At 38.9% G+C, this 144,179-nt stretch overlaps 1 pseudogene; it reads left to right on the top strand.

Annotated features, from left to right (window-relative positions):
• The first annotated feature begins 51,108 nt into the window (after positions 1-51,108).
• LOC131420945 (methylmalonic aciduria and homocystinuria type D homolog, mitochondrial-like) lies at positions 51,109-115,656 on the top strand (annotated as a pseudogene).
• The last annotated feature ends 28,523 nt before the right edge of the window (positions 115,657-144,179 follow it).

The following is a 144,179-nucleotide window of genomic DNA, read 5'->3' as shown; positions in this document are numbered from 1 at the left end:
TGTATGCACATGTGTGTGCACCATGTTGTATGCGATAGTAGTGGTATGGTTGGATTGTTGCTTCTTCACTGGCCTTCACTGCTAATATAATGGGTCTAGTCCTCAAGCACATTCCACATCCATGTGGATACCTGTTAATTGTCCAGTTGCCTTGTGCTGGATGCTGGTGGTCAATTTTGACTCCATTGACATGGCTCCAGTCTCACCAGATTGCCAGTCACCAGGACCATGCAAGTTGCTTCTCTCAGCAGTCAGGCATAGTCCACTCAGCTGGGCCTCCCTCAGTCCTTCCATGGCCGTCTATTTGGTATAGGAAATGGTCAATGGTTCTCCTGTGCCTTTGTGAGGCAGGAGGGATGTGGAGCTGGCCTCAGACACTCGCGAGGTCCCTAATACTTCTCAGTCTCTTTTCCAGGCTTCTAGTGACCTGCATTTCCAACAAGCAGGGGTATAACTTCACTCTATTCTTGGATTCCCAAATTTAAAGAAAGATTTCCGCTGGACATAGGCCACAGGACAGAATGAGTAGAGGTTAGAGAAAACTTCTACCCACCTATCACATAGACCACTGTGTCTATTTCATTTCATCTTTCCAAAAAATTTTCTCTCTCCTACTAGAGCACTTTGTCTGCTCTAGAATGTGGGGATGTGGCAGTGTGATGGGGGTAACTGAAGTCAGAAACCATGAGTGTGTTAGCATCTTTGACTTCACTGTGGACCATCATATAGCACTGAGAACCCATTCCATGCAGCAAGAGAAGAGGGTCAGCAGGCAAATGTCATGCACATTTTTACAAGTTTTTCAAGACTGTCCCACAGTTCTTAATCCAAGCTTAGGGAAGTCACTGGGTTTTCTTAGGTGTATCCTCCAGTTACTCCTTAGGTGGCTTTGGCTTTGCTTGCTGGGAAATGAGAATTTTGTTGCTCTTCTTGTAATCTATTCTCACAGACTCTTGAAGTTTTGGGCGTATGGTTGTACATTTTCCTTGTTTCTAGCACTGATATATTTCTGTTATTTTTTTTTAACTATTTATTCTATTTTTATATCTTTTTGACCATTTCAGTTAGAATTTATAAGAGAAGCATTTAAATATCTACTCTTTAATCACCATCTTATCTTTAGGCTTTGTTTTAAAATATTTACCTACTTAATACATCTGGAATCCAATCTGGTCTTTTGTATGAGGCAGTCATCAAATTTTGATCCCCCCCCCAATAGTTAACCAACGGTCCAATTAATATTTACTGGGTAAAATGTCATCTTTGAAAGTCTTCTTTTATGTAAAAAGTATTTTTTCTGGAATTTAAATTACTTTCCTTTGATATGCTTATTTCCACTTTAATGCCACAGCTTTAATTATTGTCTCTTTGTGTGTATATTCATATTTGATTGAGAAGTTCCTTTTTAATACTTCTTTATTCAAAATATTCTTGGCAAGTGTCATACCTATATTTTTCAAAATGAATCTTTATCAATTTGCCAGATTAAAAAAAAGCAAACGCTTTGAGATTTTTTTATGAACATTGTATTAATTTTTAAATTTACTTGGTGAGAATTTATTTTCATTCCAGAATATTATGCATATCAGCTTATTTTATTTCTCTTATAAAATTCTTTTGCACATTTTTTTTTGTTGAGCATGTTCCTAGGTATTAAAAACTTTGTTTTCTATTGTGAGAGTGATCATTTTTTCACTATAGCTATTGATTTTTACATATTTACTTTGTCTCTGGGCATTTATTAGTTGTATAAGATTTTCCAGCTGATTCTCTTCATTTTTCTAGTTAAATGATAGCAACTATAAATAATAATTATATCTCCTCCTTTGCAATTGTTAAACATCTTTCATTTTTTGTTTTATGCTATTGACTGAATCTTTCAAAACAAGGTTTAAGAAAAAGTAGTGGCAATAGTTCAAATCTTTGTCACTTTCTTTATTTTAATGAGACTGTTTCTGGTATTTTATTCTTATATGCTAAGCTAGCCTGAGATTTTTTTACCACGTTCTATTTCTAGTTCAAGATTGTGTGTGTAATGTACTGATATTCACTGAATGACTTTTTAACTTATTACATGGTTTTTCATTTGATGTGACAAGTTATATTTTTTTTTTTACTAAGAAATCATAATGCAAGATAAGACTTTTAGACTATGTCCTACTTGCTCTCGATGTATCACTTTTTAGTAAACTACTGAATTCAACCAACTACTATTTAAGAGCTTAGAATTTATATTGATAAGTGAGATTTATATTTTATTTATATTTAAAATATGTTTATATTTTATTGAAGTATAGCATTTATACAGAAAAGTTCACATAACATAAATGTATTGCGAAACAATCACATGAAATTTGTTTTATTTGGTATTTTGCTTCATTTTCCTTAATACTTTGAAATAACTAATCTATAAAACTATATCTGAGTCTGGATCTTTTTTATGAACCTTATTCTTTGGGAACATTTTCCATTTCTCTTATATATAGCTATTTGATATTTTATCTGTGTACAATTTTGTACTATTTTGTGTAAGAATTGTTAATATATATTATTTTATTATACTTCAAAAGCAATATCCATTTCTCTGGTTATATCATATTTTTAAACTTAATTTTGTGAATTTATGTTCTCCAATTTCTTTTTGAGATTACATTTGCCAGAAAAATTCACTGTTTTCCTCAAGAACTTGTTCTTTGATTTATATAGTCTATTTATTTTAATTATTTATTTTCTGCTTTTAACTTTATTAATTTCCTCCACTTCATTAGGTTTGTTTTATTGTTCTTCATATAACTTCTTGAATTGAATTCTTTATTCATTTATGTTATTTTTCTTGTTTAATAATGAAAGCATTTATAACAATGAAATAACTCTAAGAACATGCCACACTTTCATATGAGTTTTCTAATTTTTTATCTTTCTAAAAATCCTGCAATTGCTCTTGATATTCTCTCTGCATCAAGAGTTCAGAAAGCCTTTAAGCATCAAAGTTGGGTTTTAGTTGTCTTAAACTTAAAAAAGAAAAAAAAAGTAGATGCTTATTTCCATTCTGCATAATGAGAGTTCTAGAATGGTCCATAGCCAGTAAGGTGGTTCCTCACATGGTTGTCCAAGGTCCCAGGATTCTTCTAAGGTTTTATACCAGCATCCCTTGGACATGACCTTTGTCCACATAAGTACTATGTAAGTGTTGCTGTGTCTTTTTCAGGGCTTCAAACCTGGAGGCACATGATGTCCATCTGACATTAATTGTGATCACCTGGTCAAGGTATTGTCCAATTTCCCCAGTGTATATTTAGGATTCTTTTTCCTCTTACAAAACTAAGTCATGTATGGGAAGACACTTTAAGACCATGCAAATATCTTACTCTCCATCAGAAATTTCCCTCTAGATTTAGCATCCATTGACAATTCTTGACTGAGAACCAGTCTTTACTATAATTGTTGCAGATTGACTGATTTTTTTTTTTTTTTGGTGAGGAAGATTCAGCCTGAGCTAACATCCACTTCCATTGGTAGTCTTCCTCTTTTTTTGCTTTAGGAAGATGATCCCTGAGCTAACATCTGTGCCAATCTTCCTCTATATCGTACGTGGGATGCCTCCACAGCATGGCTGATGAGTAGAGTAGGTCTGCGCCCAGGATCCAAACCCGTGAACCCGGGCCACTGAAGCAGAGTGTGCAGGACTTTAACCACTCAGCCAGGGGGCCAGTCCCCCAGATGGACTGATTTTTAACCTGTGCATTAAAGAGAGCATGTGGGCCAGTTGTCTAAGCCTCACTGTTTCTCTCCCTCTGCTTCCAAAAGAATCTTGTAACCTGACCCTTTCCATCCCTTTGCCCCAACCCAACCTAACACAAATTCTTCTTTCTTTGTACTCTTTCCTTTTATTCATTAATTTAAAATTTTAATAGGATTGTATTTCAAACAGTCTCAAAATTAGAGAGGATAGTACAATCAACTCTCATTTACCTGTCACCTCGCTTCAAAAGTTACAGAGATTTTGTCACATTTACCTCATTTATCCTTCTTTCTTCTTTCTTTATTTATTTTACATGGCTGAAATATTTTAATGCAAATTCTAGACCTCTTGTTACTTCCCTCTACACACTTTAATATATATTATTTAAAAATATGGACATTTTCTTAAATGAGAAAAATAAAAAGTTACCCTGACGGAAAGAACCAGCAAAGGCCCTTGGTTTCCTGATGAAAATTTGCCTTCAGTCTTTTACAGAGTTCCTTTGCCAGACTCATCAAACCAAGTCTGGATGATGATACTCATTGCACCATCCTTAAGGAAGAAAATAGCAATTCCCCTCACCTTGTCTTTGGCTCAGTTTCTTTTGATAGAGAAAAGACCAGCTGTATTTTAAATATAAGTTCTGCTTAGCAGAGAGATAGAGATAGAGAAACACTTTTAGAAATATGGCCCTAAAGTTCATCTAAATTGCTATTATTGTTTATAATAAAACAGTTGCCCCAGTGAATTTGTTTTAATTCATTCTTGTGCACTCATGTGCAAATACCTATCAACAGATAATTCTAGAAATACATGAATTGTCATTAAAACATGAATTCTTAAAAATCTATCAGAAGAGTCCAATACCAAACAATTTAGCTACTTAAAAAATTCATACATTTCAGGTACAAACCAGAGGCTTCAGTGCTGAGCCATATGACATCTAAAGCCTGCCAAAAACCTTGCAAGGAGACAAGAGCTCTTCACGAGAGATCCCTGAAGTGGTGTTTCCCTAATGTCAGTCCTCAGAATAGAGTGGGACAAGTATGGACTTTTTCCCAGCCTGGGGATGTCAACCTGGGGGAAAATAAGCATCATATTGATCAGTTCTTATAAACTAATAAATAGTCATTTGGAAGGGGGATTCAAATGTCCTTCCTTTTTAAAATAGTGGCACTAATAAGTGGTATTTTTTGTAGGTTGGCTTTTCGTAAAGTCTTCACTTAGTAAAATTAAAAAGTTGCAATCTTATGCCATATCACCCATTTTTTGATTGTTAATTTTACCTCTCTTAAATTCCTAAAGTCTAGTAGCCTTAGTGTAAGGGATGTGATAGTTTTCAATGCCTAGATTCTGTCGGCTCTAGCTCTGTGTCATCAATCTGCAAATGTCTGTAGCATGTCACTCTATTAATTTTTTCCCTCTGAGGACATCTCTTCAAAGAAATAACTGGCTCCTAGCTTCATCAAGGGTCACAGGCAAATGGAAGCACAGGTTCCTCCCTCCACCCCAGAGCTCGTTCTGGACTGGAGAGGCATGAGTCATGATACTGCTCCCCTTTTGTGCGCAGGGACTAGTCCCTGAAAAATTGACATTGGACCAAGAGTTGCATTCATGACAAGAGGAAAGAAAGGAGGAAAGACATTTAGGATACAAATAGGTGAAAATATAAGACATTTAAAACATTACACAAAAAATCTGAGAAAATCTTTTTCCCTGGATGTTAAAGTATATGTTTCTTCATTAGAAAATAAAATTACTCTAACTCTGTCCTATTTTATTAAAGCTGCAACATTTTGGGCTTGTATGCAGTGATCACAGTTAGCATAGGTTTTCTGCTCTTCATGTCATAGTACCCATGATATTATCCTTATCCTAAGGTTTTATTTGATTTCTAACCTTTACAATAATAAGCCATATCAGTGCTTTTAAATTAATGGGTTTTAAAATATTTTATAACCAAGTTCTGGTTTCTGGACAGTATTGAATAGGAATTTTTTACTCTTGTTTTTCTTTTCCTTTTTAAATCTCTTTGTATTTACTTTCTTCCTAAAGGGAAGAAAACATTTTATACTGTAAGGAGCAAATTCAGTTGTATTTTACACTATAAAATACATGATACTAAAATATATGAAATAAAATATAAAATATGTGGTACTATAAATATAGTATAAATATAATATAGACTAAATATAATATAACCCTATAGAATATATGATACTATAATTGTGGGTTATCACACTTATCAATCTCAAAGTATTTCAAGTGGTAGAATGATGAGTATCAAACTGGCACCTTAGGGTATATGTATGTGTGAGAGAGAGAGAGAGAATTTAGAAAGATAATTTTTTAGTCTTTTTCTGGGTTTTTTTTGGTCCAAAAAAACAAACTAAATGATTATGTCCCTACTTTGGTTTATATGTGTGCATATACGCACAAAGTGCTTTGTATGTATGTGAGGCTTGTTTCATGCAGGAGAGCACTGACAGGTGATCTTTGTAGACAAGGTGGGCTTTGTGATATGGAGGGGAAGTAGGGTGGAGGGGGGGACAGTCACAGGAAAGGAAGTAGATGCACCTGCTCTCACCATCCCCAGTGGTACAGACAGCATCAGCACTGTGGGCAGGGAGTGTACGTGCCTATAAAGGGAATTCCTGTGTAAATATCCTGAGGTCCTATGAAAGGCAGGGTGGTAAAGTCTGTTTAGAGTAAATGACTGCTCTTGCTTCCTGTGGTCTAGAAGTGGAAGAAAATAATCTATTACAGGAGACTTTATCCCTTCTGGGAAACAATGTTTCTGGTCTGACCAAGAGATGAACAGATTTGAAGACAGAAGCCTGGAGAAGATGGGTGGATCCATTCTACTGATGGAATTTCTGGCGGAGACTGCTAATTACCGCCCAAAGCCATTCTTCTCTTTGTGGCAGATCGTATCATTGCTCTAAATATTTTCTGTCCTTCTGTCTCGGTTTGGATTCCCAGAAAGAGACCCTGAAGCAAGAATTCAAGTGCAAGTAGTTTATTTGAGAAGTGATCACAGGAAATACTAATATGGGAATGAAAAGCAAGACAGAAACAGGACAGAAGCCAACAAAGGTCATGTTATAAAGCAGGTTACTATGAGGGGCACCTGGAGCTTAATCCTACTCCAGTGTAGACCAGGAACTTCAGTCACCCCATCTGAAGGATGAGGGCGCTGGTGTCTGTCGGTTGAGGACTGCCCATGGGAGCAGTGGCAGGAGGCATTAATTCCTTGGCATTATGGGTCTGTCATAAGCACGGACAGGGAAGGCTCCATGCTGGCAGCTGGATGTGAGGCTGATGTGTACTGAAAAGCAAACGCCAAGGGGATATTTATAGTGGGCTCACTGCATCTGCTTTACCCCCACGTTAAAGGATTATACATCCTCCCCACGGACTTTGTGCTTGGATATGTAACTCGTCATTGTCTTCCCTATGGGAGGATTATGTTTCTCTACTCCATTGACATGAGGATTTGGCCAATGAAATATAAGCAGAAATGGTGTGTTCAACTTTCTAGCAGAAGCTTTGAGAGCCATCACATTTTCTTTTTTCTTCTACCTTGCACCCGACAACATCCTGGACAGGAACTGCTCATTTAGTCAGGGTCCTGAGATGAAGAAAATATGTAGCTGAGCCTCAGCACGGTTGGACCGAGAAAGAAATAAAATCTGTGATTGTAAGCCTCAGAATCTTTGGGGTTGTTTATTGCAGCAGCATAGCTAGCCCATCCGGACAAATACTTGTACCTAAAAGTAAGTTGCTGTGGGAAACAAACAAATAATATATGTGGTATTGACTCTGTGTCTGGGCAGAGAATGGCAAGAAAACTGTTATTGAGGCTAGAAAGATAGCATCCAATTTATGCAGTATATGCTAAAGCTGTCAGCAATAACCTGGAAGGCAGATAATAAGCTAAAGGAGCTTGTGGCCTTAGGTGAAGAAGTTGGCAAACAGAATATTAGTAGGCTGACATGGTGCTATTGGCTGAATTTCATGATAAAAAGCTGAGTTCAGAAAAATAGTTGGCTAGTTTGTAAGGAGGAATGGAAGAGAGAAGAGAAAGTCCAGAAATTTCAGGACTTGCGGTGCTGAAAAACCATGTTTATAATGACAGAAAGATGGAAGGACCTGGTCCTCTAATAATTCTCTGAAGCTACCACAGCTGCCCTATCTAATTCAGTTATTTTACATGAAAAAGAAAAGCAAACTTTTATATTTTTAAAGCCATTGGAATTTCTGGTCTCTATTACTAATATCTGAATGCAAATTTGAACTGATATAATACAGTCAGAAGACTCAGAGGAGTGTTTGCTCCAGGAAACTCTAACTGACGGCTCTGGTGAGAATGGTCTAGGTTTGATCAATGTGCATTCACCTGGGGGGGCCCGGATTTAGGGCTCGGCCCTGGGTTGAGAGGAAAAGCATGCGTCTCCATGCCAGTGGATGCTACACAATGGTTTGTGGATGGGCTGGTGGGAGGAGCGGGAACAATAAGCTGCCAGCTTAGCTGCTGACGGCCTGAAACTTCTGCCATTAGTTGTCTTTAGGCTTACCTAAGAATGTCACATAGTAGGGCTATTTGCCAAACCAGCAGAGGAAGTTTGTATTGTCTACCAATCAGTATAGGAGATCCTTCAGGACTAACGGGTCATTTTTCTCATTATTTGCATGGTAATCCTCCCCCTAATTATTTGTGGCAAAGTGTGAGATAAGAGCTGTTGAGCTCACTTTCGTCATTTCTCGCCCCTCCCTCCTGGTCTTCCCCCATATGGATGGAGTCTACTTGAGTGCATTCTACAGAATCCTGATGAAAAGCATGGAACTCCATGACATGGAGAACTTGGTGACCGTTAGCTTCAAGTTCTTAACAAACAAAGGCTACAGATGGGGCTGATTGAGGGCAGGTATGGACCCTGTTATCGATGTTGAAGTTCACCTTTCCCTTCGTGAACACATCCTGCAGCTGCTGGGCTGACAGGGCTATAAAAGCATTCACACGATTGTCCAAACACAAAATAAACCTTCCTTCCCAGGGTCCATTAATCATTTGCAAAGAATGGCCATGTTTGGTTAGTAAAGAAAATCTCAATAAATTCCAAAAAGCGGAAATGATGTAATCAATCTTTTCTGACTATTCAGCAGTCAGACTTCAAAATCTTGTAATTCACTTTTCACAACAAGTAAAGGTCATGGGAAAAAAAATTAGGGAGCTGCTTCTCTAGATTAAAAAGACTTAAGTGACTTAATAACCAAATATAAAGTATTGATCTTGTTTGAATTCTGATTCAAACACATCAATTGTAAAAATATATTTTTGAGACAGGTGGGCCAAATTAATTATGGACTGAGAATTAGATGACACCAAGGAATTACCATAGATTTTGTTAGGGTGATAATGGCACTGATTCTTCCTTCCGTAACTTAAACGTTTCTGATAAAAGAAAGCTTGTTGAGTGAGAGGCAGAGGATTCGGCTGCTGTTGACAACCCATCACAGCCTGGCCCTGCCATGCCTCCAGCACTATCTGTAACCATCATAACAGTATATGTTCCAGCCAGGCTGCTGTCCTTGAAATTCCTCAAACACACTTTCCCCTCTCAGAATTCAGTGCCTTTGCAAAAGCTGTTTCTAGGAATTTGCCTGCAACCCTCCAACACTTCACCAGGCAAAACTATCCTGTAAGACTCAGCTCAAGAAGGGCCTTCCTGTATTCTTTCCTCAGCAAATGCGGCACATAAGTCCTTGTGTTATCACATTTTTATAACACTTATCCATTAGACTGCATTTATTTCTTCGAACATCTGTCTTTTCCCACTATGCTCTGTATATCCCTCCAGCTGTCACCTCAGTCTGTCCTTTTGCTTCAAAGGAGAGTATCTCCATTTACTGTCTCCATTTTTTCACCTTCCTTTTCTCCATAATCTATTTTTAATATTGCTTCTCCACCCACCTCTCCAGTGAACTGAATAACAGTTGTTTCCAAATCTCCTAATCTTGCTTGACCTCTGTGTAGTATTTGAAGGTGGTGTTCACCAACATTTTCTTGATTATTTATGGGTTCATTTTTTATTGATTGTCTCAGTTTGACATGTTTTAACACAGCCTCCTCCTAAAAGCAGATGATGAAACAATGGCTTGTGTGCCGGGAATTCATTTTAGGAAGTGATTCCAAAGAACCTTGAGTGGGGGAGTTGGAAGAATGAAACAGAGAAGGAGAAAAAGCTTGTCCTAGGGTGCAACCTTGACCAAGGAAATCACACTGTGGGCCATGTGACTCCATCTTGCTAAGAACTGCCTAAGGAGCTAAGAAAGTGCACTTGAGAATGTTCCTCCTGTGGTTCAGGGGAAGGGAGTATTTATCCACCATTTCCCATCCCCCACTGGTCAAGCTTGCTCCATGGGCTGTAAACAACCAAGCACTTCCACATTTGCACCAGTGGGAGAATAGCCAAGTGGATTCCTACAGGTGCCCTTCTTGCTGATGGCAGCAAATCCCCATGGCAAAAATCCCCAGAGTTACTTGGTACAGCTGAGACAAGATACTTACAGATTACATTTATGCTTAGCTGGTTGCTCCAAAAATGACAAGATTAAGAAAGTGGGCCAATTGGATATGAAGTAGAACACACGAGATGTTCAATACTCCATTTCTTTTGTGGATCCTTTTCTTCTGCCAATCACTTAAACCTTGGTGTTCCCCAAGGCTAGTCCTTAGCCAAATTCTACACATTCATTCATTCATCTAGGAAATATTTATTGAGAACCTATTATTTCCCAGGTACTTGAGATTCATCAATAAACAACAAATAAAGATCTCTGTCCTCATGGGCTCAATATTATAGTGTTACATAATAAATAAGTTAACTAGTATCTTAGAAATGTTATAGAAAAAAATTAAAAGAAGATCAGAGAAATCAAAAGTTCTGGGAACCAGGGATGGGTTTGCCAAGGTAGACTACGTTAAGGAGGTGATATTTGAGCAAAGTCTTAAAGGAGATTAGTGCATCAGCAAAACAGAAAGCTGGATGAAGAACTTTTCTTATGGAGGAAGGAGCTGGTTCAAAGGGCCTGAGGCAGCAGCATGACTAGCATGTTTGAAGAAGAGTCAGGAGGAAGTGTGGGGGGGAGCAGGTTGAGCAATGGAGAGAGTGGTAGGAGACAAGATCAGAGATGTAACAGCAGCTGGATTATGTAGAAGATGGAAAGCCATTGTAAGGACTTTGGCTTTTACTTAGAATGAAATGGGAGCCATTGTAGGGTTTTTAGGAAAGGAGTGACATGATCTGACTTACGAAGAATCACTCTGGCTGTGGTGTTGAAAATAGACTGCCAGGGACCAAATGCGGCAGCAGGTTAACCAGAGAGGAGGCTGTGGTAGGCAGACTTCTAAGAAAGCCCCCAATAATTTCCACTTCTTAGAATTCACACTTTTTGTGGAATCCCCTCCTCTTGAATGTGGGCTGGACCTAATGAATAGACTATGGCAAAATAATGGATGTCATTCCCCAGATTATGTTATAAAAGATGATGACTTCTGCTTTGCTCACACGTTCTCTTTGGTTTTTCTCACTTGCTCTGATGAAGCAAGCTGGCGTATTGTGAGCTGCACTATAGAGAGGTTCATGTGAAAAGGAACTGAGGGTGACTTCTGCTCAATAGCCAGTGAGGAGCTGAGAGGCCCTCAGTCACATAACCCACAGAAACCGAATCCCACTGGCAACCTCATGAATGAGCCTGGAAGTGGACTCTTCTACAGTTGTGCCACAATATGCAGCCCCACTTGACACCTTGAAACCTGTGAGACTCAAAAGTAGAGAGGCCACTTAGGCCATACGTGGATTTCTGAATTACAGAAACTGTGAGATAATAATATTGCTGTTTCAAGCCACTAAGGTTTGGGAGGGATTTTTTATATAGCAATAGATAACTAATATAGACATTATTGCTATAATCCAAGTAAGAACCGATCATGGCTTGGACTAGGGTGGTAACAGTGGAGGCGATGAAAAGTGGTCAGCTATGGTTTTGAAAGAAGGGTCAGGAGAACATGAGCTATGAGGAAAAGAAAGGGTCAAGGGTGATGTGCAAAGGGCTCAAGAGGCATCAGTGACAGAAGGCCGTTAGGTGTACAGGTTCCCTACTCCTAGGTTGTCTGTGAAGGGATATGCTTGGGCCAGGAAGCAGCCGGATTAGCTCTAAGAAGAGGACCCTACTCTCCTCTTGCCCTCCCTTTTACAGGGCAGGAGTGAGAACAATCTCGTCACTGAGGATAAACAGATCCCTTAGGCAACAGGTAGTCTGAGCCTAGGTCATAGATGTTTACAAAGCCTTGCTAGGAAGACCAACTGCTAACTCCTGACAACATTAAGGGAAATCGAGTTTGGGTGCAATCCCTCTTACTCTAAGAAAGTGGATCAAAAGAAGTTATTTTTAAGATGGAAGAAATAACAACAGGTTTTTAGGTCAATGGCAATGATCCAGTAGGGGAGATGGGAAATCTGATAAGAAAAGAGAGAATTGCTTGGAGCAAAGTCCATGAAGAGGGAATGGGGAGAGAATCTGGTGCATGAGTTTGTTTTAGATAGATACACGCAATGTCTCATCATTCCCAGTCTACAGGTTCTTTCCCAGGAAGGCAGGAGCAATAAAATCAAACTAAATGCCTCCATTAGACTGTGGCCTGCAGGAGAGCACCCACCTTTTCCCAAAGAGTTACTTTTTAGACAGCCCAAGCTCTAGCCAATTGTTGACCTCTCAGGAATGTGGATCCAGCATTGCCAGGTCTTCTAATTTTCAAAAGAAGCCTGCAACCCTGATTATAAGTGAGAGTTTCCAATTTTTAAATGTTTACAACTAATTCAAAATTAAATAAAAAAAGCATTCTGCAGGCCAGAGCACATTAGTGGGTTGAATCAAATTATGGTCTTTGCTCTAGGTAATCACATCCAAGTTCACTATTTTAATTAACATCTCATTCTCCACACAGTAGCTGGAGTGAGTTTTTAAAATACCAATCCGATTGTATCACTACCCTGCTAAAAATCCTTAAGTGGCTTTCTCTTGCACACTCGAGAAAGTTTAAACTCTATGAAATAGGTTTTCTGTGTTCATGGCTGAGCTGACTTTCCCAGCCTCAGCTCTTACCATTCTCCTCTTAGACTTGACACTCTAGTCCACGGAACTTCTCACAATTTCTTGCGAGTGCTACGTTCACTCTTGCTTCCTGGTCGTTGTGCGTGAAGCTTCTTCTGCTTGGGAAAGTTTTCTCTTCATTTTTTCTACTAACTCTTCAATTTCTACTAACTCTTCAGGTATCATCTTCATTTCCTTTTTTTTCTAGGCTGCCTGGCCCTCCTCCCCTCCCCCATGCCACCTCGAGACCAAGTCTTTGTTATGAACACTTTTTATGCTCTTATCACACCTTGCATTTCCTCTAAGGGCACTAAGTATCCCCCACCGTAGTTGCCTTCTTTGAAAATCCCCTAGACTCTAACGCCTTTGGGGCTAAGGGCGTTTTCATCTTGTCCACTGAGTCTAGCTTGGTGACTATTATTTGGTAGGCATCAAGTTGAAATAAGTGATAAAATTTGGTGTTATCCATATCTTGACACCAGTTGTCTCTCTTAAGCTTTTTACAGCTACTCTCCCAATTATCTCTGGATACCTCAATGTCTACTCACCCCTCAAATTCAACATTCCCCCCTTATTATTTTCCTTCTCAATTGATGACACCAAAATCCACTCAGTTACGTGGGCCAGAGAATTGAAGTCACTCTCACCCCATACATCAGACATCATCAGATTCTATTGTTTCTTGACCTCTTCTTAAGTTAAGCTGTTGTTTTCTTTCCCACTACTACTGTCTTAGATAAGAGCCTCTTTATTTTTCATCTGTACTATTTCTATATGCTCTAAAACATCTCCCTGTATCCATCATTCACTCATCTCTGCCTTCTAATCTACATTCAACCCTGCTGGAAAACCCGGTCATGTTTTCCTCTGTTTCAAATGCTTCGCTGACTCCTCATGGGCATTAAGTTCTCATTCAAACGCAGTAAGAGATTCCTATCATTCAATTCCTACCCATTCATGATCTACCCTAGCCTACATTTTTTTTTTTTTGTGAGGAAGATCGGCCCCGAGCTAACATCTACCAATCCTCCTCTTTTTGCTGAGGAAGACTGGCCCTGAGCTAACATCCATGCCCATCTTCCTCTACTTTATATGGGTTGCCGCCACAGCATGGCCTGCCAAGCGGTGCGTCGGTGTGCGCCCGGGATCCGAACCCGCGAATCCTGGGCCACGACAGTGGTGTGCGCACACTTAACCGCTGGCACCGCCAGCCGGCCCCTAGCTTACATTTCTTATGGCCTGCCACCACACTGCCTCATCTTATACATTATGCTCTAAAAACTTCAAGCCTCTTATAGTATCCTAAACGTAGTTTGGATACCATGTTTTAAATGTATTCCTATAAATGTTATTTCTGCCAGAATTCTGTTTCATCTCTCCAGAGGGACTGTTACTCATCTTCTGAATTCAGCTCAAATATCCCCTTATCTAGAAATTGCTTCTTTAATATTTCCCTCTAAGAATTACTCATTTCCTATCAGCTACTTTTGATTCTTATTTATATTTCTATTGTACTTACTTATCCATCTGTTTTTTCCTCTAGACTCTGAGGTCTTTAAGAACAGAGACTGGGCTTTACCCATCTTTCATCATCTGTCCCCCTGGGGAGCACAGCATCTGAGGCCCAGCAGTGGTTTATAGACACGTTTGAATGAATGAATACAGGCCATTCTTTATCACATGCAGCTCAAATATAGCATTGATTCTGAGAGCACTAAATACTCCCATTTGTATTTAAAGCATTTACCAAAGCATTTAGTTTTTAACTTACAAGGACATAATTAAACAGAAAGGATCCTGTTGTCCTGATTTTGAAATCAATAAGCATTTATCTGCTCCTGTCTGCTGCAGAGTAGCCAGGAAAGTCTAAGTAAAATTGTGAGGACATTGAAGTTGCCTTTGGTGTCTTCCTAGCTTCCCTTTCCAAGGTCATTTCTTCTCTTCTGAAATGTTTTGCCTCCTAGCCTTCTCCCTTTCCCCCCAACAGGCTTACTCTGTTTCCTATTCCCAACGCATTTCATTTTATGGTCTCTAACAGAATCATAGAAACTTTGAACAACAATAATCCTTAAAGTAAATTGAGATTTTTTTTGAACTCTTAGTCTAAAAGGAATGAATATACTGTTTGAATGAATAGAATGTTTAAAATTGACTCTATTCCAGAAAACATATCATATATGTTCCATGTAACCAGAGATGACTTTGCTTCACACTTCTTTTATGAATAAGAAAGGCAAAAGCCTCAGACACTGCCCAAGGCTCCACTGCTAAGAAGTTCCAGAGCAAACTTCCATGTGACCATTCACAAATTCCCATAAGGTGTTAGGCAGGTAAGAGCAAATAGTTTTTCCACCACATTTCCAGAGGGAACCCTTGACACTGGAATACCATAAAAGACTTAGAAGAATAAATCTCTAATGGAAAAATTCGGAACACAAGGTTAGGGAAAATTACATGATACTTAATTACAGGCACGTTATTGAATCATGAATACCCTACGGAACGCAGAAAAAAACAAAGGCTGACTTCCCATAATTTTTCTGCTCTGAATCTCAGAAGGACTAAAAGAGTGAGCACACAAAACCAGTTCTTGTTTTCATGTGGCTTGATTTGTGATGGCACATTATAGGAAATACCTCTTGTCAACTAGGATAGATCTGAGAAGTTTCCTTCTTTCCTTTAGATGAACAATGAACATTGTGAGTACCCTCTGGAGGAGATAGCAATGGCATGGTCTTACACAGCTGATGTCTGTGATACTGCAAAGGAGGATAAAAAGGGCTGACAAGAATTTGGAGTCGTGACTCATCAACAGGCCTGGCCTTGCTAATTGTAGTGAGCATCAACCTGCAAATTTTGCTGATTGCAGTCCCTGCCTGGGAACTGCACACCCAGTCTCATAATTAGCAGTAACAACATTAATAATCTTCTGACAAACACCTTCCCCAGCCACCTGTTTTCCTTTTAATTTCTATGGCTATTTTTCCCATGTTTTCTCTCTGGAATTAGAGTTAGGAAATAAATGATAAACATTGAATACTAATCAGATTCTGGCCGTTGTGAAACACATTATTTCATTTCACTATTAAACAAGTTACCATAAAGCCCACACTCCCATCTACGGATATGGAGACTAAGGCAAAGAGAGTTTCAATAATTTGCCAGAATTCATAACAAGTAGTAAGCATGTTCCAATGAATCACACTGCCATATCTTTGACAAGCATTTTTTTTTTTTTATTTGGAGCTATAGATGTGTAGTGGGTAGAAACTTTATTTCACACACTCAGGTGTGCAAGAAGCATAACTTCAGTTTTCCATACAGAACACAATTTCCACTATAAACCCTCCATCTGGCCAGTTGGTGAAAACTTGAACTCAATCGATTCTGGGTGTCTCCCCCTCACCTTTTTCTTGGAGTGGTAGAAATTAATTTTGGTCAAGTCCTTCTCCCTTGCCCATTTCTTGGAGTGATGTTTAAGTTATGATGGGCTTCTAAAATCATTTCAAGGCCCCAAGGGAAGCATGCAGCCTGGGCCATCAGCTATGCATGCTGGCACCCACTGAGATGTCCTTATTCCTGCCTGTCTTTAGGTGCTGATCCAAGCAAGTCCTTCGGGAGTTGGTCCCAATAACCAGGTTCCAATCCAACAGCCGGGTTCCTTTGGGTCCACCTCTCTCTCACTTAACTCTCAGGCCCCTCTGGGGGCCTCCAAATCTGGGCCACACTGTGATTAGGAACCTGGTTTGACCGCCTATGGCCCTCCCTTTATCCTTTCCATGCTATGCTTCTACTGCTCCTGTGTCACACTGGGGCACTGGACAACTGCAAGTCTGTCTAAATGGCATGTACCCAGACACAACCCACAATCATTTCTGTTTGGACATCTTGCCATTTTCCTGGGGTCTACCTGTGAAAGGGAACGTATGTTTCCCCTGCACTGGAATCTCCAAAATTATCTGAAGTTCATATTATCTCTCTGTACTCCAAACTGATGCCAGGGAGGAGAAGGTTCCAGCCCAATCCATATCAGGGTAGTCTACACTGTCTCTCCTCCCCTTGATAACTCTTTTAATCCTCTCTTCCACCTTATCTAGGTGGGTTTAGTTTGGGAAAGTAGCATATCCTGAGTCTTATTCTCATAAAATCCATCTTTTCTCCTAATTCTACTGTATATTTTACGCCTGTAATACACTCCTTTATTTTATCTCTTTAAGCATTTCCATCCCTTCCTTGAGGCAATGACCACAGAGCTCTCTAAACATCTGCCTGAAGAGGAGAAGGGTCATGAAGTAACAGGAAATGCATGAGATGGAAAGCACATTTTTGGTTAATTTTTCAAAAATATTATTCCACCACATTCCCACATAAAGGAATTAGCCATAGGGAGCTAAGATTGGACTGTGGTGGGAATAGAAGGGAGCAACAGGCGTCATAACACAAATGAAATGAGAGTCAATTCTAGAGAATGATCAGTAGCACAACATAAACCTAGAGAAGTGGTGGTGGTGTTGGGGGACATGGTCCAAAATGACAATCAAGCCCAGTGGGTGTCCCACTGCTATCACTTAAGCACCACTTTGGGTCAGGCTCAGTGCTATGTACCTTTAAAAAATTACCTTTTGAGCCAGCCCGAATGGCCTAGTGGTTAAATTGTGGTGCTCTCACTGCTTCAGTGGCCCAAGTTCATTTCCCGGTTATGGAACCACACCACCTGGCAGTTGCCATGCTGTGGCAGTGGCTCACATAGAAGAACTAGAAGGACTTACAACTAGGATATACAGACTCCCACTGGGGCTTTGAGGAGGAAAAAGATAAAAAAAAAACAAAACAGAGGAAGATTGACAACCGACGTTAGCTCAGGGCGAATCTTTCCCTTCCAAAAAAAATGAATAAATAAAGCTTAAAAAAAATTACCTTTTATTCTCTTCAGAAATCTACTGGACAGGTTTTATTATCTCCGTTTTGAAGATTAAAAAAAAATGAAATCTAAAGAGATAAAATGACTTATTCAAACTCACCCTGCATAATATATTCCAGAGCTAGAAAGGTTTAGAAGAGCAGATACCTGTCATATACAAATTCTTCCAAAGATAAGAATAAAAGAGAAATTATCCCTTTTCTTTTAAGAAACTAAAATTCCAGAACTGGATGCAGACTGTAAAAGAAGGAAAATTACCAGCTCACTTCACTTATGATAATAGATGCAAACATTTTCAATAAAATACTAACTTACTGAATGAAACAGAGTATTAAAAATACATCATGGGGGCTGGCCCTGTGGCCTAGTTTTTAAGTTCAGCGCATTCCACTTTGGCAGCCCAGGTTTGGTTCCCTGGTGCGGACCTACACCACTCGTTGGCGGCTATGCTGTGGCGGTGACCCACATACAAAATAGAGGAAGAATGGCACAGATGTTAGCTCAGGGTGAATCTTCCTCAGCAACAACAACAACAACAAAAGCATCATGATCAATTTGGGCTTATTCAACGAATAGAAAGACAGCTTAACATTAGATGATCTACGTATGTTAATCACCCCCAGGGTTGGGACTAGGGTGAGGAGAGCGAGGCATCTAGGGTGTAATAGTTGAGGAGGGCTGAGTGCCTCCTTACATTTTGTGCCCTGAGCATCTCACCTGCCTTGCCTTAGTCCTAGCTCTGATGACCACATTAGGAATTGAAGAAAAAATGCACATGAATATCTCATCTGCTATATAAACAGCATTAAACTTCACCACCTATTTATATGAGAGACTCTCAGAAAATGAGGATCAAAGGGAAGTACCTTTCGTTCATAGAAGCTTTACAAAAGCTCCAAAACTTAGACAAACATCAAACATAATAGAGAAACTTTGATGTATTTTCCTTTAGAATCCAGAAAAAGACAAAGAACTCTTTTATCATCACTACTGTTCAACATGGTTTTGGAGACTCTGTCCAATTAAAGTACTAAGTGTTACAAGCAAAGGAAAAAGAAAGACAAAAATATTATTCTTTGCAGATGACTTAATCATCTATATAGAACCCTCCAAATTCAAGGAATTATTAGAATTAATTTAAAAGAGTTAGCAAGGTTGCGGAAGATAAGATAAACAGCCACTAAAAGTATTCCCTTCACAGTCATAATCAACAAGGAATTATAAATGAAAATAAGATACCATTCTCAATACTAGTAAAAGCTCTACAATATTTAGGAATAACTTAAAGACAATAAAAGAACCACAGGAAGGAAATTTGTAAGCTCTATTGTGTTGGGAATTTGAATAAATGGGGAGCTATACATTGTTTATATTTGCAATGACCTAACACTATAAAGATGTCAATTCTCCCAAAATTGGTCTACAAATTCAAAAGCATTCCGGCAAGATTTTTTGAACACAATGACAGGCTTATTTAAAATTCATATGGAAGAATTGTGGCTTAGCCAATTTGAAAAATAAAAACAAAGAATAGGGGCTCGTCTGACCAAGGTCTTTGTGACAGTGTGGTGGGAAAGGATGTTATAAATAAGCACTGCTCCCACTATTACAAATCATAGGAGAAAAATTAATGAACTTGACTACATCAAAAGTGAAAATTTATATTCAATGAGGGACATGAAAGAAAGTTGACAGACAGACAGATGACTTACAGGGGGATGATATTTGCAAAAAATGACAGTTAGTAGCCAGAATATAACAAGAATATTGCTAATCAGCAGGAAGAAGAAGCTCTAGTAGAGACGTGAGCAAAGGATTAGAATCAGCAATTACCCAAAGGGTCAATAAGGATACAGTATTGGAAGAGAGCATTGCATTTGGAGCAAGAGCCAAGGATAGTAGAATCTGGAGGCATAAATGTAATTTGTCCCGAAACTCTGGCATGTAGTTGGCGTGTAGATGTTTTAACGATTAATGTTTGCAGCTGTTTCGCCGTGGCGTGTGCTACTGAGACAGGATTTGAAAGCCACCTCGACCACAAGAAGAGGGTCTAATCTGGAATGCGTAGATTGGGCAGGGCAGCACTCAGCGCGCCCTCCCACCACAAGGGATCCACTTATATTTTACTTACATCTGTGCTTCCCATTTGGATGAGGGGTTTCATTAAGGGTGGAAACTTCCATTTACCACTATAATTCTCCTAAGAACCTAGCATAGCATTTGACACCTTGTGTTTGTGTGTGTAAATAGCCATTTGAAAAACAACAAAACTCAGTATTGGCTAAAAATGAAGAAAGGAACCTTTAGAATGGCCTTTGATTCTGTAATTATTATACATCACTTACTTACAAAAGAACTTTCTTTGCAATTTGCCTGTAAGTAGGAACATTCCCTATCCAACTACTTTTTTGAATTGACATATACCAGGTTAAAAGCTACATGAAAAAGGCATGTAACACATTCTTTGAAATAGTCTAACAATACCATCTGCCTTATATTTATTTAGTTTCCAAAGCTGTGTAAAAGTGTGTTTATATTATCGTGGACTATTTTAAATAAAAATCTAAGCAAGATATATACGCATTTAAAATAGTTTTATACTCTTTTTTTACTTCATCAAATTTATTTATAGATTGTAAACCACCTGAAAATAGAGAGACTATCACATAAATATGAATACGTACATATATTTAAACATATTATATATAATATATTATTAAATCATAGTAATTATGTTATATAAATAATATATGTTACTAAATATTAAAATATATATATATATTTTTTCTTTTTTCCTTCAGCTCCCAAAATAATAATGAACTTGGAAGGAGAATATATTGACTGATTTCACCTGGGGGAAACACTAAGCAAACAGCAGATCCTTTTAGGGTCTAAGTCTTCTATTTTTATTTTTTAAGATTAAGTGCTCAGTATTCTCTGCTCATGAAACTATAGAACATCTAGAGTAAAAGGTAAAGCCAAGCTCACAATAAATACTTTTATGTTTAAGTCTAAGCCAATTCAGGTAGTAAACAACGTGAGGGGAACATAATTGACATTCTTGGTCTAGTGTCAAGGCCTGAGTCACGGTCCTGGGAAGGAAGATGGTGTATGTGGCAAGATCTTTATGAAAGTACTTATGAAAAGTGGAAAAGACTAAGAATTAAAACCAAAAGAAGAGATAAAGCAGTATTTCAGTGGTTCGCAGGGTTTGAAATGAATTTGCATTCAGCACAGTCCACATGGCTTGCTGAATACCGAACAAATGGAGAAGGATATTGATATAGATCCCACTTTCCCGTACATATTAACCAAATAGCCTAACCAATGCAAAGTTATAACTGAAATAGCTAAAGCCATAGCAACGTGTGAAGTAAACAAGCGTCCCATTTTAAAAGAACCTTGTGATTTTGAGAGGTGATCAAGGCCTAGCCGTAGCCCTGCAATCTGAAAGGGCTGGGATCCCCCAGGTGTGGCTTACTCCCTCCCATATTAAAGAAAACAAAAACTTAAGAAACAATTTTAAATAAATAGACCATCTTTTCTCCTCACAAGTAATTTCTCGACCACATTTCATTATATTTACGAATGGTTTTACTTTTCTTAAAGACAAGATGTATTTAATGTCAGTTTGGGGCATTAAGAACAAAGCAAGAAGCATTTCCTAGCAATTTTATATTTTTTGTTCTCCAAATAAATTTTTTCATACTTCTTCCTTTGTCAAAGAGAGAGTGTTTTCAGAGAAAATGGGTGTAAACCCAGATGAGCTGATTGAAATCGTTTTAAGACATCTGTCTGGAAAACAACACTGAGGATAAGCATGTGGAAAGCTTGCTGCAATCCAAACCAAGACAGCGGGGTCCTGACTCCACAAATCCAGTCCCCAGATGACATCTGTCACTTGCTATCCAGATATCTTTTTAAACCATGTCCCTTTGTGGTCATTGAATCATCTAAGATAAGGCGATTGGCTTATTTGCTGTCTTTTGTTTTTTGTGGGGAAGATCAGCTCTGAGCTAACATCCATGCCATTCCTCCTCTTTTTGCTAAGGAAGACTGGCCCTGGGCTTACATCTGTGCCCATCTTCCTCTACTTTTTATGGGACGTTGCCACAGCATGGCCTGACAAGCGGTGCATCAGTGCGTGCCCGGGATCCGAACCTGGGCCGCCAGCAGCGGAGCACACACACTTAACCACTACACCACGGGCCGGCCCCTGCTGTGTCTTTATAATGAATATTTTTGCCAGAATAATCATGAGAAATCCAATACCAGGTAATGTTTTTCTATTTGTAGTACAGAATTTCAAACCAATTTCCAAAAAATAAATTCCTCAGCAAATAATACAAATAGCTCTTCTACCTTTTCACTTATTGTACTTGTAAGTAAAAAAGCAATTTGATTGGTAGCACAAATATCCATGCTATGAAATGAGGCTTTCCTCATTAGAGAAAAGAATAGCAATTTGGATAATTAGACTTGAATTTTACCCTGGCTTGGCCCCCTATTAGCTACATGAACTTGACCAACACAGATCACCTCTATGAGCCTCAGTTTCCTTCTCTGTACAATGCCCACCTCATAAGGCATTTGTGAGGAGTGAATAAAATCATATTTGTGAAAGGCTCAGACTAGCAATGTGTGAGCTAGATCCTGCCCATGGATATGGTTTGCTTGGCTTATACAAAGTTTCAAATTTTTAAAGTTCATTGACAACATTTAACATTTAGACAATTCAGATTTCTGAAAAAAACAAAAAGGTTTTTATTTTTATTTATTTATTTTTTAATTTTTTGTTTATTGCAGTAACATTGGTTTATAACATTGTAAAAATTTCAGGTGTACATCATTGTACTTCTATTTCTGCATAGATTACATCATGTTCACCACCAAAATACTAATTACAAGCCATCACCACACACACGTACCGAATTATCTCTTTCACCCTCCTCCCTCCCCCCTTCCCCTCTGCTAACCACCAATCCAATCTCTGTCCTTATGTGTTTGTTTATTGTTGTTATTATCTACTACTTAATGAAGGAAATCATACGGTATTTGACCTTCTCCCTCTGACTTATTTCACTTTGCATTATACCCTCAATGTCCATCCATGTTGTCACAAATGGCTGGATTTCATCGTTTCTTATGGCTGAGTAGTATTCCATTGTGTATATATACCACAGCTTCTTTATCCATTCGTCCCTTGATGGGCACTTAGGTTGCTTCCAAGTCTTGGCTATTGTGAATAACGCTGCAATGAACACAGGGGTGCATGTACCTTTGCAAATTGGTGTTTTCAAGTTCTTTGGATAAATACCCAACAGTGGAATAGCTGGATCATATGGTAGTTCTATCGTTGATTTTTTGAGGAATCTCCATACTGTTTTCCATAGTGGCTGCACCAGTTTGCACTCCCACCAGCAGTGTATGAGAGTTCCCTTCTCTCCACATCCTCTCCAACACATGTTGTTTCCTGTCTTGTTAATTATAGCCATTCTGACGGGCGTGAGGTGATATCTCATTGTAGTTTTGATTTGCATTTCCCTGATAGTTAGTGATTTTGAACATCTTTTCATGTGTCTGTTGGCCATCTGTATATCTTCTTTGGAGAAATGTCTGTTCAGGTCTTTTGCCCATTTTTTAATTGGGTTGTTAGTTTTTTTGTTGTTGAGATGCATGAGTTCTTTATATATTTTGGAGATTAAGCCCTTATCAGATGTATGGTTTGCAAATATCTTCTCCCAATTGTTAGGTTGTCTTTTCGTTTTGTTGATGGTTTCCTTTGCTGTGCAGAAGCTTTTTAGTTTGATGTAGTCCCATTTGTTTAAAATAGGTTTTTAAATCTAAACACTGCAAAACTTACAACAGGCTGAAACTGAGTATTGGCTTAGACACATTCTTACCGTTGCCATTTGTCTTCATCCATCCTGCCCAGTAGATGTTTGCCTTGCAATCCCCATTATAAAAAACTGTTTAATTGATTACCCTGGTAACATCCTGCTAAAGAAAATTTTCTTAGACAAAGTCATCTTGAGCACAAATCAAAATTCAGTGCTCATTAACAGGGAGCTCGTAAACAGTCACAAAAAGGAGAGGAAACAGGTGTGTATCTAGATGATAGAATGTTTATACAAGTAACTGGACAGTTAAACACAGATACTGGTTTATTTCACAGAGCTGTAAAACCATCTCTTTTACAAATGACATGGATTAATATTTTGGACATGTGTGATTTGGAGCCATGCACAGATGTGAATGAACCATTCATCAGAAAAAGTAATCTATGTGAGATGTAATGATAAGTAAATTGAAATGTGGCTATTAATGAGTAATAGCAAGCAACAAGGATTTATCCCTGACACAGTGAGTGAGCATGTAGGCACCAAGTGGTGTTAAACAAGGCTCAGCTGACAGCAGCACAGGGCCCTCATTCTTCTCAACCAGCTATCAAATTTTTCTCCAGTAGCCAATTAAAGATGCTGAGCACAGTTTCTTTAATTCTCAGTTCAAATTCAAATGTATTCTTTCAACACCTCCTAACACCCCAGAGATCTATCTACATTTCTATTTTTTTCATATTTTTATTAAAATATACTATTATACAAAAAAGTGCACAAATAAGTATACAATTCTTGAACACAACCATATAGCGAATACCCAGATCAAAAACCAGGTTATTGTATTCCAGAAGCCTTGCTCCCTCTGTGTTCTCCTCCAGACACTACCCACCCACCCTCTGTAAGGGTAACAGCTAGCATGACTTTTAATACTTTTGATTGTTTTTGCTTGTTTTTGAACTTCATATAAATGGAATCATAAAATATGTGCTTTTTATGTCTAGTTTCCCTCACATATCATTATGTTTATAAGATTCAACCATGTTTTCAAATGTAGTCGTAAGTCTTCTGTTCACATTGCTAAATAGTATTTCATTACGTGGAAACACCACAATTTATGTATCCATGCTACTGTTAATGGACATTTGGTTAGTTTCCAGTACAGGGCTATTATAAACAGTGTTTCTATAAATATTCTTGTACATTGTTTTTGGTACACAGTTGAATGCATATCTGTTGAGGTTCCTGTTTTCCTCAAGTCCACTCTAAGAGATTTCCATATGCTTAGAGTTACATTGACCTCCTAGATCCTATCATAGGGGCTGCCCTCATGTTCCTGTTTGAGGCAGAAGTTGCCTTGGGCTTCAAGGGTCCTTCCTTCTAACTGTGCTCCTCCTCTTCTGACCCTCTGCCTGCCCACACCCTCTTCACTGTCTTGATCTCTGCCATCTGACCACTCTCTCTCAGCTGACTGCTCACTGGCTCTGATGGACTGATGACATTTCTTGGGTCCAGATCATTCTGGCTCTTGCCTTGTCTTTCTTGTCTCTACTGTCTTGTTTGCCATCTTTTGCTAAAGCACTCCTGGGCAATGGTCCCAACTCAGTTCTTTAGTCTCGGGCATGTCAGAAGAACTTGCCCATTAAAATAACTACTGTGGCATGTCATAGCTGCATGGGACGTTGTAGAGCAGAGAGTCTAAGTGCACAGGCTCTGAAGCCAAACTTCTTGGGTGCAAATTCTAGTTGCCCTTTCCCAGCTGTGTAATAGTGGGCAAGTTTTCCCTGTGCCTCACTTTTCATATTGGTGCAATTTGGGAACTTCTATCCAACAATTGTTGTAATAAACTTCTCTTTTCTCTAACCTACTTTTATTCTTCTTGGCCCTATCTTGCTATTTTGGTTGTTGGATGTTAATAACTCTTCCTCTAGCTTTGCCTATCTGGTGCTGTGTTCACCTCATTTCCCTCTACAGGCATACCTCAATTAGCATTATTCTGTATAACAATGATTGCATCTAAGGCTTGTTAACCACAACAGCGTCTGTCTTATGAACAATAATACACCATACCATGTACTTCTCAATTTAAGGCAAGTTGGCAGTGTATGTTTCCTGTTGCTGCTGTAACAAATTGCCATAGACATAAGGGCTTAATTTTTTGTGTGTGTGTGAGGAAGATAAGCCCTGAGCTAACATCTATTGCCAATCCTCCTCTTTTTTCCCCCCAAAGCCCCAGTAGATAGTTGTATGTTGTAGTCGCACATCCTGCTAGTTGCTGTATGTGGGACGCCACCTCAGCATGGTGAGAGAAGCAGTGCGTCAGTGCGAGCCCGGGATCTGAACCCGGGCCGCCAGCAGCAGAATGTGTGCACTTAACCGCTAAGCCACGGGGCCAGCCCCTCATAATAGCTTAAAACTACATAAAACTTATTATGTTATAGTTCTAGAGCTAAGAAGTCCAAAACAGTTCTTATAGCCTGTCAGCAGGGGTGGATTCCTTCTGGATCTCTTGGAAAGAATCTGTTTTCTTGTCTTTTCCAGCTTCTAGAGGCGTCCTGTATTCCTTGGCTTATGGCCCCTTCCTTCATCTTCAAAGCTCATCACTCCAACCTCTACTTCTGTCATTACATCTCCTGTCTCTGACCTTGATCCTCTTGACTCCCTCTTATAAGGACCCTCATGATTACATTAGGCCCACCTGGATAAGCCAAGATACTCTCACATTTTAAGATCTGTGACTTAATCACATCAGCAAAGTTCTTTTTGCCACATGGGGTAATATATTTACAGGTTTTGGAAACTAAGACATGGACATCTTTGGGGGATCATTATTCAGTCTACCGTCCTGGTCAACACATTTGTTTTATTTACTTAAGGTGGTCTTTGTGTTATGTCCTTTCCCTCAAGACAGTCAGATTCACAGCAAATGATTTGCTTTCCAAGGGATAAAATACCCCAAACCATGATATTATTCCAATGACTCAAGTGCTTACTAGATACTAAAATTTAACTACTGCTATACTCTGACAGGTAAATATCAGGAGAATATGGGCTATGTTCTAAGCCTGGCTGTGCCTCCCACTCAAATAATACCAGCAAATGACCAGATGACAAAGATGTCAACCAACGAGCACCTAATGACATTTGTGATAAATTCATCCTGTAGGAATGCATCCATATAAGGATTAGGTCATAATGACTCTTAAAGACTTTGCTCAGTTAGCCCTGAACAAACCCCCAGGGCTAAATGAGATGAGCCTGTGCGTTTTTGTTTCAACTTGTTTACTATATACAGTCATAACCCTCAGGAACATTTTTCAGGAAACTTGACTGCCCTAAGGGACCCAGGATGAGATAATCTCCCCACATTTTCCCATTCGTGGTATCTGCTCCTTTTTATATTTTAGAACGTCTTTTGGCTAAGGCACCACAAATGAAAAACATTAATTCTTTCCTAAATTCATCTCTGCTTCATCTAAGACTAGGCTTCTGCTTGGTTCCTACTATTCAGTTAACTTCCAGAAGATCCCTTAGATCACTGATCTCACCCAGATACTGAACGTATATCTGGTGGCCTCCAGGTACTGTAGTATCATAAAGCGTATAACAAATTAATTAAGTTATCAAAATATGGGCTGTGACACAGAGTAACCTCTTGCTGAGTTTTTCTTCTTGGGACCTATTTGCTGCCCAAGCATAAAACTTTTCTTTGAATTTATGGAGACAATTTTTTTCAGGTTCTTACACAGAGAAGCCAGTTACATGGAATATAGTGCTAGGTTATGGATAATAACCTGGTTCTGAGGATGGGGTTTGAAACATGCAATTGGGATATGAGAGAATAGCAAGAAATGGCACTTATTGAGAAAGATATGGACCTTGCGCATGACGGGCACTGCCATTCTGACCCATGACTTAGGTATGAAATAAGTCCAAGGAGGTCACAGCAACATGTTATTTGAGTAAAAAATGACTTGTTTAACTAACTAAGGAAGTCAGAGAAGCAGCAAAATACATCTTTTTACCGTAAGCCACTCCCTGTTCTTGTCTACATGGACAAGAGCAAAACAGAAAGACTTCAACAATTAATAGGATAATTCAGTTGCAAAACTTGATGATCAAAATGTAATTTTTTTTTTAATCATTAGCAATCTTTTTTTTTTTTTTTTTTTTTTTGGTGAGGAAGATCAGCCCTGAGCTAACATCCACGCTAATCCTTCTCTTTTTGCTGAGGAAACACCAGCCCTAAGCTAACATCTATTGCCAATCCTCCTCCTTTTTTTCCCTTTTTCTCCCCAAAGCCCCAGTAGATAGTTGTATGTCATAGTTGCAAATCCTTCTAGTTGCTGTATGTGGGACGCAGCCTCGGCATGGTAGGACAAGCAGTGCATCGGTGTGCGCCCAGGATCCGAACCCAGGCCGCCAGTAGCGGAGCACGTGCACTTAACTGCTAAGCCACAGGGCCAGCCCCTAAAATGTAATTTTTATAAAAACTGAAGTCATAGATACAGAGATCAGATTGGTAGTTGCCAGAGGCAGGGAGTGGGGGGTGGGTGAAATGGGTGAGGGGGTCAAAAGGTACAAACTTCCAGTTATAAACTAAATAAGCCATGGGATGTAATGCACAGCATGGTTACTATAGTCAATAAAATTGTAGTATATATTTGGAAGTTGCTATGAGAGTAGATCTTAAAAGTTCTCATCACAAGAAAAAAATTTGTAAGTACGCATGGTGATGGATGTTAACTAGATTTATTGTGGGGATCATTTCACAATATATACAAATAAGGAATCATTATGTTGTACACCTAAAACTAATATAATGTTACGTGTCAATTTTATCTCAATTTAAAGAAAAATGTGATTTTTAGATTTTTTTCTAATCTTTTCTATTCAGAATAATTGTCCTCAAGTTTGAGGTCTGGGCAGCATCATAATAAGAATGATATGGAAGTACTTGTTAAAAATGCAGATTCCTGGTTCATGACACAGAGGGGCAGGTTCTGGAAATCTTAGGTTATCCTGATGCTAGCTGAAGTTTGAGACTCACAGGTTTGGGGAAGGTGTATGGTTGTGAAGGTAGACAACTGAGTAAGAATTTTTTATTAAATGATGATTTCCTCATTTATAGTTTCAATGAAATATTTGTGAAACCACCTACAACAAAGACAGTTGTTAAATAATGGTCTTGTTTCCACTTCAGATAAAATCTTTAATTGCCACAATTTGTGTCAGCACCATAGATTATTTTCCCAGTTTGAAATGACCTCACTCATTCTCTGTGAACATATCAAATCAATCTACTTGTTTCTGCTGAATATGTACCCTGGAGAAGGTATGTGATAAACACTATGGGAATTATAAAAAACATAAGATAATTTTAAAAGCACTTTATTATGATTCATTATTGGTATACAGTACTACCAATAATGATAATAATAATATTAATACTGATATCTATTTACATATAGGCTGATCATCTTCTATCTTTATCATATTTAGTTCTTACAAACCCAGGAGGTATATACTGTCGATATCAACATTTTACGAGAAAAGAAATCCAAAGGGATGTAACTAAACTTGTAAATGTCACATAACTGGTATTATGGAGTTGATATTTAAATGCAGGTACGTCTGACTAGAGTCTGCAATCTTACCCAGTGCGTTGTACTGCTTCCAGACAAATTTCCACTTTCAGGGTCTGCTTAACACATATTAAGGCTCTACCCTTGGTGAGGGCAACCTTAAGAACAGGAGTCCTAGGAACAGGACTGAAATAATGGGTGTTCTATGTAGCGTGAGGCCATGTGGTTTGGAACCGAGAATCATAAATTTGATAGTGATAAGGCCAAATGTATAGTTATGATGACATTATAATATACCAAGTTGAAAGCTTGAGGTAAGGACAAAAATAGGAGCCAAAAACAAGACAAGAAGTCAGGAGAACAATCATAAAAATTAGGGTGGGAGTAAGATGTGAGAAATGGACTGGAGCGCAGGGCTCAGATCAAAGGCTGTGACCCGTGAGAAACTGGGGAAGGGAGTGTGAGGGGGTAGCACTGGGCTAGACCAGGTGGGTCCAAATCACTGGTGAAAAATCTTGAGCTTCACAATTATAACAGAGGAAGGATGTTTCTATCTGGGTGGTTCCTGGTTCTCACTCTACTTGCTGGGGTGATGGGAGAAGAGAGGTCTTTTTTGAAAACTTCAATTATTATTTTTACAGTCAAATTGTATCTTTCCTTCTCATTTTAAACTTTTCTTCTTTTATAATGATCCACAGAGCATTAACATCCTGCAGTTTGGAGAGCTGTCTCTGTATAACTCGAATTAGAAACCAGCCCATTTAAAGCATTTTATTAAGTATGGCAAAGAGTTAGAGAATCTATTTTTCTGCATGGAAATGATTGAACTGTGCAGGAAAACAAAACCCAATTCAATAAGGCTGCATTTGAAAAGCAAAGGCAATTAGCAAACTTGCCATTGTTCATATCACTAACTAATGTGTTATTCAGTAGATTATCCAGACATGAAAATTAAAACAGCTTTGTGGCTATTTTGCTGCACAGGCATATTAAGCTGTTAGAAGCGATGGATAACTAAGACTGTTTAAGGCATGGGATCTGCTTCAGGAGGGTTGGTTAAAGGCACATCTCAGATCATCAGTGAGGTCAGGTTGATCGCCAATAAAAAACGTCACTGGAAATAGGGATAAAATCACGTTTTCCTGGGTTGTATAAATAGTGCAAAACAAGTGAAAAAGACATCATATTGAAATAGCACACATCCACGAGCAGAAAAATGGAGATTTATAGAACTAATACCCAACAGCTCATTCCACATTCCTTGTCACTTTCGTACAAAGAGTTTGTCTCTACCATCTTAAATCTGTACACAAGCAGGTAGAGAATCCAATAACAAACCAAAAAACCCACAATATTGAACCTGAAAAGGGCGCTTTATCCACTCTGTTTTCTTGGCTTGGAAAATTCCCTCCCCTTCTCACTTTACCCCAACCATTTTCCATCTAACTCCTACTCTCGATTTAGATGTCTCTGACTGACTCCAGGGAAGCTTCTGGACTCTCTAAGCATGGATAGGTTCTTCTCTCATTTATAATCCCTGTAATTATATATGTATGGGGTTCTGTCAGCGAGTTTTGGTCTGTCTGTTCACTGATACATCCTTCAATACTCAGTACAGGACCTGGAATATAGGAGCTGCTCCAGATATATCTGATGACTATGGGAATGAAACCAGATCATTTCTCTCTTTTATCAACTGAAGAAAATGAGATAAGAAGTCAGGTGCTTTATCTGAAGACAGTAGGAAGGACTGTTAGAACAGATAAAGGAGCTTAAGTACATATTTTTGGAAAAGAGTAAAAGGAAAACAACTAAAACCAAAGCTATTGGTGCTATTAGCTTTTTAAAAACTCCATTTCCCATTACATAAAACCGGTCAGCTTGCTCAATGACACCCGGTGCCTCCAACTGCGGCTGCTCCACATGTTATGCTGGTCCTAGGGAACAATCTCTAGGGGCTCTAGGTTTGCTGAGCCAGTCATTCCTCAGCATGCAGGACCGAAAGAGAAAACTTTCCACAGCTGCCTGGATTTGCTGGGAGCCGCCTCCTCTGGGCACAGAGCATCGTCCCTGTTGTCCAAGGTTGCTATTTTCCTCTCCTGGAACTCCGGGAAGTACAAATGTGCTCCAGATTTTAGGCAAGTCGGTCGAAAATTATGTTTAAATATAACCACACCAATGTCTAAAAATGACATTCACCTAAAGCTGGACAATATTGGAATGAGCGAAAAGAAGTAGAAACACGAGAATCAAGAACAAATAACGGCATGGGACATCGACTTATAGAACTGATATCTGGGCCTAGGCTTTCCTGTTTAACTGCGTGACTTCATCTGGGTGTTTACATTGACATTTACATTTACGTGGCTTTGACACCATTACAGCTTTTTTCTCTCTTTCACTTACCTCCTATGAATCGAATTACCAGAATCTTTGGTGTTTGAATTAGAAAAAAAAGTAAATTAATGACACTGCGGTAGTTTTTTAAAATGTCCACAAAGTTTTTGACTCTCCTCTCATCAAGAATTAGGACCCATGCTCCCTCTCCTTAAATGGGGTCGAGGCTATGGCTGCCTCCACCAATGGAGCATGGTTTCTCCACCTCAGCACTATTGACGGTTGGGGCCACAAATTCTTTGCTGTGGGGGCTATCCTGTGCATTGTAGAATATTTAGCAGCATCCCTAGACTCGAGCCATTAGATGCCAGTAGCCCTTTCCCCTTCCAGTTGTGCAAACCAAAAGGGTATTCAGACATTGCCAAATGTTCTGTGTGGGGCAAAATGGCCCTTGGTTGAGAACCACTGCAATGTAGTATGGCAGAAGTCAGGTTACAGGACTTCTGAAGCTAGGTCATAAAGGCCATTCTGAATTCTCCTGGTTCTCTTGGGAAACTCATTCTGGAAGAAACCAATTGCTGTGCAAGTCCAACTACACTGAAACTGCCCTACCGCAGAGGCGATGTGTATTTTGGGTGACAATCTCAGCTGAGCCCAAGTGACAGCCCCAGCTGAGTCTTACCCAAATTCTTGACCCAAAAAATCTGTGAGATAATAAAATTGTTGTTGTTTTACCCAACTCAGTTGGGGTGATATATTAATACAGCAAGGGTAATTGAAACAGAATCACTAGAAAATGAGAAGAAGATAGTTTATTTAAGAAACAGGTTTTACTTAATTTATATGTGTAGCTTATCAAATGAGTAGCAGATACACAAGGGCCTACAAGCGTGAATTCTCCACACAGTTATTTGGGTGTGTACTCGTGGTATGCTGAGAAAATAAGAACTGGCATCCTAAACTTGTTCTGATCCTTTTTTTTTTTCTCAAGAGAAAATATTTTAAAGATGTAAGAGTTAAAGAAAACATCTGGTTTATGGGAAAATTATAAGAACATGCTTTTCCCTCCCCCACTTCCTACCACTCCCACAGTGGAGCATTAGCAGATTCTCAGACGTTAGCAACGAAATCAATAACAACAGGCTAACATAATTACTCTGGAGAGAGGGCAGATGGTGGCGGCATTACTTTATTAAGAAAGAACAACACGTGTGAGAGGACAGTTTCCTGCAAGGACGGAAGAATTGGGAGAATGAAGGAAAGAGGGCAAGGCAGTTCAGAAATATGCTGAATTGAAGGAATTAGGATCACACCCCGAAATGGCAGGAAAATGAATGTTTGCTTTTTCTGGCTTATTATTTGCTTAGTGATACTTCAGCATTTCTAAAAGATAAATGCCTTGGCTGTGGTTCTATCAGTCTCCTGGCTTTATTTAATTTTACAAAAAGGAACGCTCAGATGTTAAAATATTTGCTCTCTTTTCATTTACGATTTACTTCATTTTCTACTCAAAGTGGAATGACCCTCCAAGGTAAGAGTTGAAGCACAGAAATTACTCAGTGTTCATCTGGCGCTGGTTCTGCGATAAGTTCTTGGCGTATTTTGATTATTTTGCAAAACACCCCTGGGAGGTGTTTGGAAACAAAGTGATTCATCCCCACTCACCTTGCTCAAGAAGGTCAAGATAAAATATTTAGAACCTCAAACCTTCCACATCAGCTCATTTTTCCTTCAGTTTTCCACAACTGAAGGTGACGAAGCGTCTCACGCTGGGAGTGGGCTGGTCATCGGCCTGTTTGTCCCAGATCCATTTCCTGGCCTTCCTCTGCTTTACCCAGGACAGCAGGGCTGATCCTGCCAAACTGCCTTTCCCAGGCTCCTCTGCCACCTGCCTCCGGCTATGTGCAGCCAACAGGAGGCACTGGAGAGACTGGAGGGTGCGGAGGGAGAAGCAGCAAGACAATCTTTCCCCATAGCATTTCCTGCGTGTCCCAGCTCTCTCCAGGCAACTCGAGTCAATGGATCCAGTTTCAATCTAGCTCTGCTACCTCCTTCTCCTCCTATTGTCTCTCCAGCCCCAGGGCTAGCGGCAGCTAATATTTCCAATATTAAATTTCATCTAATGAACAACATGACATAGATTCTGTTTTTCTCCCTGGACTCCGACTAATACAGGGAGAATCTGGTTCCAAAGGAAGCCCAGCTTAAGACCTAGATATTATATGATGTTTTGATAGAACATAAAAAAGCAGGAAAACCTCTGCATTATTTCTTTAGAATTTGTTGATTGACTTTACAGTTTAGGTCAGAAAGCTTTTAGAATTATATAATACAAAATTCTAGAAAAAGCAAAACTAATTTATAGTGACAGAAAGCAGATTAGTGGTTGTCTTGGGCCAGGGATGGGACAGATTATCTGCAAAGGGGCATGCAGGAACTTTTTCATATGATACAAATATTCCAAATCATGACTTTTGTGATGACTACATAGGTATATATTTCTCAAAAGTCATTGAACTGTGCACACAAAATGAAGCATTTTATTGTATGCAAACTATACCAGGCCTAGCAGCTAATATTTCCAAGGTCTTGTCTGCATCATTTATTTCTATGGTGTTTCCCTAATGATGATTCTTTCCTTCTACATTTATTAATTTGAATACTACTGTGAGGAAGAACTATCTCTTCTCCTGTATTTATTTATTTATTCTATTATTTACCTATTTCAGTATGGACTCGTGGACAAGTTTATTCACGGGTTAAAATCCAATTTTGTTGCTGACATTTTTCCAATTTTGGCCATTAAGAGCTCCTTTCAGTGGGCTCCTGTGTTCTTCTATCAAGACTCTCTCCCCCATCTTTTTGAGCATTTTCTTACTTTCTGGCACCACATGATGTTCCTGGCTCACTTTATATTTATGATGATCCAGCCCTGGAATTAATGACTTCTCCAAGGAGCTCTGGTTCCTTTATTCGCATGCAGTGTTTAAAGACCAGTATCTGGGTGTTAGGTAGTCTCACTGTTATTGGGGTATCATTGCTGTGACCCTCAAAGCAGACAAAGCTAGTTATTTTATGTATGTATACTAATACACACATGTACACATATCTATATTTTTGTATCTACATGGACATCTATTAACAACCATGAGTTAATACTGCTGTCTCTGATTCTAATCCAATGACCTGGGGTTATTTTAGCCTTCCCTTTTTCCTCATTTATAAATTCTTTTTCTAACACTGAGAAACCTTGGCTCTCATTATCAGCAATCTATTCACTTTTTTGTTCAAGTCTAGTAGAAGCATAAAGTAGTTTCAGAATTGCTAGACATTACTCCTGTTTAAAAGCAAAAACAAAAACTGTTACTAACTAGATTACAATTTTTGTGTACAGTTATTTTTGTCTTTAGCCTTGTGGTATCCACTCAAGGTACAGTTTCCCGAAGTTACTTTGGACACGTCTTTTCTTCCCCTACCCTTCAGTGTGGTTGCGTTATTTATTTGTAAGAGTTAGGTTCATTTGCTAGTGTTTGTATTCCATTTTGAGTTACCTCATGTCCTGGTTGCTTCTAATTATTTGTTTAATTTGGGGTATATGGAGGATATATGAAACATTACCATTACTATGGTTCTAACAGCCAGAGTTATATCAAAAGTTATATTTAAGCAAGTGTCATTCCACCTCATTCATGCTACACTATTCCCTTATCTCCTACTCCCAACCCTTTCCCACAAGCCCATGTAGGTAACCAATCTCTTTAGTTTCTATTTATCTCTCCTGAATTTCTTCTTCAGGAGCAAAGAAAATAGAGAATCATTATTAGGTAAATGAGCAGATACTGGTGTATTTTCTTATATTCCTTTCTTACATAAAGTTTAATATATTATAGACAATTTTTGTGGGCTCTGCATTTTTTCCACTTAAGAATACGTCCTGGTAATCACTCCATATTAGTTCAAAGAGATCTTCCTCATCTTTAAAATTTTTCACAACTGCATAGTACTCCATTATGTTATGCCTGCTCATTTTTTATTGATTTTCAGCTGCTGTAAAATTTACCTTGTTGGAGCTGAATATTTTTATACTCCTATAAATATTCTTAAGCTCTGTACTGAGATGCATTTAAGTTACTTGGAAATAGTTTGATCCTTCAGAGTCTTGCTTTCAAGGTTTATTGGACAGGAAGACTAAAGGCTCTACAGGGCAAAACTCACTGGGCACCTACCCAATGCCCCAGGAATCATGAGGTTTTCCACTCTCGCGGGTGGGAACCAGCACAATTCCTAGACCTGTCTGAGTGCTGGGAACTATTCCCTCTAAATCTTTCTGTGGTTCTTTCCTAGGTTCTGGTAGTTTCCTCACATGTATGCACTGAGCAGTATTCTACGACATACCAAAGGAAGACCATCTGCAGAAATCCCATGTTCTCTCTCTGTGGAGGTATCTCCTCTCCAGTATGCTGTCCTCCGAATTCTGTCTGCCTTGGTTTTCCCAGACGCTAAATACCATCTCCTCAACTCAGGAAGTCCACCAGGCTTTGCCTGGGTACCCCTTCCCTTCACCACAGCCTGGAAACTCTCCCGTGGCAGTAGGATGAAGCAATTGTATGGCTCATCTAATTTTTTTTCCACCTTTCAGGAATCGTTGTCCTTCTTTATCTGATGTCTAATATATTTTTTTCTTTTTTTGTTTGTAGACTACATCACATTCACCACCCAAAGACTAATTACTATCCATCACCATACACATGTGCCTGTCATTTCTTTTGCCCTCCGCCCTCTGCCCTCCCCTCTGGTAACCACCAATCTAATCTCTGTATCCATGTGTTTATTTGTTGTTGTTGTAGTGTCTAAGATCTTGAAAAACTTTTGTTTCATATACTTTGTCTTTTTTTATTGTTTCAGGCAGAAGGGTAAATCTGGTCCCTGTTATTCTACTTAGCTGAAAGTGGACTGTCTGCTATTGTAAATGGAATTGTTTTATTTTCCAATTTCAATTTCCAGTTGTTCATTGCTAATATATATAAATACCATAGATTTTGTGAATTGACTTTTTATTTTTCAAAATTGCTAAACTCACTTATTAGTAGTAGCTGTTTTTGTAGATTTTTTTAGAGCTTTCTATACAGACCCATCATGTTGTCTGTGAATAAAGACAGCTTTACTTCTTCCTTTTATTTATTTTTCTTGTCTTATCTATAATCTCTAGTACAATGATGAATAGAAACGGTGAGAGTGGATATCCCTGCCTTGCTCTTGATCCCAGGGAGAAAACATTCAGCATTTCACCTTCGAGTACGATGCTATCTGTAGTTTCTTTTCTTAGATTTTCCTTATCAGGTTGAGTTTCTAATTGTAGTTTTCTGTTAGTTTTTTTTTTTTTTTTATCATGGATGGGAGATGAATTTCGTTAAATACTTCTCACTTATCTTTTAAGATAATCACATGAGTTTTCTTTCTTTTTCTGTTAATTTGGTCATTTATACTAATCGAAAATTTTGTAATAGCTTCATTGAGATATAATTCACATACCATTAAAGTTAATCATTTTCAAGTGTACAATTCAGTGGTTTTTAGTATATTCATTAGTTAGTGCAACCATTACCAATATTTAATTCCAGAACATTTTCCATTAATTGACTTTTGAATGTTAATCCAACTTTGCATTTCTGAGGAAAAGTCACTTAGTCATGATGCATTATTATTCTACTTATAAACTGACTCAATTTGTTAATATTTTCTTAAAGATACTTGAATTTATGTTCATGAGGGATATTACTTTGTGGCTCTCTTTTCTTTAATGTCTTTCCTGGATGTGGTATCTGAGTAAAGCTGGTCTTGTAAAATGAGGTTGGAAGTGTTTTTCCTCCTCTATTTTCTGAAAGAGTTTGTGGGGAATTGGTATAATATTTTCTATTCTTTGAAAACTTTGATAGAATTCACCAGTGAAGTAAGTCATCAGAGCCTGGAAATTCTTTGTGGGAACATTTTAATTACAAATATAATTTCTTTAATAGATGTCTAGCTATTCAGATATTCTATTTCTTCTTGTGTCTTTTGAGGAGTTTGTATTTTTAAATTTAGGTCATCAAAGTTATTGTCATAAAATAATTCCTAATAGTGTTAGTCATCTAATACTATGTTTCAAAAAATTACCTTAAAACAGCAACAATATATTATTTATGTCTCTAATGGTTTCTGTGGTTCAGGAATTCAGGAGTGGCTCGGCTGGTTCTGGTTCAGGGTTTTTCATCAGGTTGTGATGGGGGTCGCTGGTGCTGTAGTCATCAGGCAGCTTGACTGGGGTTGGAAGATCTATTTCCAGCACAGCCCACCCACACGGCTGGCAAGTTAGTGCTGGCTTTTCGTAGGAGGCCTCAGTTACCTTCTGTCTTGGCCTCTTCACAGGGCTGCTTGTGCGTTTCCCCAACATTGCAGTTGGCTTCTCTTAGAGAGAGAGGTTCAAGAGACTGTGCTGGAAGCTCCAATGTTTTTTTTGATCTCGCCTTAGGAGTCACTTCCACAGCTTGCTATTTGTCACGTAAGTAAGCCATGGTTTAATATTTTATTGATGTTTTTCAAGGATTGTTAGACTTTATTCTCAAAGGCAGTTAAGTTACTTCAGAATCTGCTTGATCCTTTTGAAACTTGTTTTTAAGCTTTTTCATGTTGCTATGGTGGGTCTAAAGCTGTGGCTAACATGCAGCTGTTAGCCACATGTAGCTATCTAAATTTAAGTTAGTTAATATTAAATAGAATTAAAAATTAATTTCCTCAGTCACACTAGCCACATTTGAGTACTCAAAACCACATGTGGCTTGTGGCTACTGTATTGTACAATGCAAATGCAAAACATTTCCGTAATTGTAGCAAGTTCTATTGGACAGAGCTGGTCTAAAGTAGCCTTTACTCGAGGACTAGTTTAGCCCTATTACTATACCATCAGCTTTCTTAAGTCTGTCCTGAATGCCCTGGCATTCCCTAAGGACTCTGTCCACTGGATCACCAGAACTCAAACCTCTCCCAGATCTGTGAGGTCTCTGGAAATTGGTCAGTTCATAGATCTTCAAACATTTTTGCCCAGCCTCATGGATTTTTCATTCTACACATATCTGGTTTAGAATTCAGCAACAGATTTGAGACCCTCATGTAGATCTTTGGAGCTATTTCTCTGCAGAGCTTCCTCCTTTCCAGAATTCTGCTCTACAAATTCCAGTTGCCTCAGCCTCCCTAAATGCTAATCTCTGTTTCCTTAGCTCAATCTAAAGCCATGATATAGCTGGATTTCCCTCCCTTCGCTGTGGTCTGGAATGTGCTTCTAGGCAGAAAGCTGGAGTGATTCTAGGGCTTCCTTCATTAGATTCCTTATCTCAAGGATTATGTCCTGCTTTGTCCTGTTGCCCAACGTTTGAAAGATGTTTCATGTATCTTTTTGCAGCTTTCTGGTTTTTCTGGTGGGCAGACAAGTCCTGTCCCACTTACTGCATCACGGCCAGCAGCAAGAGTTGGATCCCTTCATTGTGAAGATCATGGTAAAATAATATATATATTTTATTTACTCTATTTTCAGATTTTTGGCATGTTGACATAATTGCACCTGATTTATTTCTTGACTCTCATTATTGTTACTATATAAAATAAAATACTGCTATACAAAAATGCACTGTTTTATGATAATTGCTTTGGTTTTATTGGAGTAGAGGTACTTTCATTTTGAGGACTTTTTGGTCTGATTTTTTGTTGTTTATTTAAATTTTTGAATTTGTAACATGTTAACCTGTGTCAAATCCAAGAAATTTCAAAAGAACTTCAGTGAAATCTTTCTCCCTTATCTGTTCTCCATTCAGCAAGTTACCAACCCGCAAACAGTTAACCATTGATATTAGTTACTTGTATCTCTCTCTAGAGATACTTTATGTTTATTCAAGGCAATAAAAATATAGGGTCTTTTTTTCCTACCTTTTAAAATAAAATACCTTGGAGATCTTTCTGTATCAGACAATAATATGGAATGATAGGCAGAAGCATTAAAATGTTTCTAGGAAAAATGTTTTTCAGTAATTTTTCTCCTAAGTTGTTCAAGTAATTCCTAAAAGTGGAAAAAGTGGAACTTTAAAACTTGAAAGATTGTGATAAATTTAGGAAATATTTATGGCATCTTTTAAACTCAAAAGACCATGACAAATTAGACAAATAGAGTATGGTTTCTCCATTCTTCACTTGTGTATCCTGATCAAAATGGTGGTGCTTCAGAATCATAAGAACATTCAGTAACCAAACCAATTCTAGAGGAAACTCACCTTTTAGTAACCGTATCCTCTGCCTTGTTTCAGACATTATTTCACGTAGCAATGTCACACGATATTGGAAGTTAAAAATAGGGCAAAAGAAGAAACAGAAAATAAAATTAAGGTTAAGGTGTAGGCAGGGGTGGGATGAAACATACACCCTTAGAAGTCACCTGCATGGGTCACAAACCTAGTTTTGAGTATTCTGAAAACATATTTGAACATTTTTCAGCTTCTTAAGATAAAAACAGACTAATTGCTCAGGAAAAGTATAGCTGATTTTGGAACAAAGCTCTCACAGGGACTTCTCTTCAGGATGCTTCATAAAGAAGAGACTGTGAGGTAATAACTAACTTCTTTGTCAACACATACCACAAATCTACTCCTGTGGCCTTGGTAGGCATAACTGGTTAATGACCATCCAATGTTTGATCATTAGCCTGTTGAGGTTGACAATTTTTGCCTTCTGCTGAGAGCTGACCAGGCAAAAAGCCTTATAACAAAAGCTGATCTGTGCATGGTAACATTATGGAAAGACAGCATATGTGCAAGATTAGTGAGCAGCCGCTCAACAAGAGCAGGAAGTCCCTAAAAGAGAGGACAGATGAGAATAGCTGACATTTGGAAACCACAAGTGGGACTCCTTTTCAGCTGGGAACATATTTCAGATCAATCTAAACTTTTACTGTGGCATGGGAAGAAACTTTGGAGAAGTGTGGGATAAGGTGATGAAGAGAGGTTACCGTGTTTAGGGAAAATGATTGGTAAACTACCTTATGTAGGGTAGTCAAAATACAGACACACACACACCACACTTTCATGAACTTAGCCTAAGCGTGGAGGCATAATTGACACATCAGAGTCAAGATGCTCACTCTTTGATTGAGGTAATCAGGAAACCAGAAGATGAGTACAATACGGAAAACTGATCTTCCTGTAGATATTGAGTTTGAAGGAGGAATTGTATATGTATATGTATATGTACATGTACATGTATATGTGTTAGGGTGAAGCAGAAAATTTCATTAAGAGTAGAACAGACAAATCAATTGTGCTATACAGTGGCATACTATACAGCCACATGCCATAATATGGACGAATCTCACAAACATTGTGTTGAGTGAAAGAAAGAAGGCACACATGAAAGAATACAGATTTTTAAATTCCATTTACATGAAGTTCAAAACCAAGTAAAATTTAGCAAGAGTATTAGAAGTTAGGATCATGGTTAACTTTGGAGAGAATGGTGGGTGTTTTGACTGTTAAAAGACATAAGCAATATTTCTGAGGGGGTGGTAATATTCTTTTTCTAGATCTGGGTGGTGCTAAGTGGGTGTTTGGTTTGAGAAATTCATTGCGTGATTCATTGAACTACACAATTATGTTTTGTGTACTTTTCTGTATGTGTGTTTTATTCAAAAACGAACAAGGAAACTTTATTTAAAAAATTGAATGGTCAAAAATATTTTAAAACTCGGTCAGTTTTTTAAATTAAAACTTATTTTATTTTTTAATTATTTTTTTTTTTTTGTGAGGAAGATCAGCCCTGAGCTAACATCCATGCCCATCCTCCTCTTTTTGCTGAGGAAGACTGGCCCTGGGCTAACATCTGTGCCCACCTTCCTCCACTTTATATGGGAGGCCGCCTCAGCAAGGCCTGACAAGTGGTGCATCGGTGCGCGCCCGGGATCCGAACCCAGGCCGCCAGCAGCAGAGCACACGCACTTAACTGCCACACCATAGGGCCGGCCCCTAAAACATTTTTTTTTTTTTTCAGTTAAAAATAATGTATGCAATTATACTGCAGACACTAGGAAGCAATGTTAACTATTCAACTACAACTTTGGAGAATGTTCTATAAACACCCTCTTCTCTTAAAAAACACGTTATAAACAGAATGTCAGCTACAAATAGTTTCTAGCTATTAATTGGGTAATTTCAGGTTAATTGTGTCATTTTACATATTTTTAGTGCTCTAATGGGAAATCAGGTACATTTCTCAGAGTAAAACAGTAAGAGAATTATTTAGGACCCTTCATAAATGAAGGGGTTTTAATTTTTGTTTACAGATTTGTCTCCAATGCTTAGAACAATGCTTGGCACATAATAGGTGCTACGTAAGTATGTGTTGATGACTGGCTGGGAGACAGAGTAAATGCGTATTTGAATGTTTGGCTCTGTGAGAAGAGAAGGTGATGATCTTACTAGGGTGTGGTTAACACTCTTACTTCATGTCTATTAAATGCAGTGCTGCAATTGTAAATAAGTCTTAGTCTACTGGGTGTTTTTGTCACTCTGGTTGCCTTGGGAATGGACATGAGGCAGAAAAAACAACACTGGCAAAGGTGAGGGTGTGGGACAGGCTGGGTATGCATGGGGAAGAGTGAGTGAGGAGTTCCTTTTGGCTGAAGGATGGGGGGAGGAGGGAGTTAATGATGGAGGATAGTAGAAATCATAGAGTTAGGGTAAGATGAATGGGTGATATTGAACATCAAACTATGACTCTACAGCTTTCATTTGAACTCACCCATGCTCGCATTTCATAGTTCCACTTCCTAATGCCATGGTGAAGGCCAATGAAACGACCTGGCCCCATGGTAGTGTCTGTACAATTTTCCCCAAATCTGCAGTTTTCTCTAAAATGTATCTGAGTATCTGGGGAACATCAAGATATCTGAAAAAAGAAAGTATCTGATTGCTGTTGTATGGTACTAACTGCTTGAAAATATGACTCAGTCTTTCATTCAAAATGGATCTACCTTTCAGTGGGTAAACATCTGAAGGTTGTGGGCACCCTGCAGACTCAGCCTGAGCCTGATCATCACTCCAAATTTCAAGGCTTTTGAGTCAGCGAGGCCGTGTTCAGGCTGGTTTGGCACAGTCTTCTTGTCGAGCCTTAACAACTATCAAAAGCAACATACAACCAAAGTGCCTCCTGGGATGCCTTGATTTTATGCATCATAATGAAATGAATCATATATACTTAAGCAAAGGGTTTTAAAAATGTAAAGCAAGCAGTACAAGCCCAATGGTCCCACTTCCATTGAGCAGTGCTGAATATGCAATTACATTTTGAACAATAGGTATTCATAAATCAGGCAGAATGCTCATGAGAAAACAATCCTCTAATTAAATAAAAGGAGAATCAGTGTTTCTTGTTGCAGGGATTGTTGGTGGGATTAAAGGATTGTTCTGGAGCCCAGCACTCATAATGAGAGACTTGGCTGCCTGCCTTAGAGTTCTTCAGCCCCCACCTGCTGAGACAACTCAACCCTGAGACCAACTCAGCTTCACAGAGTAGGGAATTAAAAGAGACCTTGACCGTCACTCACTCTTTGGCGCAGCTCTCACCCGCAGGACCACTGGGTGGCGCTGTGCAGTTTGAGCACTATACAAAGACGCTGGGCTGAGAGGGCTAGTGAGGGCAGGAATCCAGTCCACAGGCTGGTGCCAAGCCATGCCCCTTGGTGCAGGGCTATCTGCCAAAGGTGTGCCTTGTTCTAATTCATTTAACGATGCTCTATGAACCCATAGGGGCCTGGCCATCTCTTGTACCTAATGTCCTCTGGGGTTAGGACCCTCCTGCTCTACCTCAGGCCCAACGTCACAGCTTCTAGTACCCAGGGCCAGGACCCTCTGAAGTGGTAATATACTCCCTCAAGGCATGAGCTCAGCACCCATCACTGATTATTTCCTGCCTGAACACCTCCTTTCTCCTGCTTTTGGAACCTGTTGCACTGTGAAGGCTCTGCCCACTCTCAGGGTCCTCCCCAACACATTCCCTTCCAGTTGATTCCATGTTCTGACTCTAAGTAAGCCAGATGTTGGGTTTCCTATAGGTACAGTGGAGTACCATAATGTAAACATTTAACACAAAAATCCCATTCTTAGAGGTCAGCAAAGAAAAAGAAAAAGAAAAGGAGCAAAATAGCTTATTTTTCACTTCCCATTTCACTGAATAAGTGTAAGACCCAGGGTGAGCACATTTCTTGTAGTGTGAACATCTTGTTGTACTAATTATGATCCTAGTGTTAGAAATAATATACATAATATATATAACAAAGCCCTTAAATGCAAGCCAATTATCTCTTTTGGCACTCAACAAAAGACAGCATGATTTGATTTCTTCCAGTGCTGGGAAAAAAAAAGGTTGGATTTATACCATACTGGAAGCTATGGGAAGGTTAGGGTGTTTTCTAATGTTATTTTGACTACACATGATTTTTGTCTTACAGTTTAGAGCCTACTCCTTGGTATAAAATATGAATCTGTTGTAAATATTTTTAGGTTTTTATTTACCCATTCTCCCTAAAGGTTTCCGTGAAAGCCTCATCCCTAACACTCGTAGGTACAGTGTGGGGAGATATTTGCCCCATTCTCCCCTCAGGATCCTCCTCGTTTCCAGTAGTTGGTGTGATAGAAGCTCCACTCAGCAGGGTGTGGAATGTGTGTAGATTCCTTATAAAACATCAGATGATGTTTTCCTCAAAATACTTTCTTTGGCCTCAAGATTGTGGCCTTGTCTGAAGTACAGCATTTGGGATGGGTCAGAGGCCTGGTGAGCTGGGACTGCAGTAAACCACAGAGGGGCGAGTAAGTCAGAGAAGCAGAGAAGAATAGAGTTGAGTCCAGTTGGCCATACACAGTGGTCAACAAAAGAACAATCTAGCTTAGCCTAAATTATTCTGGACATAAATAAGCGACCAAGCATAGAACCTTAAAGCTGGATTGAGGTCAATGAATTAAATTAACAATAAATTAAATTTATAATAGTTGTGTGCTTGCTATATACTGGGCACTCTTCTAGCTTTTTGGAAATTCATAGACAAGTAGACTTGTCCTACCTTGTCATTTTAGAAATAAGGCCGCTAAAGCCCAAGGTGGCCAAAACTTATCAAATAACACATAAGACACCAATGCATAATTGAAGGCAAAGACTTTGTTTTCTAGAAAGATTTTTTTATACTTCTACATGGAAACATTTTTTTGTATTTCTTCAATTCAATGGCACGAAGTGTTCTCCCTTACCATCATTTTTTTTAAAGACTTTTTTTTCTTTTTGATTAAGATTAGCCCTGAGCTAACATCTGTTGCCAATCCTCCTCTTTCTGCTGAGGAAGATTGGCTCTAGGCTAACATCTGTGCCCATCTTCCTCCACTTTATACGGGACGTCACCACAGCATGGCTTGATAAGTGGTGCGTATGTCTCCGCACCCGGGATTTGAACCCGCGAACCCCTGGCCACCGAACTGGAGTGCGTGAACTTAACTGCTATGCCACCGGGCCAGCCCCTTTAAAAGGTATCAGGGAAATGCAAATCAAAACTACAATGAGATATCACTTCACGCCCGTCAGAATGGCTATAATTAACAAGACAGGAAACAACATGTGTTGGAGAGGATGTGGAGAGAAGGGAACTCTCATACACTGCTGGTGGGAGTGCAAACTGGTGCAGCCACTATGGAAAACAGTATGGAGATTCCTCAAAAAATCAACGATAGAACTACCATATGATCCAGCTATTCCACTGTTGGGTATTTATCCAAAGAACTTGAAAACACCAATTTGCAAAGGTACATGCACCCTTGTGTTCATTGCAGCCTTATTCACAATAGCCAAGACTTGGAAGCAACCTAAGTGCCCATCAAGGGACGAGTGGATAAAGAAGCTGTGGTATATATACACAATGGAATACTACTCAGCCATAAGAAACGACGAAATCCAGCCATTTGTGACAACGTGGATGGACATTGAGGGTATAATGCAAAGTGAAATAAGTTAGAGGGAGAAGGCCAAATACTGTATGATTTCCTTCATTAAGTAGTAGATAATAACAACAATAAACAAACACATAGGGATAGAGATTGGATTGGTGGTTACCAGAGGGGAAGGGGGGAGGGAGGAGGGTGAAAGGGATAATTCGGTACAAGTGTGTGGTGATGGGTTGTAATTAGTATTTTGGTGGTGAACATGATGTAGTCCATGCAGAAATAGAAGTACAATGATGTACACCTGAAATTTTTGCAATGTTATAAACCAATGTTACTGCAATAAACAAAAAATTAAAAAAAAACAAAAACAAAAACAAAAAACAAAAAGGAAAAGATGGAAGTGAAGAAAAAAAAAAAAGAGTTTTTTTCAGAGCAGTTTTAATTTCACTGCAAATTGGAAGGAAGGTACAGAGATTTCCCATAAAGCCCCTGCCCCTACACATGCATAGCCTCCTCTACATCCCCCACCAGTGGTACATTTGCTATAATTGATGAACCTGTATTGACACAGCATTATCACCCAAAGTCCATAGTTTACACGAGGATTTGCTCTTGGTGTTGTACAATCTATGGGTTTGGACAAATGTATAATGACATCTACCCACCGTTATAGTATCATGCAGATTTTTCACTACCTTAAAATTCCTCATGCTCTGCTTATTCTTTCCTCCCTCCTTCCTAACCCCTGGCAACCACTGATCTTTTTTTTTTTGTCCCCATAGTTTTGTCTTTTCCAGAATGTCATGACCACGTCTTTTTAAAATTCTTAAGTAATAAGATAAAATACTTTCATGTTTTGAAACATATTCAAATGACAGAGTTCTTACTCCAGTTCACCCAGATGTATAGCTTTCCTGCACCTTTAGAGCAGAGCCGTGTAAATAAAAGATTCACGTTTAATGGCCCAAAATGGTGGAAAGAAATCAAAAAGCATTTATGTCTGTTCTACTACACCATGATGTCCATATAGAACTACTTTAAAAAACATTGTTCCTTAGGAATCACTATTGAGCATATTTCATCAGATACACAGAGTGTCATCAAGTAACTGTGTCTGAGAGACTACTCCTCGTGCCTAGTCAGTCCTATCAGATGGGAAGAACCTGCTTGTAAAGCACGTAAATAAATCAAGCCCCAGTTTCATTTCCCAAGATCCTCTAAGACTCCTAAGGAAAATCCACTTTTAGACAGACCCAGAGAATGCTTGGTTCTCCCAAAGTAAATCTGCTGCAGAGAGGCAGACTGGCTGCCTCCACGGCTGCATAGTGCAGAGGAGGCATCTCCAGCTCTGGGAGCCAGGGCTGAGCCCTTTCTTGTAAAAAGTAGGCCCTGCCCAGGCTTGGCTCGGGGGCACGTACACTGGGAGAGGCTTGCACAACTCCAGCAGCTCATGATCTCCAGCTGCCATGAAAGGTCAGGCTTGCCTTGGGAAGTGGAGCCAAGAATAGTTAGATGCTGTTCCACTGGGAGCCCAGCTCTCCAGAGAGGGCTATTCTGGGAGGGAATGCATAGTTTACAGCATCCAGACAATGGGGGCTGGAGTGTTGGTTGATGATATCCCAAGTGCAGAGGCAGGAAATGTGTCCTATTTATGTAAGTATCCTCAGCATCTCACCTAGCACCTAGTCCATAACAGGCTCTCAGCAGATGTTTTTTGAGTGAACAAACAAGGAGAACTTAATCCCCAAAGGAAAGATATACTCTAAATGCTCAAAATCTTTCTTTGTACAGAGTTCTTAATATAGTCAGTCAAAAGAGACTGCTTCTCTGTTCTGGCTGTCAGCAAAATTGGGCCTATTATTAGCACGGCTGTATATCATTTCACCTGGCACAGAGCTGGCACACTCTGGACCTTTAACTCATCTCAGTGATAACCACAGGCATCAGTGTGCCTGCTAGTGCCCACAGGAGGATGTACCCAGGGCTGTGGCTTCTCTAGGTACACACATTCTTTTTTTCCAACTAGGATTTTTAAATTCAAAACATGTGACTTGAATTAGAAACCTAATAAATAATGTTAGCTTTCTTTCTTGCCCTGTTGTATATAAGGATAATGCTCTGAGATTATTTTCTTCTCACAATGGAGTTATGATATTGCTATTGGGGTTAAAGCCATAAAAGTTATTTTGTCTTTTTGTAGGTGATTTTACAGATAGATTGCAGGTCATTAACCATGGAAGTCTCTTCGGATTGCACATGAGAGTGTGATTACATTCACAATTATGAGGGCATAAGTAGGTGTGTGTAGACTGTAGTAACTTTTAACATAATTTTTGAGCAATTATAGCCCAATAGCATTTTGCTGAGAATGTTTCATTTTGCTTCTTGATTCAGATACACTGAATGGGCTTCCTTAGACCAAACCTTTTCTGTAAAGGGCCTGATAGTAAATATTTTATGCTTTGCAGCCTATGCAGTCTTTGCTGCAATTACTCAACTCTGTTGCATGAGAGCAGGCATTGACAACAAGTAGGCAACTAAGCTTGGCTGTGTTCCAATGAAACTTTATTTATGAATAATGATATTGGGATTTCATATAATTTGTATCTGTCATGAAATAGTCTTCCTTTGATTTTTTTCAACCATTTAGAAATGTAAAACTATTTTTAGTTCACAGGCTACACAAAAACAGGTAGCAGGCCAGTTTGGGCCTGCGGGCCGTAGTTGGCTGACCCCTGCCTTAGACTCCCTCAACATCACAACCAAGAACACTCATTCCCTTGCTTTTTCTCAGCGGCTGACTGGCTCCATTCAGACCTGTCCATGGCAAGTTCCACCTCTTGGGGCCAAACAACCACTTGCACTGCCCTTGGCTGCTACTGTACAGCTAACCCTACCAGTCACATATCTGGAATTTCTGTCTCCTCCCATTTTTAGAATAAGGTAAAAAAAACACACTTTAGGTCATGACTCTGGCATCATAGAGGCTATCAAAGGGAACAGATCATACAACCCAGAAGCACAGAGAAGCTGACTTCCAATGGGGCAAACTTGGACCAATGGGAACCACTAGATGGGAGTGAGCACATCCCTCTCTTCCTCCTGTCCATGGTAACACAGTTTCTTCTACAAACTGTTCTGAGACATCCCACCTGGCTGAGTGTTTGCACCTGCTAGTGGAGTGCTGTGCCCAGGATGTTATATATCACCTAGCAATTGCTTCCTGTGATTTCCTGTCTCATTTTCCTCTTTCTGTACTCTTGTTGCCCTGGGTTTGCACCTCCCAAATAAAAGCACCAGTGCTTAATTTTTGCCTCAGGCTCTATTCTCTAGGGAACCCAGCTAAGACACTCTTAAGAATATACACAAACATTCACTAAAAATTTCCTGGTCAAAAAGAAAAAGTCTACCAGTCAGTGTGCTCAAAATACATGGCAGGGATTCCAAATGCAACCAAGGCCAGATCGCTAATGTAAATGCATGAGACAATAAAGAGTGGTGGCAAACTGGAGACCCAGGCTTCATCTAAAGAGGGAAGGCAAAATTCAGCTTCAGTGATGATAATATCCGGCAGGAAAGTGGGCTCAGTAGTCCCAGATCTTTCTATTTTTTAAGAGTAGTTGTCAATCTGGAATTTTGTGTGAATTTTCCTTACTTTTAACTGTTGAAAACTAATGTTTAAACTTTAAACTCCATGTAGGTGTAAACATATCTACCTGTGGGCTGGAACTGGTTCATGTAACCTCTGGCTTATAATCTAGGGAGGGAGAGCATACATTGCAAAGATTATGAAATGTCGGAGCTGCAATCGAGGAGAACTAGGGAGGATGTCACTGAGTAATCAGCGTGTCTCAGGTATGGCTATTTTTCTCTTGCCAGTTCCCCAGGGAAATGAACAAAGTGCTCAAGCATTCACATTTTGGGGCTGTGTTCTGTTTCTTAAACTACAGGACTTGGCTTATGAATTTTGGAAAAAGCATGTACTACCAGTCCTGGGATGGTGTTTACGATCTGGACCAAGACAGGAAACAACCACTGACATCATCTTTTTCCAGTCTCACACCCAATGTTTGCCTCTTCTCTGTGACAGCAACAGGAGTCTTACTTGCTTGAAGACCTCTGCTCAAGCCACTCAGAGCATTTGATCTCATGTTTACGTCTGTACAGACACGAATGTTACATTCAGCTTACATTTATTTCCTCTACCTTTAGCTCTTTGACTTTATATATATCCCCAGGTAACACATTTCAAATTTGCTCTATTTTCTTAGAAGTACTGTATATTGAAAACAGTGCTTTTGTCTCATAAAATCTTCCTTCTTTTAGGTTAAACCCTCTCAGCTCATTCAATCATTCTTCTCAAGGCATTATTTCAAGTCTTTTCAGTATTTTGTTAATCTTGACTGAACATGTTCCTGATTGTCTAAATCTTTTAGGACCTGGAACCATAAATTGAATAAATATTATAGAAAAGACCTGATTAGTATAGAGTAAAATTAAATCATCAATTTCCACATACAGGATACTAAATCTTGATTAATTTAGTCTAATCCTGCGTTAGTTTTCAAGTCTCCGTGTCACACTGCTGATACATATTCTACTCAACTGCTCAGGAATTGATTGCATGCATTCTTTTGAATTTGTACATTTTTCTGAGTTTGCTTCATACCTGCTCTGTTTTACATTTCCAGTCATATTTTTCCTTTGCTCCACTTTCATCATCTACTTATTTTATTTTATTTTGGTGTATGTATTTTACAAGCTACTTCTAATACTTTTGGAAATGAGATGGAGTATAAAGAAGTAATATATAAAACACTATAACCAATCATTTTTATTTCTCAAAGTTACAGAGAGCCATGTTATTTTCTCTGAACTGGACTAGATTAAAGATTCACATTTCAGTATTTTTTTGGCAGCCTATCAATTCATATTTGTTTACAGAAAGGAGTCCCATGGAGATGTCTGCTGGGTAATATGTTGCTTGTCTAACTTTCTATATATATACACATACTCATATATGTGTATATACATACATATATAGGTCTACACATATAAAATAAACATGCATTCCTTGAAAGATTATCTAGTTCAGAATCCTCAAGGTTTCCAACTATTTTCACTGCTTTAGAATGAGTGTTTACTGCCATCTGCTCCTGTCCCATTCTTCAACTCTACAATTATATTTTCATGACTTAATTTTATCCAAAATCTCAAGAGGTCCCTCTTGACTATATCAAATCATCTGGTTAAACTAGGTCAATCCCAGCACATAGGCAGATTTTTCTCTGGAATTTAGATGGTATCAGGCAGAGTTTGACCAGAGAAACAGAGCCACTGGGATTAATTTGGAACAAACTATTTTTTAGGGAGATTTGACCTTTCACAGTTACGGGAGGTGGTTAAGTAGTTTATGTATGGCTGTTGTTTCTAACTCTGGCATTGGAGTTTGAAGTCAGCAGGGCAGGCAGTCAAGAAGGAAAGACAGATGTGAAACGGGAGAGAAAAAAAGACAAACAAATCCAAGACGATGGGCTGGAACCTGCAAGGACAAACTGGAACCTCCATCAGCCTCTGTTTTGAAGTCTCCAACATCAGTGATGTGAGTGACTTGCAGGAAAAATTGGCAAGCTTCATCACGTGGCAAAGCATGCACATGGCTTAGAAGCTGGGAACCTGAAAGAGGCGATCTGCGGGGGAGCTGAAGGAGCTGTGTGCCTGGCTTCTGTCCTTGTCAACAAGGTGAGCCAGAGAGCAGCAACCACTTGTGTGAGCTGCAGCAGTGCCAGTGCCCTGCGCTTGTGCATGCACCAACCTTCAGAGTCTTTCAAAGCCCTTTAAAAGAATATGGTTATTCAGCCCTTTAAAAGAATATGGTTATTCTTAACTTCTAAACCCTGCAATATATGTTTCTTGTGGCCCATACTAACCTGGAATTACGCAGTGGAGAAAATCCTGATAAACTTACTTCCTGCTTAGCTAAACTGAGACAGCAGCAATGTGCCACACAGATTATCCACTCAAACTCATTTTTCCCTAGAGACAGTCTGAATTAAGAGTTTTATGGTTTTTCTTCCTGTCCTAAATCCTTGTCAGGTTCCCCCGGCCCACTTGCCAGTTCTGTCCAGGGGAGGGTAGGCATGACGGCTTGTTCCTTGGCATTGCAGTCCCAGGGGCAGAAAGAGCTCATACCGTGGAGGATGGGAGAAGAATGCCATATTGGAATCACAGCCTTTCCCAGATTTGGTTGTTCCTCCCCCGCCCCCTGGGGTTGGGGCTGCAGCATGGTTCTCATGGTAGTTCCCAAGTAGACAGCCCTTACTTCCTGCTTTCTCTAATCAAAGTGGCAGGGGGGATGTATCTACCTCTGCAGCAGCCTTCCTGTGTTGACAACACTGTTCTTCCCATCTCCCTAGGGAGATGTCAGCTTATCTTTTCCGTGCAACAGATTTGGGAAAAACACATTTTTCTCTCTTAAAGGAATTGATTATTGTGCTTCTTAAGACTAAAAAGAAAAGCCTTTCTGGACCCAAACAATGACTTTAAAAAATAATCTAAATTCCTCTTACATAGCAGGAGAAAGGGCTATTTTGGTGATTGCTGGTATGTTTCAGATCACTCTGTGCACTCAAAATATAACGTGTGTGTGAGAGAGGGAGAGAGAGAGAGAAGGAGAGAGAGAGAAAGAGAGAGAATTTGAAATATTTTCCAAGCACCTGACCTAAATTTCTTGTTTTAAATAGCCTAGGAATCTATAACTTTGTAGCTTGAGGTGCTCAGGGTTTTGATGATAAACTTTAATGGGCACTTAAATGCAATTTAATTAAAAATTATCTCTGCACAGGAATTATTTGTGTGAGGAGGTCCTAGGCTTAGGCCCACAAACTCAGGTTTGTGACAATGACCTTAGTGAGACAGAAGTTTTAAAATATATACATATTTGCAGTTACAAGGAAATTTGTTATTAACTCTGTGTTTCAACTGTCTTTTTCAGGTGGATTCTCATCTACTCTTTCACTCATAACAGGGTAACAAAGAGCTACAGAAATTTCCTCTCAATAATACAATTCTGGGGCCGGCCTGGTGGCATAGCGGTCAAGCTTGAGCACTCTGCTTCGGTGGCCCGGGGTTCGCAGGTTCAGATCCCAGGCGTTCACCTACCCACCGCTCATCAAGCCATGCTGTGGCAGGCGTCCCACATATAAAGTGGAGGAAGATGGGCACAGATGTTAGCCCAGAGTCAATCCTCCTCAGGAAAAAGAGGAGGATTGGCAACAGATGTTAGCTCAGAGCTAATCTTCCTCACCAAAAAAATATAAATAAATAAATAAATAATGGGATTCTATGTGCAGAACTATTGGTCTCTTTTCCTTCCTTATCTTTTCTGTGAGGTTAATTAAGTCTACAAAATTGAAGAGAGCATGGAGCTGGCTCTGGGTCTTTCACTGATTAGAATAATGGACTGTTTCCCTCCAAAAAATTGCATTGTACAATGAAGCTATGTATGTACATTTTCACTTTTGAGAAAAAGTTAGTGAATCACAATCAATTGTGTGTGTGTGTGTGTCTGTGTGTGTGTTCAGTGTCTTATTGTCCATGAAAATATTTTCTGGTCTCAATGTTAATTAAATAGGCATTAATAGAATTATTTGCTGTGTTGAAAGCATTAGGCTTTATTTGGAATCAGAGATGAGTTCTCAAGAATTTCCTAAATTAGGTGGTGAGAGGGTCGTACGATTAACCACAGCAGCAAGCAGAAAGAACTAACTACTGCAAGAAGGGGTAAACACAATGTGTTTTGGGAATTTAGAGAAAGGAGGAATTAATTCTTTGATTTGGGGGTTGGAGCTTTATTAAGGTCAAGTTGAGTTGAGTTCCCCCTTGAAGGAAAAGAGATGGATAAACTGGTTTCAAAGAACACATATTAGCATCGCCTGGACCAAGAGCTCTTGTTTCATTTTTTGTAGACATTTCTTCATCATCTTTTTCTTGTTTTGGAATATGTTGGGGCACTGCTTAAGGGCGTTTTGTAAACCAAGCTACAGATCAGAGCACAGGATGATAGCAATGTCCAAGATCTAACACTCAAAGCTAACAAATATTGAGCACCTACTCTCTGCCAAACACTTTGCATGGATTTTCCCATTTAACTGTCACAACTATCCTGCAAGGAAGATACTGTTCATATGTCCATTTGATGCTTCAAGGGATCAGGTAACTTGTAAAATACATTGTCAGTAGGTGATGGAACAAGGATCTAAATCCTGGCAGTCTAAATTTGGAGACTGAACTCTTAAATATGCTACTATATTGCCTTAACAGAGCACTTGATGGCCTATTATGCTGATGTAGATAGATCTACAATTTGCTCTGGCCTAAGCCAAGACTGTTTATTTGTCATCTAGGCTACTCATGTTTCCTGGGTGTGGCTGTGGACTAGAATGAGTCACTTTATTCTCTCTTCTCCCCTCCACGCTCTTCGTTATCCCTGGAGCCCCTTTCTCCCCTCTTGCTACTTTGCCACAGCAACATAATTCTTGGCCCAGCTCTTCCCCTCAAACCCTCTTGCTTTTTTTTTTCTGATCCATATTAGGAATCACCTGAGATTAATATTCTAGTGATTTTTATTTCAAGTTTTGTTTTCCAACTAACAGAAACATACAACTTTAACAATCCACAAATCGTGATGAACATGCTTTATGTTGTGCCTGAGAATGATGTCTCAGAGTACATTCTAATCCCAGAAAGATCTTCTTAGATGCTATTTAAAAATAACATAACCTACTTTTATAAAACTGTGTTTTCTAAAAGATTCACTGAAACTAGCCAAGGCCTCAATTATTAATTTCCTAGGACTTGGCATTCACTCATTTCATTTTGTGTCCTGGATCCTGAGTACATTAAGCAAAGACTAGCATCAAGCAATCCATGGTAAAATCCTTAGTCTGCTACTCATTGGTGGGCTAACATCTTCAAAATATGATCAGAATGTAGGTCAGTCTTACTCCCAAGTCTATGGTCCTTCCACTAAACTGTAAAAACCTTACTTTGGAAGGACCACACACTATATTCTTTACAAGTTCCAGGTAGAAACAGAGATTTCTCTTTCCATTGAGAAAAATCTTTGTTAATGAGTTCAGGATGATCCAACTCCATCTAAACATAATGGACTGAGGCTTGAAAACTTCTCTTTATAAAATAGCATTGGCTATGTGGCCTGGGCACTTGGCCATATATTTCACTTCCTTTGGTGTAAGCTGTCCATCTTTCTCGCAGGTGGAAAATTACTAGTGTTAATACAGCCTTAGACTAGCTAATGAGGTGCACTTGAGCCCTCCCAGTGGAGCAGGGCCTAATTGCATTTGCAAGCAGCCACCTGCAGGCATAAATTGTCAGTTCAATGTTGCACATGGAGTGGGACAGCAAAGCTTCTAATACTGTTCAGTCGTCTCTGTGGACATTCAATTTGGTTCAGAACATTGAATACCTGTAGGTGGTGTGTGTGAACACTTGATTTGTATGTACAAGATGGGGAATGTGGAAAAAAAAGCAAAGAAAGGCAGAGAAAGGTAATCATCCTTATTTCAGCCCAGCCATAAAATTCCAACCCTTTGAAAATACGTCTTTAAAATCATTACAAGCATATGTTCCCACTCTAATATCCTACTTATAATGTTTCCTTAGAGAAGTTTGGAACCAAGTTATACACCTAGAGATTGCCATCGGCTCACACAGGACTGCACGTGCCAGGACTAGTCTAAGCTGTGTGCTTGCCCGTTCAATTTCTTGGGAAGTCATTCAAAATGAAGCTAGTTTAGTAAATGTGAAGTGAGACTAAATAAAGGAAATGGTGAGAACGTTCCTTTATTTGGATATTTTCCCCTGCTCTACCCTTTAAAAAAAAATTTGCTCCACTTTGAAAAAAAAAGTGAACCTCCCTTGACTTTATTTTTATGAACTAAATTGTAATACTAACTAGATATTATAAGAGTATTTTTTGGTAAAACATCTTGGGAAAGAACAAAACTGGAATCACAACTGAGCAGGGTAAAATAATGGTGACCCACTTAGGTGAGCACGTAGCCAAGACTTGGAAGCAACCTAAGTGCCCATCAAGGGACGAATGGATAAAGAAGATGTGGTATATATACACAATGGAATACTACTCAGCCATAAGAAATGATGAAATCCAGCCATTTGTGACAACATGGATGGACATTGAGGGTATTATGCAAAGCGAAATAAGTCAGAGGGAGAAGGTCAAATACCGTATGATTTCCTTCATTAAGTAGTAGATAATAACAACAATAAACAAACACATAGAGACAGAGATTGGATTGGTGGTTACCAGAGGGGAAGGGGGGACGGGGGAGGGCGGAAGGGATAATTGGGCACATGTGTGTGGTGATGGGTTGTAATTAGTATTTGGGTGGTGAACATGATGTAGTCTATGCAGAAATAGAAGTATAATGATGTACATCTGAAATTTATACAATGTTATAAACCAATGTTACTGCAATAAATTAAAAAAAAAAAAGTGATCTATGACCCTAAGAATGGAAACTGATCTCCTACCAGAATTGACTCCCTTCTAAAGAACCATAAAAAAAAAATTCTCTAGTAATCCCAAATTGTCAGGAGAGGTTATTTATTACAATAGAGGAAAAAAAAGATAAAGAGTCTGTTTCACCATTTTACTTTGGATTTGACAGTGATTAAATTCTTCCGAGCCCCTGTGGAAGAGAATACATTTGATGAGGGTCCGTCACAGGAAATCAATACTATTCTTTTCCACCTTGGCCTTTGTTTCATCTCTTGGTCTACCTTTTAATAACCATCCCTCATCTAACAGTTTCCTCCTTGTGCTTTTGGCGACACAAGTGTCATGCAGAACTATGATGATGGTAGCAGGAAACCACCTGGGCTTGCAGTCCAAGCTAGAAAACTCTGGAGTTAAACAAAGGCTCCTGGACCTGATGACCAACACCGCTTCCCTGCTAGGCTGTGACATTGGGCAAAACACACAGCCTCTTGGGCATCAATCGTCACTAATAAAATGGGAATAATGATCATTCCAAATTCATAAAGTTGTTGAGACAATTCAGTGATTCGAATTATATAAGGCAATTAGCTAGCATAGTGCCTGGCACATTGGAACTGCTTATTAAGGGACAGGAATTATCATTATTACTTTCAAGAGATCAAATGAACACATTCTTCCTTAATAAAATTGTAACCTCTAAGCTATCCAGAGGCTTTACTTTAGGGAATAGATATGTGTTATTTTGTTTGCAATTTTTTTATTGAGATATTGTGTACTTAAGAGTTCTATGTGATTAGTTTATATTATATATATTATATGTATATGTATGCATATATATGTGTGTGTGTGTGTGTGTGTTTATACACACACATACACTGGTATGGTCTGAATGTTTGTGTCCCCCCAAAATTCATATGTTGAAATACTAACCCCCAAACGTGATGGTATTAGTAGGTGAGGCCTTTGGGAGGTGATTAAGTCATGAACATGGAACCCTCATGAATGGGATTAGTGCTAAAGAGACCCCACAGAGCTCCCTAGCCCCTTCTACCACCAAGGATATAAGAAGTGTGCAACTTGAAAGAGGACTCGCATCCAATCAAGCTGGCTCTCTGATCTCACACTTCAAGCCTCCAGAACTATGAGCAATAAATTTCTGTTGTTTATAAGCCACCCACACAGTCTGTGGTATTTTTTTACAGCAACCTGAATAGACTAAGACATACATATATATGTAGATTAGATAGATAGATAGATAGATGATAGATAGAAAGATAGATAGATAGATAGATAGATAGATAGATAGATAGATAGATAGATAGATATCCATGTAACCAACACCTCAATCAAGATATAGAGCATTGCTATCACTCTGGAAAGTCCCCTCATATTTCTTTCCAGTCTATCCCCTTCAGAGTCAACCACTATTCTGATTTTTATCTCCACGGACTAGTTCAGTCATTCTTGAACTTTCACATAGATGGAATTATACAGTAAGTACCTTTTTTTTCTTTTGGTGTGACTTTTTAAGTTCTGCATAGCATTTTTGAGATTCATCCATATTGTTGCAGGTATTGGTCATCCGTTTCTTTTCATTCCTGGGGTATTCTATTATGTGAATATACCATATTTGTATCTATTCTCTTATTGATGGGCATTTGAGTTATTTCCATTGTTGTTTGTACTTTACTTAAAGCACTTCAATAGAGATGGTATGGTCTATATACTTTTGTATTAGTGGGCTTTATTCTACACCTTAGAACATGTAGTACTCTATAGGCATTCCTAACCTTATGCGAATGGGGTACAAGAATCTAATGAACCTAGATTGTGTGCTTTAGAATGGAACTTTAGATTCTAAATGATAGATAGATAGATAGATAGATAGATAGATAGATAGATAGATAGATAGATAGATTCCAAAATGGCCCAAGTATACCCATAGATTCCTAGGATTCTTTGTTGTCTGACTCCTGCCAATAAAACATCATTGCATTTGTCCTGAGTGGACCTGTCCTGGGGTGTACTGTCAGAGCACTTAAAAGAACAGAGGGTTGACACTTCTTGAGTTTACTCACTAGTGTATAAACTGCTGTTATGGTTTGGTAATAAATGTTTGTTTGTGTGAAAGAATTTGGTTTTAGCCTTGTTTTCATTGTAACTTGGTCATGATAGTAGGGAAAGAGGACAATAGCCCTCTTGCACCTCCAAAAACTGAAAGTTACTGTTATTTACCAAAAAAGGTATGATGATTGTGAATGACACGATTGGCTTAATACAAAAACCGTCTATTTCAGGAAATTTAACTATAAAACAAAATCATTACAAAGCAAATGCCATTTTTCCATTGACCTAACCATCTTCCAGTGGCATCAGGCAAGAGTTTTTCTTTAGCAAGGGTTATGGTTTATGCTAACAGATGCACATTAAAATTTAACTTCCCATTTCCAATTCAAAGGAATCTAGTTGAGTCACAGTCAGTGTGTATCCAGAGAGGCTCACATCTTGCTGATGCTCTTATAGATCTGGTCTTATAGATCTGAGGCCTCTTTCCTGCTTCCATGTACTTGTTTCTTCATATCCTAACCAAAGAATGTCTTGAGGGTTGTTTTGATCCTGCTATATGTTTAGAACCATGCTCTTACATGTTTTGTTTTGTTTTGTTTGTTGGACATTTTGCTTGCTTATTTTTATTATTTCATTTTTTTTGAACCTTTAAGAACCACTGAGATTGTTGGTTAAATTATATGAGGCTGCATTCACCTGTGCCATCACTACCTTTCCTTCAAATGAAAGTTTGCCATTTATATGCTCATACTTTTTAATGATCTCATTCATACCAAAATTGGAACTTGGAATCTGAGGCCTGGATTTTTCTCTGACTCAGTTTCCTGTGTTCTGAAAGAAACTCCTTTTCCCTATATTAATTGTCATTCTTCTTTTGTTAAGACTTAAGTGGTGTTAAGGTAAATTCTTATGTTATCCTCTAATGCCAACTTGAGCCTTTTAAAATATTGGAAGCACTCCCATCAATGAATTGTGTTCCCACAATTTCCCAGCATCATTCACTGCTCTCGTTTGACAGATGCAAACACAAAAACACATCCTTTTGTACATAACAACCATAAATACTTTCCCAAGGTCAGGAATATTTGTGTCAGGAAAGCCTTACTTTAGCAAAGAACAGGATGTTCCGATAAACTCAATTTCTGAGAATTATCACAGGTACCTACTAAAGTCGCATTGTAAAGCCTTCTACTCTCCACTGAGAAAGAGGTAAACTCTTAGTCTGTCCCCACCCAAGGGATACAAGTATTGGCTCAATGATTCACAATTGTGAGAGACAAAGATTTATATTATCAGGAAAAAGACGGAAGCTTTTACGATTGAGAATTTTTAAGATTGTTCCAATGTGTTAATCCTAGGGCTATTTTTGCTTTGACCCTAGTTTTGTTTTGTTTTGTTCTTGCTTTTCACTTTTATCTTGATGTTCACTTCTGTTAGCTCTAGAATTTCTGGTTTTCATTACTGGCTGGATTCCTGTGCTAGTCAGTTTGCGTTGGCCTTATTATTATTATTACTATTGTTATTTTTTTGGTAGAGGGCAGGGCATACCCCCTTGCCTCAGCCAAAAGCTGATCTTGACTCAAAGAATTTATCTCTAGATTCTAGGTCACTTTATTAGCATATCTCATGGGTTTAACTAAGTGTGCTCTTGCTCTGTGACAAGTTGACAGGTATTTTGTGAACAAAAATCACTGGCTATTTTTTTCTACTACTATACTCTAAATACATATATATGAGAAAAATTTTAAGCACATGTATATAATTCTTATTATTACATAATAATTTGCCTTTCAAAATGATAAGAAAACTAGGGAGTTGCTAGCATATGATTATCCTGAGAATGATTATAAAGCAGAATTTAAAGAAAGAGACATATTTGCTAAGAGGCTCAGATACTTAACAACTTGTAACTCATATAGGCCAAATTACTTGGAAACTTTGTTGTGCAAACATAGAAAAAGAGCAGAGGCAATCAAATCTAGTATGCCAATTTTAAATGAGTCAGGTTATGATAACCTAATGTTCCCATCTCACAAGATGAATATACCTGCCTCCAGGACCACACAGGTGGAGATGGTGAGAAGGGGCATCCTTGATCTGAGGTAAGCATCGACAGCATTTCCTTTCAGATCTCTCTGCACCCCTTCTGACTGACACATTGTTTAGTTATATTAAGACCTTCAGTCTGGGTCTAAGCATGTCTTGCTGGTCTTTGAAGTATGCTCTCTCATTAAGATAGTGGTATATGTTTTTTCTAATCTATTTTTGGGGAAGAACACCTCTCTTCACAGTTATGTGCTAATATAGTTGGGAGACTCAGGATGGCAATTAGATTTCTTATTACTCATGTACCAAAAAGCACAAAGGCTGAGGAGTGTGTAAGAAGGTTCTCAAATCATATCCACTTAAGCAGGAAGGAGCAGCATGGTTGATAAGTGATGAGTGGGTGAGGAGGTGGGCAGGGCTCAGGGCAGTGGCTGGCGGCCAAATATTTGTTGACGCTGCATAAGATCCTACACTATAGCCTGGGCACTTAAAGTAAAAAAAAAATAGTACATATCTGATAACAGTCTGCCTAAACTTTTTCTTATGGAAATAGAAGGCAGAATATGCAATATCATCTCCAGTTTTTTTGGGCTTCCCTCTTAACTCATCCATTATCAGCTTTCTTTGTGCATTCAGGAGCAAGACAACTCCTAGAAGCCAATTCACTGATTGACTACTTTTCCAAAGGCAAATGTTTTCAAAGACCAATTCACCAAGCTTCCATTTTCAAAAACTATTTTTGATAGACTACTTTTTACTTCTGCCTAACAGCAAGCTAGGGAATCTTCGGTATGTATCTGCCCTTGCTTCCTGCTGCTAACAGCTGGAGAATGAGGGAATGAGAGGCAGAGACACAGGGGACTGGGACATTAGGAAGATATTTCTTATGGGTAGTTATTGAATATGAAAATGTCTATGAATATATTATTATGCATGAGGAGATTATACTGATAAGAACTCTTCTCATATTCAATAAATATACATTCTGGGATATTTTCTTGAATATCAGGAACTATTAAAATTATCTGCTTGCAAGATTAATATATCCTTCCCATTTTTTTTTTTTGTGAGGACGATCGGCCCTGAGCTAACATCTGCCAATCCTCCACTTTTCGCTGAGGAAGATTGGCCCTGGGCTAACATCCATGCCCATCTTCTCTACTTTATATGGGTCGCCACCACAGCATGGCTTGCCAAGCGGTGCGTCGGTGGGCACCCGGGATCCGAACCTGCGAACCCCGGGCCGCCGCAGCAGAGCGCGCGCAGTTAACCGCTTGGGCCACCTAGCCGGTACAATAATATATTCTTAAAAAATATATTCAGAAGAATGTTCCATATTTGAGAATAGAGTTTTATAATTATATCCTTCTTATCCTCTACAGCATCTCTCTCCTTTACCCCGCGGCTTCCCCTTCTCAATTCTCGTTTCTCTGCTCTCTCTCTCTTTGGCCTCCCTCTTTCTTTGCCCTTTAGCTCCAGCTGGAAGACTGGGGACTGTGACAGAAACAAATTAAACATTCCTTAAAATGCTGTAATGAGGAGAAAATCAAAACCCACGAACCACAACTAAATAGTTGAAAAGTATAAGTAAATTTGATGAATCAGTCATTTGGTGAATTGGCCTTTCCACTCATTGGCTTTAGGCAAATTGCCTACTCAGCAAATTGACTTCTGGTGAACTAACCTAGACCCTGTGTATTCTGGGAAAAGGTAGACTGGTGAAAACGTGGAGCTTGGAAGAGATTAGCTTTTTGTATATAAATTGCTTTGGGGACCTACAGCAAAACGTACTTCTGTGCAAGTAGCAGCCATACTGAACCATGAAGTGATCTTGAGAATGGAAGTCACACACTATGATGGTAAGCAGAAAGATAGAAGGCTCCCAGATTCCTAGCTACGATGGAGCCTCCATACAAGCCTAATTGCCTTCTTTGTATTTCTTTTCTGTGTTGTACAGGTAAAATAATATATGTATAGAGTCTTGGTAGGCACTAAATAAATGTTTCTTTTATAGATATGAGAGGCATGGTACTGGCCCTCGAGGAACTCAAAATAGAAGATAAACAATAAAGTAAGTAAAAATTTACAATAAATATTTATCTGGCATGCCATGAATTATTTCTTGCCTTGGGCATACACATATAAGTGAACATCTTCTGACCTACTAAAATTCATAGCAGTATAATGTTGTAACTAATGTTAAATATATTTGTGTCTAGGTAAGTTTCCTTCCTTGAATCAGTAATGAGATGTTGCCAGTGGCCATGATGCTTCTTAGTTAAATCTGTCTCTATTGAATTGCTTTAAAGTTTTTAAGTAATGTCTGCTACCTTAACAACATTGCCAAGACCTTAAGATTTTGGAATCACCCACTCTAGATTGCTTCTGACCATTTAGGAGGAAATATATCTACTTTTAAGTTATCTTTGGCCGTAGAACAAGGAAGCAGAGGTTTTATTTGGTATACTTATCATCCAGTTGTTTATTTTGAGATGAAGGATAGAACTGGGAGAGAATCAACACTTGCATTCACGGAAACATTAGGAAAGGGTTTTAAGTCATGGAGGAACTTTATATTAAGCTCATCCAACCATGTTATATTACAGATGAGGAAACTGATATCCACAGATGAAAAAGGGCTTATTTGTCTCCATGGCAAGCTGCTTAAAAGGAATAGAGCTGGCAGGAGAATACAGTATCCCTGCTTCCTAGTGCAACGTATTTTCCAATGCACTAGTCTATACATACAGAAATCCATACATAAAAATGTGCCTGCATACATCCATACGGTGGTAATGATTATTTTAAATGTAGACAGTGAGTTACAGCTTAATAAAGTGCTTTCCCAAACATAATCACATGGGACTCTTTCAAGAGCACTGGGAAGTAGACATTCTTTCCCCATTCTACAGATAAGGAAATCGAGATATAGAAACTTAAATCACTGCCAAAGGTTATCACACACAGTGGCAGAGTTGGACTTGCAAGAGGCTCTCCTGTGTTAAAGGAATGGAGCTGTGAGCAGTCTGCAGCACGGAGCCATGATTTCTGAAGACATCTCCAAAATTCTCAAATTTCATTTTTCATGTACAAATGTATCATCATACTGCCTAATTTTCTATCACTATGACTCAGATAAGGCAGTTAGCAATGGAACTCTTAGAGATATGTGCTGGAGTATGATATAGAAAATAGGATCTGTCTACTTCATAGATTCTCAGAAATATTGGGAGAGGAGGCATGTAAGTATTTCAGGGGCAAAAGTTTATAGTTTTAAAATATATATTCAAAATATGTGAAAAAATATGCAATGCCCAAGAAATGCTTTCATGATATGAAATACAAAATACATAATATAAAATACCAAATATCTTCTTGATGAAGAGTCAGAGAAGATACAATGATTTTGAAATAATAACATGGTCCCTTTAGGAGATCATACCAGAATATTTGAACGGGGAGCTCTGAAATTTTTTTTTTATTGGAGAAATGGATTAAGACAGTTGAAGTATTGATCAATATTTTTTGTGGCTTCAAAAGTGGAAAATTTTAAAAATGCCAAAGAACCAAAATGTCATCTTTTCTCCCCAAGGAAACTCATATTGATGTTGGCAGTTTGGGAATAGTGTATAAACATGTGGAGTTACACACACCTCCAGGGGGCGCCATGCACATCATAGTCTGGATGAATGGTGCTTGCAGGAGTGATACAGTACACATCTGGCATTGTGTAGATGGCATCCTCAGGCATTTTAGAGGACTCTTCAACACAGATTGAGAACACAGAAAAGAAAGAAAGATGAATTTTGTAGAGACATGAGTTTTCAATATGTGAGGCTTAGTTTCTTTCAGCTTTAAAATGAGGATAATAAACTTATCTCTCAAGTCTCCTCCAGGTTGTTCTACAAAGATTAAGGTTTTAAAAAACAGCAAAATGTTTCCAGTGGGCTGCTCCTACAGATCCCGTCGGAGGATCTCCCTCAGTCTAACGGTGCCACTTCTCGACTTTGTTTGGAGAGCTGGAGGTGCCTGGGAGAGGATAACTTCCAGGGAAGACCCTCACCCCTGTACTGACTTGCAGGAGTATGAAAGCCCAGTTCTCTTGCCTTGAGGCCAGCCAACTGTGAGGAGTAACTTGGACTCCAGGGTCCCTGCAAACTCAGGTCGAGGCTAGGGCTTTGCATGAAGTCACTCTTGCCTGGGCTCTTCCCTTCCCTGTCCTGTTTCCCCAGCCCTTACCATTTCTCCTGGGAGCTTCCTTAATAAACCACTTGCACAAGAGTCCATGTCTCAGAAGCTGCTTCTAGAGAACTGGACCGGACACAAACACCCACTAAGAGAGACATGTTTAGAATCGACCTGGGGTGACATGATGACTGTAGGGTGATCTCACTAGCTAAGCATCCAGCGTTGGAGACTGCTGAACAAATCAAAGGCAGTTTCAAAATAAGCCCATTCTCTCACAAAATCTAGATACTTCCACAAAATTCGGTTCACTATTTTGATTACTGGTTTAGGGATCTCTATACAAAATTACAGGCTAGGAAGAAAAGTTAATTGCTTGTGCAATCCAGATGCCACCTGGAGCCCCACTGCACAGGGAAATTAAGTTAAACTTGGCTCAAATCCCCATTCCAAGTCCTGTGAAAGTGAAGCCCTGCCTCTGTCTCTGCGTGCGTCAGCCTCTACTTCCACGTGCTTCTCTTCTTTTCCTTACACCCTCGTCATTCGCCTCTTCCTGCTGACAATTTCAACACCTTCGGTGGTTTTTGAATCATTGGAGAAAAAGGAGTCATAAACTTTGCGGACTACCTCAGAAATAAACACAACCATTGCGAGGATCCTGCAGACTAAAAAACATCATTTTGTTCTGCACATAGCTTTGTTTTATCTCTGAATATGCTTAAGTTGCAAGTTATTAAGTAGAGGGACATATTTTATGTAAAGACAGGCTATTCTAAAACCACGTGCATGAGTGCATATTATAGATCATATATATATATATACAGACATGTATGAAGGAAATATTCCGAAATGTAAAGGTGGCTCTGACTTTTGGCGTGATGGGTGATTTTAAATGTTTTCCTTTTTATTGAGGTATAGTGTACACACAGTAAAGTGTGCAAAGTGTATCACTTAATTCACTTTTTAGACGTGTTCCCTATGTCACCATCATCAAGATCAAGATATAAAACATGCTGAACAACCCAGAAGGTTCCGTTGTGTCTCTTCTTAATCAATACCAGCCCCTACACCTCTCTACACCACTGCTAAGATAGCTACGCTTCTTACTCTTATCACATGGGTGATTTTGTTCATACATATTTTCAAATTTTCTACAGTGAACATGGATTGTTTTTATAATTACTGAGCAAAGCCAAGTAGACAAAAGGATAACTTTATCTAACAGTCTGAGTGTCTCGTATTAATGAGGAAGGTGATTTTCAGAAATTCCAAAGCAGAGGCTACTAGCAAGGAGGAGCATAAGACAGTAGGATACATCTGCCACTGAGATAAAGACAGCAGAAAGGGGTTCACAGACAGAGGGGTCCCTGTGCTGAATGGAGGCCTGAATGTCAACTCCAGGACTTCCACTATGAGGAGGGGTCTCAGGGCTGCAGCCGATGGTTTTGTTGCTCTTACAGTCCTTCCACTTTCTAAGCAATAAAATGGGATTACAGGTTTCAAGAATCTGACTCTCGCTGATCTGTCTCAGACCCATACATTTCAAGCCCATCATTATTCAATTGAGGAGTTTGATGTTCCTGAGGAGAGGCAAATTATTGCCTCCAAAGAGCTTTGCTGGCGGAAAGGAAAATATCACTGCGATGGTGGTGCGCTAATTATTTTCAAGTCCGTGCTGGAGTCTACAGCAAGACTGAGAGAACCTTCATTACATCTCTCCAGCCCTTCATTTTGGAAGGGGTCTGGTGATGGGGAAGTAACAATCTTGCCATGATTGAAGAGAAATGTTATTCTTCAAGGCACCCTCTCATGAAGGTTTCAAAATTGTCGAGAATTTCTTAGACTCTGAGGTAAGACGTAAAAAGAACAACATTTTGCTGGCCTGCCACCGTCTTCAAACCCTTCTGACAATTCTTAAATAGGAGATTTTGTGCTGATTTCTGGTGGCACTAACATTAAGATTGTTCATTTGTCCCCAAATTTTAGAAGCAGAAGAGGAAAAATGCATTTTCTGGACTAGCAAGAAAGTAAACTATTCAGTAAGGTCCATGTTAGCACAATGGCCTTGGAAATTACGTGTCCTAGCTTCAAATTTAGCAAATACCCTTTTGCATGTGATGTGAAGCAATATTTAACAGTGAGAATAAACAAGAGATTTAGATTCAAGCAGAACCCAGTTCAAATCACACGGAAAATTCTTTGGACAAATCATGCGTAGTCAACTCTTAAGCCTTACAGGTTTGTTTTTTCACCTGTAAGTTAGGAACAATACCATTTTCTTTCTTTTTTTTTTTTTTTTTATAATTTTATTTATTTTTCCCCCCCCAAAGCCCCAGTAGATAGTTGTATGTTATAGTTGCACATCCTTCTAGTTGCTGTATGTGGGACGCGGCCTCAGCATGGCCGGAAAAGCAGTGCGTCGGTGCGCGCCCAGGATGCGAACCCCAGGCCGCCAGCAGCGGAGCGTGCGCACTTAACCGCTAAGCCATGGGGCCGGGTCCAACAATACCATTTTCTTACAAGATTATTTTGACAATTAAATTTTAAAAACAGGAAAAGAATCTAAAACATCAAATGGACACTCTAGAAATGTTGCTTTCATCTCTCTCTAACTTAATAAGATATCCTAAGGAAAGAATATCAAGCAAAGTAGGAGAGTGATGAAGTTAGGGACACACGTTTTGGAATTAGGCACAAATAGTTTCAAATCATGGATGTTCCACATATTTGCTGTGGAACCCTGGATGAGTTATTTAGCATCTCTGATCTGTGGTATCCTCATTTTAAAAATAGGATTGGGATTAATTACTAACTCCTTGGTTGTTATGAAAATGAAATGTTATAAACATCTGTAAAGTTTTTATCATAGTGCCTCACACTTAGAAAACAATCAATAAAAAGGAGTTTTTATTACTTAGATTAGACCTTGGCTGCTCCAATATTATCCACAAAAGTGGAGAGGTGATACTCACATTTTCATGTTACATTAAATGAAACCTCATATAAACATGTGATGATTTCTCTAAATCTGAGAACATTTATTAGGGATGGTATAGTATTCAAAATCCCTGCCCAATGTTTACCCTGTTGACTCCTTAGACTTACATTTCTTTCTTCATTTCTACGTTATCTTAAGAATATATTATTTGAATAAGGACAAGGAATTTTTTTTTTTTTGGTGAGGAAGATCGGCCCTGAGCTAACATCCTCCTGTTTTTGCTGAGGAAGACTGGCCCTGGGCTAACATCCATGCCCATCTTCCTCCACTTTATATGGGACACTGCCACAGCATGGCTTGACAAGCGGTGCATCAGTGTGCGCCCGGGATCCGAACCGGTGAAACCCGGGCCGCTGCAGCAGAGTGTGCGCACTTACCCGCTTGTGCCACCCAGCCAGTCCCAGGACAAGGAATTCTTAATACTATTTAGACTGAATAATAGATATTTCTATATAGAACCAAACTCCTTAGAATTATTTCTAAATTTGTAAGTCTATAATTGGTCCAGTCTCTAGGAGAGGAAACCCTTATATCGCTAAACAATAGGGGGAAGTTAAAAGATCCAGTGATGAAGAAAATGGTGACAATGACCAGTTCCAAGAACATGGCAAACTCTGTGCCCTTTACTTTCTTGAAATGCCTTTATTAAAAAAAAAAGAGGATTCATTCATACATCCATTTGTACTCATTAGAATCAATTTGGGGCCTGCCCTGTGGCTTAGCGGTTAAGTGTGCGCACTCCGCTGCTGGCGGCCCGGGTTCGGATCCCGGGCGCGCACCGAGGCACCGCTTCTCCGGCCATGCTGAGGCCGGGTCCCACATACAGCCACTAGAAGGATGTGCAACTATGACATACAACTATCTACTGGGGCTTTGGGGAAAAAATTAAAAAAAAAAAATTTTTTTTTAATTAAAAAAAAAAGAATCAATTTGTCTTTTGGTGAACCACATAATACACTACTTTCTACAATTCATAAAAACATCTTATTTTCTCCTTTGGCACAAATCAATTCATGATCTGAGAGAATGAATATTTCAATAATATCTCTACCCTTCTAATTTTGTTTTCCTTTTTTTCTTTGTTTTGAATAGACTTTATTTTTTAGAGCAGTTTTAGGTTCACAGTGACATTGAGTGGAAAGTATAGAGATTTCCCAGATAGCCCTTGTTCCCACAATCACACAGCCTCCCCCATTATCAACATTCTGCTCCACAGTGGTACATTGGTTACAATCTATGAACCTACACTGACATGTTGTTATCACCAAGAGTCCATAGCTTACATTAGAGTTCACTCTTGGTGTTATATATTCTGTGGGTTTTGACAAATGCATAATGACACGTATCCACTATTGTAGATCATCTAGAGTAGTTTCACCACCCTAAAAATACCCTTTGTTCTGTCTATTCATCCCTCCCTCCCCCTAACCCTTGGCAACCACTGATCTTTTTACTATCACCATAGTTTAGCTTTTCCAGAATATCCTATAGTTGGAATCAGATAGTAAGTAGCCTTTCAGATTGGCTTCCTTCACTTAGTAATACAAATTCAAGTTTCCTCCATGTTTTTCCATGGCTTGACAACTCATTTCTTTTAGCACTGAGTAACATTCCATTGTCTGGATGTACAGTTTATTTATCAACTCACCTACTGAAGGACATCCTGGTTGCTTCCAGGTTTTGGTAATTATGAATAAAGCTTTTATAAATATCCAGGTGCAAGTTTTTGTGTGGACGTAAGTTCTAGACTCATTTGGGCAAATACCAAGGAGTGAAACTGCTGGATTGTATGATAAGAGTATTTTTAGTTTTGTAAGAAACTGCCAAACTGTCTTCCAAGTGGCCGTACCATTCTGCATGCCCACCAGCAATGAATGAGAGTTCCCACTGCTCCACAATCTCGCCAGCATTTGGTGTTGTCAATTCTTGTCCAGAATGTGTCTTCTTGCCAGTTGTTTATATTGATTTTCCTTTTAATTTGCTTATTTAGTTTTCCATTCATTTCAGGAATATATTCTGACATCGACGACACTTTCTCTTTCCTTTGTTGGGTTTTCTTCTTTAAGAACATCCATTATCTTTTTGGTGGACATCTTTGTCTACCATGACATCTATTTTCTTTTCTATAATTATATTAATATATTAGTCTTTTTTTCCCTCTGCATCCTATATTCTATCTTTAGCTTTTCCTCCTTGTCAGCAATTTGGTTGTCATCCATGCTTCCGTACTTATGTGCTTGTTTGTTTAAAAATACTTTAATTTATTTGTAATTGTGAAGTTTTTGTCCTCAATTTATTTCCTTAACACTGAATCTCTGTTTTCATCTCATTTTGTTTATTCTTCATCCTCTGGATTTTTACCTTATCTTTAAGCCCTTGTTTCTTAAATTCATGTTCTTATCTGGTTTATTTATAGCTTGAAGCACTTCCAGGAGCTTTTTCTTTTTTCATGAAGGCTTATATTTTCTTCCAGAATAGATTTGTCATCTGCTTTTTTTTTTTTTTTTTTTGTGAGGAAGACAAACCCTGAGCTACCATCTGATGCCAATCTTCCTCTTTTTGCTGAGGAAGATTGGCCCTGGGCTACACCTGTGCCCACCTTCCTCTACTTTATATGGGACGCTGCCACTGCATGGCTCAACAAGTGATGCATCGGTGCACGCCCGGGATCCGAACCTGGGAACCCTGGGCCGCCAAAGCAGAGCGCGCGCACCTAACTGCTGCGCCACCGGGCCGGCCCTGATTTGTCATCTGTTTTTGCCACGCTGTGGGGCTTTTCCCCATTATTTTACTGCACATGCTCGGAGGGAACACTATACCTCTCCCCCTCTTTTCTTCTTTCTCTGTTATACCGGATGCACTTCACTGGGCAGTGGCGTCCGGGTTTAAAACAGAGTGGGTGAATTCTCATGGACTTCCTTCCCAGTCCAGTTGAGAACTGTTTTTCTCTTTTTGTAATTTAAAACTTAAAAGTATTTTTTAGGTAGCCTGAGGGATAGAATAGAGCAGGAAGCATTCGGGTGCTGAAGCCTGCTCATACCAGCTCATGAGAGCAGGTTGTTAAATTTTTAGTATTTTTGTGAATCAGTTGTTAAAAATATATGGCCATCATTAAATATTAAATTATATTAATTTACAAATAAATATATTATATTAAAAACAAAGGTAACACATCCTCAAAACTCTTCTTTCCTGATGACTTACTCTATTTTGCTATTATCCATGCTATTGAGGTTATTTAGGCCAGTTTCTGTGCACTCAGTGACATCCCATTCATTGCTTGAAATTGGCTGTGATGAGAGTTTTTACATCACGGAAATTGGCAAATGCTACAAATCAGGCCTTAACTTATCATTTTGTTGATGCTCTAGACTCAATGAAGTGATGGAGAGAATGTTAATAATGCAGGGTAAACTTAAATGTGTTGTGCTTTTGGCCATTACATTGTTATTAGCACAGATAATTGAGAAAATACGTTTTCAGTATTTGGAAACTACCCAATTCAGAAAGAAGTTTTTCACTTTACTTCCAAATCACAAACATCTTTGTGGTTTCACTTTATTCTTATTTGATAAAATAAAGAAAAATATCAATGAACGGCCATGTTGGAACTACACTCGTTTGTCAATTACAACCAGAGTTTGGCCATGGGTACAAGAGTTCAGCAAAAATTCACAAAAATATACTATAAGAATCAATGGACTCTATGGAATGTAGTCCATATTTTACTATTACTTGTAAATAATATTTGTAAATTTATTATTTTTAACTTGTGTATTACACATCCTTCATATCAGAACAAATTTTATAAACCTATGCGTGTGTGTGTGTATATATATATATATATATATATATATATATATACACATATACGTATATATATATGCATACATTTTTCCCCCCAGGGAACTGGCTGTTAAACACTTACCAGGATCCCACTGGTGGGAAGGATTGGATGGGGTTAGATGCCTTTATTAATGCACCTTTATTAATGAACCCAAGTGTTGTTCTCATGTCTCATGGCCAAGTTTATTCCCCTTAGTTGGACTGTACCCCGAAACATTTAACCACCTGAAAGACGGGCACCACTAATCAAAACAGAATCACTGGATATTAGCCATAGTACCTTGCTCCCATGAAAAAATACTTTCAGGACTGAAATAATTTTTCCAATTTACCATGAGGCACTGGAACTTTCCATCCAGTGAGTGGGTCAGTCAGGTTATTCTTTTATCCCATTTTCCATCCTTTGTCCTCGGTAATCATTCCACCTTGTCCGCTGGCCCTGCTTTCCCAAGATATGGGAAGAACTTCATGAGTGTCTCTTCTGCCTGCTGACTGCTCCTCTGAAGGTCTTATCTTCTTTCTATTATTATTATTATTTTTGTCATCTCTTTGCCTAAATCCCTACATATTGCTGGAGACAATTAGATTGGGAAGTTGATAACCCTGTTGTATTTCCTCTCTGTTTCCCTCCCTTTCCTCTAAAGTTAAGAACTCCGAAGCTTTTCTTTGGCTCTGCTTGGACTCAGAGGTGGTCAGGGTGGAGTGTTTGGTGGACATTGTTACTTCTCCTTCTGGAACTGACTACAGTAACTGTCCTTCCATCTCTTTCCAAGTTGGACGTGTATTGTAAGAGTTCTGTGTGTTTGTGTGAGAGTGTGTGTGTGTGTGTGTGTGTGTGTGGAGGACTGTTTACTGTCCTTTCCCCTTACATTGCTTCTGTGGAAGGCAGGGTTTGGAAGTGCTTGGATGTTTGCCAAGTCCAGGATATCAATTTTCTATCAAATAACAAATTACTACTAACTTAGTGCCTCAAAACAATATACGCATTTGTTACCTTATGGTGTCCATGGGTCCGGAGTCAGCGCACGACTTTGCTGGTTCCTCCATTCACCATTGGTGAGCTTGGAAAAAGTCATTCACTTTATTGGTAAATTAACAGATTTAATTTCTTCGTGATTGCATAACTGAGCTCCCCATTTTATTTCTAGCTTCCAGCCAGGGACCAGTCTTAGCAACCAGAGGCCACCATCAAGTCCTTGCCTCCTGAGCCCTATAGGCAGTTTGCAATAAGGCTGTTTCTGTCCTCAAGTGAGCAGAGGCTCTCTTCTCTGACGCTTCACCTTCTTCCACTTGACTAAGTCAGGTCCATCCAGGATACTCTCTTTTAATTAATTCTGAGTCAACTGGTTAGTAACCTAATGATGAGTGTGATAGTCCATCATATTTAAGGTTCTACTCACTCTTAACAGGGGACATTATATAAGGCATGCATGTACACAAGGGGCTGGGATTTGAGGGGGCCTTTAGACTTCTACCTACCACACTCAGCCTTACTAACGTTAAATATTTTCAGTCTTTCTTACTGGCAACCGACGTTTTCTGTATTTTTAGGATTGCTGCTAGTCTATTTTAGCTATTTTTTGTCTGCTTGCTTGCCTTTCCTCTTGGGATTTTGAGGTTTGGCTTTACTCCGTTATTTTAATCTTGAATCCATAACTGTTTCTATTTATTATTTGCTATATTTTAATGTGCTAAATACTTTTTGCATATAATGGGGTAATATTTATGCAATACCTCCAAAGGGATATTTGGTAATCTCTTTTATTTCCTTCTCCTGCAGCTCTTTCCAAATTTATCCCTAAGCCATGAATACTATCATTCCAAGAAAAGGAAAGAGCGTTAACCCTAGAATAAAGAATTCCCAGGGGGGTATGGTGTAGGGACAGTTCGCACCAGAGAGGAAAGACAAGTAGAAACCTTTCATACGGGAGGAGAAAAGAGACTTGGGAGAATCAATACTGAAGTAGAGAGAAAGCCTGACACTCTCAGTAACCCAACGCGCCTTCCAATGGGTTCCAGATCTACTGAGAGGGAAGCCAAGGACAAGATGGGCAGTGGCTGAGAGAGTGTCGGTGGTGAAGAGTGAGGTGACTGCTGAGTCCCCGACAGTCTGTACTGCAAGAAAGAGCTGAATTGGTGCCGAGGCAGCAATGTGGGAACATCAAGTCTTTTGTGTGCTAAAAGGCCGGCCCTTGGGTTAGATCCTCTATGAACACTTCAGCAGTGGACGCAAGGAGGGCAGAGCCCGATGCCTAGAGAACAGGCAAAAGGAGCTCCATTTCACCTGTGGGTCAACAGAAGCCATGAAGAAAGAGACCCTGGAGACAGGAGACTCTCTGAGGCTATGTGAGCTCCCCCTTGTGTCCAGATGCCATCTTTAGAAGAAGGTAGGGGAGGGAAAGCTCTTTCAGAAAGAAATGCAAACTTCATTTTATCCCCAAATGAGACTGTTTACAATAGGAAAGATTTTGTTAGTTGTAATTGGAAAGTTTGAAATTATTTCTGCCATCAGTGGAAATAAGAGTGGCAAAAAAAATTGTATTTGTTATAGAAATAGAGAAACTAAATTCCATGCACACTCCAGGTGGTATTGCACTAAATTTTGACCCTGCTCTTCAGGCATTACGTCATTTAACCATTCCGTAAACTCTATTATTCTCATTTTAAAGCAGACTGTGTTGAGATTAAAGGAATCTAGATAATTTGGGCAACATCACAAAGCTAGTAAGTCACAAATGTGAAATTCTCTTTGACCCCAAAGCTGCCTATTTTAATCATCTAGATTTATAATATAGGATATATATTATTTCAACGACAATTTAAGTGACACCAACATGGGCTTCAATTAGAGTCAGTATATGAATTTGCCGTTGGAATTTCCAGATATTCACAAAATATGTTAATTTTTAAAGTTTAAAAGAGAATGTTGAACCTCCAAGTGGTTTTCTTTTTATCTGTGTCCTCATCAGGACTCAGTTATTGGTCTTGCCTACAGACAATAAAGTCAGGCTACAAAAAAAGTGCTTTCTTCAGAATCCTTCTAACCCCTTAAAATGGTGTTACATGCCTCTTCTTTGTAGTTCTACAGTGTTTGGTTCCATATAGTACCCCTTATCTACTCCTACCACTGTGCAAGAATGTAAGTCCAAGGAGGCAGAGTTGGGTTAAATCCAGTCTACCTCCATTTGTCAAGCTTTGGCATAGACAACATCCTCCTTATGAGCCAGTGGTGGTCCTGGCTGTATCTCTGTATTGTAAATGCCTGATTGCCCAAACTCCCCTAGACTCTAGATCTTGAAGGACTGGAACTGTCTTGGCCTCTGTTTAACCATTTCATCCTATCCTTAAATTACCTCATTTCTAGGTGTTTTTCATGCTCCGTTCTATGTCATCCTTTTCGTTCTCTCTGAATGTTAGTTATTTTACTCATAGGCAAAGTGCTTGACTTACTAGGCTGAACTATGACAGGCATATGCTAACTATTGCCTTTGAAATTTGGTAGGAATGAGTGGAAAAAGATTCTGATACTTTTTGAACTGCATCCAAATACAAAATAGAAATCCAAAACGTTCTGGGAAAATATATCTTTTCATGTCTTAAAACATATCTCCCAACAGAATCTATTTAGGGATGCATCAGTGTTTAACTCTGGCCTAGATATTTGTCCAAAATGGGCTCTTTAGCTTCAGGCTCAACATTGGACTTTGAGAGATTCAGGCTGAAGATTCACGTGCAATTTCAGACCTTTTCTGCTACCCTTAAATGTGTGGTGGTCAGAGTCACGTGATGACAGGTTACCATCAGACTTAAACAGCATAACCAGGTCAGTAAAATGAGCAAGGCATTTCATTCTGATTCATGGCTCACATATGAATATTCGCTTTCAAATATAAGGACACATTCTAGATATACCCTGAAGTGAAAAATCTTCTTATGTGCTTTACATATGATAAAACAGTAGCAGTCATTTGAATATAAATGTATATTTATTATTCCAGGCATAAAATGCTACAAGAATTAATAGTGATTTTGGAAATTGTTAATGTAGTATACCAAATATTGTTAAGAACTTTTAAATAATTAAATGAAGGGAAAGTGATTGACAGAAAATATTAATACTACAACAGAGTGTATTAGCTAGATAACTTAAGAAGAATTTTACATTCTTCTTGGATCAAAATATATTTATAAAAGTTAAATAAAACTACAAGGTAGAAAAATAAAATTTAAACTCTATTGTACTTCTAGTCCTTACAGGATTATTTGGTGTACTAGTATTCACAACATTAAATGGGATAGCTTTTAAGAACTGTATTTAATTTTCACTTGGTTAATTATACTTAAGACATGAATCTGTCAAGAAAAAATCCTATTGAGGAATTGTTCCCATTTTGTGAGAATGAGTCAAAAGAAGAATGTCAACTTTCCCAACTTTTTATAGAATGGAAAATCAGAAAAATGTCATGCAATTGTCATTGACAACGGAACAAACATGAAGGCTCTGAATGATTCAGGCATCACAAGAATTCAATTTTTTCACACTCAGCTGTGTGTCTGAAAAGTAATTATAGCAATGTGTAATATAACAGATTTACTGGCTGTGAGCAGAAAGATAGTAGACGTTTTGTTCATTCTCTTTAAGCCATAGAAAACCTCCATGACATACTAGAAATGTTGAAACTCCTTGTCTGCACTTTTACAAAGCGTTCAAATAAGATAGAATAGCAACTATTGCATGTTTAAAACAAAAAGTGCTTGAAACAAAGAAAGCCTTAATATTGCACTTTGCAAATAAGAAAACCAAATTAACAATGGATGAGTACTTGAAGAGAACATAGTTTATTTATCAGAATCTCCTGAAAAATAAAACCAATTCCTGTTTCTTGAGAGTGAAAGCATTTCTTACGTGTATCCTATAAGAATAAGAACGATCATTCAATTATTCTCTTCTAGGAAAGGTGCACGGATTGAGGATAACTTCATGGAGAACCAGTATAGTTAGTCCCAAGCAACGTGCCAAGCTTTATGCCATTATCTCCATGAAATTGGGAGATATGCCATTATCTCCTAGCAGCTTCCCAGCTAGGCTTCATTCCTCTGTTCTCACAAAGCCATCCCTGCTGATCATGTATGTATTGACCTGTCTAATTAGTTATTTGGCATAGGAACAAATGTATTCCTGACTGAGCATTTGTATGACTGAGTGACAGGATCTACTAATTATGTTAACTCGTTAGAAAGGGATACTGGGAAATTTTAGACTAGACAACAGTGCTATTTGCATAAACAAGTTACTACCACAGAAAATGTTTCCAGGGGGCTGGCCCCGTGGCCTACTGGTTAAGTTCGGTGTGATCTGCTTTGGTGGCCCAGATTCGTGGGTTGGAATCCTGAGTGCAGACCTACACCGCTCATCAGCCATGATTTGGCGGTGACTTACACACAAAATAGGGGAATATTGGCACAGATGTTAGCTCAGTTCCAATCTTCCTCACTCCCCCCATCAAAAAAAATGTTTCCATAAGAGTTCAGAAATGCCCTGTGTCTATTTCTTCACTGACACTTGCTTCAGAGAAGCTTTACAAAAAGACTCCAAGAAAAGTCAGTTACCTGAAGTTCTCATTTTGAGTCAACTGAAAAGGAATTCTTCTTCTTGAAAAAAACAAGCCTGAGTTTTATCAAATTTATATTGGTTGCAATGGAACCCTTCTCTTTCAAAATAAAGAAGAACATAAAAGCAAGGGGATGAGTGTCCGCAGTGATATATGGTGGAACATGTCAGATTTTGAATTATTACACGTTTGGGTTTGGAATTCTGTCTCTACCACTTCATGGCTGTGTGACCTTAACACTTTCTGTACCTCAGTTTTCTCTTCTATAAAATGAGAATAGTACTAGAATCTACTGTGTAAGATTATTATGAGGATTAAACAAACTAATCTTTATAAAATGTTTGTCATTTAGCTATTATTGTATCACAAACACCCCAATACTCATGAATGAAAATAAAAACCAGTTCTTATTTCTTCTGGGTCTGTGGGTCAGCGCGACATTGCTGCTGCCTGTCCCAGGTTTGGTTGACGTTATTTGGTTCAATCACGTATCTGCAGTCAGCTAGAGGCTGGCTGGTCTAGAATGGCTTCACTCACAGGCCTGGAAATTTACCAGATGTCAGCTGGCTATTAAGGTGATTCAGGTAACCAGGCCATATATCTCTCATCTTACAGGTGTCTAGCTCAGGCTTGTTTTCATAGCAGAGGCGGAGGTCCAAGAGATAAAGTGAATATATTCAAGGCTTCTTGAAACCTAGGCTTGGAAGTGGTACATCCTTACTTACACCATATTCTATTGGCCAAAACAAATCATATGACCAAACCCAGCATCAATGGAGCAAGAAATACATTCTGCCTCCATGAGAGGAACTGCAAAGACACATAGCAAAGGTCATGGAAACCACAGAAACCTGGAGGTGTGAACAAGTGTGACTATCTATGCAACCTACTACAATGCATAGCACAATGGTTGGCATGTGGTAAGCACTCAATAAGAGATGACTCATATTTTTATTGTGGAGTGGGTTGGAGGGGGTAGGGGGACAAGGGGTAGTCCAGGGGGATGGGATGCTAGCTTAGGAACGAGGGTGCAGTTGAAGAACCATAATGGTGCTCTGGTCTGTCAGGGGCAAACCTGAGCTCTGAGCTGGTGCTGGACACCAGCTTCCTCTGTATCTCTAACTGATCAAGGTAACCAGATAGGATGTTTGTATCATTCTTTTCAATGACAGGGCACTGTTCAAATATTAAGAAATCCTTAAACTCTTACTCTGTAGCTGAGCAGAAAATGAATAATCCTAGATTCCCTGAGGAGCCTTCTTTGTCACAATGGCAAAGTGATTCATCCACCCAAGGTCACTGGTAAATTGAAATCTGAGCCAGGACCTTAAAGGAGTTACCATCTCACAGCTAAGTGTTTTGACAAGGTGGGATGAGCCAGGTTAACAGAAAAAGCACTTATAAAGGAGATATTTTTTATCCACACACTTTGCTGGAAACCTTAACATGAGGATTGATGGCAAGAGGAAAAATAGCAGGGGAAAAGAGAAAGGCATTACTGAATATAAGGAATATAATTTGGTTTTAAAACACCTCATGAGCTACCAGTGGGACCTACTGAAAGGGCCAGAGGGCACTGGAGTGGAATTGAGCAAATGGAAGAGTTATTTTAGGCAGAGGGAAACAGGGACCATAAGTTTGCGCTAGGAAAATTCATTACAAACATGTCACTCATTATAAATGAAGAGAAACATTGCAATCCTCTACCAGCCAAGCCCAAAGCAGGCTTATCTCTAACCTCTGTTCACACACATAAGGTACACGCCCAGATTTTTTTAATGCCTAACAGACTCCTCCTCTTCTCTTCATCATATCCCTTGAAGACTTATTTTATGGACCTTTATTTACTTGCCCACAATCATATTATATTGAAGGAGGCAGAGAAGAGTCCAAGTTTTGAATATTGTTGTACAACTGCCCCACTTACAACCTCCTCACCTCCACCTGAAAGAAGCTTTAGAAAATGAGATGAACCCAGCAAGACCTTTACCCCTCCTGATTCTCTACCACTCACAGCCTCAGGAGACCACCAGAAATAATGTAAATCTGCCTTTTATACCAGTTTCCTTCAAGCAGCATGAGATTTCCAGGATCCCCAGGCCATCTGTCCTGATCAGGCCTAAATGCTAAAGGGCTCTATGGTAGGGAAGCATTTCAGCTTCTAGCCTCCAGCATTCTCTACCACCTTCCATGTCTTATTTATCCCAAAGCACTTATCACCAACTGTCATACGTATTTTACTAAGTTTTATTTACTAAGCTATGAGTTTAGTGTGTTTACTTTTTTCTCCATGCTAGAATATAAGCTCAATGAAGGTTAATATATCCATTTTGGTTTTTGCTATATTCCTAGTGGCTAGGATAGTGTATGGCTTGTAGGAGGCACTCAATAAATATTTCTTGAACTAGTAAATATCAGCATGCCCCTATGTATATTTAGAGTTTGGGTGAAAAACACCTGTAACGCACACTATAATATTAATATGGACATATTATACAACCATGTAGGCTGGTAGAAATATAATGGGTATTGGAGTCAGAGAGAAGGGGGTTCTAATTCTGATAATAAAATGTGAGTGAAAATGATTTGTGTCACTTCTAGACAAAGCACGTTATAGACAGTAGGAGATGCTGCAATTCTCCCAATGCATGGTGGTCAAAATGGATCCCCTATCAGCTTGGTTTCCTGAGTGACTACAGAAGGCAGAGACTCCTGCTGACCTGCAGTGAACATGTAACAGAACAAGAAATAAATGAATGCTGTGTTAAGCCATTAAGATGTGGTACTTGTTTGTTACTGAAGCATAACCTAGCCTACTTTGACTAACTCATACACTGTGTGGCTTAGGAAGTTACTGCAAAGATAACAATGCTATACTCTAGAAATAATGAGGCTTCCCACACAAAACCATAATCAAATTAAATAAAGAATATGAAGCACTTAGTATAGTGTGCATAGACATAGTATGTCTTCAATAATATTTAAAATGATAACAATTACATACAGCAGAGATCAAATATCTGCAACCTGTCACCAAGTTTTTCAGCCTTCTTGCCTTCTGAAGTCACTTCTCCATTCAGTATCCAAGGAAAATAGCTCGTCTTTACACTACAGTGAATGCAGAATGCTACAGTGAATGCAGAATGCAATGCCTTCCTCAGTATTCTTGCAGGAAAATAAGAATGGGAGAGATTGGACAGTAATTACATTCTTCTGGTTGCTATTTATCATTGCTGCCTCCAAAGTACCACATTTGCACCTCTTTGGTCCCCTTTGCTCTTCTCCTCTTGGATTTACCAGCTGCTCCATCTCAGTGAGGTCCATTTCACTCCAACACATGGGTGATGCCTTCTCTCCTTCACTGGCACAGCTGCTAAAATCAATGCCTTGAAGTGGTTAAAGTACCTACTACTCAGAGAGGTAAAATGCATCTTGCTGCATCTACTGTAAATCCTGCAATAGTATTAAGCACATGGCAAGCATTTAGTAATTATGTGTTGCTTATTTACTTGTGTGCTACATTCTTTTTTTTGCTTAAATCAGGAGTTAGCAAAATTTTTTCTATCAAGGGCTAGGTACTAAATATTTCTGGCTTTGTGGCCCATACAGTCCCTGTCACAACCACTCAACTGCTATTGTGGTGTGAAAGTGGCCATAGGCATTATCTTAATGAATGAGCCTGACTATGTTTCAATAAAACTTTATTAAAAATACAGGCAGCTACTGGATTAGGTTCTCAGGTTGTAGTTTGCTGATCCCTGATTTCAGTTATGACAATTGGATTCATCTTACCAGAGATCATGTACATTTAAGAAATTATCAGAGATATTTTCTTCAACTTTCCTTCATTTTTGTTTATTCAACAACTTTATCGGCCATCTGCTATGCCCTAGGCTGTGTGTAACATTCTGACCTTATGAGACAAATAACCAATAGCCCAGCCCTCTGGAGTCTCAGTCCAGGGGGAGAACAGAAATGGAAACACAGGTAACAATACAATTTGGTGTGAGAAATTCTATAATAAATTCCTCTTTCTCAAAACACAAAATCAGGGCTCTTGCCCTGGAGAGCTTATTCCACTCTTCAAACATCCTGGAAAAACTGACATACATGAGGCAGCTGATCTGACAACTATATTCTCTCTGGCAGAGATTTGAGGAATCCATCATTTCTACCTTAGGTAGAAACTGAGATTGTTTTTTCTTTTAATTACTGGTTGTTTCTTACTTTAGAAAAACAGGAAGTAAAATGAATCAAGAAATATTTCCAAAGAGAATTCCTTTCAATGCTTAGAAGCTATGTTTAAATGCCAAAACCTAGGGATGGAAGTATTTCTCAGAAATTATGACTGTGATATGAGATTTAAGCTGACCAATGTCAGCCACAAGTGATCCATGCAGCTATCACAACATTACCTTATTAGATTTTAACCTAAGCAATTTATAAACACGAAATACTGTTTAAACTACTCCCTTCTTTATTTCCCATTTATAGAAACATAGCAGGCACTTCATGAGGGGAAGAAACTGCATACTGTTCTTCACTCATAGGGATGCTCTGATAACCCCCAGGAAGATGTGGGGTCAGCTGAGACGGGAACAAGAACTGGAATCCCGCCAGCCCCTGGCACTGTTCCTTGATGGCTGTACCAGATGTCTGAATCAACCTCAGCAGAAGGGCCAGCTGTTCTTTTACATTTGAAATTACAATCAGAAACATAAGACAGTTCTTTATCTTCTTTGAAGAGAACAGAATTGAGAAGGAAAGCATTTAGAGGATAAAGTAAAGGCCATGGAGCTGACTTGGATTGAAACTTCTTAGCCAAATCTCCATTAGGAAGCCATTTCCTTCCCTACTCAGAAATAGTAATGGCCCCGCAGTCTCAGACCTCTGCCCTCTTTTCCTGACGGCAGAAAAGTCCTCAGCGGATCAAAGTGGACAAGCACTCCAAAGAGATAGCTTTGCCTCCCTGAGTAGAGGACATCTACATCTTGCTGGGGGACTATTTCCCTTGGGGTTTCTCTAGAAGTATGACAATATCTTAAAAAACTGTCTGGCCTTGAAAAGGCAAAAAGTCAACCTTCAGGTTTGTGTTAAGGAAGGAAGAAGAGAAGTTAATCAAAATTACAGCCACTAGACATGTAGTCAGCAGGCCAGTGTGCTCTTCATAAGCCAACACACATAAAAACAAGATGTGATGGTGTCCATTGGCTGGATTAGAAACAAAGGCACTGCAAAAGGATTTTCCAAAGATGCCTTTGAATGGGTCCACGCTCCTTCCAATAGACTGCTCTGTCTGTTAAATACATTCTTCAGAGGATCAAGTGTTCTAAGTTTCTTATTATTTTAATGGCCTTAGCCAGACAAATTCTTTTGGCCCCCATGAATGTTCTATAGCTGAATTACTGCAGGGATTGGCAACAAGCCTGCAATATACACCTCCTGGAAGTGATACTTCACCATCCACTTGCCTGTAGCAGTGATTCTGCTTGTGGGTAAAGAATTTCTGTAACCTTTTTGTTTTCACCTCCAAGAAGAGATGAGCAGCACAGAGCCAGGCAGAAAGGCTACCTAGTGACTCAGACCACAGACTACAGGATGAAGTCACTACAAAAGTTTGGATTAGTCTTGGCCTTGGATTTCTCTTTGTTCAAATCAGCACAGTGACCTTAACCACCCCCATCCTACCCATAGGCTTGTCCTCAAACGCTACACAAAAAGCCTTCTCTCTGTGTGCCCCATGTGCTGCCTCCAGAGACCTCTTGCCATTTCTTACGTGTCCTGTGCTGTCAGTCCTGGTTTTTGTAATAATTCTTGCTCTCTGTCCATATGTTTAGACCTGACCTTTTGGAATCTCCCTTGCTTTCACCGTCCATCAACAGGGTTGTAGAAATTAGTTCCCCCTTCTCCACACCCTACAGATGAGAGTTGGCTCTTTCTACTCACCTGGCCAGACTGTGATACTGGGGGGAAAAACAGGCCAGCAAGTACAGAGATTCCCACTTGCTCTGCATAAGAGGTGGGGGGTCTATTTTGTACCTTGACAGTTCTGGAGTCTTCCCTTCCTGAAGAAGGACTGAGTATGCTAGTTTTGGGTGATTACAATAGCACAGAGCTAAGGGTGGGTTCTCAGGCCCTGGAGAAGAGGGTAGACTCCTACCTGGGGGGTTCAATGCTTGCATGGCTGAGAGAGCCATTTCAAGTCAGAGACTTGAGAAAAATGAAAGAAGCACAGCTGTGGGAAGTTCAAACAGAAATACTCAGAGCAGGCACACATCCTGGGAGTATCCACACCTTTATTGGCAAGGGAAACACAGGGCAGTATGCACAGAATTCCTTTGGGTTAGGAGTTGGAAAGTTTAGTTTGTGTCTACAGAGACAAAGAGCCAGGACAAACCCAGACTGCTCAAAATTAGAGGCTGTTTCTATTCTCAGACACAAAATTAGCTGATTTGTCATTTATTTGCTTTTGTCCCAGCCATGTGATAGCGAATTATCACCCATTTTGCGTGACTGGGTACTAATTTGAACATAAAGTTAGGGAGGCCCAGGGAAAGGAGCTAATAGTATTCTAATTACCTGAGCCAACTTTACATCCCTTAATATCTCCCTCTCCACTCATGGGTTGAGCTCTGTCCCAAAATGACTTTTAAAAGTTTACTTTACCTCTCTAAGCCTCAGCGTTATAATCTGTAATATGAAGGTCGTAATGTCTATCTTGCAAGGTTGTTTAAGGTTGAGTAATAGAATGAATGTAAAGCACCAAGCCACAGCGAAGGGTGCAAAGTAAATAGTGATCGACAAATCAAGCTTCAGGGACTTTCTCCAGGCTCTGCCTCTTACTCTTAGGTCCTGATCTGACCACTCTGCTCTAATAACTCAGGTTCTGATGCTTTGAACCTAGTTTCTGTCTCTCAGCCTTGGCCCTGCAGGCTGTGCATTCATCTGTCCTGTCTGTTTGGCTTATCCTCAGCTCCCCAGCACCTTGCCGGTTATGCTCACTCAGCTCTATACTTAGAATCCCTTGGACACAGTCCTACCTGTTTATGGTTTCATCTCCCAGATTCTGGACAGCTATGGCTTCTTGGAACTGCACAATGGCAGACTGGGCATGGTCCGATATGCCAATGTAGCAGCGTTGGCTATAGATGAATATAACTGGACAAAACAGAGAGTGTACAATTTACAGAGTTGTGAGCGAGATGATGGCCCAAAAGCTGGATGGTAAATTCCGAAAGTACAAGGCTCCTAGAAGACTCTCCTGGGGGACCATGTGGTATGTGTACTGTATACCAATTTTCCTAACGCTGTTTGAGATTTCTTCAGTTTTTAATATACTAAGGACCTCAGAAAAAGGAATAGGCTGGAGCTCCTCCTGATCTTTGAGAAACACGGGTGCTAGGCTGGGTTTGTAAGTTAGGTAACAGAGCTGTCCTCCCGCATTAAACAAATGGGCTATGTCACGGGCTATCATGACATATCAGCATGGTGGTGGCAACAGCATCTTGTTTAAGAAGGAAAGTGGTCAGGTCTGAACAAGGGCCCAGAGAGCTAAGCATTTGGGCTCCCCTGGTTGCTGAAGCTGGGAAAACCAAAGCTCAGCCAAAGCAGAGCCAATGGAAATCATGGTATGCATCTGTACTGGGTTGAATAGCGTCCCTCAAAATTCATGAACAATCAAAAATTCAAAATGTGACCCTTATTTGGATATAAGGTCTTTGGAGACGTAATTAGTTAAGTTAAAATGAGGTCATAATGGATTATGGTGGGCCCTAATTCAATGACTAGTGTCTCTATAAGAAGAGAAGACAGAGACGCTGAGACACACACAGAGAAAGAATGTCTTGTAGTGAAGGAGGCAGAGTTTGGAGTGAGGCATCCACAAGCCAAGGAACACCAAGGATTGCCGGCAACCACCAGAAGCTAGAACGGCAAAGAAAGATTCTTCTCTGGAGAATCAGGAGGAACACGGTCCTGGAATATCTGGATTTTAGACTTACAACCTCCAGAACGGTGAAAGAATAAATTCCTCCTGTTTTCAGCCACTCAGTAATTTGTTACAACAGTCATAGGAAAGTAATACACCATTTTTAGGGGCAGGACAAAGAATTGGGAAATAGAAACCCAAAGCATACATAATACAAATGGTAAACAAATCTCAATGGTCATTTATGATCCAAGAGGTTAGGTTAAAAAATAGTCAGGCACACCTAGAAAGATAATGCTGAGGTGAGCCTGATTCTGGACAGAATGTGTATGGCCAGAGAAGGGGACATCTTCTATGTCCTCACAATGCAGGGGCTAGTGAATCTGAAGCTTTCGGTATTCGAGAAAAGAAAAAGGGGGCTGGCTGTGGAAAGACTCAGGATTCAGCAACTTACGGGTGTGTCCTGAAGCCTTGAGACGCTTAGAAGAAGGGCTATTAAAACCAAGGGTTTACTATCCTATGGATGACTAGAACATTCCACTTGCAACGCCAAGCTGACTGATTAGACAGCAATAGTAAGGATGGTTGATATAGCTCTGATTATTACGAAAAAATGATTTACTAGACTAATAAACATTTCTCCTAGTTACTACTTTTCTGGATGAGAGGAAACTCTTCAAAATGAAAATGGAGCTTCCCTCAGCTCATGAAGGATGTCATGACTGGATAGCAAAGGGCAAGTGTCAAGAGAGAGCACAGAACAAAGAGCAGCCAGTGCATGAGAGCTCCGATTCTAATGATTTGTTAGGCATTTGAAACATCCAGCTCTCTGTTCAAATATTTATTACAATTCCTGGTTGCTTTGGGGCCTTTAATAGGCCTGAATAAATCTGTAAGTATTGAAAATTTGTCAGCAAATGGACTATAGGGTGGATAGCAAAAACTCAAGTTGCAGAGCTGAATCCATTTACTTTTTTGGCTAAAGCAAAATACTGCAATCTCTTCCTAGCATCATCAGTTTAAATGAGTTCGCCTCTCCATTTAATTAACCAGGGGATCCCTCTTTAATTACATGATAAAATCTGTTGCTAAGATGATCCCTCTGTCCACTCAGCAAAGTGCTGGAGAGAGTTGCTGTTTCACCCTTTCTTCTTAGTTCTTCAAGTGTGTTTCGTATCTTTAATTGCTTCAGGCGGTAATTCGAAATTAAGATTGTAGATAGAATATTTAGAGTTTTAGACCTTCTTACATCAATGAACACAAAATTAACCCTGCAAGCAAGCAACATATGTAATGCAGTGTGTCTCAAACGTCATTTACTCATGTCCCACTTTCATAATTGTTGTCATATCTGAGTAACCTGTGTATAACTCTGCTTACTTTTTCTTTAAATCAACGTTTTTTGCTTAAAGCCATTTAACTAAGAAGGAAACTGTATATTACCAGCATAAATGGAAAGCCAGTATGCTGGGCTGCTATATACATAGCAACTATAAACATAAATGCATGATTATTGAAATAAAAGCCTTAATTTGTAAAAAATCTCAAAGCATTTGACATATTCCCAATGGTATGAGGGACATAATTTTGGAAACGGTGACCAATTGTAAGTATCCCTAGACGAAAAGCAAAAGGGCTTCTCACTAGTTACCTAAATGACAGATGAGTGCCTTCCCACCTCTGGGCCACAGTTTCATCTATAAAATGAAGGGATTGGGTTAGAATCAGTTATGCTCATTCATCCCCCTCCACGTCCACCTGCTGTCCGTGGGAAGAAGTGCGAATTCACCAGGGCAGTCTTTCCTGGATGAGAAACAAGGACACTTCTCCATGGTTCTCTCATGTCTCCCTCGCAACTTTATCCTGTCATTCAATACTCTTCCCTGAGTAAAATTTTGCTCAACTTGGGGGAAAAATATTCTTCAACCCCATGTCGTCTTTTAGCTACTGCCCTATTTCTCTTTTCCCATCACAAGCAAATTTGATGACAGAGTTTTCTCGTCTGCACTGCGCTGCACCTCCACTCGTATCTTTCATTCTTTAAACTGTTCCAATCCAGCTTCGTCTCTCACCATTGCAACTAAGCAGCACTGGCTTAGTTCACCAAGAACCTCCTTGTCTTAAGAATAATGAATATCTCTTAATCCTTATCTTACTTGACCTCTCAATAGCGTTTGAAACATGAACTCATCTGCCTTCTTGACATACTCTTCGCCGTTTGCTTGGAAGCTATTGTGGTTTTTTCTTCTCTCTCTCTAGCAGCATTTGCTGGACATTTGCTGCTTGCCCCCAGATTCACTTTCCGTCTTTCTTCATCCCGATTTTGCTCTAGGAGTCTGACTTATATGGATTGAAATCTAATCCCTTCATTTTTTAGATGAAACTATGGCCCAGAGGTGAGAAGTCCCTTGCCTGTCATTCAGGTAACTAGTGAGAAGCCTTTTTTCTTTTAGTCTAGGGATACATATAAGTGGTCATTGTTTCCAAAATTATGTCACTCCTACTGCATCAGGGGGTTCCCTTGTCAACTGGCTTCTCACCAGTTTGTCCACTGTAAGGCATCTGCTCTCTTTCTCCAGGGTAGCAGTTGACAGTGGCTGTGTTCTCCACCAAAGAGCATAGCTCCCGTCCTGCAGCCTTCTCCCAAAGCTACAGTTACAGCCTTAGCTCTCCCCACATTTCGATAACCTCTCCCTTTCCTTGCCCCTTCAGACCTAGGCGTGGCATAATTTCTCCCACTCTTAATATCATTACCCATTTTTGTTTTCACTAAACTCTTCCTTTCGTTAATCTCTCTAATCACTCCATCTGATTGCATCATCTGTTTCCTCCTAAAACTATGATCATCTCTTCTCCCATTAGATCCATGAATTTGTAAATGAGAAGCTTTCAAATACATACTTGTGTTATCTTCATAGAATTTTGAAGTGATGCATGCTTCACTTTGAAACTTGAAATGTATTATTAAATTTACTCTGCTATTGTTTTAATCAATACAATCAAGTGTGTGTTTCCAATACATACAAACGCAAATCAATAATCTCGTCAACTTTAGGAAGTAATTCTTATTTTTAGGATAGCATATTGTGGTAGGCTAACAAATGTCTCCCTGATATCAAGTTCAAATCCATGAAATCTGTAAATATTACTTTACATGGAAAAAGGGTCTTTGCGGCTGGGATTGAGTTAAGCATTTTGAGATGAGGAGAGTATCCTGGATTATCCTGGACTCTAAATGTAATCACAAATGTCCATATAAGAAAGAGGGAGAGGGCCGGCCCCGTGGCTTAGCAGTTAAGTGTGCGCGCTCTGCTACTGGCAGCCCGGGTTCGGATCCTGGGCGCGCACCAACGCACCGCTTCTCCGCCCATGCTGAGGCCGCGTCCCACATACAGCAACTAGAAGGATGTGCAAGTATGACACAGAACTATCTACTGGGGCTTTGGGGGAAAAAAAAAAAGGAGGAGGATTGGCAATAGATGTTAGCTCAGAGCCGGTCTTCCTCAGCAAAAAGAGGAGGATTAGCATGGATGTTAGCTCAGGGCTGATCTTCCTCACAAAAAAAAAAAAAACCAAACAAACAAAAAAAAAAAAGAAAGAGGGAGAGGGAGTTTGTTGCTACAGACAGAAAAGGAGTAGGCAATGTCACCTTGGAGACAGAAATGTGGCCAAAAGCAAGGAATGCTGGCAGCCGCCAGAAATGAAGAGGCGAGAAATAATTCCCCTCTAGAACTTTAGGAGGGAGTACAGCCCTGTGCACACCTATTGCTTGGCCCAGTGAAGCTGATTTTGGATTTCTGGCCTCTGAAACTATGAGAGAATAAATTTATCTTGTTTTAAGCTATTAAGTTTGTGGTAATTTGTTATGGCAACCATAGGAAACTAATACACATGCTATTTTTATAACTATGACACATTTAAGGCCTTGGGTTCAACTTTCTTTATCCACGCAAGGCATATATGAGTGTATTATATATTCAAATGTCTTTTCCTCGCTATAAAACATCAATTTCAGTCTGCCTCAACTGTGGGTTAAGTGTGCCCACGAAGCAGAAGAAAATACACATTGATTTCTGCATAAAAGGAGATACTTTATTTTTCAAAAAAAATCTGATTATGAATAAAATGTGTGGAAGGTTATATTGACAATGTAAAATAAAGATAAAAACAAAAATAAGACATATCTCATCACCCAGAGATAATCTCCATTTTTTTGTGAGATCAGCCCTGTGTTAACATCTGCCAATCCTCTTCTTTTTTTTTTTTTTTTTTGCTGAGGAAGACTGGCCCTGGGCTAACATCCGTGCCCATCTTCCTCCACTTTATATGGGATGCCGCCACAGCATGGCTTGCCAAGCAGTGCATCAGTGCGCGCCCAGGATCCGAACTGGCGAACCCCGTGGCACCACAGCGGAGCATGTGCACTTAACTGCTTTCGCCACCAGGCCAGCCCCGATAATCTCCATTTTTGAGAATTTGACATATGTCCTTTCAAACTTCTTTCTCTGGCTGCACACACACCCACATACACATATGCATGCATACCTACTCACATGCGTATACTCACACTATATTTTGAAAATTGGATCATACTATATTCTTGATTTTCCTACTTAATATTTTATGGAGTTCTTTTCCAGTTAGTAAATATGCATATAGCATCATTTTTAATGGCTATATAATATTCTATTACATTGTTATATCCTAATTTTTTCAACTAATGACCATTTTCCTGGACATTTAATTTCCAGTTTTTATTTTGATAAGTATCTTAGACATATATCTCTCTGAACTTGTCTAAATATTTTTTCTGATATAAATTACCAGAAATAAAATTGCTGAGCCAAATATATGCACATTTGTAATACTGATACTATTGCCACATTGACATTTCAAAGTTTGTACCACTTTATACTCCAGACAACAATGTAGCCTTGCCAATAGTGATGTAAGAGTTAAGATTCTTTGGTTGCAACCAAGAGAAAAGAATGCTAACTACAGGGGAAAATGAATGTATTAAAAGGATATGGAGATAGCTCATGGATACAAAGAAAAGACTAAATGACCAAAGCAGGGGCTAGGCCCTCAGAATCCTTCTCTCTAGGGGCCTTCCAGAAGAAGATGCTGATCCATCTTCTTTCTACGTGTATGATTTAAATTTCCAGAAGACAAATCTGGATTGGTAGAGCCCGGCACAAATGCCTACACCCCGGACCAATCATTGCCCGCAGGGCAATGCAGTACTGTATTTTGATTGGCCATTTCTCGTCATAGCCTAGAGCAAAAAGAAAATGGCAGCCCTCCATAATGTGCACATCAAAGAGAGGCCATCCGAGGGATGCAGACTGCTTTAGGTTCAACCTTCCAGTGACCAAGTTAATAACAACAACAGCTAAATCTGAAGAAAGAGAGCTGTTAAGAATTTATTTCTCAGAGTGTGAATCACCCGGGGAGATAAAAAATGACGTCAAGATTCCTGAGAATCTCAGTCAATAATGTGGAAGCTAAAGTGTGAAGGCAGATAACCAACATTTCTCTCAGTCATACCTGTTAGGGGTTTCCCAAACCACAATCTGTATTCCGTGTAGTCTCCTAATGTGATCATGCTTATGTTACATTCGGAGCAAACCACATGGACCAGAGATTTCAACACTTGGATAAAAAAGGTATGTCTAATTTTATTGACGCCACCCCTCCCAAACCCATCCTTCTATCTCAGTGGATCCCAGTGTCATCTACCAGGTAACCTAAGCCCAAGTTCTGATCTTTTTTTGAACTTTTCTTCACCTCCACATTCCCTATGTCTCTAGATTCTACTTACTAGTAATAGATAACACATTCATAGCATTTACCATATGCTGACCACAGTTCTGTTTGTTATAAATAATATTTACTTTTCACTACATCTCTGGGAAGTAATATTATTACCTTCATTTTGCAGACAAGAGAACTGAGACACAGCACCCCAAGCCACAAAGCTAATAAGTGGTGGAGCTGGGATGTACTCTTGGGCAGTCTGGCTCTAGAATCCGTACTCTTAACTATTAGAGTTTATGTTCTAAATATTTATTGAATCTCTCCTCTTTTCTCCAGCTTTTTTTGTTCAAGTCTTTATCAAAACTCACTTGGATTTTATCTTGATTGTGGTGGTCATTACACAAATCTATACATTACACGATAAAATTTCATAAAACTATAGATATGCAGAAGCTGATAAAATTTGAATAGGGTCTACTGTAGTCTAGTAAATAGTATTGTGTTAGTTTCAGTTTCCTGATTTTGATAATGTATTATAGATATGTAAGTTTCTATTAGAAGAAACTGACTTAAGGATACATGGGATCTCTTATTATTATTTTTGTCACATCCTGTGAATCTATAATTATTTCAAAATAAAAAGTTCAAAAAGTTAATTTGGGTTATTACAACAGCCTCTATGCGAGTCTTCTTGTTTTTTATCTCCGTGTCCTGCTCTCCAGCTCTTTACCTCATTGTGGCCACAGGGATCTTTCTGATTTCATCCTGTCATCTATCTGTGGTGCTTCCATAGCTCCTGTTGCCCCAAAGGATGAAGTTTACATTCTTGAACATTTTTAAGGATCTGGCCCCAAGCTAGACCTCCGGTTTTACTCCTGACCATGCCCTGCATTTCATACTGCATTCCCATACTGCATTTCCAGCAGAAATACTTTTTCTTCCTTAAATGCATCATGGATTCACTGCTCTGGGACTTTGCTCCTGCTTTTCCTCATGCCTGGAGACCCTTCCCAGCACCCTCCATCTGCTGATGCTGCTTCCTCCTTCAAGAAGAGTAGGAGCTCAGCATCTTTTCTGGGAACTCTTTTCCTGACCACCATTCTTCACCCCCTGAATTGAGTTAGATCCCTCTAAGGTCCCCTCGCACCTGATACATGCTTCCATCTCGGCATTTCCTAAGCTGTGTCATATCCATCTGTTTAGTCATCTGTTTCCTGGCACACTCCCTGAGGACTAAAATAAATCTATCCTGTGTATAAAACCCTACCACATAGTGGGCCTTGAATAATTGTGCTTATGGAGTCAAAAAATAATGAATGGATCCCTGGGATGACCACTTTCTATCTTGTCAAAGCTCTTCACTCACAGAACACTAATTCTAACCTCCTTTCCTTCATCACAAAATAATTAATGCACTTCTATGTTGCCACACTTTAATTTTTCTTTTTAAACATTTTTGAGTAATGTTTGAGAGAATTGATAAATATACAGAAATGATTTAAAAGTGTATCAGTTTATGGGAAAATAGAAAGTTTATGGCATTGCTTTGATTTTGAACATTTCTACAGGGAAATACATTGCATTCATTTCATTTCATCATCCCAGGCCTGATCACTTTATACCATTCTCTCTCTTACCAAGGCTGCCTTTTATCCCCAGCAGAACAGACAGTTTTAAGTTCTTTAAATTCCAATGTAAACTTAAGGTTTTAAATGTTGGAATTTTCAGTTTATTTTGTCATGTCTAAATTTACAGAAATATAACGTAGCTTCAACCTTCAGTACTCTCTCATTTTGATCTTCCAGGGATCATATAGCACAGAGTCTGTCCAGGAAAAGAGAACTCACCAATGTGAAGTTTGCCTTTTTTTTTTTGATACATCAGAGACAGCTTTTTGCTGGTTGGATGCGACTAGAAATCACTTACAGTAATTTGTTGATGGTCTGAAATCCTTGAGTATACAGAGGGAGGAATAATTAATGGTGAATAAATCCAGCCAGATACTTTTCACTCTCAGCAAGTCTCTCAAACAGTGGGAGAGTGTGGCCTGTTTCAGAATGTCCCAAGCACAGTTACAACACCACCTTCGTTCATCCTGAAGCCTAGGTACAGTCCAGGGAAATTCGGGACGTACGTTCCAGATGTTTTTACACTGAAATAACTAGCATGTTGGTTGAGACCACTTTCTTCAAAGCTAGGATCATTCCTGAGGGGAATTCTGAGATGATTTCATAGCATTTGTTTAAAATAGAAAATAATGATTTTTTCAAAGAGTAAGGAAAGAACTTGCAAAGAATATTGGGTTGAAACTTAGAACCTGCATAGTTGTCATGAGTTGGCAATTTGAAATTTGGAAATGCCTTCTGGTGGTGTTAAGATGTTTGAAAGAGAAGTCTGTGCTTTCTGTGCTGATGTGCCCTCAAAAATGCAATTCTAATGCCAGGTTCCCTGAAAAGTCTCTGGGAAGAATTAGTCATGTACTCCTATGGACTCCTGTAGCATTGATAATAAGAACAAATCCTACCAGACGCAAGTGCTCTTCTAAGCACATGATATATATTACTTCATTTAACCATCAAAGCAACGCTTGAGGGAGATACAGTATTATCATCATCCTCATTTTTCAGATGAAGAAACTGACGCCCAGAGAGGGTAAGTAACTTGTCTGAGGTCACACAGCTAGTAAGTGACAGAGTAGGACTAAACCCAGGCAGTGCAGCTCCAGAACACCTGTTCTTAACCACCGTGTTATGCTGCTTCCCATTCCATACGTGCCTCTGCCAGCGTGCTGACCCTGTTGGAATAGTGTTTGAGTCTGTGGATGTGTCCTATGCTGACTGCAAAGCCTTTATCTTGTTCATTCCTATATTCCAAATGCCAACAAAGTACCGCCCATTGTTGGCCATAAATAGTTGTTGAATTCAACCCTTTGAATTATTGGTAAGACTTAAATATAGGTACAAGAGAAGATGAACTCGAATAAAGCATTATTGTGTGAAATAGAGGACAGCGTATGCAAAGACCCTGTGGTAGGAAGGAACATGGTGAGCAAGAAGAAAGTAGTGAAAGATTCAGATTATCCTGGAATTTCACTGGCTCTGTCTTCTCTGTCCCCAGTGTTCACAAACAATTTGGAATTGATTATAATTGACAGGTTTTTGGGTGAAGGTATTCTTTGGAATAGATTACATTATATCCTCTTCATGATACTAAAATCATCTTCCAAGTGATTCCCAGTTTCTCTCCTCAAAAGGAGACCGTTCCATATAATCAGGCAATGAAAGGAATTTGAAAAGTCAAATATCCTGTTTTTTTTTTTATTTTCAAAACATTCTGAATTGCACACTTTCAGAAAATTAAGGAATCTTGGGAATATAGTGACCTTACCAATAGTACTCGAGTCTAAGGTATGACACCTGCTGCCATCACTAAGCTACCGAAAGAGAAGATTTTTTGAGAGGTGAAGAACAATTACTGTCATTTCTTTTCGAAATTTAAAAAGCTGAACTTCCCTACCAGGAACCGAGAGAGCTGCTTTATGCTCCACGTTACCACGGCACTGAGAGAATTCCCGTGGCATTACTCAGGAGGTGGAACAGAACTTGTTCTCTCCTTAGCTTTTAAAAATAGGTCAGGATATCAGAATTGAAGTACATGTTTATCTTGGTGTCTCAATTTATCCTTTTCTATTTTATAGTCTTCCTGTTTGTGTGTGTCTCTCTTAGGGAATCCCAAATGTCTAGTGAGCAGTTTTTCCTCAGATATAAAAATGTAAAGGTAAAATGTATTCCTCAGTAAACCTACTGCCAGGGGAAATGAGGTAGGAAGGCAACTTGCAAACAGATTTTTCCAGAAGCCTAGATAAACTGTGAGAATAATAGGAATTGTCTCTTGAGGGAAGCCATAAAATGCCATGATGTTGAAATGAGTAAAGGATTAAGAGACTTTGCAGAGGGCACGCCCATTTCCCCTGCACGTTTCTGTAGGCTGTCATGTTCACAGCTGCAGATGGTCCTGTTCTCAAGGGAGACTTGTGAGCGGACGGCAGTGCTGTGGGTTGTGGAGGCCTGGTGGGTTTCCTAGAGACAACTGAGATCATTAAAATGCCCAGTAACTAGAAAAAAAAATATTGATCATAAGCATGACAGGGATGAGATTGCCAGTGTGCGGCCTGCAAATTGGGTTACTTTTCCTTGATATATTCTTTGGTAATAGTAAGCAAGGATATTTGATACTGGAATTGTGTTCAAAGCAAAATTCATTTGAAAGCCTTCATATTTTATTTTGTATTTTATGTTATCTTATTTTGCATTTTATGTTATCTTATTTTGCTGATGGTGACTTGGAAGATCAGTGTTGGATTTTGAAATTATTTAAATCTTAACCAGGGTTTACTACACTGAGATGAGTGTGTTTTAAAGATGACTGAGCTCCGGTGTAGGGTATTGTGTAGTGGGTTCATATTAAGCACTTTATCTGTGTCTCCTTAATCACCCCCTGCTCCTCAGAATCACACCACGTAGTCACCATCTTAAATGATCATGAGTCATCATCATTTAAAATCTTACCTGGCACTGTTTTTTTTAAAATTTTTTTATTTTAAAGTAACTGTAGACTAACAACAAAATTTCAATAATAGTACAAAGAATTACTCTTCCCTCTCTATTCAAGTTCCCCCAAATGTTTTTATTTTATTTATTATATTTTATTTATTAACCATTGTTACATTTATTGTTTACTTTGTCTCTTTCTCTCATTGAATTACAAACACTCTCCGTTGGTTGATATCTTATACCACTTTAATATTAGCTTTTTAAGCTGCTTCTAAAAATCTTAGAAGATGTCATGCCAAGAATAAAGTAATTTATCAATTTTCAGGGTACTAAACATACCGCAATCATCATTTGCTTATACAGCAAATGTAAATAAAAAACTAGGGTAGACCAAAGAATTCCAGGAGCAGGTCTAGTGAGAAACAGGAGTGGGAAAAAATGAACCTAGTTCCAGCTTCTTTGTACTAGGGTTTCACAGACATCTTATTTCAAAGGAGAACCCTGAGCGAATTTATGGTGTGCAGATATGTATGTACTCTTCGTCCAGAGAAGTGAGAGGCAGTAAGAGGCAGGCAATTAAAGAGGCAGAATATAAATTTGGTAAGTGTAAGTGAAATCAATACTCATGCAGGAGAATAAATAGAGTTTTGATTAATGTAATTATTTTTTGAAATCTATTTGCAGAATAACTGCTTGTGAAGCTATGCTTGAAATATAAAGTACCGGCCCCACCTCCTACCACCTTTGTATTTTGTGTGCTCTGATACCTGCACGCAAGCAGTGTGTTTATTGTGTCTCTGTGTGTGTCTGTGAAATAAACTTCTTCGTTTCATGGAAAAAATGAAGATATGATGAAATATATTTTTAATTTTTATATTTTTTTATTTATTTATTTTTTCTGAGGAAGATCAGCCCTGAGCTAACATCCATGCCAATCCTCCTCTCTTTGCTGAGGAAGACCGGCCCTGGGCCAACATCCATGCCCATCTTCCTCCACTTTACAAGGGACGCTGCCACAGCATGGCCTGACAAGCAGTGCGTCGTTGCGCGCCCGGGATCCAAACCTAGGCCGCCAGCAGCGGAGCGCGTGCACTCAACCGCTATGCCACGGGGCCAGCCCCCATGAAACATATTTTTATTTTATTTTTTTGTAAGGAAGATGGCCCTAAGCTAACATCTGCCAATCCTCCTCTTTCTTTTTTTTTTTGCTGAGGAAGACTGGCCCTGGACTAACATCCATGCCCATCTTCCTCTACTTTATATGGGACGCCACCACAGCATGGCTTGACAAGCGGTACGTTGGTGCGCACCCGGGATCCGAACCGGCAAACCCTGGGCCGCCGCAGCGGGGCACGCGCACTTAACCGCCTGCGCCACCGGGCCAGCCCCTGAAATATATTTTTAAATAAGAGCAGTTATAATATTTGCTGAAGTGTGAAAAGTTAGGTGGACAAAGTCCATGTGCATAGTCTATATCCCTTCCTAGATTGAGCATATTTTGCATTTTTTATGACCAGTTGATATCCAGGTCACTTCATGAATGGGGCAATTTGCTATATCTTTTGGTATTGTCAAAGATCAGCAGGGAGCTCCCATCCATTGAATTGTCATTATTATTTGTTCATAATTAAGTATCCAAGAAAATGTTATCACTGAATTATTTGAAATGTTGATATATTGCCACCAATTGTTAGAGTTGTATGGGGCATGGCTTGATCTGTGTGGTTTTACTCAGATCAAGATAAGCATCCTTCCTTTTAAAAAGCCTCTTTATTAAATTTACCATTAGGAAAACCCCAATACTAAACAATATAGCAGCAACTGTCATTTTCTGAGCACCTACTATGCACCGAAGAATGTGCTAGGCATAATACAGATCTCATTTTATTTAATCCTTAGAACAAAATACTAATGAAGACACTATCATTTCAATGTTGTAGTCAAAGTGATCCAGGCTGAGAGCAGGGGAGGAATGATCACTGAACCAATGGAGGATACATTCAGGATTTAAATGTAGTTCTCTCTCATGTCAAAGCTCATGTTTTTAATCCTTTTGTCAAATTGCCTCTCAAGATAATTAAAAGAGAATAAATGTGTAAAGAAAGTATCAAGGTACAATAGAGATCTTTCCCATTAAACGTAATCAATTTATTTTATATTTTGCTAAAAGGTGCCCGCCTAACGGGGAGAGTGAGAGCTGACCCACGACCTTTGCTGCGCCCCTTTCTGGATCCTATCTGAGCATCCTGTCTGGATCCTTCCTGCCCACTCACAGGGAGCGCCTTTGTCTAATATACAGCAGTCAACTGGAGTGATCATTGGCACTCAGACAGTTCACTAAATTTTTTCCCTTATTTTTCAGACCTCTATTAGAATATCTCTTAGCAACTCATTTTGATGTTTTAAAGTGACAAACTCTTTTCTAAGTTTCAGGCTAACTTGTTAGAAACATAGAAATGATCCCCAGTGATAACATTATTCTCTTTGATCAGAAGTTCTGCTTTAATTTGCTGTTTGCTACTTCCATGCTTTTATTTTCCACGCTCCTCTCAAAGGGAAGCCCAAACACACAGTCTGTAGTCTGGGGGGTGAATCCCTGTGGTCATTTGTACCACCACAAATAATTTTTTCTACTCTAAGACAATTTATTTTTTACTCTGCATTTCAATGAAACACCCTGAATCTGTCTGCTGGCCGCTGTGTTATTTGAAATGTATATTGAATGATTCTTTCAGTATCTGCAAATAACAACTACTCACAATTAACTTTTATGGCCTGGATGTTAAAATAAAAACAAAAAGAATTTAGAATTTATTCTAAAAGATCTTGTATCCTGTCTGGTTCAATAAGATTTAACCGAATTTGAAAACCAGTATTTAAAGTGGTTCCTCCATAGGCACAAAAACGAGTGACATTTCTTTCAGTTACAGAACATTTAAATAAGTACATGATAGGGGGTTAAAATGCACACTTGGGTATGAGGAGCAAGAGAAGACAGTAAGAGGAGTTTCAGGAGCACACAATGTTGAGGCCTAGACCCAGGAAGGAAGAGCAAAGATAGAACGCTTTTTTGCCTCCTCCATTCCCCGCCTCTTCTCCCCTTTTTATCCTGTTATTCGTTTGGTAAATATTTATTGAGCATCTATTATGTTCTAAGCAGTGAGAATAAAGCAATGAACAAGAAGGACATTACTAAACCTCCTGAAATGTACAGACTAGTGGGAGGGAACAACATCAAACAAATAATTAGAAAAATAAATATTTAATTACTGGGATGCTGCTTAATCAGGAAAGTATGGGATGTTTGGTAGACAGGAAATTGTAGATTGAGGTCAGTCTTCACCACAGCAGAGGCTTCCTCCCTCTTATCTGCTCACAGGACTTTGGAATATCACCAAGTATGTTTCAGAAACAATGTGAAAATGTTATCTGTGAGTACGGAATATTGTGCATGAAAGTTATAAAGCTGAAATCTGTTTGTAGTCATCAGAATACACACATGCACACGCATTCTTCACTTCTGCAAACTATTTAAAATAACGACAGAAGGGCATTGGCTAAAAATGCTAAGCCTAAATTGGACTAAGAGTGTGCCCAGAGGCATCACTGCTAACAGCGAGGAGCCCAGCGCTCAGAGCCCAGCGCTCAGAGCCCTGTAGGGAGACCTGGCAGACAGAAGGGACTGATAATTGTCCAGATGGAGTAGTTTCATGGACCGTTTCAATGCTGAGGTTTCACAAAGAGCACCCTACTCCTCTTATTCACAGACTAGTCCAGGAAAGCTGCTGGATTTGTCGGTTCATCTGTGTCCAACTCTATCCTTCGAGGCTTTGCCTGTTTCAATTCCTGTTTCTTTGACTTTGTTCTCTGGGGAACTAGAAATGGGAAAAGAACACAAAAAGCGCTTAAGGAATCCAAGGGTCTCTGCTCTTCTGCTCTTTATTCTTGGTTCCCCTTAGCCTTGGGACAAAACTGTCCATTTCTAAGGGAACAATTATAGGCCTTTATTAGACTTTTAGAAATTTAAACCTAAAACACATAGCCCTTTGACAATACTCACATGGTCTGGGAGGTCAGGATGAAATGCTACTGAAGCAGAAACTTATGGGCTGGTGAGAGTTAGCCAGGTGAAGGAGAGGATAGAGAAAGCATTCCAGGCAGGAGAATAGATACACGAACATATTTTGCGTTAAGTAGTGGGAAACATGGTCATTCATTAGAGGAACTGAAGGAGACTGTGGCTGGAAGATGGCAACGATGGGGCAAGAGTGACACAAGATGAGGCCGTGGGGTTAGGCAGAGGCTAGAATCTGCAGGTCCTTGAAGGGAATCTTAAGCAGTTTGGACTATATTCTAGAGTAATGGGAAGCTCTTCAAAGGCTTAATGGAATCGTAATTGGAAGAAAAGGGACTCAAGCCAATTGGAACATGATCAGCAATGCAAGGTAGGAGATTCATGCCTTCCATTTTCATACAAAAGAAATGTTGACATCCACATTAATGTTCCAGCACCTTTAGCACTTGAACATCCTACACTCACAGTACAGATAAAGCCCAGGTATCCTTAAATCACCTGTGCCTCCTCAGTACTCACCCACAATCCGTGGCATTCATGGAAGAGAGTTTTCAACCCATTGACAAAAGGACACGAAAGAGTAACTCATGTTTCAAGCCATGATTAATTGGGTAAGACACCCAGCAATTTCAGGCAAAATAACAATGTGCTTATTTTTTGTAGGACAAAATATAAAATTCAATTAGAATTTCAAAATCGGAGTCTATTTAGGGAAGTGGCTTTAACAGTCATTACAAATCTATTTTAGAAAGGTAAATGTAAATTGTCATTTAGATTTAAGTGCTTTTCCATCAAAATATATAATGAGTTTGGCTAAGGTTATTTTAGAACATCAGTGTGAACATAATTAATACCTGGAAACGTATAAAAAATGATCATGAGAAGAACAGAATTAAACTACTAATGCAGGGCAGGTTCCAAGTGCTTAACATTCATGATATTCCTCATTTTCAAAGCAACAATATTATCGAATATGAAAATGATTTAACATAACCTTGCAACTTGAGGCCAAAGAAATTGATAAAATGTCACTCATTTGCACATTTTAGATAAAAGTGAATATTAACACTCTGAATATCTGTTCTCAGAAATGCTTACTTGCCCAGAACCTAGAACACTAGCACAAGAGGTGCTAAATTTGAGTATGGACTTCCAATGTGACTTAGTCTGCAAATCTTTTCAATGATATAAGTTAACAAGTACTTTTTAAACAAGTGCTGTTAACACAGGGTATGCCCAACCCTTTGCTGGGTATCCTGGGAATACAAAAGATACAGAAAATACTGTCCTTGCTTTCCAGAGGCTTACAATCTACTTGAACACTATGCCTTGGGAAAGTGGCCACAGTGTGGGAGTGGGGGGCAGAGGGAAGTTCTCAAATTATAAGTCCTGATAAGGAAAATTTAAATTAAAGATCGAAGTGATATTAATATTAGAACCTTGCATTTACCTAGCACTTTATCATCCTTCGATTTAGCAAGTAGTTGTTTAGTATTGACCGCTCTTGGATTTATTACTTCATATCTCACTTACCATTGTGACTAAAATTCAATATCATGCATCTGGGAAGCAGTGGAATGGAGTTAAAACTTATTTCCACCCACCTCCAAAGTCCATCTTTTTCCTGTACCTAGAGAGGGGTGATTTTTTGTTTTATCTAGCCCCAAACAGCAAATCTTTTCTTTTTGGGCAGCTGCTTCTCCTCCAGTGTTGTGATTCTGCAAGGGGTTTCTAATTCCAATACTACAGACCCCAGGTCACAAATGTAGGTACGCGACCTAGCCTGAACCAGTCATTGTAACCATCTCCATGTACACTCTTATTGTTTCAGAAATGGATGGACAACTGAACCAGAACAATAATAGCCTTTTCCTAAATAGTGTGAAAAGTTGACATAAGTGGAGCCATTTTAAAATAGAGCTGGGGGGCCGGCCCGGTGGCATAGCGGTTAAGTTCACACGCTCCACTTTGGCGGCCTGGGGTTCACTGGTTTGGATCCTACACGGACCTAGTCGCCGCTCACCAAGCCGTGCTGAGGCAGCATCTCACATAGAAGAACTACAACTCTACAACGATGACACACAACTATGTACTGGGGCTTTGGGGGGAAAAAAGAAAAAGAGGAAGATTGGCAACAGATGTTAGCACAAGGCCAATCTTCCTCAAAAAAAAAAAAGTCAGCATGTTTTTAAAAAAAATAATAATAATAAAATAAAATAAAACAGAGCCAGAGCAGCCATTTCAGAGGAACTGCCTGCACATCTTACTCCTTGAACCTCTGGACTGTTCGAACTGGGCCAGACCTTTGGACTGGGCCAAACCAACATTGTCTTCCAAACAACTTTTTATACAGCTACCAGGAAAGCAGACATCCTGACCACAAAGACTGATGATTATGGGGTCTATTTCTGAAGACAGAATTGGTAACCAGCCATATATAGCTAAAGAATAAACTAGGTTATTAACACCTATAGAAGATTTTTTTTTCTCTTTCTCTTCTTTTCATATAATTACCCCTTTCCTTTCCCCATAAAAACCCTCCTCTTTTACCCTGTAATTCGGACACTATTTGGGTTTCTACCTAAATCTGTGGTCCCTGAATTGCAATTCTTTGATCCCAAATAAACACTTTGCCTCTTAAACTGATTTCTGTTTTTGAAGGTTGACATAGTTTATCTCAGGAGAAGGCAAGGAAGCCTTCTATTTCCCTTGTCATGTAGTTGTAAGATATAACACTGAAGCTGCCTATGGCCGTGGGTTTGGACTGTGAGAAATAGGAGATAGAAGTGAGAGGGAAGGAGGGAGGGCAGGTGGAAGGATGGAGGTAAGGAAGGAGTACAAGCAACCCAACGGTGTATATACCCATTGGAACTAGTTATTTCTGGGACTAGCTCTTTCTGCTGCTTCCCATGACTTGCTCATGGGAATTAACATATTCCCTATTTTTGCTTAAACTAATTTGGATTATACATCCTGGCTCATATATCGCTGGGAATCAGCCTGTAAAATGGACCGCCTTTGGAGCCCGCAGACTGGGCTGGAATCCTGGCTTAGGTATCAACTAGCTGATTAAACTTGGAGAAGTTAATTAGCTTCTCAGAACCTCAGTTTGCCCATCTGCAAAATGAGGTTAATATGTTTCTATCCTAGGTTATCGAAAGGACTACACGATGTAATGCACAAGATATATTTGATAAATGCCTACCAATAAAAAAAGAGATAAAGAAATGATCTTTTTTTTTTTTCTTTGTAACCCTTGGTGTCTTTTTTCTGTGTCCCTCACAGCCTTCCATCATCCTCTCCAGCTGGCATTGTTGAGAAATGTCTGTTCAGCTAAAACTTGCAGAGTGACTTTAAAAGTTTCTGTTTTGGTGGTGACTGTGCAGCTTTCTTAATTCAGACCAGAAGCAGCAGTGTCAGCTGTTCACACGAAACCACACCGTGATGTTTCCTCCACACCATCTTTCCTGTTTGCCTCTATTCTCTGATTACCTGTGAAAATTTTACAGGAAACTCAACCAGGAAAGCCAATGAGTATAAAAAATATTGCTGAAATGTGAATTAACTACCATAGAACTACAAAGTTGGAAGAAACGTTAGAGAAAATATTGCCAACCAAATTATTTTACAGCTGTAGAAGGAAGGATAAGAAGGAAGGGAAAAATATTGAGCTGACCCTTTATATATGCTTTCTCATTCAACCCATTACTACCTGTAGAAGTAAATATTACTACCCGATGTGGTAGGTGTGGAAACTGAGGGTCAGAGGGTAAGTCATCTGCCGAAGAACACAGTGGTAGTAAGTCTTACTCCAGAGACAATACCTTCAACTAGACTATGTTTTTCTTCCAATAACAAAACAGCTGACGAGAAGGAGTAAATCAGCATTAGTGATTAGTCTTAGGAAACGAGTTTTTGCTCACAAAGTCTTCTTGGGAAGTAAGGAGTTTTCAGGATAAGAATAAAATCTGAAATTTCATTTGGGATAAATTTCTTAGCTAAAGAGTTGAATTCTATTTTGCTCTGATCACCCTTCCCCTCTGTTTTAGAGCCAAAATTTAAAAAAAATTAATGCCACTCAAGTCTAAGGAATACCACTTTCTCCACATTGCTTTTAAGGGCTACAAAATGTGCTGCATCTTTCAAAGGGGCCAGGTGACATGCCGCCACACGGAAAACGTAATGTCTCCTAGAAATGGAAAAGGTCTGTTCTAATTCCACTCTCTGAGCCATGCACTCACTTTCCACATTTGGGTTTTTCTTTTTATTTTTTAGTCCCTGATGTCCTATTGTGTTGCCAATTTCTATGAAAAGAATTCATTCATGCTAGCAACTGGAGTGGGGGAGGGTAGTGGAGGCTCCCAAAAGAACTAGAATTTTTTCTTTTAGTCTTTTCTCTTCCTCCCTTCTTTCTCTGTCTCCTTTCACCAACCCCCTCCCCCCAACACACACTCACACTTTTCTATCAACAATAACTTCTAACTACAAGCTTGATTAGACAAATTCTTCAACACATCTCAATATTTTCCTTGGAATCTATTTTTCAACTTCTTACCATTTGGGGACAGTCAATTTTCCATATACAGGCCAGTGACTGGAATGCCATGCACATATTCCAAGCTAAAATTTCATCTTACTTTGCAAATTGAAATGTCCTGCCCATTTATTTAATCTTGTTAACAGTAATCATAATAACCACCAATTAGATGCTTTTAGAGTGCGGCATTTTATTTATGTAATTTTGAAACGGTTTTTGTTTTGGATTGGCATAGTGTTTTAAAACCTTAGGTTCTGGAGTCAGATTTTCCTGGGTTTGAATTCTAGCTTTCCCACTTCTGGCTGTGAGGCCTTGGGATAATTGCTTAATTGCCTTAATCCTCAGTTTCCCCATCTGTTAATCAGGAAAACAGTAATACTGGTCTCATAGGACTATTGGGAGAGTTAAATGAGGTTATGGATGGACAATACTTATCAAAGTGTATGGGACATAATACAAGCTCAATAGAGTTGGCTATCTTCTGTCATTATCTTCTTCATCATCATTTTAATGTGGGATATTGATAAAAGAGCTACATAAAATAAAAGAATGATATGTACAAATAATTTTAAGGAGAGTTTTTCAATATTGACTTTGAAGTAATTTAAAGCAATCATAGGGATCTGTGCCACTACTACAGACAGCTGCAAATATGGCTGCAAATTGGCACCCAGTGCTTCTGATTCAACTAATGTTACAGTGAAAATGCCATCCTTGACAGACACATGGTTACCCAGGGACATGCTGTGACTTTTGGAGATAGAACATGTCAAACACCCTCACCTGGCTGAGCCAAAGCCCCCGCTGGACATTTGAACAGGACACATCCCCACTCTAAGTTCAACTTTCAGTCACTACTTTGGCTATTGCAAATGGAATAAAAATTCGTGAAACTCCTTCTCATCAGATCATAAGTGCTGAAAAAGTGGGAAGGGATCGAAGCCTCCTTTGTAGAACATAATGGGTATACAAGTCCTGAGTAGGACTGAGAAGCCATGGTCTCGTCAAAGCTTTTGCACAAACATCTCCTTAGTACATGCTACTGCTACGTTCCAGCACTGTACCTGGTCCTGAGGGGGCAGCAGAGCGCAAGACAGCATCCCAGCGCTCAAGAAACTTACAATCATGACTGGAGTGGGAGGAGGGAGGCCTTTAAAAAAGGGGTATCAGTCAGCTTTTGCTGTAATAATGCTGAGCAGCAAACCATCCAAAATCAGTGACTGAAAACAAGCTAAACAGTATGCACAGGGGAGATGAAGGAGCATGTAACCCAGAATTTCTCAAAATTATGCTCACTTAAGGAGACTTTTTACATATTTTGCTACCCCCAAAAGGAAATTTTCATACCACAGATAAATTCCACATCTGTTTATGTATTATATGTATATCTGTGCTTTATACATAAAAAAAGTAGTATTTTTTTGCCTTCCAAGAGCCAATTTCACCCCATTGTGGGCAATATCCCTCCAGTAAGAATGAGGTAGATCTAGCCTACCTCAGAGCGTTCTCGAACAGCTTCCAGAGACTGCAATGTTTGGGTTGCACCTTGGAGGTAGCATGAGTTCTCAAACAAAGAAGAGGGAAGAACATTCCAGCCAGTGGGAAAAGCAGTGGTACCAATGGGTGAAAGAACCTTCTGTGTTTTGCAAACTGCCAGAGTGGTTGGAATGTTGGGCTAAAGTCTGGGTGTAGTGAGAGAAAGCTGGAGACATAAGCTATGATTCAGAGCCATGGTGAGCACCTCACCATAAAATCAACATTTCAGTTTCTTCTGCACCTCTCTTGCCTGTTACACGCTAGTCACGGAAACAACTTTGTTTCCAAGGGTAAGTGTCCCTCACGTTAGCCTTTCAAACGCTCCCACAATGGAAGGGGAGGGGTCCTCGTAGCAATGAGGCTAGCAACTGCAGCTTGAAACCTGCTGTTCCCCTTCTGAATGGGTCAGCTGGGAAATCAAGGGAAATGAATCATTGAAACAGCTGTGTGGGTTGAATATGCTTTGGCAGTTGGCCATTGTTTGCCAGTAAAAGTAGCAGAAATCAACCTGTACTGAATATTACACATTCGGCTCAACCTATGGTGAATTTCTTAAAAGCCGATTTAAAGATTCTTCCTGAATTTCACTATTCACAAGAAAGCCTTACCCTTATACCACAGAGAGAGATACTCAGATTGCTTATTGATTTGCAGTATTTATATCAACTTTTCTCTTTCACCTTTGCAGCTTTAGCAATTAAAAAATGATGCTAGGAAGTAAAGCACATATTCTCTTTTGCCAAATTTTTCTATGTTCATATTTTCTATACGAAATATTTGGTCACTGTGATGTGATAAATATGAGCCTCCCTGGGGATGTGAGGGGGGGTGATGGACAGTAAATTTGAAACAAGGATTGTTCCAAAAAATTCTGGACATAAAGTCACCACAATTTAGGCTAATCTGGGACTTAGTAAAAACAATAGTCTTACAAAACACTGAAAGAATTCCCTGACCTCCACCTAAGTACTTTATTTCAATTTCCACCGAGACATTTTAACCTCCTCAAATAGCAAAAATCCCCCCATTGAATATTTGCAAAATTGAGTTCTAAAGCCTAACTTTAGATTTGGTTTCTACAATCTAACACTGATTAGATTTGTGGATGCTCTGAGTTATCTATATTTCTGTAGCATACAGAAAAACAGGAAGCCCAGAACTGCTAAATGCAGGCCATCATGCAGAGATAATGTAATCATGCTCAAATATGGTATTTGTTCTTCTGCGTCTTATTAAGGGCACTCTAATTAATTAAAGAATGACTGATGTCATTGATGAATTCTTTGTCCCTTATAGTTAAGGCTTCATTTTCAGAGCATAGTACCATCTGAGTGAAAATGATCCATTAATACTGTGTTAAACAGAGATAAACAATAAAAATAAAATTAAACAGGAAGAACTGAGCCTAGCTATGATTCAGAGGTGAAACTAAGTCCAATCTAATTTGTGATGCAGAAGTTTCTCTGTGTTGGAGGCCCCAGGGGGGCGGGGTGGGGGATGGGGTGTGCTCCAGTTTTCCCATCCCAGTCACCTGCTCCTGGAGCCACCACTACTAGTGTGACTTAGATATTAGCCCTGTAGCCAACTTCCCCTTCACTATCAATGCTCTTTTGACAGTGGGTACCTTCCTCCAGTTCAGGTTCAAGTGGATAACGTTGAGTCTCCCTCAGCCTGTCTGAGACATTGAATGCACTAAAGGTATTTTGAAAAGAGAATCGTGGAATCATGGGAACTGGAAAGGACTAGAGGGATAGAATGATCCATATCCTTGTTCTTTCCCTCAGAAAAGATGAAGCCACATAGTGACTAGACTTCTTAATCAAGAGTAACTTCAATATTTATTGAATTCTGAAAATTAGGTCTGCTCTGTATAGTACCATGTAGCTCATGTGGAATTCTTTTCCCCCTTCAGTTTGTTTTTGTCAAGAACAGAGGTGGATTTATGAAGAAACTAATGAAGCTTAAACTTTAAGACTGGTTTTGGAAGAGCCACATCTTCATAGTCATGTTTCTGTAAAATTTCAGAAGTATTCTATTTTAACTAAAGTTAGACTACTGTCTCTTTCCACTAGGACATCCCCTCCATCATGCTGTCTCTTATATCAAGTGGCTACAGACATTTTGGGGTTCCAGCTAAAAGGAAGTTTAATAAAACATATTTATATAATTTATGACAGTTGTATATTTATTGGTATTTGTCCCATTGTAGAAATGGCTTCCAGAAATACTCCTAATTCAACTGTGCCAGCTTACCCAGATCTGGGACACACAGGTGCACAGGTTCCAGAGGTTGTATTGTGAAATGCAGGTATCTCACAGCACCTGGCACAAGAAATATGTGATTAGTGGAGGAGAAACAAGGCTTCAAATGTCCAGAGCCATAGACTAGTCTTCTTAGTCTTATAGCTCATACAAGAAAGAAACTTCATAGACGTTTTCTCAAATTTGACATTCGAAAACGTTATGACATTGCCAATAAAAAGTTGTAAAGCTGAGAAAAAACTTTTCTAACCTATCAAAAATAAAAATAAATAAATTTTAATCAACCATGCTAGATGAAAGATATTATTTTTACACCCTATCTATAAAAAGATACGTTATAAAATTGCTGTCATATAAAGACATGATCAAAGATTATACTGTCAAAAATGTAGGGCAAAAGTGTTCGAGTTGTGTCAGGCAGTTAATTAATACAACACATTTATTTTTCTAGATTTTGCTGTGATTATAGTTGCCCATTTTATTAGATTTGTAGTTTTTTGTAATTTATTTTCTCACTTTAATAAATAGTTGCTTTTGTTCCTAATTTGTGTTTGGGATTTTGTATTCTTTCACTTGAATGGGGCTTCCAAATTACACTATAAGCTTCAGCAGGTGTGGAGGTTTTGAGCCAGTGAAAAAAGTTGGGTGTGATTAACAGCATCCAAAATGGTGGCCAAATGGTCCCTGTCCCCTGGTAGTCACGCTCCTTTGTAATTTCCTTCTCTTGAGTGCGGGCTGGACTGGGTGACTCACTTCTAATAAATAGGATAGGACAAAAGTGATGGGATGTCATTTTGGAAATTAGGTTATAAAAAGAGAAAAAAGACTATACCATCTCTACTGGGGCTCTCCCTCTCGCTCTGAAGGAAACAGCTGCCATGTTGCGATCTGCCCGATGGAGAGACTCACGCGGCCAAGAACGGATGTTTGGACAATAGGCAATTCGGACCTGAGGCCTGCCAACAACCATGTGGGTGTGCTTGGAATCAGATCCTTCCCCTGCTGTGAGCCTTGAGAGGCAGCCTGACTAACACCTTTGTCATCCAAGCCTTGTGCAAGACTGAGCCACAGGCACCCAGATAAGCCACATCCAGATTCCTAACCCATAGAAACTGAGATAATAAATGTTTGCTGTTTGGAGTAGCTAAATTTTAGAGCAATTTGTTATGTGCCAATAGATGATTAATATATTGGGGAAAAATAAAGATAATCTAATCAACTGTTAAATCCTTCCTCTCAGATAACATAAAAGGAATATTGTCTTACTTAATGAAATATCGTTTCCTAGTAAATGTGGAAAGTCCATTTCTTTGTTTCTCTTTATGTTCCAATATAGAGTTCTGGCCATGCTCGTGAATTAGCATAATATTCACAATGGTTGCCTCTAGTGATTAATAAACAATTCATAATATTAAAGAATTTGCATTATTCTTAAATTTGTATGTAGGTAGGTGTAGATGAAACAAATATGAAATGTGATAAGCTCGTTTTCATTGAAAACTAGACAGATGTTGAATGTTAGAATTATGAAGTTTTACTTTTAAAGTATTTTAAAAGATTTAGTTATATTTTCAATAACATTTTTAAAATTCAGTTTTAAATAAATTTCAGCATAAAATCGATATTCATGAATTATACTTGTATTTTACTTTTTAAATTAGTATATAATTTTGAATATTTTAGAATAAAATATCTTTTTTAAAGCATATGCATAATTGTATTTTTTAATTTTTTACGTTTATTTTGATTCACTTTTTTGATGAAATAATATTTAAATTTGTTTATTTGGAATACAATTTCAATTTATTGTTGATCTTATAGATGATTAGAACAAAATTATGTCAAAATTTTGATTATTTGCAAAGAGATTTTGCTGAAATGAGGAAAAATAGAATAAATTTCATGGAATAAACATATAAAATGTTATGAATTATATGTCTCTCTTTTTGATTATTCACTTAAACACAGCTGGCCCAGCAACACAACACCCAAAAACACACATTAATAACTAAATTCAGTATGTTTGATGTTTTCTGTCATATAAAAGCCATAACTTTGTATATAATTTTCAAGTTTGTCATTATGAAGATATATTTCAAAGTAAGAGGATGGAATGTATTTTAATTTACAGTTTATTATTTTGATTTATAATTTTAGAATATTTATAATATAGTAAACATACCCCATTGGTATTCTTGCTCTAGGTCCTGCAAATATTAGGGACAGGTATATATTTCTGATAATGCTATTTACAATTTTGACATCATCCACACCCTCCCTACGCACTTCTTCCCTCTCCCAGATTTACTTTTCTTTAAAGCCCTTATCAATATTTCACACGCTGTATATTTTGCTGTACATTTTACTTTTTATTCATTTATTGCATTTTTTTCTTTACTAGAATAGAAAGCTCAACAAGAGCAGGGATTTTTGTTTGTTCTATTCACTGCTGTAGTCTCAGCGCCTAAAACAAGGTCTGGCACATACTTTGTGCCCAATAAATTCATGTATTCATTCATTCTTCAATCACAAAAATATTTATTGAGCATCCTTTATGTTCCAGACCCTGTTGAATTCTGTTAATTGGTACTCGAAAGGTAAAGATAAAAAAGGAAATGAAGTCTACTATATTTTTAATCCGACAAAAATTAATGAGGTCGTCTCATCCCAGGTGTACGTAGTTTTCTTAAAGGGAAATGGTAGACTCTAAGCTATCACCAATTCTACTTCCCACTGGGGGATTCCATTCAATCACTGGTTTCAATTAAAAAATCACATTATTTCTTTGTCACCTGTTTTAGAATACAAGAAGTGACTCATCAGTGCTTTAATCCTTCCCAGCAGCAAGGTTCTCACAGGCAACATAGTTGATTGTTGCCTGAGGAATCATCCCAGAGTAAAAATGGATGTAAACCGACGTTAAATGGTAAATCACACTGTTTTAGACTGCAAAGGCTTTTATGTGGCTAAATTCTTTTTCCCCTCCAAAGGGAATTCACACGCACACTACAGACATCAAAGGCTATTTGCAATTAAGCAAGGTCCTATTATAAGGTTGCTCATGTACTTTTGTCAACAAAATCTGAGTTTGGTTCTGAAGCTAAGTACAATATGGTCATCATCACCTCTCTTTATAGCAATACAGGTAGTATTACCCTTGAGAATAACAAACATAGACGACAAATCTGAGTTTTATTTTCTGCTCTGCCACTGTCAGCCTTGTGACCTTGGGAAAGTGACTAGAGATTATGCATACAAAATGACTGGCTCTATAAATGGCAGAGAAGTTTTAAGAGCTTTCAAAATTGAAAAACGTATTTATAATTTAATGTATTTATAATTTATATTGAATGCATTTATAATTTATATTCAATATATTTATTTTACAAATATATTTACTTTCATAGGGTTTTTATTTAGAGAAAGGAAAGAGGGAAGCTATAAAGAAAGCAAAGTCTGTTTAAAAAAATGGGAAGCAATTGTTTAATTCATATTGATTGGTAGTAAATGAAATAAATGAGAGGAAATGCCAATCTAATTCTACATTTAATTGGCCATTCAGTTTAGTCAAATATCATTTGACCCCACGTATAGACACGTAAAAGACCATCTGCCGTGAGGACTGTTGGATTCCCTAATTGCCGGTAGTGCCAAGCAACAGCCCCAGCCTAAGGATAGGAATATGTGCAGAGAAGGGATCTGCGAGTCTGATAGTTAATCAAAGGCCCAGATGGATGTGCAAGGGTTTTTAACATAGATTGCTTATAATAGCAAGAAACAGGAAATAAACCAAATACCTATTAAAAAGAATTGGTTAAATACAATGTGATAATAAGATACATCCATATAGGGTGACTATTAAGAATGATGTGGTAGAAATAAATTCATTTACATGGAAAGGTGCTTATGACATATTAGATGAAAAATTAACAGGGGTATAGCTGACATGATCTCATCTTCATAGTAAAAAACATGATCCATGAATACACGCAAGCATATTTCCTTTTTCTCTTCCTCTCTCTTTCTCCAGCCTTCCTCTTTGCAGGCATGTGCATATGCATGTATATAGAGATACACCAAAATCTTTATAGCAGTTATCTTTGGGTGGTGGAATTATGGGTGATTTTAATTTTCTTCCCTATGGCTATGCTTATTTTTAAATTTTTATGTGATAAACATTATTATTTGTGCACTAATATTTAAATAGTAATTAAATAATAAAAGCAGTCAATTGCTCTGCCTGCAAGCCTTGAAACTTGAGAGATCTTTAGAGTTTTCCAGATCAAGACATGCATTCCTAACAGAGAATAGATGACTCACCCTTTCCTGCCAAATAGGGTGTGACCACTTAGAGATTCTCCTAGCAGTCCAGTTATTGGAGCTGTTCCATACTGGCTATATAATAATTATCCCTTGGCTTGATATCTTGTTGAATAATTCAAAACACTCATTCATGCCCCATTCCTTGAATTAGCTATTTATTAAATATTTATTACCAAATATTTGTTAAATACTAAGCATGTATTTTGTTTTTATCTTTTTGTTTATTATTACGTATTACATATTAATGATATATTGTTATAATTATTATTTTATTATTATATATTAAACACCAAACAATTATTAAATTCAAGCCTGGCTCTGTGCTAGGCATTAGGGTTACAAGGGGTGAGTTAAAAAAAAAAAAACAAGATAGAGAGACGTGGTCCTTTCTTCCGATAAATAAATGACAAACAATAGGATATTGGAGTATATGAGGAAGCCATTTGGTGTAAAACTAATTTGGCCTGAACTTGTTTTTCCAAAAGGGCCTGACCGTGGTAGTTCACCAAATTGCTGTGCCGGCAAAGCAATCTCGTGACTGTTGTAAAAGGGACATTCCAATCATATGTGATACATGCTCTTTGACGGTATATAACCACTCTGTACACCCCCACTTCTTTGGAGTGCTCCATTCCTTTGTGCAAGGACTCTCCTGGGCTATATGGTCATCAGAGTTGGCTCATAATAAACTCATCCCAATTTTGATTTATAGGCTAGTTATGGATTATTTGTGTCGACACTTCCATGGGGAGTAAAAAAGGTCGTTCCCCCATTCCGAAACCAATTAAACTACAGCATGGAAAGTTTAGACGATATGCTGCTAAGTTACTGAGCATTGATTAGATCACAGCTCTTCTAAATCTGATGCCATGGCATTTTCCCATATACCACACTTAAATAAAACAAACACAACCAAGATAAAGCCCACATAGTCAATTTTCTCCTACTGTAAATCAGAACAAAATTAGGAAAGTAAGAGGAAAAAGAATTCTCATCCAGAAGTTCGCAACCCTAAGCTAACTACTGTTAACAAGGTGGAATGCCAGAAATGTTTCTATACTTCTATATACACAGGGTACTTTTGTAAAAAACAATTAATTAATATAAACTATAAAATAAAATGTATACCAATTCACCCTATTCTCATTAATAAAAGACTGAGTCTTTATCATAGATAATCCACTTACTTTCAAAAACAATGAATTATTAATAATTCAATAAGCAATGATAGTTAATACTCATACAACATGGGGATAGTTATCTCTTGGATAGTTATACATAACGGGGCTTCACATATAAGCCATTAAATGTATCATCAGAATACTCATATTTTTATGATAAGATGAAACAGATAAGTATTACCTCTAAGCAATAAAATATCCTCATTATAATTGGCACCGTATTTGGCATCTAGGTTTCTCTCTACACTCTTCATGTTGACAGGGTTGTGACATTTTCATTCTTTATAGGAATCAACTTGTTTTGTAATAAGCCATAATAGTTTAAAAAATTAAAACAAACAGTCACCATCTCCTCCCTTCCTCTTCTCATCCAGTGTTTTCTAAATGCTATTGATTGACAAATGAGTTTGCCTCACATCAAATAATAAAAGCCAAAGGTAGATGCATGATAATTCAAGAAAAGTGACAAATATACAACTCTTACTATATAGGAGTATATAAATGCATATTTATTTTTAAATGCCGTCAATATATAGTATGTATTTTTATGAGAGGTTTCTTAAAGAAAAAAAAGTTTTTTGCCATGGTGTTCTAAGATGTCGGGTAAGCAGCACACACACATAGATGTATGTCAGGTTTCAGTTAAGGGTCAATTGAACCTTTAATACCTGGGTACAATTGGCTCAAACCCCCTCCATTTCCCTTTGTTAAGGAGGTACAGAGTCCTCACTGCATTTCTTCTATGGATCCTAGGGTGGAGCTTATATTCTTAGGGCCACTACCACCTCCCAGGTCCTTGGACCTCATTTGCTCTCTCTGTCCTCCTTCACATCGATCTTGACTTGAATCCCAGTTTATTTCCTTTTTTTCATCTCAAAAAAAAATCATACACATCAAACTATTCATGAGAATAATGGACTTTCCTGAACTGAGGAAGGAGAGCATAGTTTCGAACACAAGCGTAGGGATTTTCTTTTTAGCAGCAAAAACAACTTTTTGAGGAACAAGTAGGCATCACTCCTCCACAGTGGAATTTTACTAGCCACCCCTGGTCCCAGTCTCTCTTCATCTTTCCTTCTGCTCCTTTCAGCTTTGCTCCTCAATCCCTCCCTTCTGCGTTGCTCAGGAGTTCAAACGTCATCTGCTATTACACAGAGCAACTCCATCCCCATCCCACCTCTGTGGTTTTGGTATCTGGCCACACCCACACCTACATCCAATCTCGCCTATTTCATTCAGGGTTATCAATGCATTTCCCAGATGAAGATAATTCTGTCCCAAAAGACTTCTGTTGTGTGCTATTAAAAAAAATTCTCTATCTCTTTGCATAGGTTTTTTTTCCTCCTTTTTATTCTAAAATGAATAACTCTCCCCATGTTCTAGCATTCCTGAAATCCAGATGATTGGGTATATATATATGTATCTGTGTGTATGTGTGTGTATATATATATATATATATATATATATATATATATTTAGTAATAGTCAACTATTTTGACAATCAAAGTGGGTCTGGGGCTGGAAGGTGGTAATGATGACCGAAATAACATTTAAAAAAAAAAAAATAAATTTGCTTTTGTCTTCTCTGCCTCAAATGGCCAATATGCTTTGTAACAGAACCAGGCTGGTTTCCTCTATCCCAGAGAGGTAGTTATTTCTTATTTTAGAGGATTATTAATGGCAGTTTTGTCAACTGCTGGGTCTTCAGTTTCAATGAGTCTTATGTGGCCACTGCATCTGCACACAAATGCTCAAACACTATGGCTTGATGAAAATATGGGACCACTTGGACTACAGGTTCAGAGTTCCAGGTGCCTAACAACACAGGTTTTGACACGCACCTCGATGTGGCCGTTTCAGAGAGTAAAAGTCAATATGTGAATGAACTTCAGGGCAGTGAAGCTTTGTAAAACAACCAGAAATTAATGGTGCAGAAACTCATTTTGAAAATGCCAAAGTAGAATGTGCAATCCTATTAGAGGAGGTTGTTGAGAGGATGTTGACCACCCATTGACCCAAGAGCTGGACCTGGGCGATCAGAGGCTCCTCACTCCCTCCCCTGTCCTTGGAATGTACATTCTGCCCACTATTCAAACAGTGGGAGCCGGTTTCAAGGATGCAGCCTTGAAGAGTAATGTGTTGTTGAGACCACCGGGACTGTATCCATGACTGAACCTCCCTAAGGCCTCTACATAAACTTTTAAGATTTTGGTGGGGGTGGTGTGAAGATTTACTTATCTTGCAGCTGCCTAAGACAAGCCTGGTAAGTAAGTTCCCTTGCTTATTAAACCTGCCGCCTATAAGTCTGGAGTGGTCTGCCTCTTTCTTTTGTTTCTCTTGCCCTTCATGTATCAGGGGCCATTTTGTGAACCAACAAATCCAAACATGTCTAGAGCAGCTGCAAAGAGATTTTGAATCTTTGTTGCCAGAAGTTGCTACCAGACAACTAATGATACTGACTATAACAAAGAAAACTAGTGCTTATATGACCATTTGAAGTAAGGAGATGGAAAACCAAGGGATGAATGCTCTAAGAAAGGTTTATAAACGGTGAGAAGAAAATTAGCTATATTCTATGAGCTGAAGGTGAACGGACTGACTTTATGGACCCACTGTGGCAAACGCTATAAGTGCTCCAGCCACATCCCTCAGACCTTTCATTTGGCTCATGCTGAAGTCCCTCAGCCAGTGTCTTCTGCATCTTTGTACACGAGGGCTTATTTTCTCAATACCACAGAACACTTCTCTGTCCAGAATCATGAGTAGCAAGCCAAATGCCAGAAAATTAACAATCCCTGGGAGCAGTGCTCAACCAATAACTCTCTGGAGGAAGTGTACAAATACCCAGGCTCCCTCACCTGTCAGACGGGATAATTCCAAGGTTCTCCTCCACTCCCCAATGTTTCCCCCAGGGAATTAAGCTCCAACTGCCCACACGATAGTTGGCTCAATAATCAACCCTTCCCTCTCTCACTTTCCCACTCGCCTGCTATTGTTCCTTGAAACTCCCAGATAACTACTTGCACCAAATCCTTGTCTCAGGTCTGCTTCTGGGGAACCAAACTATGGCACCCCCCCATCAGATCTGGAAATTTTTAGTCTCTGTACATACAATACCTTTTTTTTAAACAGATGAACATTATTATCATTATGATTCTTCACTGATGATCTTGGCTATTAAGAGTGATTTGTCATAAGTCTTTGCAATACCCAAGTGCAACACCAGACAGCCAGGTTATGAAGAAGTAAGTGGAAATTAGCTGATGATGTCATTTTTTTTTTTTGTCACCTTATTTGTACTTGGCATTTGGGTTGGTCTGTGAACATTGTTGAGAGACTTCAGCATTTAAGACTTACCCATTTTTGGTTATTTATTTCAGTGTCTGTGAATTTACCACTTTGGCAAGTGATTTGTGTCTACTTTTTAATGGCAAATATCCACGTTCATGTTGAAATTTTAAAATGTTGACACATCACATTGTGTAGAATATGATCATCATTAACTTGTAATCAAGGTATGATCTCGTATTATTACTTCTCCCTTTTATTGAAAAAAATCTAAGTTTTTATTATTTTCCTCAAAGAACAAGTCAGATATTTGGTTGAGATGAAAAAATAATACATGTAATAAAGTAATAATGAATTTTTTAAACTGAGGATCTGTTCATTGTATGGTGCTCTTATAAATAGTGTCTTAAAATTGGGGAAAATGCATGCATACATTATACTAGCAATACATATACATTATAAAGCTTCCTAAAAAAAAAGTATGTAAAACAGTCAACCATAATCCCAACACTCAAATATAAATACTATTAGCATTTTAAAATATATTTCTAAGCATCTCTTTCTCTGTGTTTACGCTTATACATATTGGCATAAATAAGATTATACATATTGTTTTATAAGCTACTATTTTTACACGATAATGCTTCATGAAAGGTTTTCCACATTATCCCTTCTTATTCAAAATGCCAGCATCTTCCTTGACTACAGCAGATACTATGCAGAGGTTGAGTATATAATCAGTGTATAGCATTGATTGAAAGTACTTCTGCTTAGAAGTAGCATCTTCTGCCAACAGCATTTGAAATAGCCATCATAATATTAATTATCTTTCGTTGCTACCTTTTTGGAAAAGGAGAATATCTAAGGGTGTTTATGCAAATAGTACCAAAAACGTGTCTCAAATTAACTTCTCTAATACATCTACTCTGATGAACAGAACAGGATTGTAGAGAGGTAAAAAAAAAAACGTGTTCTGAACTTTGGAGTTTGTCTCAGCAAGACAGGCTCAGGTAGGTCCCCAAAAGTGGATGAGCTAGAACAGTTAGGGAGCATTAAAAAAATAGAGGTGGTAGCATCCTTCCCCTAACTTACTGTGCAAGCCCAGGCAAGTTTGTTAAAAGTTCTCTGCATGTTTCATCTACTGCCATTAGAAGAGGCTGCGTCTTCTTTATGATCATTTTGCTTGTCAAAAGCTTATAATTTGACCAGTCTTTGGGTTCTGGCACACTATAGTGGCATGCACGGTTTCTCTCTGCCCAGCTTTCTTTCTCCTGTTAACACAACTCCTGTCTTCTTTTTGGGGAAACCACATCTTCCCCATTGTCCACCACGTGGCATGTGTGGGGCTGACCCCACCTCTGGCTCCAGGGCTGGGCGTGTCAATCAAGCCTGGTCAATCAGAATACCAAATCCCTTTGATCACAGTGATTGGTTTGGGGTTGACACATGACTCAAGTCAGTCAATGAGAACCCTGCTTGGAAAAAAGTTTCTCTCCACTCAACTTGCAAATCTGGTAGAAGGTAAGTCTGGAGATGCTGACTGGCTATCTTGGCCATTGCTTAGGGAGAGTCTATGGAGAATAAAGTATAAATAAGGGAAACATACAGGTAAGTAGAACCCATAGATTCAGGTACTTTTTGTCTGTACTTATTTCTGAAAAATTTTCAAGGGAAAAAGATCTAAGGGTTCCAAGAGCAACAGTGACTCATGAGCCACACTGCAGCAGTTATACCAGGAGGTAAGCAGACTTTAGGGAGGCAGGACCCTGGGCATGAAGTTTCCAGCTTCAGCGATGACTCCCACATTTCAAGCCTGTCATAGAAGCAGAGATCCACCACTGTGGGCTTGGATAATGAGGATGTCAGTGCATTCAAGAACTGGCATTTGGAAGTCCTGCTCCTGCTTTCCAGTCATACGTAAACTTCCTGGATTCTGGAGTGAGCCTGAGAGGAAGGGAAGGCTCTACAATGACTGTGTTTACATTTCCTACCAACCCAGTTCAGTAAAGGCATGACGTTAGGATTCAATTAAAATTTTAAAACTATAAAAATACAGAAATGTGACTTTTTTGTGTACCTGAATTATTTAACTGAGAACCATGCCAACTGCAGAGCATACTCCTTTCCCTTTTCCCTGCATTGCTTTGTCAACTCCCCACAGCCTGACACATCGTCCTGCACAAAGTAGGCATCAATGCAGGTTGTGGGGGTTTTTTTAAGGAAACAAGAACAGCTTTGTTATTAGGAGCGAATTGCTAAAAGAGTAGAGAGATGAGTGTGACAAAACCAGGATTTCTGCTTGGGAGGAAAAGAGAAGTGATGCTTGGTCTGTTTCTTACAGCATTTGTAGGACAGCTCAGGCCAAGGTGGTGGAAGAAGAGTCACAACACTGACAAGTGACAACATTCTGGAGAATGGAGGTGGCCTCGTAAGTGAGTATGAGTGGAGCTTAGAAAGCAGTGGTGGGAAATGGGTCAATTTTGGAGGGTTTTGAAAGTTGGGCTAAGATTATGAACTTTCTTCAATAGGTAAATGGGGTCCATGGAATGTTCCTAAGAAGGGAGTCACATGAATATTCTTTATTTTAAAATAACTCTGATTCTACTATTTATGATAATGGTTCTTAGAGTGATCCCAGAGCAGCAGCACCAGCAGCACCTGTGAACTTGTCTGAAATGCAAATTCCTGGCCATGCCCCAGGGTGACTAAACGAGAAACAGCAATCTGTGTGTTTAATAAGCCCTCCGGGTGATTATGATGCGCACTCAGGAACTAGTGGAGGAGAAGGGGAAAGTGCCTTTCCTATGAGTCACCTGATGAAACTTGAATTTATTGCCTTCAGATGGTTTCAGCCAAAGGTAATTTGGCCAGCAGTATGTTAACAGGTTGCCCACCCCATAAACAGAGAAAGTAGAATTTATTCCTTCGTGTAAGGAACATATTAAAGTGCTTTGCTGAATTCCACAAGAGCTATACAAAACATATCCTCAACCTCAACTATTTTCCAGAGAAGTAAAGTAGAGGAAAGTGGCATTGGGCTAAAATTAAGCCACAGGGCTTAATTGGGCTAAAATGAATGAAACTCCTCCCATCCCCAAACTCTTCTGATTTCTTACTGGCAAAAGGCTTTCATTGTGTTAGCTCCCGCCTCGGAGGCAGGCAGGCAGGTACGTTCACGATAGTGTTTCTTCATGTGAATGTCACACTCAGAGAGACATCAACTTTACTTTGGATTTCTTTGGGGCTGGTTTCAAAGCTATGTCTCAAAACATTCTTGACTTAATGCCCATGTGATATTGGCAAGGAGTAAGAGCGGCATCTTCAGGAATGTCGGGGCCTCAGATAGGTAGGCAGGCAGGCAAGGTTAGCAGAAAACCCTTCTTTGAGTCCCGCCAAGCCTTAAACATGCTCCTAGGTGCTGTGGCTTTAGACCCAGGAGCCCAGAAGTTTCCTATGCTAGGGGAGCATCCTATGCTTCGAGGGCAGGACTGAGGAAGAGAGAGCCTCTACTCCCCCAGCGAGAGTCAACCAACACTATCTAAAACACAGTGCCTCTGACCACTGGTTTTCCAACTCACTGGATCATGCACATTTTGTTTCGTAGACTTCTTGTGAATGCAAACAGATACTCCTGGAGTTTGGAGGGAGCTCCCTAGGCCGTGAAGAACTCCCCTCACTTTCTTCCCTGATAGATGCTCCTGTGGTCTCTAAACTCCCAGAGGTGGGCCACATGTTATTTTGAAGAGTGTAAAGCATCCAAGTGTGAACATGTCATATACTCCCACATTCTAAATATGGTGTTAGACCACCAAAGCAGGACTTCAAAGGACTTACCTGAGAACCAGTTTTGAGACTCTTAACAGATCACTCACTTCACCCTATAAGAGGGATCAGAGATGGCAAGAATGAGGTTAGAATGATGGGAACCATTTCTTTGGAGACAACTGGTGTGGCAGTACTATAAGTCCCACCTCCCTCTGTAAAATAACATAAAATATTAGTGTCATTGTGGGTAGGGATTCTTTGCAGAGTCGGTTAATACACTTATCTAGACCAGAGCTTCTGAACATCAGCACTAATGACATTTTGGGCTGGATAATTCTTTGTTGTGAGGGCCTATGTGTGCATGGTAGGATGTCTAGCAGCATCCTTGGCCTCTACTTACTAGGTGCCAATAGCACACTACCCCCACTTGTGACATTCAAAAATGGTTCTGTACATTGTCAATGTCCCCTGGTGGACAAAATTACCCTTGGTTGAGAACCATTGGTCTAGACTCTATTGTCTCTGAAAATTATTGTGTGCACATATATGGGTGTGAGAGTGTGTGTGTGTGTGTCTGTGTGTGTGTTTGGTACAATAGCTACCTGCTCATAGACCAGGAAAGTGAAGAGACATATCTTGACCTCACATGATTGTGAGACCTGGAAAAGCTAGTTGTTGGAATGGAATGTTAAAGATCACTTCTCTTTGTTTTCCGTGGTGCCCACTTTGCCTCAAGGCCCCCAGCTATGTGTTATTCTAGCCTTAACTCAGATATTCAGAACCACACTGTTGCGGGAGTGGGGGTGGCTTTGTGATCTATAGATTAGACTGGTGGTAGTAGGAGAGGGAAGGAGACAGATCATAAGACCAGACTATTTCTGGTGGTGGGGACTGATTTTCTCTAAGGTGAGGACTGAAATTTACATTTAGAAGTTTTTAAAAGGAGACACTCTATGAAGACAGAGTTGAAGGTTGGGCCCCCATTCCAGGACCAGGTATAGTAACTGGGGCCCTGGTGAAGAATTTAATTTTACTTGTTGCTGAATTATTTCTGCTTGAATTACGAGGACTGTCAAATTCAATATAAATAGTAAATGTTCTCTATACTTCAATTTTTGCTGGTTACTCCATTCTTTTAGCTCTATTACCCTTATATGGTGTGTGTGGTGGTGCTGTCGGGAATTAAGCAATGGAACAGAAAGGGGTGTGCTGGTAAGTGAAGCCATCATCTCTCAGCTCCCTTCCTCTGTGACACTGGTGCTGAGACACCTTATTTCTGCTTCGCCAGCTAGTTCCTTGTTAGACTCCAAAAATACAGGGTCCTAGAGAGATTCAGGGAGACTACAAGGTTAGAGGAGGGAGGAAAGGCTTGCTTCTTCCTGCTTTGCTCCCATTCCTCTGTGTCACCTGGGCAGTGGTTCACCATCAGTGACAGTTGGTTTAAGTAGCAGCAGTTGGTTCCAGTCTGCAGTTTTTTCCTTCTTCCTCAACTCAGCCTTACGGTGAAAACCCTCTACTCCAGCAGAGCTATCAGTACCAGCTGCTTGGTGCAGCCACCTTGGAGATCTCTGTTTTGATTCTGTAGCGGACCTCCCCCAAGCTCCAAAGGCATTGGTGGCAGCCGGCAGTGCCCCCTCTTCAGAGCTCCGAGTCCCAGCTCTGCCAGCCCCAAGCTTCTAATAACCCAGCTCCCTCTCTTTATCCCCCGCAATCCTAAGGGTGGCAGCTGCTTCCTACAGTTACTATATCTGTATTACCTCGGTTTCCCCTTTGGCTTTTTAGTCCTTTAGCACATATTCAACCAACTCCTTATATTACATTCTCTTTCTTAAAATTACTGATATGGTTTCTGTTTTGCTGGCTGGACCTCGACAGGAATAAGGAAACGGGGGTTTGTCTACATCATCTCTGTGATGAGACCAGCATAGGGACAGCAGTTCTGCCTCGAGGCATTTGGTGAGCCTGAGTGTTTCCAGCAAGACCGGCAGCAGGGCTAGCAAAGGGCTTCTGAGAGGCTGACGGTGGCAAGAAGCATGTGATGCCAAGAACCAACTGCCAAGTGGACAAACTGGGCGCACCCGTGAGAAAAGCCCCCTTCTACCCCAAAGCTACAGATAATTATAGGTTAGCTTCTATTTTCTTCATAACAAAATAGAATATAATCAAGTAGAGAAGAAAATAGAGTAAAACACGTATAATAAGGAAAAATATCGTCTGACAAAACTTTGTTCAGTTTTATATATACGCATGCACTTGCATACTGGTGTGTAATATAAAATGTCTTTTGTACTGTGGGTCTGGAATAAAAGAAAAGAGACCAGGAGAAGGGAGTCTGAAATTTAGGATTCAAGTGAAATCATGAGACTTCTGTGCTTTTCTTTAATTCCAAGAAGATTAACTTGGGCAAATGGCTGTATAATCATTCTGTCTCAGTGGGAAATCCCAGGGGTCCCCCAAACCTGAGAAATGGAGAGCCCAGGAAGGCCCGAGGGCCCATGGCCAGGCCTTGGCTCCCTGGATCCTGCCTATCATTTCTTGTGGGAGCTACTGGCTTTACTGTCTTCTTCCCATCCTTGCCCTACATTTGAACCATCACGTGTTTATCCCTCCCCTGCTCAGTAAAATGAGAGCAGGGTCAGAATCTGCTACCTTAACTGAAGCAAAGTTATATTACTTTTTCAACTTAGAAACATGTCATTTGAAATGTTTTAGGCCCTATGTTAAGTATTATTGGGATTTACCCAATCCAGTGTTTCCTGGACTTTTGGGATTATTTTTCTCTTTCTAAAACTCTCTGTATCCCTACTAACCATACACACACACACTTTTTATCACAATCCCAGGTGACAGGTGTCTGATGTTAGGATGCTGGTGACTGCTCAGACACCAGCACCAGCTGGGCAGCACTCCCTACCTCAGGAGTCTGAGTCTCGTCTAAAATGACTGGCTATGTTTGGGCAGGAAACTGAAAAGGAAGTCTCAGACCTGATTAAGAAAATAGGGCCTAGACACACCCTAAAAATTGAGAGCGAGCTATTCCTCTGGAACTTATTTTACAAGAATACTCCCGGGGCCGGCCCGGTGGCGCAAGCTAAGTGCATGTGCTCTGCTGCGGCGGCCCGGGGTTCGCTGGTTCGGATCCCAGGCGCACACTGACGCACTGCTTGTAGAGCCATGCTGTGGCAGCGTCCCACATAAAGTAGAGGAAGATGGATGCGGATGTTAGCTCAATCTTCCTCAGCAAAAAGAGGAGGATTGGCATCAGATGTTATCTCAGTGCTGATCTTCCTCACACACACACACACACACACACACACACACAAAAGAATAGTCCTGATGCAAAAAGACCAGTGGCAAATTTATCTACTTCTCAGGATCTAGGTTTCTGCTATTGTGTAATTTTTCACCAACAAGCTCCTCCCCCAGGCCACCTACTCCAACTGACCAGCGTCTGTCCCTGTGATTATACTGTGAATTCCTTGGAGTGCTTCAGCAATTCCTTGGCATTCAATCACGCGTACTTCATTTTGGGGCTGAGCTAGACTACATTGCTGAGATTTTAGACGCTCTTTCACGATAGGGATAAGAAAGGAAACAGTTACCTTAAGTGCAATTAATGAAGGGCACAGAGGATTCCATTCACGAAAGAATGCAGGGAGGAAAGGTGTTATTTGGCTGTGAATTCACTTTGTTCTTTTTTCAGACTCTATAAATCTTCACTAACTTTTACAATTGCAATTCTGTCCTGAAACGTGGATGATATACATAAAGATGACCTGATCTAACATTGCAGGCAAGAAAAATAAGAACCAAGGAATTTTAATGACTTATCTGAGCTCATTTAACTGGTTATCAGCAAAGCTATTGGACAACGCATTGATTTCCAATAGATAATTTGTCTTAGGAACATCAAATATAATCCATTGTTAAACAGCACACTATATGGTAGGAGGCCTGCAATTTTACAAGCATTTACTTGACATTGAACATCTAATTTAATAGTTTGCATCAATTAGAAAGCTCCTAATAGAATATCTGGTTGAAGCTTCAGATGGCTTACCCCCACAATCCACCAGGCTAATGAAAAGGGGCATTGTTACTCAAACAGGTAGAGACACACAGCATCACTTCCTTGCTCAAGTGAGGGTGTGTGCAGTTGTGGCTACAGTTGTATTTGTATAAAAAGTGGGATTTTCAAGAAGTGAAGATGAAATTGCAGACCTTCATGCCTATATAATATCTTAAGATATAGCATGATCTCAGCTGCCTTGTTGGTATTTAATAGACAATTTCAAATGCCATTGCATGTTAACATATTATTTAATTGGAGAAAGGAGATACTACACTTGTCAGTCATTAGTAGAGTGCTCATCAACTTTAATGTCAACTGAAGGTCTTGTTAAAAATGCAGGTTCCGAGTCAGTAGGTCTGGGTGGGTCCTGAGATTCTTTCCTTTGTAAAAAATACCCAGGAGATGGAGGTGCTGCTACTCCGTGTACCACACTTTGAGTAGCAAAGATGTAGTAGGTTTGTACGTGAAGATGGGTAATGGGAAGATTATAGGCCCTGGAGGTGACTGCAGGCGCCTATGCCTTGTTTTACCACTCACTAGGTGAATGATCTTAGGAAAATCCTTGAACCATTTTGAGCAGCAGTTTCTAATGAGTAAAATGAGATAATAAGAATGATACTTGTTCCAAGCAAATGAGAAAATACATGGGCAAGTGGTTTTGAAAAGCCAGGCTGTATAAATAATTGTTAGCTGTGGATATCATCTTACTATGTATGTAATCTGAACTCCTAAGTGAAAATACTTTGTGGTTACTAGTTAGAGAAAAGTTCCTCGCTAACACTCAGAGAGGGAATTTCTCTCTCTCTGCACTTTATAATCAAATTCCCAATAGTTTGATGGAAGGAAAGTGTCCTGCAGGAGGTAGCTAATGTGTCAACAAACACAAGAACACATTTAGCTAACATGCGTTGTGTTTGGTCCTGTTGAAATTTAATTCAACTGGAGACATTCATAGGCTGCGCTATAAAAACAGAGGCTGACAGTAACGACTGTGCACACTATTTACTTTACAGACTCAGGACTTTGGAAGGCTCTCCAGACAATGGTGGGTCTTGAAAAGATGCCACTGCGGGCTGTGCAAACCCACAGTGTACCCAGGCGAACTTCTGTTTGGTTAATGGAAATCTCACAGCTGAGCAAACCAAAGGGCTCTGTCTGTTAGGGCTTCCTTCCCTTTCGTGGCAAACCAAGCAGGAAAGTGAATTCCTCTGGGATAACCCTCAAGATGCCTTTCTTAGGTAGATAGCAGATTTGTAAAAAGCTGTCCACTCCTTCCCTGTTTACATCATAGATGGCTTTTCGGGAGCATTTTCAGCTGCCAATGAGTGTTCATGTAAGGGATAGATTTATCTATTAGACTATAGTTCCCTTTCTCCCCCCTCTCCCTCCCCACCCGACTCCCTACTCCTGACTAAAAAATGGGATATCATCTACATAGAGACAGTAAGATCACTCCAATTTAGTCTGTCCTATTTAAATGGAGCGGGAACAATTTCACAATAACAGCTTTCAACAATTCATATAACTAACGGAAATGGAGGCATACTTTCTTCTGAGTATCCAGGTAAAAGTTTTTCACCTATAAGAGTATCTCAGCAATGTGAGCTAATATTCAGTGTTTATTTTGTAGAACTACATTAAGACTAAAAGCAAGAAAAATAATCTGTCTTGAGTTAATAAAGAAAGATTACCTCTAGCGAGGGCATTATAAACATCTGTTCTTATACCTCATTGGGGAAGAAGGCAGCCATAGAGTTAGAACTTTGTTCAAATCCTAGCTCCACCTCTTTCTAGTTGTGTGATCTTGGGCAATTTATTTAATTTATTATACCTCAGTCTCTTCATCTGTAAAAGGAGGGAAACTGTAGCACTCATGAAGTCATGGTGAGGCTTAAGCAAGACATTGCACATGTATAATGCTTAGCACAGGACTTGGTACATACTAAATGCACAAAAGATACTAGTAGTTCTTACTATTATTGTCTCCATGCTAACCTACACAACACAGTATGACCTACAGTCTAGTAGCACACATTTTTCTGGGTCCAGGAGTTTATAAAAGTGATTTCTAGGATCTTCTAGACATCTGGGTTTAGTTGGTATTGATATTCATAATCGTAGAAGCTACCATTAATAGGGCAAGACAGGCGTAAGTGTTTTACGTGTGTGAATTCTCGGGACAACCCTCAGATGTATTATCTTCCTATACAAATGAGGAAACCAAGGTTTAAAGACATACCTGGTAGGTTGTAGAACTGGGATTTGAACTTCTGGATGTCTCCTCTTTGTGCCCTGTGATTTGATTGCTAATTAGCACACATACTAAAGCCCAGGTGGTTCATGACTGCTTACACCTACTCATCCCCAACGGCTGTACACAGTTGGAGTATTTGGGGACTTTCTGGGAGAGGCACATTTTTCCTCTAGAAAAAAATAGAATTTGGAGAGATTACAACATTTGCATATATGCAAATAATTCCTTCTTTCTAAAAGTTAGATTTCTAATAGTCTCTCAGGTACCCTTTGGCTTGTAAGGAGAAAGATCCATAGGCAGGTTTCATTTTGTCAGGGAACACTTCTCTGTCATCCTCAAACATTTATTTGTGAATCTTACCTTCCTGTGTCAGGCCAAGTACACAGTGCGATCTCAGAAAGCTCCATGGCCACCCAGATCTTGTCACCTCTACCAGCTCACCAATGCCCAAGTCCCTTCAAGGCAGTTCAAACCCATTCTGTTATTGTAGATTATGTTAAACACAGATACCCCTGGGAAAAGCAGCAAAATGACACTTCATAGAGGCAGCATTTGTGAAATGAAAAGAATCATAGCTTTTGAGTTCAATAGACCTGAATGTGCAATCTGGATCAGCATGGGCAAGTTTCTTTCAACTTCCCTGAGCCTCTTTAAAATAAGTCTAATAATAATTACCTCATGGACCATTGCAAAGATCGAATGAAATAACACTTCTAAAGCACTTAACTCAGCACTTGGAATATAATAAAAGCAATAACAGTAGCTATTGTTATTGCTAGTTACTTTCTAGAGAGTAATTTGGAGTAAAATATAAGGGCCCTGGATAGCTGAGTGAGATGTATGGGATGCTCTGCAGGTGGAGGAGATAAGAAGTGGAGAGAAGGATGGTAACAAGGAGAGGCAGGCTTTTCAAAAATAGTTTACTGCCTCCCAGGGCCACTCATGGTGAGCCCTGCTGTGTATGATCCTCAACTTTGATTGGGGGCGTTTTCTGAGTGTGCAGACCTGATCCCCCTTAAGCAGCTTCTCTAAATGACTAAGGAATATCAACCTGTTCCCTATTGAATTGACTTCAGTTAAGCTTTTATCCACAACTTTCCATCAAATGAGCCCTTGAAAGGTCACCAATGATGCCCACATTGCTTAATCCAATGGCCCTTAATGAATTCTCGACTTAACCAACCAATAGCATTTGAAGCTTTGATTCCATTGGCTTCCAATTGAATCTGTCCTTGAATCACCTCCTTCCTCTCTGGCTACACATTCTTAGTATCTTTTGCTGATTCTTCCTCACTGCTTTGACCTCTTAATGTTGGAGTGTTCCAGGGCTCAGTGTTTAGACCTCTTCTTTATTCTGTCTACATTGCTTCTCTTGGTGGTTGCACCCAGTCTAATTGTTTGGATGCCATCTCTATGGTGATGATCCCCATTGTACCTCCAGCCTCAACCTCTCCACTGAATTCCAGACATATTTCTCCACCTGAATGACTAATAGACATTTCAAGTTTAACTTATTCAAAATCCAACCCTCCTGATCTCCAAACGCCTATACCTGCTCCTCCCATAGACTTTTTCTCTCAGTAAATGTCACTCTATTCCACCAGCTGATCATGCCTGAAACTTCAGAATAATCTTAGTTTAGCCTTCTCACTTTTTGTTACATGGCACTTTCAGAAAATCCCTTCTCTACTTTTAAAATATATTCAAAATACCTCCAATTCTTGCTAACTTCATTATGTCTACTCTGGTCCATCATCTCTCACTTGAAATATTGCAACAGCCTCTTGATTGATATCTTGCTGGAGCCTTGCCCATCCAGTATACACTCAACAAAACAGCACAACTTTTAAACACCTGACTTGTAAAATTTAGTTTGATGATATCACCCTTTTGCTCAAAACACTCCAATGGCTTCACATTCTCAGTGTAAAAGCCATAGTCCTTGCAATGGCCTACATCTCTGACTTACTCCCCTACCCCTCCCAGCCTCACTCACCCTGATCTGGCCACCCCAGCCTTCTTAGTGTTCTTCATGCAAGTGAATGCTTGCTTTAGGGCTTGTACTTGCTGCCTCTTCTGTCTGGAATTCGCTTTCCCCGGGTGTTCTCACTTCCTTTAGGTTTCTGCTTAAATATCATCTTATAAGAGAGGCCCTAACAACTCTATCTAATATATCGCCCATTAATTCTCTATCCTGCACACTGCTTTATTCTTTTGTATGGTACCTGATGTATTCTATATTTATGTTTATTTGGTTTCTATCTCTCTCCACTAGAACAAAATTTTCCAAGGGCAGAGACTTTATCCAATTGGTTCAATACTCTATCTCCAGTGCTTAAAACAGTGTCCGGCATATGAATGAGTGAACGGATGAGTAAAATGAGGGCTTGTGGCAGAAACTGGCTAGAGACCCTTAGAACCTATTTCTTCTTTCTGGGACTACAATTAATTTAACATTCACCAGCACCTTGTGTCTAGGAGGTAACCACGACTGGTTTTCACCAATGGGAAGGGTGTGTTTTCCTGTTTAATTTTATTGAGATTATATTTTGAAAATGACAAAGCCAGAAAACAAAGGAGCCTATGTCCTTAAACCATCCTGTGGAAAGCAGCCTACTGAACCCCACTGGATGTGATATGAGCAAGAAAAATACCGCATGTTATGTTAAGCCACTAAGAAGTGGGGAGCGCTTGTCATAGCAGTCAACCTTTCCTAACCCAGAAAAATCCTAATAAAGTTAGAGTATTTAGATAAAAACAAATCTAATATGAAAATGCTGAAGCTCAGAAAGATTTGTATATGATTACTCTAAGGAAGGGTTGCCAGTTAAAATGCAGGATGCCCAGTTAGATTTTAATTTCAAATAAACAGTGAACAATTTTTAGTACAATATTGCTTGGAAGATACATGTACTAAAAAAGCATTCATTGTTTGTCTGAAATTAAAATTTAACTGGGCATCCTGTATTTTTATTTGCTAAATGTGGCAACCTTAGTCTAAAGGGATTTTATAACACAGACTAGAACCTAATTTTCATTACCAATTCAACTTCCTTTCCACAAATTTACATTTTCTATCTTCCATTTACAAAAATACCTAACAACATTCAGAAACCTTGAGAAACCATTTTTCTAGCTCTTTCTCCCTGGAGAGAATTGTGGTTTGAATACAGGATATGGCCTACAGCTACGTCTAATTCTGTTTCACACAGCTCAGCTTTAGTATTAATATCCAACAACTTTTCATTAACAGCAGAAGTAATTATAACTAGATAATACCACTGATAATAATGTTAGGGTCAGTTTAAAGGTTAGTTCTAAAATTTAAGTACTATAAAAAAGTCATTTGTTCTTGATGCTCATTTCCCACCAGAAAACACAAACCTCAACGGAGCTTTGGTAACCATCTCCATGGCAACCCTTACTACCTTCATCATGGAATGATAACTGTAAAATTCTCAAGAAAAGATCCAGTATTTAAATAGGACTTGCTTTCAAATAAAAAAAAATTGAAACAAATACTCACAAAACGGAAAAATATATAAGGATAAATCTGAAACTGAATGGCTTTCAAAATATTTACTATTTTAATAAAGCCATCATGACAAGAACTAATAGATTGCTTCATGAAACTCAAGGATCCTAAATTTTCTTTTCCAGTAACCTGCACTCAATAATGGCAATTTTAATTCATTAAAAATTAAACAGCGTAAAAAAAAAGATGCATAAATTAACTTACAGTCATATAAGTAGAAGTTTGAGATGACCAAATAGTTGCTAAAAAATGCATTATTTATTGTTAAACTTTTCACATATACATTTAAAATGTAAATATTTCCCTTTAGATTTTAAAGGATTTTAAAAGTGTTGAGTTGTGCTTTAGACCAGTGGTTGGCAAACTACAATCCAGAGGCCAAATCTTGTCTACTACTTATTTTTAAAAATAAAGTTTTTTGGAACACAACCACACCCATTCATTTATGCATTCTCTGTAGCTGCTTTTGCTCCACAACAGCAGAGCTGTGTAATTGTGAGAGAAACCATAGGGCCTACAAAGCCTAAAATATTTACTACCTGCCCTTTACAGAAAAAGTTTGCCAACACTTGCTTTAGATCCTGCAGGATCTGTTGCTGGACTCTCTCTTTTTGAATGTATTTTCACTTCAACTTTTTTGTGTGTGTGTGTGAGGAAGATCAGCCCTGAGCTAACATCCGTGCTAATCCTCCTCTTTTTTTGCTGAGGAAGACTGGCTCTGAGCTAACATCTATTGCCAATCCCCCTCCTTCTTCCCCACCCCCAAAGCCCCAGTAGATAGTTGTATGTCATAGTTGCACACCCTTCTAGTTACTGTATGTGGGACGCCGCCTCAGCATGGCTGGAGTAGTGGTGTGTCAGTGCGCGCCCAGGATCTGAACCCCAGCCGCCAGTAGTGGAGCGTGCGCGCTTAACTGCTGAGCCATGGGGCCGGCCCCTTCACTTCAACATTTAGCCTTGTGTTTTTAAGTATGTGTTAGAACATATGGCAAAATCCCAAAAAAGTTGTTCTGAATCTACTAAAGTTGCAGAAACTGATGACACAATCAAGTCCTGTTATGAACACCTGAGCTAAAATGGGGACGGGACTTTTCTCACTAGAATTCTGAAAATAGATGATTAATTCTGAAGTTCAAGATGTGGGACTCACCAAGGTGGCTGGAAAGAGACAAGAGTGGCAAATGAGGAAATAGAACACGTAGGACTGTAGTGACCCTGGCTCCTCTAGGCAATGGTTCACCACTTGCATTGAGCGGGCTAACATTCCATAGGCCAAGGCAAATTTCATGATTGAGCCTACAGGGAAGTAATGGGAGGAAGCTTTGGGAGTTCAAAAAGTACATTACGTGCCTCTCTCTCATACATATGTTCCTTCATCATTAAACTTTTAGGGTTGATGTACTGGTGAAGGTTACTGTGGAAAACATTTCAGATTCGAAAATGAAGTCTATTCACACGGGCTGTTCTACATATTTGTGAAAATACCGTGCTGCATGTAGGGGGCAGGGGAGGAGGGGAGGAGAATAAAGGAAAGGAAAGGAAGACCTTCATTTAGCTTGGGTGAAAATGCTAATTTTTACATGCCTCCCTGGCAGTGGCAGTCTTACAATCATGATTGAGTGTAGGGCTCTGCTGGTCTGGCCAAGTGCCAAATGACTGCAAAATTATGTAGTTATCTTATCAATTTATCTCTACCTTGTGCAGTCCCTTTCCATCAGCTACCATGCTGCATTGATTGTCATTTGGAATCAAACCAAAGGCCGTCATCTGTCTGCTGGGTTTGTCCAAGTTTTTGCCCTTTCTTGAGCTGAGAGCTCTGTGGTCCAGATTGTAAGTATTCTGTCTGCCCAGCCAGGAGGCATGACACGACCCACCAGTCTCCACACAGAACAAAGGGCAGGAAGCCGCTTGAGTGACCTTGGCAAAGTGAACCTGAGCACTAAGAAGTCAGGCTGGATGATTCCTCTGCCTGCTGTCAAGGCAAATGAGCCTTTTGTTGTCATTTTAAATTACCCGTGTAGTTCAAGTTCAATAAGCCTTTCATTGTCCCTGTATAAAACCACAGTATTCCATGATATTATTGGCCCTGTGGCTGGAATTTAATCAATTTAACTCTCTCTGTTCTTGAATGGTCTTTTGGCAAAAACCCTACTGTTCAAGTGAGCATCAGGTGAGGACATTGCTGCATGCTAACACGAGATTTCCTTAAAGTTGAAACAGAATTAACTATTTTTTTCACCACCTTTGTTATCAGAATCTTTGGTATTCAACCACTGAGGCTGATAGATAACATACTAGGGGCAAATGAGGTTAGATTCACTTAGTTCTTCACTGATTCATTCACAAACACTCTCCTAGGTGTAGTGGGGGGTGAAATGAACCTGGTGTTCTGGTCCTTGTCTCTGCGAAGCTCATATTCTCCCAAGGGAGGTTAAATGCACATCCAGAAAGAGAACCACTATTCCAGAGGCTGTCCATGGTGAGAACAAATGAATACTGTGGGAAATAACTTTTGGAAGAGTTGGGTTATGCCATATTTTTCACATACTTTTAGTCCTATAACCATGTTTTTCAAATGTAATCTTAAAAGAAAGCACTAGATATAATATAGATAAAAGTGGCTCTCCTTGAAATGTCTTCAACCTTGCCCTTCAAAGTTTGAATAATTGAGATGCTCCCCCTTCCAGGCTCTAGTACCACTTTGTTATGCTATTTTAGTTGTTTATGCACAAGTGTCATCACTATATTATGAGCTCTAAGAAGGCCAATGTTTTCACTCATCCTGTACTCCTAGGGCAGAGATACAGCAAACACGAGGCACATGAGCTCCAACACACTCCTCCCTCATCAGGGACACACATTGCTTATTGATCACAGAACTCTTCTAGTCTGAGCCTAGATTTAGCTTGAAAACCCTCGTCCCAGTGTCCCAGGCAGCCATCACCAACTTATTGTGTTGACAAGGGAGAATAAATTGACTTCCCTTTCCTGTCCTCTCATTTAACATAGTGCTGGAAAATGGTAGGTACCCAGCAAATGTTAGATGAAGTGATTTTTAAAGAATACATCTTATTTTCATAGAATGGTAAGTAAAATATGGCCACAAATTTCCAAGAGATTTAATGTGGTAAGAAATGAATACAAAACATTTCTGCGTCTTGACAGTTTCCCTGCCCCTGAAATCTTTCATATCCTTCAGATCATTACCCCTAATGCTGGGAGTTGAAATCCTCCAGCTACATTGAAAGAGGCCTGCACGTGACTGCTTGTTCACATAAATATTCCCAGCAGCCATATGAGGATACCTTGCATAGCTCCAACTGTGAACACCTTTTTTTTTTCACTATTAAATCCAAAACCCTGTCAAAATAACAAAGCAGTGGGTTTCTATCTGCTCTTGGATAACAAACACTTGGACATTCATATTACTCTTCAGTTTGTAAAAGCTAGCTAAGAACTCAGACCCAACAAAAACCAATTTATTGAGCAAGCATTAAGCGCCAGGCACTTTGAAAGTTTTTATCGAATGAATGAAAGAAAGAATAAATTGTACCAAGCTGCATGATATTTGTTCCTCTTTTTAAAAAACTCATAATCAAATATGGAAAACTGATGATTAAACATCTAATGTCTATAAAAGGACTTTCCCACCTCTTCTCCTTCATTCATGCTACTCTCTTGGTCTTAATTGCCTTTTCTCACCTCCCTGACCTACCTGGCATAATGCTTTTCATTCTTTGAAGCCTAGTTCAATGCTATCTTCTCTATGGAAACTTTCAAACCCATGTCCACGAGCAGAATTTAATGTCATGTCATATGTGTTTCCTTAGTACTTTGTTCATAGTTCGATTACTGAAGAGAATACCTTTAATTATGGTTAATAATTTGTATTTCCTTTCCCTAGTTAGATCCTTCAGGGTGGGAACTATATTTTTCTTCATTTTTTTATTCCTAGTATTGAGAGTTGGCACATATTATGTTGTAGTCTGAGTTTCCCCAGCAATCAAAGCCTATGGCAAAGGCTTATGTGCATTTTATCATAAGGAAGTAAAATTTCAAAGAGCGTGAGGGAAAGTGATGTTGGGACATTGAAAGGGAAAAAGGATTTATTACGGAGCCGGTTACTGCCTGCTATCAAATGTGAATGATTGCTTGATCTCACAAGAGAAGTCTTTTGAGAAGTCGTCTGAATAATACTTTTTAGAACAGTCTATCCTTGAGGAAAAGGATGGAAAAATGCATTTACCAGATTTTGTCTTCCTTTGGTGAATTTTGCCCTATTTGGCCTGAAGTGGCTCACAGTTCTGGACTGTGCATGTATGGAAGCCAAGTGAATTCCTACAGTATTTAATGCCGCTGCGTCTGTAGGGAGGAACCAGCGCAGGAGGAGAAAGGAGCTAAACATGGGTATGAGGTGAGGTACGGGGGGTCGCACCTGCTGGAGTGTGTCTGAACCCACATAAAGCTGGTCTACACAGCAGTGACTAGACTGAGGGACAAGTGAGGCTTAAAGGATCTGAAATGCCTCATAAGCAATGTGTGATTCATAGCATGCATGTAATAGTATTTACAATTGATTTGAATACAAGGTAGCCTATGGCGATAACCATAATGGAGGTGATAATCATAATGGGTCATGGGAGCAATTAGCACTGTAGAAAGGGCCCATGGCATGACATTTCAGGCAGAAGAAATTTCATAAGAAAAATAAAGTGAAAAACACGTGAAGAGTTCAGGAAATGGAGAAAAAACCCATTGAACTCAGAGTACGGCCTGATTTATAAGAGGGAATGAGGTTAGAAAGTTTATAAAAGTCTCTGAATTAATGGATTCAACAAATATTTTACTGAGTACCTACTGTGTTCTAGGCACTTTTTTAGTCACTGGACAAACAGTAAAGGACAAATCCTAGGCAGAGGATTTGGATTCAATTCAGGAGAGAGTAGAGAACCAGAGGAGGTTTTCCTTTCAAGCTAGGAAATTAAAACCTGCATACTTGAGGGCACAAAGCAATGAAATGGCAGTGCTCCTTCCTGTGCTTCACCTGAAGAAGGAACAGCTAATCATGTTATATAGGAAACGCTAGGAAGGGGGAAATTTATTTTCAGATCAGATGCTAATCAGGAAGTGACTTTTCCTGCCAAGGAGCATATATAACCCTTCCAGCCTGTACCGCTGGGCAGAAAGTGCTTTTCACCACAGATAATGGAGACACAAGGCAGAGCACTCCATTTAGCAAGTGAGTTGCACAAATGACAAGCAGACAACATTTGAAATAAGGGTGAACATTTAAAAAGCATCACCTGCCTTTGGCAAAGGGTATTGAAGATGCAATCTTCCACGTACGATAATCGATAAATAAAAAAGTTTGTATTTAAAATAAACTTTGAGCAGATACAAAAGTAAACACTAAGGTTGCTCCATACATTCAATAATGACCTTAAACCAAGAGCTAATGAATTCTAGACCAGATAGGAAGATGAAAACAATTCAGACTGCAGAAAAAGAAAACTGGCACATCAACAAGGAAGAAACTACCCCGGACCGGAATGTATAAATAGCTCTTACAACTCAACAATTAAAAAGAACAAGTTACTCGATCTAAAAGTGGGGAAAAGATTTGGATAGATGTTTCTGCAAAGAAAATATATTAAAGGCCAAAAAATACAGGGAAAGATGGTCAAAATCATTAGTCATTAGGGAAATGCTAATCAAAATCACAATGAAATAGCACTTCACACCCACTAGGATGATTATAATAATAACAATAAAAATGGAAAATAAGTGTTGGTGAGGATGTGAAGACATTGGCATGCTCGTACGTTGCTGGTGAGAAAGTAAAGTGAGGCAGACACTTTGGAAAACAGTTTAGTCCCTCAAAAAGTTAAATGCAGAGTTATCATATGCTTCCATATTTCCACTGTTAGGTCTATACCCAAGAGAACTGAAATCATAGATTCACAGAAAAACTTGAACACAAATGCTCATAGCAGCATTAATCATAGTAGCCAAAAAGTGGGAACCAAAAAAGCCAAAAAGTGGAAACTCTCCATCAACTGATAAAGTGTCTATCCAGACAATTGAATATTATTCAACCACAAAAAGGAATGAAGCACTGATTCATGCTACAACATGGGTGAGACTTGAACATTATACTTTATGAATGAAGCCAGATACCAAAGGGCACTTATTGTATGATCTCATATACATGAAATGTCCAGAATGGGCAAATTCAAAGAGACAGAAAATAGATCAGTGGTTGCCAAGAGCCGGGGACCAGGGGTGGGGTAAAGGATGGGGAGTGATGGCTAATGGGTATGGGGTTATTTTGGGGCATGATAAAATCTTCTGGAATTTCATAGTGATAATGGATATACAACTCCATGAATCTACTAAAATACGCTGAATTGTACACTTTAAAAGGGTGAATTTTATGGGATGTGAGTTCTATCTCAATGAGACTGTTATTAAAATATATCATTCTTATTACAGAGTGTAGTTCATTGTTCATGAATCCTTTCATTATATTCACAAAATTTTGAGTGAAAAATACTTCAAGTATTTGTTCTAAACCAGCTTTTACGAACTCATATGACTATAGGCACCAGGCAGATAATGTAAATGAGTGATGTGGGCTGAATGTAAGGAAAATCTGAGAGTCTAAGAGACAATGGGAGCAGAGAGGTCCACGGTCCACTTGAGACTGGACATCTGGTCTATAAAGGAAAGATGCTGCTTAGCTCCAGATGATTATTGTTAAGGCAGATCAGTTTTTGGGGGTGTTTTTAGGAAGTTTAAAATTCAGAATTTTTAGTAAAGCCAACTAATTTTTAAAACTTGGGTCAATCTTTAAAATGTTGTGCCACTCAAAACATGTCCAATTCCTGGATTTGGTCAGTAGAACCAGCTTATAATTTATTACTTACAAAAGTTGTCCTTTACCTTTGTCAATAATAGGATTGCACTAAATATAATTCTATGTTCCCACTGCTTTGATATGCCATATGAAAGCATAAGAAAGAAGGACTTAGAATTATAGGTTTATGTTCCTGTATATTTTGATGCTTTTTTTTTCTAAGAATTTCTTTCATCAGAGTCCTGTAATTTAGAATATTTGAAAAGAAGGTAACAGAATACAAGAGAGATTGAGAAAGCCAGAGACTATTCAACTTTTCCTTAATTTTTTTCCATGGGTTTTCGTTCTTTTCAGAATCTTGTACCAATTTCTTTTGCCAGAATGCAAGAAGCTTATCATTTTCAGAATTGACAGTAGTTATATGTGTTCAAAGATGACTCTTGGAGAAATCCTTAACCGTGGCCTAGTTTATTTTTTATATCCTCTCCTTTCAATTGTGAACCCACAATTGAGGATTTTTTCCGAGATCAGCCCTGACTACTCAGTCCCCAGAATTCCCCATTGTAATGCATACCTAGGCTATATTTAACCTCATTAACATGCGAGCACATGCTATTACCCACTAACTTTCTCAGGTTACAGAATCTTTGAGTCAGATCAAAATCCATTATCAATGTTTTTTTTCAAACTTAATTCATGTGTGGATCAAGTTTAAAGAAAAAAAAACCTGGGCCGGCCCCATGGCTTAATGGTTAAGTGCAAGCGCTCCGCTGCTGGCGGCCCAGGTTCGGATCCCAGGCACGCACGGACGCACCGCTTCTCCGGCCATGCTGAGGCCACGTCCCACATACAGCAACTAGAAGGATGTAGATAGATACAGCTATCTACTGGGGCTTTGGCGTGAAAAAATAAATAAATAAAAATCTTTAGGAAAAAAAAAAAAACCTTAAACATATGTATATGTCTTTCCTTGCTTATTCCTCTTAAATAAAAAAAAACTTGATAAATTAAAATCAAATACAAGTATAAATTAAAATTAGCATTAGCTTTGTTCACGTAATAGGTGATGCTATTTTTTTGAAACCAAATTGGTCCCCTCGCTACGTAGACATGATACCTTCTTCTAAACTAGACAGTTTTTTATTTCAGCATGCCCACATTACTGTGTACCTGGTACCTTGCGTAGTCCAAGTCTCCCATTCGATTCTCTATTTCAATTACTCTAAAACAGTGGCTCTCAGTTCTGACTGCACATGGGAATCACCTGGGGAATTTTAGAATTTACTCATGTTTGGGCCTCACCTCCAGGGAGTCTGATTTAATCGGTCTTGGATATGACTGGGCACTGGTATGTTTGAAAAGCTTCCTAGACTCTAATGTCTAATCAGGGTAATAGAACAGTGCTTTGAGGCCTTTATTCCCCAGCCCTTTGAAATCCTTTTGTCTTCATTTGGCATTTATTTGGCCCAAACTCATCATTGCTTTTGTTCTTTAGTTCTTAGCTGAGGAGTATTAAGGTGGTATCTTTTGGTTCCCATGCCCTTACAAGCATAAAATCAAATGTGGGCCCTAAAATAAAGTACCTATACTCAGTTACAAGGCGATCATTCAAATGATCCAAATTACGGTTTTTATTATTGTTTTGATTAACCTCAAAATGAAAACACAATATTAAAATAAAAATCCAATGGACAGTTCAGGAACCCCAAGGAGACAGTGGATCCTAGTTTGAGAAGCACTGTTATGTATCCAATCCAATTATGGTTCCCCAATTACTATTGCCTTTAAAATGTGAATACATATTGTTCTGTCTTGAAATAAAAGACTTTGGAAGCAGAAAATTAATTCAGTATTTTTTTTTTCAAGGGTGTGCAAGAAGCAGTTAGTTAAAATGACTTAATAAAGTTGACTTAGGGAATGGTTGATATCTACTGAGATCAATTTGTTAAACTTAAACTTTTGGTTTCATGTTTTCCAGGGAGCAATGTTCTATCTGAACCTATCTATTCATCCACGGTACAAACAGGCACCAAACAGTATTGTTTCATGCTATCTTACTAGAGACAATGAGTGATATTGGGGTGAAAGGGGTATGCAAAGCCAAAAATTGTGAAGAAAAACCAAGTACCCAAGTCTGAGAGGAAAATCAGAAAAAGCTCCAAAAGTAGGGGTGACCAAAGGAAGAGATATAAGTGGAGGAATAGAGTGAAGAAAAATTTGGAAACATGCCTCTAAGACTGAAGCAAAAACACAGGATGGAGATAGGATAACGGCATTGAGATTACAATTCCCACTGCATTGGAAGTTTGGTTCAACAGAGTGACAGGGATGTGTTGCCCAATTGAGATGACTTTTGTAGGCAAGAGTGTGGCCCACATGTCCTACCTCTTGGAAATTCTGACTAACTGCTACAGCTCTTTTGACTTTTATCATAGTCTCTGTCTTTTTAAAACCAAGTTGAGTAGTCTATCTCTCAACTCTGTTTTCTTCCTTTCTCCAATTAGTGTGTATGTGAGTGTGTGTGTATCACAGCAACAATAACAATGATAGATAATAATATTTAACGGAAGACACTATAATAGAAAGGTTAGAAACATCATCTTGTTTTACGTTCTTCTGAAGCTAGCTAATATTATTCCACTGTTGCTGATGGGTGTATTTTATGATGACTACACTGGGACAGAGAGAGTATATGCTCCTCACCCAAGGTTACTCAGATAAAAGTGATGAAGCCAGGATCTAAACTGAGTCTATTGGATGCCAAAGACCAAGCTCTTTCTAGTCTTTTATGCTTCTCTCATATATACAATTTATATATCTTGTCTTGTCCTGAAAGAATGAAGTGGCTTACTATGAACTAAAATAAGAGTGGAACCTGGTATCAGGACCACACAAAATACAGTAAGGGCAGAAAGTCATGGCATGGGATGACAATACTTCAAACATGAAGGTTCTGTGACATGGAATTAGATATTTTAAGAAATAATAGTTTGGATAAAGAATCTCTTCTAAAATTTACAGATGACAACACCATGGACCAGGGTAAATGTGCATCTACTCTGCCTACTATCAAGATGTAGGCTTAGGAATTGTGTTGAGGGTCACACTGAACATATAAACAGATGGACTCAGGAAAAAAGCCTTTTAGAATTGAACTTCTTAGCAAATAGGGGATCTAATTTACTGCAGAAAAGAATTCCTTGAGCTCGGGTTGCATGCTTCAGATCCACTAGGATGGGAACAATCATCATTACTCCAGAGTAATCTGTTTTTGTAATATTTACAATGAAATAAAAATTAACATAGCCTCGAATTTCTTAAATTTCATCTGAAGACATATTATGAGGACAATGTAGCAAATGCTTGAGTCCTCTATCTGTTTTTGGTCCATTTTCAACATCTATTGTGAATATAATCAACTCTCAGTTATAAGTGATTTTTTTTAAGGATCTAATGATTGAAGGGCCAATATTGAGGAATGAGCTTGGGATTCGTTGACAATATAAAGCTATTTCTAACAGTGCTTGGTGATAACTTTGTTCAGAGATACCCAAATTAAGACTTGTTTATTTTAAATTGTAAAATAAATGGACACATTTCCCAGAACTCCATAAATACTAACAATGAGAATGCTTTGGTAGTTTTAAATTACTTTCTACTTGACAATGCCAAAGCCACTTTCTGAACAATGATATCAGATCATTCCTGACTTCCAGGTTCATCCGTTTATACTAAAATTCTCAAATTTTACAACTTAAATAAACTTGAGACAGTGTTCAATTCAATTCACTTATTCTAATGAATTCTTTCCTAAAACAAAATATTGCAAATCCATTAGGTGTAGCAATCACTAAAATAAGTAGCAGTTAGTAGGGAAAGTCCTTTTGAATATTTTTCTTTCTGGTACCTTGATTCATTCATCAAATATTTGTTGAGTGCTTACTACATGCCAGGCTCTGTTTTTGTTTTGTCTTTTTATTTAAAATTAATTGAGAAGGTGAACTGTTTGCCCCACCATCAAGTCGCTTTATATTCCTCCTTTTCATGAGGCCACCATTATGCTGTTTGTTCATGATGAACTTAATAAACAAACACTGTTTTATTCTGATGAGATATTTTATTTGGTTTGGTTTTGGTTTGGTTTTTGGTACAAGCAACACCAAATGAATTAAAATACCAAATCAAAACCAAAATGAGATTTTTAAAATTCTAAATGAATAAGTAAGAAACTTAGATAAATATAAACACAACCCTTTTTGTAAATATTCCTATGACATATGCATATGTTTGAGATCATAGATCTGATGAGCAAAACTAAAGATCTGCAAATTCTCCATCTAACTCAGCCCTACTGTTTTAATGGTTCAGAACACTGAGCCCTCAGATGTGGGTAGAAGGACTTGGACACTTGAAAGAGTGGTAACTGTGGAAGGACACTAACCCCCTTACCCTTCCCTCTACCTTGCACTTGAGGGAGGCTGGATGCAGCTAGCTCAAGCTGCCCTCACACACCTCAGACCAAGACCGAGTTAAAACACATCCCATAATATTATTACATTAACCACTTAGAACAGCAGTTCTCAACTGGGGCATGTGGATAGAATTCAGGGGTGTTTGTTAACTTTGTTGTGAAAAAAATTACATATTAACTTTTACTAACTTCAAACAGATATCTAGTACTTTCTTTAATTATACATGTTGGCAAGAAGCCACAGTAGTATTAGCAGTATCTATGACTTTGTCACAGGTATTTTTATATCACATTATAGTTATTGCAGATATTCCCAAATATTATTGACACTTATCAGTACTTCAAAATTATGGGAATATTAGCCCCACCACTAGATCTTGTCATTCAATGCATGAATATAAAAGCATATATATCACTATATCTCATATTTCCTTTTTTTCTTCCCAGCTTTATTGAGGTATAATTGACAAATAAAATTGTAAGATATTTAAAGTCTATAACATGATAATTTGATATATGTATACACTGTGAAAGGATTCCACCCATTGAGTTAATTAACACGTCCACCACCTCACATTTTCACTTTTGTGTGTGTGTGTGTGAGAATATTTAAGTTCTACTCTCTTAGCAAATTTCAATCATACAATACAGTGTTTTTAACTGCAGTCACCATGTTATACCTTAAATCTGTGGACCTTATCCATCTTATAACTGAGAGTTTGCACCTTTTTACCAACCTCTTCCTATTCCCCCCCCCAACCCCTGGCAATCACTACTCTACTCTCTGTTTCTATGAGTTTGACTTTTTTTCCCCAAAGAAAAAAAAGTACGAGATACCGTGCAGTATTTGTCTTTCTCTGTCTGACTTAATTTTGCTTAGCATAGTGCTCTCTAGGTTCATCTATGTTGTCTCAAATGACAGGATTTCCTTCTTTTTTTAAGGCTGAATAATATTCCATTTTCTTTATCTATTTATTTTCTTTATCCGTTTATTTGTCAATAGACTCAGGTTGTTTGCATACCTTGGCTATTGAGAATACTGCTGCTATGAACATGAGAGTACAGATAGCTCTTCGAGATAATGATTTTGTTTCCTTTGGATATGTACTCAGAAGTGAGATTACTGAATCATATGGTAGTTCTATTTTTAAATTTATTGAAGAACTTCCATACTATTTTCCATAATGGCTCTACCAGTTAATATTCCCAACAACAGTGTACTAGGGTTCCCTTTTCTTCACATCCTCGCCAGCATTTGTTATCCTTTGTCTTTTTCATAATAGTCATTCTAACAAGTGTGAGGTGATTCTCATTGTGGTTTTGATTTGTATTTCCCTGATGATTAGTGATACTGAGCTTCTTTTCATGTACCTGTTGGCCATTTATATACCTTCTTTGGAAAAATGTCCATTTAGGTCCTTTGCCCATCTTTTAATTGGATTATTTGTGTTTTTGCTATTGATATGTATGAGTTCCTCGTATATTTTGGATATTAACCCTTATCAAATATGTGGTTTTCAAGTATTTTCTCCCATTCCATAGATGGCCTTTTCACTTTGTTGATGGCTTCCTTTGCTGCGCAGAAGCATTTTAATTTGATGTAGTCCCATTTGTTTATTTTATTTTTTGTTGCTTTGCTGTTAGTTTCAAATCCAAAAAGTCATCACGAAGACCAAAATCAAGGAGCTTACCCCATATGTTTTCTTCTAGGAGTTTTACAGTTTTAGTCTTATGTTCAAATCTTTAATCCATTTTGAGTTGATTTTTGTATATGGTGTGAGATAGAGGTCCAGTTTCATTCTTTTGCATGAGGCTGTCCAGTTATCCCAATACCATTTATTGAAGAGACTATCCTTTCCCCAATGAGTATTCTTGGCCCCTTTGCCATAAATTAATTGAGTGACTATACATGGGTTTATTTCTGGGCTCTCTATTCTGTTTATCTATGAGCCTGTTTTTATGTCAATATCACACCATTTTAGTTACTATAGCTTTGTAATATAGTTTGAAATCAGGAATTGTGATGCCTCCAGTTTTGTTCTTCCTTCTCAAGATTGCTTTGGCTATTTGGGGTCTTTTGTAGGTCCATAAAAATTTTAGGATTGTTTGTTCTATTTCTATAAAAAATGTCATTGGAATTTTGATAGTGATTGCATTGAATCTGTACATTGCTTTGGGTAGTATGAACATTTTAACAATATTATTTCTTCCAATCCATGAACACAGAATATCTTTCCGTTTATTTGTGTCTTCTTCAATTTCTCTTACTAATGTCTTATAGGTTTCAGTATACAAATCTTTCTCTTTGGTTAAATTTATTCCTAAGTATTTTATTCTTTCTGATGTTATCGTCAATGGGATTGTTTTCTTAATTTCTCTTTCTGATAGTTCATTGTTGGTGTATAGAAATGCAACTGATTTTTGTATATTGATTTTGTACCCTGCAACTTTACTGAAAACGTTTGCTGGTTCTAACCATTTTGTGGTGGAGTCTTTAGGGTTTTCTATATGTAGTATCATGTCATCTGCAAATAGTGACAGCTTTCTTTCTTCCTTTATGATTTGAGTACCTTTTATTTCTTTTTCTTGCCTAATTGCTCTGGCTAGGACTTCCAGTAGAATGTTGAATAAAAGTGATGAGAGTGAGCATCTTTGTCTTTTTCCTGAACTTACAGGAAAAGCTTTCAGCATTTCACCCTTGAGTATGATGCTAGTTGTGCGCTTGTGATATATGGCCTTTATTATATTGAAGTATGTTCCCTCTATACTCAGTTTGTTGAGAATTTTTATCATGAAAAGATGTTGAATTTTGTCAAATACTTTTTATGCATCTATTGAGATGATCATATGATTTTTATCCCTCATTTGTTAATGTGGTATATCACATTGATTGATTTTCATGTGATGAACCA

This window comes from Diceros bicornis, chromosome 2, assembly GCF_020826845.1.
Source record: "Diceros bicornis minor isolate mBicDic1 chromosome 2, mDicBic1.mat.cur, whole genome shotgun sequence".
Classification (NCBI taxonomy): domain Eukaryota; kingdom Metazoa; phylum Chordata; class Mammalia; order Perissodactyla; family Rhinocerotidae; genus Diceros; species Diceros bicornis.
Note: the sequence above shows the minus strand (reverse complement) of the source record. Positions and strands in the feature narration are given on the sequence as shown.